Genomic DNA, 125709 nt, shown 5'->3' with positions numbered 1-125709 from the left:
CAATTATCAAACTTATCGTGTCCTTTATGTTCCTCAACCGCAGATGATCCTGTGGGGGTTATAGCACCGGCAACAGCCAGGGAGATGTCCACAGAGGGAGTCCCTCAAACGATGATCCGTCTTCTGCCGGCAACGGGCGGTCTCCGGTTTTACCTGTTGAGCCCCTAGTCCATGAGTCTGTGCAGCCAAAGCAAAAAGGGCAGAAGCAATCCCGGGTTTAAGCGTGGGCTGAAGTGTAACAGATGGCAGAGAGGACCGCAAGGTACTGTCCTTTATTATTAATAATAATACATTTTATTTCTATAGCGCCGATATTTTCCGCAACACTTTACATTTCTTTACAGTCCTTTACCCAGCCCTCGCTTCTCCGCATGTACATGGTACTCACAGCCACTGGGCGCACGGCGCTCTTTACTCTCACTGTCCCGCTAGTGGTGCCCGGGAGCTGTCAACTGCAGTCCGTCGCAGCGCTGGCACTCGGGGTGCGGAGCGCGCTGCTCACCCTCCTGTACTCTGCCTGACATCGGGAAACTCTGCCTCACTTTGCGCGCTTTCCCCTTGTTTCCGCTTCACCCGGACCCCCTCCTTCCGGGTCATGGGACCTGTCCGGTCCCCTATTCCTTTCCACGGGCAACATGGAACGCAGCCTCGACAGTTCCGGACCCGGCCCAGTACAGGTACCAGCAGCCCGGTTTTCCTTCTTACACTTCTTCGACGCACTGTGCAACCTTTGAGAGTCAGATGCATGAAACTGGCCTTATTGCTTACTATGGCTCTCTTCACACCATGGATATGGTTTCCATTTTTACAGGATCTGTGATGGCCTGGATAGATCTTTTATGACCTGATGGGTATCAAATAATGAACATAACTCATCATAATTCTTTGCCTTCCCACCTCTGATTGCTGTCTCATCTGCTGCAATAGACTCTAATGGTAAAAATTCCCTCTGCTTGCTGTCTGCTGTGTCATCTGCTGCTTTACCATCTAGAAACATATTTTAATGTGTCTGCTAATTCTTTGTTATAAATCATTTGGTGCATTGTACTTAAAACTCACTGTTGCATTTCCATGACTGGGATCAGTGTAGATCTTAGCTGGTGGAGGTGTTAAAATAGATGTTGCCAGGCTGAATGTCTTTGATCATCCCCAAAAAAAACCCTGGTGTGCTGAGCCCAGCTGCCAAATTATCCTCAACCAGTTCCCACAATCCATCTCTTATGACCCAGCAGTCTGGACTATAAATTTAGAACCATTCTTAGGGGTGCACGCATCACAGAAGCAAAGCGTCACGAAGATAAGCGTCGGGATACAGCAGTTATTACATGGCAGTTAGTCAGGGCAGGAGTCAGGTAACCCACACTCTGCTGTCCCTTTTATCCATGTGCTTTATTCCTATCCTCCTATGTTCTCTTGCAATCCACTTTCACCGACCAATCCCCCCTCCATCACGACTCGTATACATCGGCTCCTCTCTCTTTCCTTCTCCTATGTCCAGCTCCCATGCACTTCTCACCTTCTTAAAAAGCCTCAGCCCATCTTGCCCAAACACACTGCACAAAAAATCTTCATACAATTCCAAAAACTACTTGCTCTTTATCTTCCTGCTCCTACTGATTTCAGGGGACATCTCCCCCAACCCCGGTCCACCATCCCCCAACCTCAACCCCTACCCTACCTCACATCGAAACCTTAATAATCTTACTAATATTATTTGCACTCCTTCATCTCCTTCTTTCAATTGTGCCCTTTGGAATCCACGGTCTGTATGCAACAAGCTTCCTTTCCTACACAATTACTTTCTGAAAAACTCTCTGAATCTGTTGGCCCTCACAGAAACCTGGATTCAGGATTCTGACACTGTCTCTCCTGCTGCCATTTCCCATGGTGGCTTACAATTCTCCCATTCCCCGAGACCGACAAACAGACCTGGTGGTGGAGTCGGCATACTCCTGTCCCCACAATGCACTTTCCAGGTCATCCCCTCAGTTCCATCACTCTCATTCCCTTCTTTTGAAGTCCACACCATCAGGCTCTTTCGTCCCCTCTCCCTCAGAGTAGCGGTCATATACCGGCCCCCAGGCTCACCCACCCAATTCCTGGACCATTTCTCTGCCTGGCTGCCGCACTTCATGTCCTCAGAACTACCAACCCTTATCCTGGGAGACTTCAACATCCCCATTAACAGCCCCACTTCCACATCTGCATCCCAGCTTCTATCACTAACCACTTCTCTAGGCCTCTCTCAGCTCTCAACCTCTGAAACACACAAAGACGGTAACACCCTGGACCTGGTTTTCGCCCGGCTCTGCTCAATCTCCTACCTAGATAACTCACCTCTTCCCCTCTCTGACCACCACATTCTCTCCTTTACACTCACAAATCCTCGCTCACTCCAGCACCCTCCTACCTACCATTCAGTCAGAAATCTACAAGCCATTAACCCTCATACACTTTCAGACTCCCTACACTCATCATTGTCCCCAATCTCTTCTTTGTCCTGTCCTGATCTGGCTGTACATCACTTCAATGACACTCTTAGAAGCACCCTTGACCAAGTAGCTCCCCTCACCCTCAGAACCTCCAAACACAGAGTGAAACAGCCCTGGCTCACATCGCAAACCCGATTTCTCCAGCGATGCTCTAGGTGTGCTGAACGCTTATGGAGGAAAACACGCACACCAGAAGACTTCATACACTTCAAATTTATGTTAAGGACATATAACTCTGCCCTTCACCTCGCCAAACAAACCTACTTCACCACCCTGATCTCCTCACTATCCAACAACCCCAAGAAACTTTTTGACACCTTTCACTCCCTCCTCAGGCCAAAAGCACAAGCCCCTATCACAGACATTTGCGCTGATGACCTGGCCTCCCACTTTATAGAGAAAATAGACAATATCCGTCAGGAAATCCGCTCCCAATCACCAAGTTCAGTGACTCCCATCCCTCCCTGCATTTCCCCTGGCTCACTCTCCACATTTGCTCCCATCACAGAAGAAGAAGTCTCCAGGCTCCTCTCCTCTTCTCGTCCGACTACATGCACAACCGACCCCATTCCCTCACATCTCCTCCAGTCTCTCTCCCCAGTCGTCACAACTCACCTAACTACAATCTTTAATCTCTCCCTCTCCTCTGGCATTTTCCCCTCCTCCTTCAAACACTCTATCGTTACTCCATTACTAAAGAAACCCACCCTCGACCCATCCTGCACAAACAACTACAGACCAGTCTCCAATCTCCCCTTCATCTCTAAACTCTTGGAGCGCCTGATATACTCACGCCTTACCCATTACCTCTCCACTCACTCCCTCCTAGACCCTTCACAGTCCGGTTTCCGCCCCCTACATTCGACAGAAACTGCACTCATCAAAGTGACCAATGACCTTCTGACAGCAAAACGTAATGGTGACCATTCTCTGCTCATTCTTCTCGACCTTTCTGCAGCTTTCGACACTGTTGACCATCCTCTCCTACTCTCTAGGCTCCAGTCACTAGGCATTAAGGACACTGCTCTTTCCTGGTTCTCCTCCTATCTTTCCGACCGCTCCTTCAGTGTTCTGTTTTCTGGCTCCACTTCATCTCCTCTTCCTCTCGCTGTTGGGGTACCTCAGGGCTCAGTCCTTGGCCCCCTTCTCTTCTCTCTCTATACGGCCCCAATTGGACAGACCATCAGCAGATTTGGCTTTCAGTACCATCTTTATGCTGATGACACACAACTGTACACATCATCCCCTGACCTTACCTCCGCTGTACTACAGAACGCCACTGACTGTCTGTCTGCAGTCTCCAACATCATGTCTGCTCTCTATCTGAAACTCAACCTCTCCAAAACTGAACTTCTTCTGCTCCCACCATCTACTAACCTCCCTAAATCTGACATTTCCCTCTCTGTGGGTGGCACCATAATAACACCCCGACAGCAGGCGCGCTGTCTGGGTGTTATGTTCGACTCCGATCTCTCCTTCACCTCCCATATACAATCTCTTGCCTGCTCATGCCGCTTACACCTAAAGAACATCTCTAGAATCCGCCCTTTTCTCACCATGGAAACAACAAAAACTCTCACTGTCACCCTGATCCACTCCCGCCTGGACTACTGTAATGCTCTATTAATTGGCCTCCCTCTCACTCGACTCTCCCCTCTCCAGTCTATCCTTAATGCAGCAGCTAGGGTTGTCCATCTGGCTAATCGTTACTCAGACGCGTCCGCTCTTCGCCAGTCGTTACACTGGCTGCCAATTCATTACAGGGTACAATTCAAAGTACTTGTTCTCACCCACAAAGCTCTCCACAGTGCGGCACCCCCTTACATCTCCTCCCTCATTTCTGTCTATCGGCCTAACTGACCGCTGCGCTCTGCAAATGACTTTCGACTAACCTCTGCCCTAATCCGTACCTCCCACTCCCGACTCCAAGACTTCTCCCGTGCTGCGCCAATCCTCTGGAATGCTCTACCCCAAGATATTAGGACCATCCACAATTTGCATAGTTTTAGGCGCTCGCTCAAAACACATTTGTTCAGAGCGGCCTATCACATTCAGTAATCAAAGTCATGTTATGTTTGTGTGTGTGTAGCCCATTCACTATCTCCATCTAACCCCCACCCCCTGAAGATGGCTGGACCATCATTGTAAATACATCATTGTAAATACAAACCTGTGCTTTGTATCTCCCCCACCTCATTGTAGATTGTAAGCTCCACGAGCAGGGTCGTCTTATTTCGCTTTAATTATTGTATTGTTAACGTTGTTACTTATGACTGTTGTGTTTGAAACTGTTCAACTGTAAAGCGCTGCGGAATATGTTGGCGCTATATAAATAAAGATTATTATTATTCTAAGATTATTATTATTTGCCTTAAAAAATGTATACAGTTTTTTTTATATTTGCATAAAAGCGATAATATTGTAGGTAGCCTGTAGATGGCGCTGCTGTTTTTGTCTTTATTATTATTATTTATTATTATTATTATTATTATTAGTATTTTTTTTAGAGGATTTGAAAATATAGAGTTAAAAAGCCTGTAATATTCTCTGAAGATGGAGAGGCTCGTAATGGCTGTAGAGATAGATCACTACTAAGCGTAACCAGGATTTATTTTATGACCAAAGCTACAATATTGTTACCTCAACATGGTAGTTTAATATTTATTGCGCTATTTTGGTTTGGGCATTACGGTATTACCATAAAGATAGAACGACTGAAGGTTTACTGTACTCCCGAAATGTCAATGCGCCACTCAGAAAAGGGATCTCTCAGAACAGTTGGTAAATCTGCTGGACCGTGCTGAATCCTCTGAAAGTAGGTTTCTTCAGTGGAGTGGTGTGATTTAAGTAAAAACACGAACGCCAGATGTAGTGTTATATATAATATATATAATTATATATACTGTATATAGACAATAATAAAATATTATAGTAATAATTATATAAACTACCACCAGTGTTCAGTGAAAGTAGTGATTTAATCACTGATTTAAAGAATCATTCCTTCATCCTGATGAAGGAAGTGTTCCGAAACGCGCGTCGGGGTGCGCGTTAAAAGGAACGTGGTGACCCTTAAAGGTATATGATTTATTTTATTGTTTTCCTCCATTATAGCACCGCACTTTATACAAAAGTCACTGTGACTCTTTTTGTATGGAATGATAATATAACAGCACATGGTTGTCTTTTTGCACATGCACACTGCACTTTATATGGCAGTAATTGGTTGTCTTATCATTGGTATATAATTTTTATCTTATTTTATTTGAAATATTATCTTATTTTTGCACATGCACTTCTTGTTCAGAATATACTGTGATCTTTTACACAAAGTTTTTTTCACTATTTTTTAATATATGAGGAATACATATTTGAATACAGTATATATAATTGGGTCCAATTTTTATTGTCTTACATATTTTGTAAAGCTGTCCCCATATGTGCACATTGTTTTTAATTTGATTTTTATATAATACCACCCATATAATAAAGATTATTGATTAGTTACAGTCATGGCCAAAAGTATTGACACCCCTGCAATTCTGTCAGATAATATTCAGTTTCTTCCTGAAAATGATTGCAAATACAAATTCTTTGGTATTATTATCTTCATTTAATTTGTCTTAAATTAAAAAACACAAAAGAGAATGAAGCAAAAAGCAAAACATTGATCATTTCACACAAAACTCCAAAAATGGGCCGGAAAAAGTATTGGCACCCTCAGCCTAATACTTGGTTTCACAACCTTTAGCCAAAATAACTGCGACCAACTGCTTCCGGTAACCATCAATGAGTTTCTTACAATGCTCTGCTGGAATTTTAGACCATTCTTCTTTGGCAAACTACTCCAGGTCCCTGATACTTGAAGGGTGCCTTCTCCAAACTGCCATTTTTAGATCTCTCCACAGGTGTTCTATGGGATTCAGATCTGGACTCATTGCTGGCCACCTTAGAAGTCTCCAGTGCTTTCTCTCAAACCATTTTCTAGTGCTTTTTGAAGTGTGTTTTGGGTTATTGTCCTGCTGGAAGACCCATGACCTCTGACGGAGACCCAGCTTTCTCACACTGGGCCCTAAATTATGCTGCAAAATTTGTTGGTAGTCTTCTGACTTCATAATGCCATGCACACGGTCAAGCAGTCCAGTGCCAGAGGCAGCAAAGCAACCCCAAAACATCAGGGAACCTCCGCCATGTTTGACTGTAGGGACCGTGTACTTTTCTTTGAATGCCTCTTTTTTCTCCTGTAAACTCTATGTTGATGCTTTTGCCCTAAAAGCTCTACTTTTGTCTCATCTGACCAGAGAACATTCTTCCAAAATGTTTTAGGCTTTTTCAGGTAAGTTTTGGCAAACTCCAGCCTGGCTTTTTTATGTCTCGGGGTAAGAAGTGGAGTCTTCCTGGGTCTCCTACCATACGGTCCCTTTTCATTCAGATGCCGACGGATAGTACGGGTTGACACCGTTGTACCCTCGGACTGCAGGGCAGCTTGAACTTGTTTGGATGTTAGTGGAGGTTCTTTATCCAGCATCCGAACAATCTTGCATTGAAATCTCTTGTCAATTTTTCTTTTCCGTCCACATCTAGGGAGGTTAGCCACAGTGCCATGGGCTTTAAACTTCTTGATGACACTGCGCACGGTAGACACAGGAACATTCAGGTCTTTGGAGATGGCCTTGTAGCCTTGATATTGCTCATGCTTCCTCACAATTTGGTTTCTCAAGTCCTCAGACAGTTCTTTGGTCTTCTTTCTTTTCTCCATGCTCAATGTGGTACACACAAGGACACAGGACAGAGGTTGAGTCAACTTTAATCCATGTCAACTGGCTGCAAGTGTGATTTAGTTATTGCCAACACCTGTTAGGTGCCACAGGTAAGTTATAGGTGCTGTTAATTACACAAATTAGAGAAGCATCACATGATTTTTCGAACAGTGCCAATACTTTTGTCCACCCTCTTTGCTATGTTTGGTGTGGAATTATATCCAATTTGGCTTTAGGACAATTCTTCTTGTATTTTTTCATTTAAGACAAATTAAATGAAGATAATACCAAGGAATTTGTGTTTGCAATCATTTTCAGGAAGAAACTGAGTATTATCTGACAGAATTGCAGGGGTGTCAATACTTTTGGCCATGACTGTATATCCTGTTTGGTCTTTCCTGGTCAATTGGTCCTTTGGTTGGTGGGGTTTTGATTAGTGGAGTGGTGTGGAAGAAGCATGGAGGCGGTGGTCTGAAAAGGGACACAAGCTGTGCCGAAATGAAGAGTATTAATGAGCGAACATGCATCTCAGCATGCACGGGTGCTAACCCAGCGTCTTCGGCATGCTCGAATAATATGTTTGAGTTCCCTCGGCCTCATGTCTCGACAGCTACAACATATGCAGGGATTGTCTGTTTGTTAGACACGTGCTACGGCTGTTGAACAGCCACGAGACCTGCAGCCTGCTCCTACCCCCCCAGGGCCTGTAAGCATATTGAAGAAAGCAGGATTTAGTGCTCCAATGCAGAATAGTAAGGCCTTTTAGTATGATAATGAGATAAGGCCCAAAACAGAATTTCAAAGCTTAGGTAAGGAGCCACACCAGCATAGGGCAGGAAGATGCCTGAGGGCTTCAATTAGAAGGTACCTGCCAGCTAGACACAGAAATACACATCCATTGTCTCTCCCAGCCTCTCCGGCTCCATCCTAGGATCATGGATTATGAGCTCATCTTGCGAGTTATGGACTCATGAAAAATATCCGAGTGACCCTGAGTAAATCGCGCATCTGGCAGTGTGACTCCTGAGTCGGTGAGGGTTCTGGGACCTGAGATACATAGATTGGCAATCCACAGCGACCCAGTGGGGCCATGTTTGCTCTCCACATGACAGGCAAAACAAACCGCATTCACTGGTACCTCTCATGTCCTGATCCGATCATGCTGTTGAAAGTTACCCCCTTTCTTAGATATTGGGAATAAGTTCTGCAGAGAGCTAAAGGGTGGAGATTATTAGCCCACCCTCTGACACAGGGGGAGGAACCTAGCATGTTTAAGAACTAGCAGCCCATGGCAGAGACAGACACTCACACAGAAGAACCAGACGATGGTGATCTAAGAAGGAACTGGGGACAGACGTGCCAAGGGGAGCAGCGGCCCATGCTTTGGGGTTCTGTTCGGCAAGGGGAGCAGCGGCCCATGCTTTGGGGTTCTGTTCGGCAACTAAGATTCTTGTACCTGTGGACTGCAGAGCTCCCGGCACCCACATGCACCCTACAATCTGGTAAATTGACCTCCAGCTTAATATCTCTAAGTCTTGTACCCTTATTGTTATATTTTACTCTGACTGCAAATCCACTGTAATTCCATTGTATAGCTCTCTGTATATTTCTGTAATTATCTAGTGCGCCCTTAAGGCAATTAAACTATAAAATTAATCTTGGGCTGATGCTTTTACTCTGATCAGGAATCTTAGAATACCCAGCGGGTAACAGGACATCCTCCCCGGCGGCCATTTGCTCTAGGTGCAGTTCCCTTACTAACCTGAGAGACCAAGGGGGCGCCGGAGAGCTGTGCCTGTGTAGTTACGTCACATTGGTGACGTGGGAGGAACGGGTCCTGTGTTGTGTCCTCCACAGAGGCAGTGGTCTAAAAAGGGACACAAGCTGTGCCAAAATGAAGAGTATTAATGAGCGAACGTGCATCTCAGCATGCACGGGTGCAAACCCAGCGTCTTCGGCATGCTCGAATAATATGTTCGAGTTCCCTCGGCCTCATGTCTTGACAGCTACAACACATGCAGGGATTGTCTGTTTGTTAGGCACGTGCTACGGCTGTTGAACAGCCACGAGACCTGCAGCCACGGGGACTCGTACCTATTTTTCGAGCCCACCGAAGACACTGGGTTAGCATCCGAGCGTGCTGAAATAACACGTTATCAGAGCTCTATGATTGCTATTTTCTATAGACTGCTTATACAAAATGGCCATGAAGTTATTACAAGTTGTACTCATCAGGGACCTATGTGAATGAGTATAAAAGAAGGGGCCATAGTCTTGTGTTCGCTTCCACCTTTTTGGTATTGACTGCAGCATTGTTGATGTGATGTCAGTGCTGCAGATAATAACATACACCGGGAGTAGTGACAGAGACTCGGTGCTGGGCCTGGGGAGGGTGAGTAAAGCTCAGTTTGTTTGTTGGAAAAATGGAAACAAATGTGTCAAAACACACATGCAAAAATCTCTGCACTTAAAGCCTTGGCTGCTATCAATGAGGTTATTAAAGGGAATCTGTCACCTCATTTTCGTGATGTATGTAAATTAGTTGGGTTCGGTCTGATGAGCGGTGTTTTTGCTCCTTCCCTCCTCCCCTCCTTGGCCGCTGTACGCAATATTTCAGGTAATTTCCGTAGTGCTCGTCCATATTTCGCGCATGCGCATTACAATCTCCACTCGTGCTTGCACAGTATGCTTTGCCCAACTGCGGGTAAAGCCGAAAAGCATTAGTGCGCATGCGCCGGTGAACTATGTCCCGGAACACAGAAATGGCAGCAAAATACTTTCGGGACATAGTTCTTCCGGCACATGCAAACTACTTTTTTCTGGCTTTGCCCGCAATTGGGCAAAGCATACTGCGCACAAGCGAATGGAGATTGCAATGCACCAGTGTGAAATATGGACGAGCACTACAGAAATTACCTGAAATTTTGCATACAGCGGCCAAGGAGGGGTGGAGGGAAGGAGCAAAAACACCGCCCATCGGACCAGACCCAACACTTTTGCATACAGCGCAAAAATAAAGTGACAGATTCCCTTTAATGGTAATCTGAGGAACGTTCCGCCTCACTGAATTCACTTAGACAAATCATCAAGATCGGCTGCTGGCAGCGCCTGTGTAATTGCCGACCAATGATGTCTCAGATGTGCTCGATGGGAGACAAATCCGAAGATGCTGCAGGCCAAAGTAGCATGTTTGGGTCACACAGGCTGCTCACAGTAGTATGACTTTATTAATAATAAAAATATGATTACACACAACTATACCAAAAATGATATACACAAGAAAAATGTATGTTAAAATAATATTTTATGAAAAAATATAGAAAAACAAAATCTCATAAACATGTGATGTAAGGGGCATGGAACAGCAGACAAGTCAGCAAAGACTCAATTTCATATATATAAAAAATATCTGACATATAAAATAAATATCAAGAATGAATATTTACTAATGCACATAATAAATGGAAAATGAGCAGAGTGATCGAGTGAGAAGGGTCCAGAGAAGGTAATCCTTCGCAGCACGAACCTGAGTAGCTTACAGATCTTAGACTGGTTTCACATTAGCGTCTTTTCGTGCAGCGCATCGTGCGATATCGGTCGCATGCGTTATGCACCCCTATGTTTAACATGGTGGGTGCATTTTCACGCATTCGTCTGCGTTATCGTACGCATGCGCTTTTTCCAGGTGTGCACCTCAGCGCGCGCGACGCAACATGTTGCATTTTTTCTTTGGCCCAAAGGTGTAAAAAAACTGCATGCGTTCGCTGTGCGCACGGAATGCGCCAAAACAAAGCATTATAGTCCAAGTGAATGCATGGCGTGCGCATGTATGCTCACGCTTTTTAACGCATGCGTTCTTTTAATTAACTTGTCTAGACACTGCTTTAATCCACCCCCTAAACAAAGAAACATTGTTTGGGGGGTAGTGTAGATAAAAAAGGTGTTGTCACTGGCAGTCCACTGCTCTCCAGCCAGCCTGGAAGAGAGAAGCAGCCAAAATTTTTTGAAGAGAAGCCTTTTGGAGACTTGCAGCGAATTTAATAATGTGAGTATTAAACCTAATGTCTGCCTGTACTTTTTTCTCAATTTATTATGTACTGTCTCTTTTTTTTTTTTTTTTTTTTTTATTGCAGCATGTCTTCTGGAGAGGAATACAGACCGGCCCATGGTGAACTGGCCCAAGCAGAGCGTGAAGTGAGTACCTTCCTGCCCTACAGTTTGGGTAAGTATTTGCTGTTGCATTTACACATGTCCCAAATTAATTTGTTCTTTTTCAAACCTCATTGTCGACGGCAAGTGAGGAGGAACAGCAGGAGCAGCCAATCCAAGTGCCGGCGGGGAGACGGTCTGTAAGTATAGACTGACTGTGATTGTACTCTTTTTTTTTTTTTTCTGAATTTTTTCTGTCCTGTTTTTCTTCTTCAATCTTGCTTCTTTTCTGAATTTTTTTCTTTTTCAGTTCCAAATCTTTCCAAGATTAGTATATTTCTTTCTTTTCTAGGCTCCACAACGAGATGAAGAGCTCGCCCTGGACAATGATGCCCTCATCCAGTTGGTCCAGGAACGAGTCCCTTTGTGGGACAGCCGTGATCCACTGCACGCGGACAAGGTGGTGACCCGGCGGCTCTGGAATGAGGTGGCCACAGCGCTGATGGATGACTGGGACAACGCCTCTCCATGGGTCCGCAAGGATTTTCATAAGTAATTAAATGCTGTGTGATGCGGCAGTGACTTGATGATGATGATGATGTTGCTGTATACTGATGATGAGGCTGGATACTGATGATGATGGGGGCTGTATACTGATGATGAGGCTGTATATGGGTCGCCCTCACACCCAGGGCTGTGGGGTACTCGGTACCGGGCCGGTGTCAAGGGGAAAAGTATCACGGCAGCTGTGACCCGGTCCGTGGCCCCGGGCGCCCAATGTCAATGGTGGTGTGTAGTTAATGGAATTGAATAGTTCGTGACGCCACCTGTGGTCGGCAAGGGAGATGTTAAGCCGACGCTGCAGCCAGATCCTCTGGGACAGATGGTGGGATTCAGCAATGGTAGTATAGCCCTCCACAGGCAGGGCTGTTGTCCCAGGGCAGTGTAGATGTGGGGTCACCTTGATGGTGTAGTGTCCGGGGCAGGGAATGTAGCAGTGCTGGCGGACGCAAGAAGGAATGGAGGACACCAGGGCTTGCAATTTCAACGCTTTACTCACAGTTCTTGGTAACCACTGGTGTCCGCTTCCATGCCGTATCCTCCGGGGCAGAGACTCAATCAACCTCCCGGGCAAGTCAGGCTTCTCCTCTCCAACACTCCGCCAACATGTACCTGTCCTGAACGACTCCTCTATTGCGCCTTTAGTGTGAAGAGCTCCAGTACCGTGGATACTCTGAAGTTCCTCCTGTCAGATGTTCCTAACAACTCTACTTGTATGACAGACAGTTGTAGCCTGATCAGGGACCTCCTGGATCCCGGCTCTCTATCCGTGTTGCTGTTGTGTCCCAAGTCTTGGATGGGAGTAGTGCATTTACAGCCAACTATTCCACCAGTGTCTGCTGCAGAACCATAAGTGTCCATACAACCTCGGGGACCGGGCCCCGGCCTTGCGCTGAGAACCTATAGGCAGGGTTCCTCTTCCAACCCACAACTCCTCTCTGTTCTCCTACTCCTTCATTCCGCTCTGTTACTTCTCTCTCTTATGGAAGTTTAGGTTGCAGTTCTACGTCTCTTTCCTTCTGTTCCTTTCCTAGGGAGCTTGTTCCACTAAGACCAGTCCTCAGCTTCTCCTGACTGACTGCCTTCCTCCGCCGTGAGCTACCCTCAGGCTGACCTCTTGTCAGCCTGCTCTCTGACTCAGACTCGTCTGACTGACCTGTAATTCTAAACTTTCCCACTCTTTTATACCTAACTCCACCCACCTCCCAGCACATCTCGTGTTACGAAGCAAGGACCCACGAAAGGTGCTCTGCTACCCTCTGAGCGTGGAGCCACAATCTGGTCCGTTGCTGAACTATCCTGTGTGTGGGTGCAGGTGTTTAAGTGTGGAAAGGAGTTCCCAACTTACCTAGTTGGTGGGCCATTACACCTTAGGAGAAGGTGCAGTACCTCTGTGGCGACTGAGCCTCAGGGGCGCCACATATACTGATGATGATGTTGCTCTATACTGATGATGAAGGGGGCTGTATACTGATGATGAGGCTGTACAGTATACTGATGATGATGTTGCTATATACTAATGATGGAGCTGTATACTGGTGATGGGGCTGTATACTGATGGTGAGGCTGTATACTGATGATGATGTTACTGTATACTGATGATGATGTTGTATACTGATGATGATGTTGTATACTGATGATGATGAGGCTGTATACTGATGATGATGAAGGCTGTATACTGATGATGATGAAGGCTGTATACTGATGATGATGGAGGCTGTATACTGATGATGATGGAGGCTGTATACTGATGATGATGGAGGCTGTATACTGATGATGATGGAGGCTGCATACTGATGATGATGGAGGCTGTATACTGATGATGATGGGGCTGTATACTGATGATGAGGCTGTATACTGATGATGATGGGGCTATATACTGATGATGGGGCTGTATACTGATGATGTTGCTGTATAATGATGATGGGGCTGTATTAGGCATCACACACATTTGTGTTATCCCTGTCCACAGTGCATTGTCTAATTTTGTTTTTTGTTTTTTCCACAGTGAACAAAGTCAGAACCTATTGGCGCACGATGAAGGACCGCTTCAACAGGGATGTACGGCAGGAGAGCAGTGTTCCCAGTGGTGCTGCAGCAAGGACCTCCAGAAAATACAGATACCATCGGGCGTTGGCGGTCCTTGCCACGAGAACATAAGTAATTTGTAGTTCTATTGGATGGTGTTTTTCTCTGTGTTTTTATATTCCACAGGAGTTGGCGCTTTAACTATTGTAAATGCATGATACTAATGTTTTTCTTTTCTTTTCACAGCACCTGGCGCAGCACCCTGCAACCTGTTCCTGGAATGGTCCTTCATCGAACGACCTCGAACCCGTCCCAGCCATCCGACAGCCAAGAAGCAGCTTGTGGGTTGGCGCCACAGACAGCTGGAGACCAGGAAGCTGGTCAATCAGGTGTTCCCCTGTCCCAGATCTCTGTCACTGGTTTTGCAGGCACTTCCCACCAGCGGCAGAAGGCCTTGGACAGGAATGTCATGCCCGAGTTCCTTCACTTGAGCTCGGTCTTTCAGAATGGCCTCAAGGCTCTGTCAGACAGACTGGAGAGTGGTTTTGCCCTCATGGAAAACCGCTTCCAGGATGTCGACCATCGCCTTGACCATCTGGAAGCCGACCTCAACAGACCAGCGCACCATTTTTTCCACCAAATTGAATGGGGCATGGCGGAACACCTTAGTCCAGATCTCCAGCTGAATGTGATGCAGGCCTGAAACACTGCTTACATGCAGGCTATGCAGCAGAGTCAGTACGTGCAGCAGTCAGTGGTGGCATTTCCAACTGTGCCATCACTGACTCGCTTCACCTCACTACCGAATTCTGTTGCATACCACTGCACGGCCACCTGCATTCCAAGTCATGCCGGACACCAGTACACCACCACAAGGCTGAGTGCTGCTGGACACTCCCCCCGCCACCACCATGGCAAGCGCTGCTCCTGCCTGGACCACCACCGCCACCATTCCTCCTGCCTGGACCAGCACTGCCACCACTCCCCCTGCCTAGACCAGCACTGCCACCACTCCTCCTGACTGGACCAGCACTGCCACCACTCCTCCTGCCTGGAGCATCACTGCCACCGGTACTGCTTGGACCACCACTGTGCAGCACACGCAGCAGCATCTGGGGGACGCACATTCACTGTTTGCGCCAACGGACCCTGTCAGGACCTCCACCGCCTCTTCCAGCATGCCTCAGCAGCGGCAGCTACAGGACCCTGCCAGGAGGTCCCCCAGCTCTTTGCGGTCCCACAGCTCCAGGAGGTCCAGAAGCACCAGGCACTCCAGGCAGGACACACCCACGGGCCACAGGAAACACAAAACTGGACATACTGTAAAAAGAGGAAAACTCTTACCCTCCCTCATCACCTCACACTGTGTCTCACCCTGCCTCCAGTTCCATCCCTGAGCTCCCTTCACCCACCACTTTCGTCGTCCCTTCCCCTAGAACCCCTTCCTCGCCTTTAAGCCATTCCTCGTCCCTCCACACCCCCAAGTTGCCACCGTCTTCAACCAAACGTCGGTTCCAGTACTTGTAATTTTTTTTTTTTTTTAAATAAATGTACAATTTTGTTTTCCCCTAATACTGTTTGGTTACTTTGTCTTTCGCCGCCTACACACACTGCGCCATACACTTTGTGTTTTTGCCACCAAATAGCTCCAGTACTGACACATGTTTCTTGTGTCAGTCCTGGAGCTATGTGTTGTCAAAAACACAAATATTATGACATGTATTTTCATCACCAGTATCTTCAGTCTGCTAATATTGCACAGACTGAATAGAGGATGGTGGTGAGTGCAAGGCATATCTATTCTCACCTTGCCAGGTATCATAAAGAGTGAATTGATGATGGTGTGTTTTGACCATCATCATTTCACTCTTTGTGACACAAGGCCAGGGAATTCTAGATATACCTTGTAATTAACCACATCATCTATTCAGTCTGTGGCGAATAGACTGAAGAGATGGTGGAGAAAATACACGTCATATCTACAATACCCTGGCCTAGTATGATAATTATATAGCACACCTGGCCTGGTGAGTATAAGTATGAGTTGTGATCTACAGCGTCACTTCAGTGTGCATTATCTATTGCACGCAGACTGGAGAGATGCTGGAGGTTGACTCATATGTGTATTCACCTGCCCAGGTGTCAAAAAATTCTGGAGTCAGGATGTGTTTTTTTGGGCATCCTCACTTCAGCATGACACCATGCCAGGGGATTGTTGAAGTTGTATAAACTTTATCATCTCTCCAGTCTGCATGCATACTGAAGCCACATTGGAGATCCTACAACTAATATTTATACTCACATGGTCAGGTGTAATAAAGAGTGAAGGATGCTAGTGCATCCCAAAATCACTATTTGTAACATCAGGCCAGGTGATATAAATATTAGTTGTATTATCTCCACCGTTGCTGCAATCAATTGAACTGGGGTGGCTGTGATAGACCAGACCAGTACCTGTAACATATGTAAGTTCAGGAGATCATTATGCCCTTAGGTGACTAGCGTCTTATATGCAGCAAAATAAAGAGATTTAAGTGGCTAGCAGCTTTTCATGCAGCAAGTGGATGAACATTCCTAATGAAACTGAATCACTTTTTTTCCCTCAATTGTGACTTGGTAGGTGCACTGAATATTAAGGTTGAAGGAAGACTTTAAGTCCATCTAGTTCAACCCATATCCTATCCTAACTTGCCCTAACATGTTGATCCAGAGGAAGGCAAAAAAAAACCATGTGGCAAACAGTAAGCTTCACATTGGGGAAAAAAATTCCTTCCCGACTCCACATACGGCAATCAGACTAGCTCCCTGGATCAACGCAATGTAAAGGAAACTAGTGTATATACCCTGTAATATTATACTTTTCAAGAAAGGTATCCAGTCCCTTCTTAAAAGTTAGTAGTGAATCACTCATTACAACATCATATGGCAGAGCGTTCCATAGTCTCACTGCTCTTACAGTAAAGAATTCGCGTCTGTGAGTATGCTTAAACCTTCTTTCCTCCAGACGTAGAGGGTGCCCCCTTGTCCCTGTCACAGGTCTAAGAGTAAAAAGATCATTAGAAAGGTCTTTGTATTGTCCCCGCATATATTTATACATTGTAATAAGATCACCCCTAAGCCTTCTATTTTCCAAACTAAATAACCCCAAGTGTAATAACCTGTCTTGGTATTGCAGACCCCCTAGTTCCCTAATAGCCTTGGTCGCTCTTCTCTGCACCTGCTCCAGTTCAGCTATGTCTTTCTTATACACCGGAGACCAGGTAAAATTATGTTCTCCTCATGAGCATCTATGCCTCTTTTAATGCATCCCATTATTTTATTTGCCTTTGCAGCAGCTGCCTGACACTGGCCACTAAATGTGAGTTTGTCGTCCACCCATACACCCAGGTCTTTTTCAGTGACAGTTTTGCCCAGTGTTTTACAATTAAGCACATAATTAAACATCTTGTTCGTTCTACCCAAGTGCATGACCTTACATTTATCCCCATTAAAGCGCATTTGCCATTTATCAGCCCAAGCTTTAGTTTACATAAATCCTTCTGTAATATAAAATTGTCCTCCTCTGTATTGATTACCCTGCAGAGTTTAGTGTCATCTGCAAATATTGAAATTCTACTCTCTATGCCCCCTACAAGGTCATTAATAAATATGTTAAAAAGAAGCGGGCCCAAAACTGACCCCTGTGGTACCCCACTGCTAACCGTGACCCAGTCCAAGTGTGCTCCATTAATAACCACCCTTTATTTCCTATCCCTGAGCCAGCTCTTAACCCACCTACACATATTTTCCCCTATCCCCATTGTTCACATTTTATGTATCAACCTTTTGTGTGGCACCGTATCAAAAGCTTTTGAAAAGTCCATGTACACCATGTCCACTGCATTCCCTTGGTCCAGTCCAGAACTTACCTCTTCATAAAAGCTTATCAGATTAGTCTGACAGGAACGGTCCCTTGTAAACCCATGTTGATATTGGATCATGAGGTTATTCTTCTCCAGATACTCCAGTATAGTATCTCTTAGAAAACCCTCCAGGATTTTAACCACAGTTGAGGTTAAACTTACTGGCCTATAATTTCCAAGTTCAGTTTTTGTCCCCTTTTTGAATATTGGCACCACATTTGCTATACACCAGTCCTGTGGTACATACCCTGTTATTATGGAATCTTTAAAGATTAAAAATAATGGTCTATCTATGACTGTGCTTAATTCCTGCAGTACTCGGGGGGTGTATCCCATCCGGGCCCGGGGATTTGTCAATTTTAGTGATTTTTAGACACCGCCGTACTTCCTGCTGGGTTAAGCAGGTGACATTTAATGGAGAATTTTTAGCCCTGATCATCTTATCCGTCATGGGATTATCTTGTGTAAATACTGTTAAAAAAAAGTCATTTAGCATATTGGCTTTTTCCTCATCCTCATCCACTATTTCACCCAGACTATTTTTAAGGGGACCAACACTATCATTTTTTAGCTTCTTACTATTTATGTAGTTAAAGAATATTTTGGGATTATTTTTACTTTCTCTGGCAATGAGTCTCTCTGTCTCAATCTTTCTTATTTTGATTTGCTTTTTACAGAATTTATTTAATTTTCTGTATTTATTTAATGCCTCATCACTACCTACTTGCTTTAATTCTCTAAATGCTTTATTTTTATCTCTTATTGCGCCCCTTACAGCTCTATTTAGCCATAGTGGTTTCCTCCTATTTCTAGCATGTTTATTACCATACGGTATATATTGTGCACAGGTCCTATTCAGGATGCTAATAAACGTCTCCCATTTTCTTTGTGTATTTTTATGTCTCAGGATATCGTCCCAGTTAATTGCACCAAGATCATCTCTCCTCCGTTGGAAATTTGCTTTCCTGAAGTTTAGTGTCCTTGTAACCCCTCTACTACACATCTTATTAAAGGATACATGAAAACTTATTAATTTGTGATCACTATTACCCAAGTGACCCCCAACCCTTACATTTGATATGCGGTCTGGCCTGTTGGTTAATATTAGGTCTAGCAGTGCCCCCGCTCTTGTTGGGTCCTGAACCAGTTGTGAAAGGTAATTGTCTCTCATAGTTGTCAGAAACCCATTACCTTTGCTGAACTGCAGGTTTCGGTTCCCCAATGTATTTCAGGGTAGTTGAAGTCCCCCATAATAATGACTTCTCCTTGAGTCGCAGCTTCATCTACTGTATTTGCTTTATGAGGATATTCTCTGTTGCTTCCATTATTTTTGGAGACTTATAACAAACCCCTATCAGTAATTTATTATTTTTCCCCGTTCCCCTTATCTCTACCCACAGGGACTCTACATTTTCCTTAGATTCATATATATTATCACGAAGGATGGATTTTAAGGATGATTTTACATATAAACACACGCCTCCCCCTCGCTTATTTGTTCGGTCATTTCTGAACAGACTTTAGCCCTGTAAATTAACCGCCCAGTCATGGCTCTCGTCCAGCCATGTCTCTCGTCTAGCCATGTCTCAGATATCCCCACCATGTCATAATTATGTTCCAACAACATTAACTCCAATTCCTCCATTTTGTTGGCGAGGCTCCTAGCATTAGTATACATGCACTTTATGTATCTCTCTGTACCTCTATTCTTTCTTAACTTATTAACTGTTCTAACCCCACCCCCCATGACACCCCCACCCCCAATTTCATTATTTGTGCCCAGGTCTCTATCTGCACTGTCCTATAAAAGGAATACCCTCCCCCCTGTCCCTAGTTTAAACACTCCTCCAATCTTCTAGCCATTTTCTCCCCCAGCACAGCTGCACCCTCCCCATTGAGGTGCAGCCCGTCCCTAGTGTAGAACCTGTAGCCAACTGAGAAGTCGGCCCAGTTCTGCAGAAACCCAAACCCCTCCTTCCTACACCAATTCCTGAGCCACTTATTAACCTCCCTAATCTCCCGTTGCCTCTCTGGCATGGCACGTGGTACAGGAAGTATTTCTGAAAATACCACCTTGGAGGTCCTTGCTTTAAGCTTACAGCCTAATTCCCTGAAATCATCTTTAAGGACCTTCCACCTACCTCTAACTTTGTCATTTGTGCCAATGTGCACCATGACCGCTGGATCCTCACCAGCCTCTCCCAGTAATCTGTCAACCTGATCAGCGATGTGTCAGACTCGAGCGCCAGGTAGGCAACACACCGTTCGACGATACCTGTCTTTGTGACAGATTGCCATATCTGTTCCCCTAATACTTGAGTATCCCACTACCAGAACCTGTCTGGCCTGCCCTGCTCTCCTATTTCCCCCCTTACTGGAGCAGACACTCCTCCGGCTTAGCAAACTTATGGGGGTGTGCCAGATCAGGACTAGCCTCCCTGGCGCTCTTCTCTCTACCCCGTCTTCTAACTGTCACCCAGCTGGCTACTTCACTGTCCTGAGGCTCCAACCTAGCATCCCCCCCCTCATCTATCCCATTGAGCGTCTGCTCAGTGAGCAGAAGACTCCTTTCCATATTGTCTATGGATCTCAGTGTTGCCAGCTGCACATTTAGATCCAGTATCTGGACTTCCAAATGCACAACGTGCTCACATCTCGCACAGCAGTATGCACCCTCGACCGGCTGTTCAAGGACTGCATACATGCGGCAAGACGTGCACTGGATGGCATTGGCAATAGTGGAGCACATCCTAATGGGGATTGCACCAGACAATAAGATAAGCAAAAATAAATAAAAAGAATTAATAGGACTGTGCTTTTTCAATACGGTGGCTAGCATTTATTTGCAGCAGGCAACTATTGGCTCCTTTTTTATGCACTTTTCCTGCATATTTTGCACACAAAATCAATTTTATTGCATTAAGCACTTTATTTTTCTGAGGTATAGGTGACTGGAATTTATATGAAATAAGTAAATGCTCATTCTGAGTGGCACTATACACCATTTTCTCAACAGTGGATTTTTGTGCATTTAACAAAAGGCTGTTCTTTTTTCAATAGGGTGGCTAGCATTTTATATGCAGCAGACAATTATTGGCACCTCCTTGCATGTAGCACTTTTTTCATTGTGAATTTTACATATAATCTGTCTATTACATCAAGCATTTTATTATAATTTTTGCTATCTATCAAACTATAGGTTTTTGATTACATGAGTTTTATGGTGTTTTCCTGTCATATTTTCTGATATGGTTTCTGGGCTGTGTATTATCGTGGCATTTTGTGCATATTCCCTTGTTTGTTTTATGTATTGAGTAAATAATAAATTTTGAAGAAATTTTATTATCATGCTTTTTGCCTCTTTTTCTGCCGTTTACTAATGGTAGTTATGGTTTATGAATAATTTTTGAGGTGGTATTTATACATATTGGACATTTTTGATATGTTGAGAACTTTTCTATGTAGAATCACCTGGTCAGGACTCCTAGAAAAGTCATGATGCGCAAAACACAGCATCCTGAATTCACTGGGACACCTGGGCAGGTGATTATTTTATTGTAGTATATAAAGATAGAGTGCACTCGGTGCAGGTATCAAAACAGGTTTTTTATTTACATAAACACAAGAAACCAATTTTACACCATTTGATCTTGCCATGCCACACGTCCTACATCAGATATAAAGTAGGCCGCAAATTGGTCCCTCATTTGGCCAACTTCAACTGATGACCTGAGAGGGTGCTGAGTGAAATCAGGCAATGGGTTGGCAGCTGGTTCATTTAGTTCAATGTTAGGGCGCTCTTTATCCATAACAAAATTGTGAAGAACCACACACGCCTTCTCCACCTCATCCACTGTTTCCAGTTTAAGATTAATGGCTGTGCCGAGAATGCGCCATCTGGAGACAAGAATCCCAAAGGCACACTCTACAGTTCTTCGTACCCTGGTCAGTCTGTAATTAAATATTTTTTTCGTGTGGTCCAAGTCACGGCTGGAGTAGGGTTTCAGCAGGTTTTGGCACATGTTGTGAGTTCATTTTCCCCTTCACCTTGAGGTCTGATGAACTCCCTCTTCTGGTGAAGGAAGGTAGTGAGGCTGATTACAAAGCACCTGAGCAGAATGATGATGACTGGGTGACTGGGATTGCTGACTGGATATAAGGCAGCCGACGCCCTTCTGCCTTGCGGGTGATTACTCTGAGGGATTCTTGGAGACCAGTCTGATTCCTGCTCCTCAAAAGCTAAGTTTTCTGCTCTACTTTTTGCATTTGTGTTTTGTTTTTGTTTTGCCTTGTTTTTCTGGATTTCTGCCTTTCCCTGCTGGGTGAGCTGAATTCCTTTTTGCTCTGTCTTCAGATAATACCTGAGTACTGATATAGTCTTTTTGAAGCCTAGCATCTTCAGGGCTTTTTTCCCTATCAGTCTGTTGGCTCTTGTTTTTGAGAGGGTTTTGGCGGATTGCAGACAGCAGCTTTTCTATTCTGTCCTATTTAGTTAGCTTGGGCCCCATCATTTGCTCAGCCTATCTTTCTATCTGTTAGTGTTTTTTCATCTTACTTCACCGTCATTATATGTTGGGGGCTGCCTATTGCTTTGGGGTCTGCTCTGGGGCAGTTTAGATTTCCCTTTCTGTCTTTAGGCTATGTAGTTCTCCGGCTGTGATCGAGGGGTCTAGGGCACCGTAGGAACCCCCCACGGCTACTGCTTGTCAGAGACACCGCACTGCACTTGCTCATAGAGCCAGTGCGCGTGTCCTGAGAACAGAAGCAGTGCTAAAAGATACCTGTAGAGACGGGCAGCAGAGGTGACCATGCGGGCTTCAGGCTAATAGTGTTAGGGTCCAGTCAGCGCTGGAAGGTAAAGAGGCATAGGACCTGCGGACACTGAAACTGAATAATCTGCATGGGACCTATGGTCATGTGACTGCAAGGGGGCGGGGCTTAGCATCCTGTATTCAGATAGGACAGGACACCATACAACAACTCAGAGTCAGGCAAAACAGAGATCACAGCAGTACGGGCAAACGAGGTACAGGAGGGACAAACAGACGGGTAGTCAGACAGAGCCAAAGGTCATACACAAGAGGACGACGTGGTACCAAGGGGACAAGCAGAGAGAAGTCGGGTCACAAGCAGAGAGTCATACACGAGAGGTAGCGCAGTACAAGAGGGTCAGGCAGAACTCGTAACAGGGACAGAACCAGATCACAACCGAACAAGCAAGCAAGATATCAGGCACAAGACACACGTATACAAGAGGTCACTTAACTCAGCCGAGGGCAGGAGTATAACTGACACCGGACCCAGGTCCAGTGAGCACTAAATAGCCTCCTGCTGCCAGAGAGAGGCAGCACAATTAACCCATAGTCTAACCAGGACGGGTCAAAGCGAAATCCCGTCCTGGATCATGACAGTACCCTCCTCTCAATGGGGGGCCACCAGACCCCCAGGTCTCTCAGGGTACTTGGCGTGAAAGGCTCGGATCAACCGATCTGCATGAACTGATCGAGCAGGAACCCACGAGCGTTCCTCAGGACCGTAGCCCTTCCAATGTATCAGATACTGAAGGGAGCGACGGACCAACCTGGAGTCAACAATTCGTTCCACCTCGTACTCAGCCTGCCCATCTACCAGAATCGGTGTCGGGGAAGATGATGATCCCTCCCCACTGGACCTCACAGGTTTCAAAAGGGCCTTATGGAAAACATTAGGGATCCTTAGAGATGGCGGAAGACTCAACCAAAAAGCCACCGGGTTAACTGCTTCGGTAATTACATAGGGACCTATAAACTTGGGTCCAAGCTTCGCAGAGGGGACCTTGAGCCTTATATTTTTGGTGGATAACCATACCTTATCTCCGACCTGAAACACTGGACCCATGGATCGTTTTTTGTCGGCAAAAAATTTAAATTTGTCCTGGGCCTTCGTAATGTTATTCTGGACCTCCCGCCATACCTCCCCCAACCGCTGGATCGTCTCGTCCGCCCCAGGACACCCAGAATTGAAGCGGGAAAATTCTCCAAAATGAGGATGAAACCCATAATTGCAAAAAAAAGGAGATGTACCCGTAGACTGGTTAGTGCGGTTGTTAAATGCAAACTCAGCCAATGGTAACACAGAACACCAATCATCCTGTCGGGCTGAGGTCAAACAACGCAGAATTTGCTCCAGAGACTGATTGGTCCGCTCAGTCTGCCCATTAGTCTCTGGATGGTAGGCGGATGAAAAGGACAGACCAATACCCAACCTCCTACAAAAAGCTCTCCAAAATCTGGACACAAATTGCACTCCCCTATCAGACACCACATTCAGGGGTACCCCATGCAACCGCACCACATGCTCCACAAACAATCTGGACAATGTTTCCGCATTAGGTAGAGCTGCCAAAGGTACAAAATGTGCCTGCTTACTAAACCTGTCCACTCGACCCAGACCACGGTATTACCCTTGGAAGGGGGAAGGTTGGTGATGAAATCCATGGACAGATGAGTCCATGGTCTCTCAGGAATTGGCAGTGGTACCAATTCCCCGGCCGGCCGGTTATGGGGAGTTTTCGCACGGGCACAAACCTCACACGCAGACACATACTCCCCAACATCAGAGGCTAAAGAAGACCACCAGAATATTCTAGCAATGGCCTTCCGGGTCGCTGAGATCCCTGGATGTCCACCCAGAACTGAGTCATGGAACTCCTGGAGGACCTTGAGACGAAACTGAGCTGGCACAAAAAGTTTATCCACCGGCTTAGCTGGAGGTGCAAGAGCCTGGGCTTCTCGAATCTCCCGTTCCAACACATTAGAAACCTCTGCCACCACCACCCCAGGCTGAAGAATGGAGGATGGAGGTTCCGGGGGGGACACCGGATCAAGACTGCGTGACAACGCATCCGCTCTGATATTCTTGGATCCTGGTCGAAAAGTGATCGAGAAGTTGAATCGGGAAAAAAAAAGTGACCATCTAGCCTGTCTGGGAGTCAACCTTTTAGCTGACTCAATGTAAGCTAGATTTTTGTGGTCCGTGATTACCGTTATAGGATGAACAGCCCCCTCCAAAAAATGCCTCCATTCTGCAAAAGCCAATTTTACGGCCAGAAGTTCCCGATTCCCCACATCATAGTTTCTCTCCGCAGGGGAGAACTTCTTTGAGAAAAAGGCGCAAGGTCTTAAATTGGTCAAAGTGGCGGGTCCCTGGGACAATACCGCCCCCAACCCCACCTCTGAGGCGTCTACCTCAACAATAAATGGTTCAGAGGGGTCCGGTTGGATAAGAACCGGGGCCGACATGAAACATTTTTTCAAAAACTGAAATGCCGCTACCGCTGCGGTTGACCAATTCTTGATATCGTTTAGCAAACACAGTTCTCCCTGAGCCTTTGGAGAACTGCCCAAACATGACCAATGTGAGTCTGTTTATCAGGCGAGTAGATTAAAATGTCATCCAAATACACCACCATAAAACGTCCAATCAAATCGGAGAACACATGATTTATGAAATTTTGAAAGACCGCTGGAGCGTTGGTCAGGCCGAAGGGCATGACCAAATTTTCAAACAACCCTTCAGTAGTGAGAAAAGCGGTCTTCCATTCATCTCCGTCCCGGACTCGGATAAGGTTATACGCTCCCCGTAGATCTAATTTCGAAAACCACTTAGCTCCGGACAACTGATTGTATAAATCAGGAATAAGTGGAAGGGGATAAGTATTCCTCACAGTTATTTTATTTAACTCACGAAAATCGAGGCATGGGCGCAAACCACCGTCTTTTTTTTTTTACAAAAAAGAACCCTGCCGCCACAGGGGAAACAGAAGGACGAATATGTCCCTTACGGAGGCTCTCGGAAATATATTCCTCCATCGCAGCCCGTTCTGGACCTGAGAGGTTATACAGGCGGGCTTTGGGCAATTTAGCACCTGGAACCAGGTCAATGGCACAATCAAATGGGCGGTGTGGTGGTAAAACCTCAGCCTCTTTTTTGGAGAAAACGTCAGTATAATCTATCAGGCACTCCGGAATGCCTTCTAGACCCACGGACGACACAGACACAGAAACAAGACATTTCTCAGAGCAATAGGGACCCCATTTAACAATATCCCGAGATTCCCAATTAATCACAGGATTATGCAGCTGTAACCAGGGGAACCCCAACACCAGTCCCGCAGGCAGGTTGTTCATTACAAAACATGAAATACGTTCCTGGTGTAAGGAACTCACTTTAAGGAGAAACTCTTCAGTACAAAACACAATGTAATTCTTAACCAGTGGTGTTTTGTCAATAGCAACAATGTGAATCGGAGTTTCCAACCTAACTGTCCCTAACTTACACCTGGCCACCAAGTCAGAGTCAATAAAGTTCAATGATGAACCGCAATCCACGAAGGCAGAAGTGGATGTGGAGACACTCCCACAACAAAGTTCCACTTGAAATGACATTTTAGAAAATGCAGAAAAGGGTACCTGAGAGCCTGGGTGACCTCCACGATAATCACCCGGGCTCAGTCGCTTGTTGGTTAGTGGCCGGGAGGGGCAATCCTTTTTCCAATGTCCAGACTCGCCACTGTGAACACAGCATTTTCTCACGTGCCATTGTCTTTCTTCCTCCTTAAGGTTGATGGTTCCCATCTCTGTGATTTTCAATGAAGAACTGGCTCCCCTTCCTTGAGAGAATAATGATGTCTCGGTTTGTATCACTCCCCTTGCCCGTAACCTGCGATCCATTCGGACGGCCTGTGTCATAGCTTCCTCCAGGGCATCAGGTGGGGGGTGGAGAGCCAAGGCGTCTTTCAGATGCTCAGACAGGCCTCTACGGAACAACCCCCGGAGAGCGGCATCGTTCCAGCAGACCTCAGCAGCCCAGCGTCTGAACTCTGAGCAAAACCACTCGGCTGAGTGTTTCCCCTGGCAAACATTCATCAGCCTGTCTTCAGCCATACGCACCCGATCAGGCTCATCATAAATATGCCCCAGGGCCTCAAAAAATGCATTCATAGTCATACGCTCAGGGGCCGTGGTAGGAAGGGAGAAAGCCCAAGCTTGGGGGGCTCCCCTTAACAGAGACATAATGACCCCCACTCTCTGCCTTTCATCCCCAGAAGAGTGTGGTCTTAAGGAATAAAAAAAGCTTACAGCCTTCCTTGAAAACTCTGAAGTCATTTTTATCTCCAGAAAAGGTATCTGGTAACTTCACTGGAGACTCAGGGGAAATTAATGTAACATCCCGAGCCCCCAAAGAAAGAACCCCCTGCACAGTGTCAGCGATCAGCTGCTGAGACTGAGCCTAGACTCTTTGTTCTCCAAAGAGTTTCTGAGACATCTGCGTCAGATGCTTAACCTGCTCAGAAAGAGTGTGCACAGGATCCATCACACACACAGGTGAATGGGAGCAGAGAAAAAAAAATGGTATGGGTCAGTTAAAATGTCAGAGACACCGCACTGCACTTGCTCATAGAGCCAGTGCGCGTGTCCTGAGAACAGAAGCAGTGCTAAAAGATACCTGTAGAGACGGGCAGCAGAGGTGACCATGCGTGCTTCAGGCTAATAGTGTCAGGGTCCAGTCAGCGCTGGAAGGTAAAGAGGCATAGGAACTGCGGACACTGAAACTAAATAATCTGCACGGGACCTATGGTCATGTGACTGCAAGGGGCGGGGCTTAGCGTCCTGTATTCAGATAGGACAGGACACCATACAACAACTCAGAGTCAGGCAAAACAGAGGTCACAGCAGTATGGGCAAATGAGGTACAGGAGGGACAAACAGACGGGTAGTCAGACAGAGCCAAAGGTCATACACAAGAGGACGACGTGGTACCAAGGGGACAAGCAGAGAGAAGTCGGGTCACAAGCAGAGAGTCATACACGAGAGGTAGCACAGTACAAGAGGGTCAGGCAGAACTCGTAACAGGGACAGAACCAGATCACAACCGAACAAGCAAGCAAGATATCAGGCACAAGACACACGTATACAAGAGGTCACTTAACTGACACCGGACCCAGGTCCAGTGAGCACTAAATAGCCTCCTGCTGCCAGAGAGAGGCAGCACAATTAACCCATAGTCTAACCAGGACGGGTCAAAGCGAAATCCCGTCCTGGATCATGACACTGCTAGTTGTTGTTGTTAGGTTCAGGGGTCTGCAATCCGATAGCTGCCAACTTCTCTGGTTTTCTGGACTTAGCTAGTATTTCTGTTTTTGCCTCCTATGGTGACTCATTCATAACAGAATCACCCGCCATACCGCAGATCCTAGGGTACTCAATAGCAGGAAAGAATTGTAAAAAAAAAAAAAAAAAAGTGTGTATATTTTTTCCTCTATATCTGTGAGGCCGTAGGGGGAATTTTTTTTTTCTCTCAATGGAGATAAATCAGTTGTCTGATCGTGTGGAGCAGCTCGCTGCAGAAGTACGGGGAATATCCGCCTACCTTGCTCATTCACATGCTGCTGATCCAAAGATCCCTACTCCTGATGTGTTTTTTGGGGATCGGTCTAAATTTTTGAATTTCAAAAATAATTGTAAATTATTTTTTGCCTTGAAGCCTAACTCGTCAGGGAGCTCCACGCAGCAGGTTAAAATTGTCATCTCTTTGCTGCGTGGCGATCCCCAGGATTGGGCGTTTTCTTTGAAACCTGATGATCCTATTCTGACTAATGTGAACGCATTTTTTCAAGCCTTGGGGTTGTTGTATGACGAACCTAATGCTATTGATCAGGCTGAAAAGACCCTGTTGGCATTGAGCCAGGGTCGAGATTCTGCAGAATTGTACTGTCAAAAATTCCGAAAGTGGGCGGTCCTTACTACCTGGAATGATAATGCCTTGGCAGCTCTCTTTCGGAAGGGTTTGTCAGAAGCCGTAAAAAATACTATGGTGGGATTTCCTGTTCCCTCTGGTCTTGACGATTCTGTGTCATTAGCCATTCAGGTTGATCGGCGTTTATGTGAACGCAGGACTGCACGAGAGGTGTTGCCACCTGTTGAACAAGTCATAGAATCATAGAATCATAGAATCGTAGAGTTGGAAGGGACCTCCTGGGCCATCTGGTCCAACCCCCTGCTCAAAGCAGGATTCGCTAAATCATCCCAGTCAGATGTCTGTCCAGCCTCTGTTTGAAGACTTCCATTGAAGGAGAACTCACCACTTCTCGTGGCAGCCTGTTCCACTCATTGATCACTCTAACTGTCAAAAAGTTTTTTCTAATATCTAATCTGTGTCTCCTCCCATTCAGTTTCATCCCATTGCTTCTAGTCTTTCCTTGTGCAAATGAGAATAAAGTTGATCCTTCTACAATGTGACAGCCCTTTAGATATTTGTAGACAGCAATTAAGTCTCCTCTCAGTCTTCTCTTTTGCAAACTAAACATTCCCAAATCCTGCAACCTTTCCTCATAAGACAGGGTTTGCAGACCGGTCACCATTCTGGTCGCTCTTTTCTGAACTTGCTCCAGTTTGTTGATGTCTTTTTTAAAATGTGGTGCCCAAAACTGGACACAATATTCCAGATGAGGTCTGACCAAAGAGGAGTAGAGGGAAATAATGACTTCACGTGATCTAGACTGTATGCTTCTGTTAATACATCCTAGAACTGCATTTGCCTTTTTTGCTGCTGCATCACACTGTTGACTCATATTCAGTCTGTGATCTATTAGTATACCCAAGTCTTTTTCACATGTGCTGTCACTTAGCCCTATTCCTCCCATTCTATATATGCTTTTTTCATTTTTATTGCCCAGATGTAGTACTTTGCATTTCTCCCTGTTAAAAACCATCCTGTTAGTTACTGCCCACTTCTCCAGTTTATTTAAATCTTTTTGAATCCTCTCTCTCTCTTCTCTAGTATTAGCTATCCCTCCTAGCTTTGTGTCATCAGCAAATTTAATCAGTTTACCCTCAATTCCTTCATCTAAATCGTTGATAAAGATGTTGAACAATACAGGGCCCAGGACAGAGCCCTGTGGTACCCCACTTGAGACATTCTTCCAACTGGATGTGCAGCCATTTACGACCACTCTTTGGGTCCGATCACTAAGCCAGCTATGAATCCACCTAACAGTTGCCTTGTCCATTCCATACTTAGTCATTTTTTCAATAAGGATTGTATGAGAGACTTTGTCAAATGCTTTGCTGAAGTCAAGATATACTATATCTACAGCATTTCCTTGATCCACCCAATCAGTGATACCGTCATAGAAGGAAATTAAGTTAGTCTGACATGACTTATTAGTTACAAACCCATGCTGACTCTGTTTGATCACTTCATTCTTATCCAGGTATTGACTTAAATGTTGTTTAATAATTTGTTCAAAGATCTTTCCTGGTATAGAAGTCAGACTCACCGGCCTATAGTTGCCTGGGTCCACCTTCTTCCCCTTTTTGAAGATAGGAACAACATTTGCTCTTCTCCAGTCTTCTGTGTCTGAACCTATGCAATGTGATAGAGTTTTGTCCAGGGAGCAACGTCAGGAGTTCAGAAGGCGTAATAAGCTGTGTTTTTTTGTGGAGATGCCTCGCATATTATTTCTGTCTGTCCTAAACGAGAGAAACGTTTTGCACACACGTTTTCTGTGGGTGGTGTTCAACCTAAGTTTCTTCTGGCAATTACTCTGATCTGCTCCCTGTCCACATTTTCCGCCAAGGCTTTTGTGGATTCGGGAGCAGCGCTAAACCTAATGGACTTGGATTTTGCTAAATGTTGTGGATTTCCTATGACACCTCTGCAGACGCCTATCCCTTTAAGGGGGATTGATGCTACTCCTTTGGCGAAAAATAAACCTCAGTTTTGGACCCAGGTGGTCATGCGGGTCGCCCCAGACCATCAAGAAAATTGCAGATTTTTGGTGTTACATGGTCTGCATGACGCCGTTGTTCTGGGGTTTCCCTGGTTGCAAATTCATAATCCAGTCTTGGATTGGAAATCTGTGTCTGTGGTGAGTTGGGGTTGTAGGTGTGCCTGTAGTGAGGCTCCAGTTTTTTCCACCTCTCCTTAGTCGCATGATGTTCCTGACTATTTGGCGGACTTTTATGATGTATTTAGTGAGAATGAGTCTGCGTCTTTGCCTCCTCATAGGAGTTATGACTGTGCAATTGAACTGAGCCCGGGGTGTAAATTTCCCAAGGGTCGGCTCTTCAATTTATCTGTACCCGAGCACGAGGCTATGCGATCCTATATTAAGGAGGCGTTGGAGAAGGGTCATATTAGACCATCCTCTTCACCCTTAGGTGCCGTTTTTTTTTTCGTGGCCAAAAAGGATGGTTCTTTAAGGCCTTGTATTGATTATCGTGCCCTCAACAAAATTACTATTAAATATCAGTATCCGTTACCCCTGATTTCGGATCTATTCTCCTGAGTTAAATGTGCTTGCTGGTTTACCAAGCTTGACCTCAGGGGGGCGTATAATCTTATCCGCATTAAGCATGGGGATGAATGGAAGACGGCGTTTAATACTCCAGAGGGACATTTTGAGTACCTGGTGATGCCTTTTGGGCTCACTAATGCCCCTTCTGTGTTCCAGGGCTTCATGAACGACATTTTCCGAGACTTTGTGGATAAATTTTTGATTATCTATCTGGATGATATTTTGATCTTCTCCAAGGATTAGGATTCTCATGTGGAACATGTTCGGACTGTGTTCCGGATCTTGAGGGAGAATTCTCTGTATGTCAAAGGATCGAAATGCCTTTTTGGGGTACAGAGGATTTCATTTTTGGGATTTATTTTGTCTCCGTCAACTATTGAAATGGACCCTGCCAAGGTACAGGCCATTTATGATTGGGTTCAGCCCACTTCTTTGAAGGCCCTCCAGAAGTTTTTGGGTTTTGCTAATTTTTATCGGAAATTTATAGCAAAATTTTCTAGTATTGCCAAGCCATTGACTGATCTGACTAAAAAGGGTGCTGATGTGTTGAATTGGTCTCCGGAGGCTGTTTCTTCCTTTCAGGAGCTGAAGCAAAGATTCACTTCTGCCCCGGTTTTGCGGCAACCTGATGTCTCACTCCCGTTCCAGGTAGAGGTGGACGCTTCTGAGATTGGTGCAGGAGCTGTTTTGTCCCAAAAGGATCCTGTAACATCTAAAATGAATCCCTGTGCTTTCTTTTCCCGAAAGTTCTCTCCATCTGAACGTAACTATGATGTGGGGAATCGGGAACTGTTAGCCATGAAATGGGCATTTGAGGAGTGGAGACATTGGTTGGAGGGAGCTAAACACCAAGTCGTGGTCCTCACTGACCACAAGAATTTGATTTACCTGGAGTCGGCCAAACGCTTGAACCCTAGACAGGCTAGGTGGGCCTTGTTTTTTACACGTTTTGATTTTGTGGTCTCTTTTCTTCCTGGCACTAAGAATATCAAGGCAGACGCCCTCTCTAGGAGCTTCTTTGCTGATTCTCCTGTGGTGACCAAGCCTGCTACCATCTTAGGCGAAGGGGTAGTTCTTTCTGCCATCTCGCCCGATTTGAGACGTGCTCTGGAAGAGTTCCAGGAGGACAAACCTGAGCGTTGTCCCAGTGGAAAGTTGTATGTTCCTGACCAGTGGAAGAAGAGAGTGATGTCTGAAGTTCATTGTTCTGCATTGGCTGGTCATCCAGGTATTTTTGGTACTAGAGATCTGGTGAGTCGGTCTTTTTGGTGGCCCGCCTTGTCTCGTGATGTCAGGAATTTTGTGCAGTCCTGTGGGACTTGCTCCCGGTCTAAACCTTGTTCTCGCTCTAGTGGGTTGTTGATGCCTTTACCGGTCCCCGGACTTTGGACTTTCTGTTCCAAGCTGGGAATTCAGTTGTCCTTCTCCTCTGCTTTTCACCCTCAGACCAATGGGCAGACGGAGAGAACAAACCAGACCTTGGAGTCGTATTTGAGATGTTTTATTTCCGCTGATCAGGATGATTGGGTTTCATTTTTGCCCTTGGCCGAATTTGCTTTAAATAATAGAGCTAGTTCTGCCACTTTGATGTCACCTTTTTTTTGTAACTTTGGGTTTCATCCTCGATTTTCTTCAGGGCAGGTGGAGCCTTCTGCCTGCCCAGGTGTTGACACTGTGGTGGAGAGAATGCTCCAGATCTGGGACCAAGTGGTGGATAAGTTATCTCTCTCCCAGGAAAAGGCCCAGCGGTTTTCCAACCGACATAGGACCATTGGTCCCCAGTTTAAGGTTGGTGATATGGTTTGGTTATCATCAAAAAATATCGCTATGAAGGTGGCTTCTCCTAAGTTTAAGCCTAGATTTATTGGACCTTACAAGATTTTGGAGATTATTAATCTGGTCTCTTTTTGTTTGGCTCTTCCTGTCACATTTAAAATTCATAATGTGTTTCATAAGTCCTTGTTAAAGAGGTTTGTTGAACCAGTTGTTTCTGGGCTGGCACCTCCGGACCCTGTATTAGTTGAAGGTAACATGGAATATGAGGTAGAGAAGATACTGTATTCCCGTCTGGCTAGACGGAGACTCCAGTATTTGGTTAAGTGGAAGGGTTATGGTCAGGAGGATAATTCCTTGGTCTCTGCCTCTAATATTCATGCCAAAAGATTGGTGCGTGCCTTTCATCGGGCTCACCCTGATCGCCCTGGTGGCGTGGATGAGGGTTCGGTGACCCCTCCTCAAGGGGGAGGTACTGTTGTGAGTTCATTTTCCCCTTCACCATTGAGGTCTGATGAACTCCCTCTTCTGGTGAAGGAAGGTAGTGAGGCTGATTACAAAGCACCTGAGCAGAATGATGATGACTCGGTGACTGGGATTGCTGACTGGATATAAGGCAGCCGACGCCCTCCTGCCTTGCGGGTGATTACTCTGAGGGATTCTTGGAGACCAGTCTGATTCCTGCTCCTCAAAAGCTAAGTTTTCTACTCTACTTTTTGCATTTGTGTTTTGTTTTTGTTTTGCCTTGTTTTTCTGGATTTCTGCCTTTCCCTGCTGGGTGAGCTGAATTCCTTTTTGCTCTGTCTTCAGATAATACCTGAGTACTGATATAGTCTTTTTGAAGCCTAGCATCTTCAGGGCTTTTTTCCCTATCAGTCTGTTGGCTCTTGTTTTTGAGAGGGTTTTGGCGGATTGCAGACAGCAGCTTTTCTATTCTGTCCTATTTAGTTAGCTTGGGCCCCATCATTTGCTCAGCCTATCTTTCTATCTGTGTGAGTGTTTTTTCATCTTGCTTCACCTTCATCATATGTTGGGGGCTGCCTATTGCTTTGGGGTCTGCTCTGGGGCAGTTTAGATTTCCCTTTCTGTCTTTAGGCTATGTAGTTCTCTGGCTGTGATCGAGGGGTCTAGGGCACCGTAGGAACCCCCCACGGCTACTGCTAGTTGTTGTTGTTAGGTTCAGGGGTCTGCAATCCGATAGCTGCCAACTTCTCTTTGTTTCTAGACTTAGCTAGTATTTCTGTTTTTGCCTCAGGGGAAGAGTCTTGAGGAGATCATTTGCATATTCCCAGTGCCTTCTGGGATAAGTGAAGAGTCTCCGCGAGCTCAACGATCACTGGGTTTTGGCCGTTGCAGCTGAAAAGAGGAAATCGGAGAAACCAGGGGAAGAGTCTTGAGGAGATCATTTGCATATTTTGGCTCATCTTTCATCTTTTTAAGAAATCTCAAGATGGAAGAGGCCAGGAGCCATTTGGTGAGCTGCATTTCTTGCTACATGTTCACAGATTTACCAGTGGAAAAGCCAAACTTCACATGCCACAAATGCAAGCTTGTGACCCTGTTGGAGGAAAAGTTGCAAAATCTCGAAGAGAGGTTAGCTACGTTGAAGATCATTAAGGAAGGTGAAGAGTTCTTGGACAGAGCAGAATTATCTCTTCATGTTACAGAAAGAGAAGAAATTCGAAGTGCACCTGAAGAAACAGAGGAATGGAGACATGTGACCCAGAGAAGCAGGAGGATCAGGAGGCAGTCAGCACCCATACTGCTCAGAAACCAGTACCAGGCTCTCACGCAGGAAAACGATGAAGAAATACATCAGGATAAGACTTTGCCAACAAACAGCAACCTTGTACGCCTTCAGAGTCCTCCTGGATGGAGAAAGAAAAATGTTGTGAAGAAGAAACGGAGAGTGGTGGTCATGGGGGATTCCCTGTTGAGAGGAACAGAGGCCGCTATCTGCAGACCGGATATAACTTCAAGAGAAATGTGCTGTCTTCCAGGTGCAAAAATTAAAGATGTGTCTGACAGGATATCAGGACTCTTCAGACCTACAGATGACTACCCATTCCTGCTACTACATGTGGGGACAAATGACACCGCAAGAAACGACCTGGAAACCATCTGCAGAGACTTTGAAGACTTAGGCAAGAAAGTGAAAGAACTGGGAGCGCAGGTGGTCTTCTCTTCCATCCTCCCAGTGGATGGCCATGGAACAAGGAGGTGGAATAAGATTCTGCAGGTGAACAACTGGCTACGTCGATGGTGCCGTCAGCAACGATTTGGATTTCTGGATCACGGAGTGAACTACTTATACGATGGACTACTTGCTAGAGATGGGGTGCACCTTACGAAGACTGGAAAGCAGGTATTTGGAAGTCGCCTTGCTACACTTGTAAGGAGAGCTTTAAACTAGAACAACATGGGAAGGGAAGCAAAAGACCAGAAAAAGCCATACACCTGACAAATGCTACTGAGAACTCTGCTATTAGAAGTGGAAAGGAAGAACAAAGACGAAAGAATCTAATTAAAAAAAATATTGGAGAAAGAGAAACCAATCACAAACTAAAATGTTTCTATACTAATGCACAAAGCATGGGCAACAAACAAGGAGAATTGGAACTACTAACACAGGAAAAGAAATATGATGTCATTGGAATCACTGAAACTTGGTGGGACAATACACATGATTGGAATACAAGACTAGAAGGATACAACTTATTTGCAAGAAACAGACTTGATAAACGAGGAGGGGGTGTCGCATTGTATGTTAGAAATGCGTATATCTGCACAGAGATTGAAGCTTCAGAGACTGGGAGTTCTGTGGAAACTGTTTGGGTAAGAATACAAGGACAGAACAATGGAAAGGACACCATTGTAGGCATTTACTACAGGCCGCCTGTGCAAGCTGAAGATATGGATGAACTCTTTATGCATCAAATGGCCAAGTTCTCCAAAAAATTTGACATAGTTGTCATGGGAGATTTCAACTATCCAGACATTTGTTGGGAATCTCTCTCAGGCAAAACTAACAGGTCAAGGAAATTCTTATCCTCTCTTGCTGACAACTTTATCTTCCAAAAGGTAAAGGAGAAAACAAGGGGAACTGCTACCTTGGATCTAATCCTTATAAACAGGGAGGAAATGGTTGAGGAGGTAAAAGTGGCTGGGACCCTAGGAGGTAGCGACCATGCTATTTTAGAATTTTGGATAACTAGAGGCGGAAGACCTGTGAAGACTCAGACGTCAAGGTTAGATTTCAGAAAGGCAGATTTTAAGGGATTCAGAAAGAGAATTGGAGGGATCCAATGGCTGGATATCCTTAAAGACAAAAATGTCCAGGAAGGATGGGAAATCTTGAAAAATGAAATTCTTAAAGCACAGTTGTTAACAATTCCGAAAAGAGGGAAGAATAGGAAGCATTTAAGGAAACCAGGATGGATGAACACAGAACTTAAGCACATGCTAAAAAGGAAGCAAAAAATGTTTATAAAATGGAAAGAAGCAGGCATATCTAAAGAAGAATATAATGCTGTCTGCAGAACCTGCAAGGCACAAATCAGATTATCTAAAGCTGAAAATGAATTGAGGCTTGCAAGAGATGTCAAAAGCAATAATAAAGGATTTTGGGGATATGTCAAAAGTAAAAGAAAAGTCAAAGATGCTATAGGATTTTTACAGGATGAAAATGATGAAATGGTAAGACAGGATGTTGAGAAGGCTGAACTTTTAAATTCCTATTTTGCATCTGTTTTCTCTCAGAAAGGAAATGTAACATCAACTGTTATTCACTGTCCTATTAAGGGAATAGAAGAATCCAGGATATCTATAAACAGAAAGATAGTGAGGAAACACTTAGCTAACCTAAATGTATTCAAGTCTCCAGGTCCAGATGAATTACACCCCAGAGTACTGAAGGAGATAGCAGAAGAAATTTTTGAACCCCTCTCCATAATCTTTGAAAATTCTTGGAGAACAGGAGAAGTGCCAGAAGACTGGAGAAGAGCAAATGTTGTTCCTATCTTCAAAAAGGGGAAGAAGGTGGACCCAGGCAACTATAGGCCGGTGAGTCTGACTTCTATACCAGGAAAGATCTTTGAACAAATTATTAAACAACATGTATGTCAATACCTGGATAAGAATGAAGTGATTAAACAGAGTCAGCATGGGTTTGTAACTAATAAGTCATGTCAGACTAATTTAATTTCCTTCTATGATGGTATTACTGATTGGGTGGATCAAGGAAATGCTGTAGATATAGTATATCTTGACTTCAGCAAAGCATTTGACAAAGTCTCTCATACAATCCTTATTGAAAAAATGACTAAGTATGGAATGGACAAGGCAACTGTTAGGTGGATTCATAACTGGCTTAGTGATCGGACCCAAAGAGTGGTCGTAAATGGCTGCACATCCAGTTGGAAGAATGTCTCAAGTGGGGTACCACAGGGCTCTGTCCTGGGCCCTGTATTGTTCAACATCTTTATCAACGATTTAGATGAAGGAATTGAGGGTAAACTGATTAAATTTGCTGATGACACAAAGCTAGGAGGGATAGCTAATACTAGAGAAGAGAGAGAGAGGATTCAAAAAGATTTAAATAAACTGGAGAAGTGGGCAGCAACTAACAGAATGGTTTTTAACAGGGAGAAATGCAAAGTACTACATCTGGGCAATAAAAATGAAAAAAGCATATATAGAATGGGAGGAATAGGGCTAAGTGACAGCACATGTGAAAAAGACTTGGGTATACTAATAGATCACAGACTGAATATGAGTCAACAGTGTGATGCAGCAGCAAAAAAGGCAAATGCAATTCTAGGATGTATTAACAGAAGCATACAGTCTAGATCACGTGAAGTAATTATTTCCCTCTACTCCTCTTTGGTCAGACCTCATCTGGAATATTGTGTCCAATTTTGGGCACCACATTTTAAAAAAGACATCAACAAACTGGAGCAAGTTCAGAAAAGAGCGACCAGAATGGTGACCGGTCTGCAAACCCTGTCTTATGAGGAAAGGTTGCAGGATTTGGGAATGTTTAGTTTGCAAAAGAGAAGACTGAGAGGAGACTTAATAGCTGTCTACAAATATCTAAAGGGCTGTCACATTGTAGAAGGATCAACTTTATTCTCATTTGCACAAGGAAAGACTAGAAGCAATGGGATGAAGCTGAATGGGAGGAGACACAGATTAGATATTAGAAAAAACTTTTTGACAGTTAGAGTGATCAATGAGTGGAACAGGCTGCCACGAGAAGTGGTGAGTTCTCCTTCAATGGAAGTCTTCAAACAGAGGCTGGACAGACATCTGACTGGGATGATTTAGCGAATCCTGCTTTGAGCAGGGGGTTGGACCAGATGGCCCAGGAGGTCCCTTCCAACTCTACGATTCTATTATTCTATTATTCTATTATTCTATTATTCCTACGGTGACTCATTCATAACAGGCACATTTGAAAGGCCTCATCCCCAACCATTACAAATGGCAGTGGCGGACCTTCGGTGTGGGGAAGATGCCGTGGCAGGGGGAAATTAAAATGGTTGCCATACAATCTACGGCCCATGTCCGAGTTCTTAAAAGCCTGCGAGTCATTCCCCCGGCCAAATGCCCCAATGTCCACCGCTACAAACAGTGTGCATCCCCAATGGCCATGAGTACTGCAGAAAAGTACTTTTTATAGTTATAGTACTCTGATACACTTCTTGCGGGTTGGTTATCCAGATATGTTTCCCATCAACTGCTTCCAAACAGTTGGGGAAATTGCAGACTGTTCAGAATTTTTCAGCAATTTCCATCCACTTTTCCGCGATGGGCAGGGGCATAAATTCTGGACAGAGAATGTCCCACAAAGCCCGACAAGGTGGAGATTCCAAGCCAATACTGGAGGTGGAGTGAAGATAGGGTCTCTCCAGTAGCCAGGAATCTGCCAAACAGAGAAAGAAAAAAATTGATATTTATGTCTAGGGTTTTTCAAAACACGGAAATGAAAAAATATTAGTACATGGCCTAACAATAATTCTGCAGGCTTCTGTTTACTATATGGCAGAACAATAATTCTGCAGGCTTTGGATTAGTGCTTGGCAGAACAAAAACAATTATGCAGGCATTGGTTTTTAAATACTATGTACCGTAATGTGACCAGGAGCCGTTCCTCAGGAGGAATCACACGAAGGAGCTGTGTGTCTTGTCTCCAGATGGCTCCTTGAACACAAGCAAGCAAATCCATGAAGCTTTCTTGGGACAATCGGGTATAGTCACTAAATTTCACCGGGTTTCCCTGGAGCTCTCTGTAGAGGGTGTGGTACGCTCTACGGCTCTCCAGGACTTCAATAATCGAATGTATCAACCAGTGGCGGATCTTAATAGGGGCGGATGGGGCGGTCGCCCCGGGCCCAAGGTTTTTTGGGGGCCCAGGGCAGGGGCCAATCCGGTCGGCATCTGTGTGAGCCGGTGCCGCCCAGTGGCGTAGGAAGGGGCTTGCGGGGGGGGCGGGCCGCCCCAGGCGGCACGTGTGTGGGGGCGGCACAGCACGGCAGGAGCAGAAATTCCTCCTCTCTGTGCTGTGGGACTCGGGAGAGAAGCGTGGAGGCAGCCGGCCGAGGCACAGTGAGGAGAGAAGAGGACTGAGTATTAGCAGGAGATTTTGGCAGCGGCTAGCGCAGGTGGGTCACAGGTCACTCACCATTTGGGAGGAGGATCCTCTGCCTCTCCCCAGCCTCCCTCCATGCTCAGCCAGCTGCTGAGCTCTCCCTGCGGGCGGCTTCCTTCCTCAGTGTCACACAGAGTCACTCACACTCATACACACAGCAGCCAGGCAGTCGCAGGCAGCCTGTGTAAGGCTGTGTCGCCTGTGTGCACACACTGCGGATTTTGCTGCGGTTCCGCAGCGGTTTTTGACATGTCAATTCTTTCTGCGGATTCTCCTGCGGTTTGCCATCTCCTCTATTGAGGAGATGAAAAACCGCAGGGCAAAACCGCAGAGCAATCCGCAGGTAAAACCGCAGGTATTTTGACCTGCGGTTTCACCTGTGGATTTTACAAAATCCGCGCGGATGAATCCGCACCTAATCCGTAGCGTGTGCACACAGCCTAAGTGTAACTTATATGTTAACACAAAAAAATGGAGTGAAAGTCCAAAATATTTTAGAAACGTAAGAAATTTATTTGAGGAACAACCCCGTTATCCCGTGCTAAAGTGCTTACCCATCATGTGCTCCAGGACAAGTGCAGCGCCGCCACCTGCACAAGTGCAGCGTGGCGGCGCTGCACTTGTCCTGGAGGCTGGAGCACATGATGGGTAAGCACTTTAGCATGGGATAACGGGGTTGTTCCTCAGGGTGCGCACCTGGGTTCTTCCCTACACTTTGTGTCCCGGTTTTATGGCCCATCATTACAAGAAGCACTTGGCTCCTTTTCACTTAATATTATATGGACAGGACAATTAGCAGCTGATATTACCCGATTCCTTCATTGTAGATGTTGTTTATAATTGTCAGTACGATTTTTATGTATAATAAATTTCTTACGTTTCTAAAATATTTTGGACTTTCACTCCATTTTTTTGTGTTAACATGTTATGTGGGAGTGTCCATTATCGATCCCCTTTGAGTCATAATTTTACAAATGGTGACTCGCCTGGGGTACATTGCGAATTGTTCCATTTGGTATTGTTATATATATATAAGTGTAACTTATACCTTGGCCAGGGGCAGAGGAGGCGGAGCTGAGCCTGCACATTACTGTCTGTGCTGCCTGGGAGCACTGTCGCAGGCAGTGTGTCAGAAATGAATGTCTGTGACTGTGTGATTAATCATTAACATCCCTAACCAGTAGCCGGCCAGGCCGGTACCCCTCCCAAGCGCGGCCATTTTATTCCTTTCCAGACCCCGCATCCGAGCAGGCCATTCACCGCCCGGGGGGGCGCCAAATTCGGGAACAGCCGATTTAATATTATTTATATTGTTTGACCATACAATACAATTTCTTGTGAGAAAAAAGTAATTTTTCTTTGTTTTTATGGTCTAATAAATGTTACAATTTGTATACCTAAAAATCAGCATATGCAGTGTTTTTGTGAGAAGAGCTACAACATTTTGACAGAAAATGTTTTCCTGGGAAGTGGGGTACAGGGGCCCAGGTTTTATGAACAGCCCCGGGCCCATAGTCCACTTAATCCGCCACTGGTATCAACAAACACCGCTGCTGCCGTCTTCGCTGTCTCTCTCTCTCCCTTTGTTGCTGGCAAGCAAATGCAAAAGCCTGAGACAGCGCAATGTCCAGATCCAAGTTGAAGCGAAAACTCTTCCACCGCAGATCCATGTTGACAAAGGAAAAAGCAACAAAATCTGAAGAATTCAGCTGTACAGAGTCTATATAAAGAATTCCCATGACACATGCCCACTGGTGTCCCAATGGTGGAGTATATGTTTGAAGGATTTTCCTCCTGTGAAATGTGACTCCTAGAGAACGCATGCGCATAAAAAACGCAAACGCATGCAACAATGCATGCAAGCGCTGTGTTTTTGTCGTCATGGGCACGCTGATGCACCTAAAAATCGCTGCATTTACATGTGTTTGCATGCGTTATTTGCATGCATTTCAATTGCGCACGAAGCGCTGCGCGAAAAGGCGCTAATGTAAAACTAGCCTTAAAGGTAACGGGCCAGGACAGAATAGAACATGAGACGAAATGAGTGTCCTGGGCGGGAGTTCCCTAATCGTCAGAGAGCTTGAAGCTGAATCCTTCCATATTGGAAAACCCTCTCCTCTATAAGGAGAATCAGACACGGAACCATGGGAAGAGGAAATTACTTTCATGCACTGAACTGTGTTGTTAATCTTGGTGGTGGTGAAAGAAATGAGACCAGTGGAGGCAAGAATTTGTGAAACTGTGTATTGAGATGCTCTGTATGAATGAAGAAACATGCGAAAAGTTGTGTATCCACTATCCTGTGTACATAGTTGCCACACAATGGCTGTTTAGTAAATTTTTGTTTGTTAAGAACTGGTGGTCTCCTTTCATAATCAAATTAACATCTGGTCCTGGCAAACCAGCGTCATCGGTAACATGTGGCCTGCACGGGCGTAGCGCCCTCACAGCACAAGTTCACTCACCCAGCCAGGACCTAAACTTTCATGTAATGTGCCAGGGGCAAGAGATAAGTACCTTGCCCACGGTTAATGCCCCACACCATGTTACACTTGGCCTAGTCGGCATAATCGAGTCTTGCAGCTAGAAGAGCAGAATGATGCAGGGAAGAGTTGAGTTACATTGAGGATTGTGATAGTTACGTGGTCTGAGATAGCGCCGAGTATGAACTTTAAAAAAGCGTTTGGTGATGAAGAACGACAAGAAGGTCCCACCCATCGTGGGCATGTAAGGAACAAAGGCGCAAAGTGTTGTCCAGCCCTTCAGAGGTTACGCCTAGAGAAGGGAGTGTCAGGATAGGGAGTGCCAGCCTACAGCGGGGAGTGGCCGTTGCTGTAAAGGAAAGTGGAAGGAAAAGACCCACCCAGTAAGTTGCGACACCAGAAAACATGTGAAAAGATAGAGAAACAGGATGGTAAGTCATAGGGAACCCCACACAGTGAAAGGTGGAGCCGTGGCCGGCCTCAAGTGACAAGATAGATGGCGCCATTGTTGGGTTGTGAGTCGGGGAGAAAGCATTGTGAGATGATGGCAGAATGGGAGATACTGCTGCTGCACATGAGAACAAGATTGGTTGAGGGTGGTTAAGGCAGTTGATGGCGGAAGTGATGGAGGAAGTAATTGGGTCCCCTGAAGGAGAGCTAGAGGTCAGACATGAGCTGAAGGTTGAGCCCCGAGCCCCTTACCATGGCCTGGTTTATGGCCCAAAGAAGGGTCAAGCGGCTGGGAGCCTTATGGGCCTAGTTGCTGGTAGGTTCCCCAACAACTCTGAGAGCAGTCCCTACCTCCAAGGGGGAGACTCAGGGCTACCATCAGGGCATTACTGCCCTTACTGACATATGGAGACTGGTGAGCAGAAGGGGCCCCAGACCGGGTCACCCCTCTTTTGCTCACCGGTCCCCAGGGGCAGTATTCTGCCGGTTCTGTTACTGAACGTGCATCTGATGATGTACATTCAGTTAATAATAATAATATTAATAATAATAATTTTATTTCTATAGCGCAAACATATTCCGCAGCACTTTACATAATAGACGGAACTTGTAGAGAAAATAGACATTACAGTTGAAATCTATTGCCTTGCAGGAAGCCACCGGCAATAGTTAACAGCCACCTGCCAACCACAGGCCAGCAGCTGACGTCGACGTTCACGTCGCTGACGTATGACGTCACTGCCATGTATCGGACAGTAAGGATAAACTTTTATTTTTTTTTTAACTTATTTTGTAAAGGTGTACTATTGGGGCAGTATGGAGTTACATGGGGTCAAAATTGAAATATATTTTATTTTTGAGGATACTGTTTTCAGTTGGGGGGATCCTGTTACTGTGCAGGGCGACACTGTCACTTTTTTCTTCATATGACGTAGTTATGAAGTTGGGGAAAAATTGGGGAATGTGCTCTTAAAACCTGTGTTTTTTTCTGCAGAGACGAGTCCTGGCTGGAAAAAATGATGGCAGTCTGTGCTGGATAAAGAAGAAAAGCGAAGATAAATTACTTCAACTGCAGACGTCACCAGTGAGTCAGTGTGTTACCTGTACACTTACACTATGTACTATATACAGAGCTCCTGTGTATAATGTCACTGGTGATCCCTGTACGCTGACACCATATACAGACCTCCTGTATAATGTCACTGGTGTTCACTGTATTACCTGTACACTGACACTATATACAGAGCTCCTGTGTATAATGTCACTGATGATCACTGCATTACCTGTGCACTGACACTATATACAGATCTCCTGTGTATAGTGTCACCAGTGATCCCTGTACTACCTGTACACTTACACTATACACTGTATACTAAGTACAGGTCTCCTGTTGTGAATTCTCTTCTGAGTCGGGGCTCCCTCTGGTGGTTACTGTGGGTAGTGGAGCTGGCCGGATTGACAGAGGTCTGCCACCTGACGATGATGATTGGAAATCTGGGGTTACTGATTGGGAGTATTTAAGTGAGCAGGCTTCCCTCAATTGTTTCTGGTGATTAGTTCTTCCTGTGCAACTTGAGATCTTCTGTCTCCTGCCTGATCCTGCATTTTTCAGCTAAGTTGTTCATTTGCTAATCCTTTGCTTCTGATCTGGTTTTGCCTCTTTCTGCTTTGCTGTGCGGGTTCACCGTGCTTCCTGCTGGGGCTGTGCTGGACCCCGCTCCATATGTTACAGCTTGGGTCAGTTTGTTCAGTCCCCTGTTATATTAGTATCTTTTGCTTTGCTGCCAGTTTACACCAGAATGCTGATATAGTGGGGGAGAGGTCGTGAGACCTCAGTGTTTTTTGTACATCAGACTTGTTGGATTTTTTAGGTTTTTTGCGTGATTGCAGACAGTGTCTTTCCTTTCCTATCCTATCTAGACAGTTTGGGCCCCATCATGTGCTCAGTCTATTTTCTGCCTGTGTTTGTCCCTCATCTGGTCTCATCGACAATATGTGTTTGGGGGCTATCTGTTTCTTTGGGGTTCTACTCTGGGGCAGTTTAGATTCCACCTTTCTTACTTTAGGCCTAGTTAGTTCTCCGGCTGTGTCGAGGCATCAAGGGCAGAGTTCCCCAACTCCAGTCCTCAAGGCCCACCAACAGATCATGTTTTCAGGATTTTCTTTGTATTGCACAGGTGAAGCAATTATCACCTGAGCAATACTAAGGAAATCCTAAAAACATGATCTGTTGGTGGGCCTTGAGGACTGGAGTTGGGGAACCCTGGTCTAGGGCATCGTAGGTACACTCTACGGCTACTGTTAGTTGTGTTGTTAGGATTAGGGGTCTGCAATTCGCTAAGTGACCAACCTTTCTGGTTTCCTGGTGGCCTAGCCTATTCCTGCCATCCTCCTCGGTGACCTGTTCATAACAGTCTCCTGTGTATAATGTCACCGTTGATCCCTGTATTACCTGTACATTTACACTATACACTGTATACTATGTACAGAGCTCCTGTGTATAATGGCACTTATATATTGCTGATATTAGTATTATATTTTTGTTATTAATGATCAGAATTGTAGTATTCGGTCACTATGTGGTAGTAATATGTGATCTGGTCATGATTTGATGGTATTTCTCCCTTGAACACGTAGTATTCAGTCACTATGTGGTGGTAATATGTGGTCCGGTCATGGTGTCACAGTATTTGTCCCTTGTTCGTGGTATCATTGTTCATTTAAAAAAATGTATGTGGCTCATTCCCTTAATGAAAAAATATATACCTGTGGGGAGGTTGAGCTGGGTACGGTTCTGTCTGTAGTGGGAGACAGAGAGATTAGCATAAGGTGTCATGTGGCAGTCTTCCCATTAGAGGTCACTGGAGAGCACCAACGGCAGTGGTTATGTAACTGTCATATGAGGGTTACATAACTGCCAGAGGTCAAGGTGACTCTGATTGGGCGAAGGTGACTGTCAGGTGACAGTGGGCGGGGCTACCTGGCCTGACTGGATAAATACTGAGGTGAGCTTCTAGAAGCTTCAGTCAGCCAGGGGAGCCCACAAGGAAGGAGGGTCTGTTACACAGAGGAGACCCCTCAGAGACTTTTGACAGTAGAAACGGTCACGGGAGGTGACCCTAAAGGACATTGGTCACAGGCAGAGACGGCCTGTGAGGACCTGGCATTTGGTGGACTTTGTAAGGTGAAACACCGTGGTGCATTGGCCTAGGGCAGCCACGGTGGAAGAGCCATGAAGTACACTCCGACGGTGAGAGTCTACAAGCAAAGGTACTCGGGTCTGTCTGCAAGAGAAAACAGTGTAAAATACCTGTCATGCATTGTGCTGGTCGTCGTAAGGGCGGCCAATAAAAGCAGAACCTGTTGAATACATCTCCTGTCTCTGTCTCGTGCCTGTCGACGTCAAGAAGCGGGTCACCCCCCAGTCCTTTGAGCACAGCACACCTCCACCGCCTATCTGCACTAACATCAGCAGCACCACCAAATCCTCAGCTCAGCTCAGCCCGGCCCTCCTCGACCCTACATACCTAAAAAGAGTATTGGAGTACTTATACTAGGGTACTTCTGGTACTTTTATATACACTCTCGGACTGAGCACTCCACCCATCAGCCTGTGGCGGTTTCAATTACAGCAGGATATAATTACAGCCAGGCATATTTTACTAAGAAATGTTGTCGTGTTTAAAAAAAAAAAAAAATTCATTTGTAAATTGGATTTAATGAGTTTTTGTTCAATGAAACTTGGATAGGATAGGTGGTCAATTGCGGAATAATGGAGATCTGATCTGACTGCTGAAACCCCCTCTGATCCTGAGAAGAAGGGCTCAGATATGCCTTGTTGGAATGGCGCAATGGCTGTGCATGCACTTCTTTGCCCCTTTCATCCTCAAATGGACTGCCAGTAAAATCCAAGTGCTGGGATATCTCTGTCAATCCCATAGAGCAGGGGTGGGGAACCTTTTTCCACCCGGGGGCCATTTGGAAATTTCTACCATCATTCGAGGGCAACACAAAAATGATCACCTTGAAATTTACCCCAGTATATTTAGTCAAAAAATTAATTACGGTAACTCACCCTTAATGTGACGGCTGGAGCTGCTTCTCCATCACTGGGGACTATATATATCACAGGTGGTAGGATATACAGTACTCGGGGGGATAGGACCGGCAGCTGACAGGATACAGCTGCTGCCCGAGCATTGGGGACTCCAGGAACCTGCCCGCGGGCGGCCGGAGGTTCCCCACCCCTGCCATAGAGAATAAATGGTGCAGTGGTGCAAATGCACATCCAGTTCTGATGGGGCATCTCTGAGGCCCATTCTAAAAATCACAGGGGTCCCAGTAGTTCACACCTAATTGTTAATGATGGAGAAAACCCTTGGTTTTTCTAATGAGTGGTGGGCTTGTAATACATTAGGACAAAATAACTTGCAGTCATAAAAGCCATATAATAGAAAAATCTCATCTTTATTTGGAAACACACAGCAAGAAAATAATTTCCACAGAGCACAAAGAGAAACAGTTTCCAACTTGATGCACTGAACATTTGCTGGGGGTAGGTAAGGCAAGATGGCTTCTTTTACTGTGCACATATAATCTCATACATTCACGTCTCTTCGATATCCCCATCCGTTTAATACATTGTGAGCTCTTGCAGGTTTTTCCATCAGACGGCTGTCACTTTTTATTAAACAATAAGCTGACAGCTGGATGTCCTGCTGCCAAGACCCTTAGTGATTATGTGCAATCTTGAGGGAGAGCTGGCAGCAAGTGTTTAATCCCTAGCGGCGCCACGACAGGGGAAATTAAAAAAGTTGTCCACTACTTGGACAACTCCTTGTTATACCCCACGCTTAGCATTGATTAAACAAAAAAGCTTATACTCATCTCCCGCTCCGGCGCCGTTCCCGTGGTGTGGCACATGAGCCCGGCACCCAATCAGCGCTGGCATCACTGTCCCCGCCTTCTGTCGAATTGAACATGAAGAGGAAGTCAGAGATCTTCTGCAGCCCGGACTTGCTCTTCATGGTCGATTTGGCTGAAGGCAGGGACAGTGACGGCAGCACTCATTGGGCATCGGGCTCACGGGTCATAACAACCACACGAGAGCCCCAGAACCGTGAGTTCCGACACCGGTGCCGACATAGTAGGTGAGTATAAGCTTTTTTATTTTATCGAGGCCAAACATTTAGATCCACAAGTGGTTATCCTAGTAGTGGACAACCTCTTTAAGCATTACATGGTTCTCATTAACATTGATCAGCACAGTCGTGCTCCGGGGAGAGATGCTTTTAGTAGCTTCATTGTGCTTTTGGCTTATTGGAGGAGATTCCCAATAAGTGCCCCCTTTATTAAAATAGGTTGCCTTAAAGGGGTATTCTGGTTGGAAGAAGTTATCACCTATCCTGTGGATAGCTTTTAGCTCTGTGGCGGTCTGTCCCCTTGGACTCCCATCAATCACCTTAACAGGGTTCTTTTATGCCGGTTATAATGACGCAAAGTGTGTACAGTCCATTTTATTTGGGATTGTTGGGATTACTATATTCAGCTTTCTATGGGGAATGAATGGAGTGTAAGTCAAGCATGCGCACAGTCGCTCCATTCCAAGGGACAATAGTGCCCCATTCTAGTGATCGTGGGCAGTCAAATGGGCCAAATCGTCACCGATCTAGAAGTTATCACGTATCTATTGGAGCACCCTTTCAAAGAGATTTTTCCATGAAAGATATTTTATCTCCTATGCATAGAATAACTGATAATTATGTCATCGCTGGGGGCCCCACCAATCACTGGAACGGAGGTCCCATTACGTCCTTTCTTCCTTACGGTGGTGGAGGTTTGATTGGAGTGGCATGGTCGTTCATGACTGTCGCTGCTCCATCGAGTGTCTATGGTACTGGTAAAGGTAATCGAGTCCAGTCTCTGTCAGTCCCATAGACATGAATGGAATTTCAACAGTCAAAATGACCATGCTGCTCAATCCTGTGAAGAAAAGGGGAACCAGAGGATTATGACCCAAGTTCTCATGCTTGGTGGAGGTCTTAGTAGTAGGGCTCCCCGCGATCATACATTTATCACCTATCCTGTGTGCAAATAATATGTTTTACAATACTTATGGCTATGTGTTACTAACACAGGACTGTGGCATATAGGAAGCTTTAGGTTTAGAGCAAAGTTAGATGTCAATCACTCATTATGACCACCCATATTGAGGTATGGAACAGAGAAAACAATGGGTGCAACAGAGCAGAGGTCGATGCACGATACTCACACTTCTTTTTTACTTCTTATAGTAAAACACAACACAGTATTTTAATATGTTGAATTTTTCAGACATACCGGAGAACCACTTTATCCCCTGAAAATATATTTGAAAGAACCCCACAAAGGTTCACATTACTGCAGAGGTCGCTCATTACTGCAGATGTATAAGCATCATACACATTGACCACTTTTTAGCAAGGAGCTCCGTTTTCCTGTAAGCTAATGATGTGGCTGTCCTTTCGGCACTGAGCACAGTACAGAACATCATTAGAGATCCATCAACCGGTAAATAACAAAATGACAGATCTCATAGGGTTTTATAGAAGGAATGTAAAATATACATGCAGTAAAGCTCTGTTCACACTAGCACCCTTTAAAGGCTGTGTTCATATATATGTTTAGAGCCTGCATCACAAATTCTAACTAGCAAAGCATGCTGCTCCATTTTGGCCTGTAAAATGTCTGACACCATTATGGAAACCAGATGGATCCCGTTATAGTCAATGGTGTGCATATGGCGCCACTAGTGTCTCCTATGTAAGGAGTCCAGTACGGCGCCAACAACAAAAACCATGAAGCCAGTGTGAGCAGAGCTTCCAATTTTAAACACTTGGCACCAGATTCTATTGAACAGGATACTAATAAAACAAGACTTTTCGGGTTGGATTATGGACCTCCACACAATACTGGATTAAAGTTGACACTGGGAAGACAGATCTCTTCTATTATTACAAAGCATTATTATGACCTTTTGGCTTTAATACAAAAATGACATGACTTCTCTTTTGAGAATCACATATTACATGACACCAGTTATTTGCTTATGGCCCACTGTACAGAATATACTCTTGCCTATGCTTGATGTGGCAGCATATGGCCACGGAGCTCTCGCCCTTCAGTCTTTTTGCAAACCGTTCCAATTTAGAAAAATAATGCCTGCCACTATTGATATGACCATCATTAGACATGTAGACCCCGATTCATTAAGATGTGACAAATTTATTAAGAGACGCTATGCAAAAGTTTAGCAAGGTTTGAAAGGGGTTGTCCAGTCTTGGGGTTCAAATCTGGAGTCACTATATGTAACTGAAGACTTGTGAATCCTCACCGTATGCAGTGTGCACGCTGTTAGGATTCTCCGATGCCGGGAGCATGACTGCAATTATTTGATTTGTCACCTGCTGACTAGACATGCGCGAGCTCACTCAATACAAGTGAATTGAGCATGGCTGGACACGTCTAGTCGGGATGTGACCGTAAGAATGCAAATCGCTTACTTGCAGTCACGCAACAGTGTGCTCCCGGCACTGGAGAATCCTGACAGCGTGCATTGTGAGGATTCACAAGTCTGCAATCACATAAAATGACTGCAGACTTGAACCCCAAGCCCGAACAACCCCTTTAGGCAATTTCAAGACAGAGTTCTGGCCGAAAACTGCTTGACAATGGGGGCCTTAATATACTGCATGATATGTTAGGACACAGCACCAGTGTGTTTGGCCCGTATAAATATCTAATTCATATTTTACTCTTTTATTTATCAGTGATTTTAGACTTCTGCTTAATTGCTTAGGAAAATAAAAACTAGAAGTAAAAAAAGACACAAATCTCCAAAACAATAAATTGAAAAGATCATTCATCATATCACCTTAAAAGTTTGTTTTTTTTTTGCTGCTCTGCATATGGCTTCTTAAATGAAACTCAATGGGTAACTAAAGTTTTAACATTTTGTGATATTTTATGATATGTTAATATATGTTATGACCCCACATTTGTAGTGTTGACCTGTGGGAATCCAGGTCCTGAAACCCTGCCATTTTCTCAAGACAAGGGGCAAAGCCTTTAGCCTATCCTTGAGCGTGAGCACAGAGCGGAGTACAGACCATATATTTCCTATTTAGTGTCTATGCCAATCCGCTTGCTCTTGAGATTAAGTTCTGCGCTTGTTTCATCGATTAGTGGGGTCTTCGGACCCTGATCCCTACTGTTCAATGTTACTAAACAGGGGCTATAACATAGAGGAAAAAAAAGTTTAAAAGTTTGGACATCCAAAGAGTATTGATTTTTTTCATTGTGTTCATATGTATGTGTTATCTGCAGGTGGTAACGGTTTGTACCCAGTGTATTTGCTATTATAGTATGGTTTCTATGCTGTATTTGAATTGTTCATGACATTAATTAATGCTATTCATCTGAAGATAAAGGGTTAATTTGCAGGTTAATAGCGTTAGACAGCTTTCATAACGGAAGCGCGGCTCCGGAAAAAAAATTAGCATTTTTTTTTTTTTTTTTTACCCCAGAGCCGCCGGCTATCAGTCATAGAGGAGTGTCAGCACGGGTTCAGTCACTGCTCAGTGCATAGTGACTGGTGGCTGTAAACACGCCCCTTCACTGACTGACAGCCAGTAGTGCAATACATCCGTGCAAAGCTGGCTGTCAAAGTCACTGAAAGCCGGCTGCTCCCAGAAGGATTACAGTTCATTTTCTCCCTGTAGCTACGCTTTTATTACTCTATTAACCTACAGGTTAATGCCATATCTGCTGGTTAATAGCGTTATTTCCTTTAAAGGTAGAAAATTTGGGAAAAATTGCTGCTGTAAATGACACATTATGGGCAAAAAGGTAGCTTGCATATGGGCTACATCATTATCAGTTTTGATAACATAAGAAAACAAAATGGCTGCAAAGATGACAGTACATATCCATTAGGATGGGCCTCATTGCTGCCTGCTATCCTGGAGCTTTTGAGCTCTGTACTGTAAAATGGAAACGTAGGTAGAAAATAATTATCATTGGGATTATTTTAATCTTGTTCATCAGGGGACCATGAGAAACAGTGAGTTCTGTCTAAATGATGAGGCACAGAAGGGTAATGAACCATGTCAGATTTCATCTGCATATATAGTTTTGGGAAAATGGCCAGGGAGCTTTAAAGGGATTGTCTGACGACAGATATTTATAGCATGTCTCGAGTATATGCCCAAAGATCTAATGGCTGGGATACCAGCACCAGGACCTCGCCCGTGTTTATAGAGAACTACCTGAAGAGCCCGGCGCTGCCTGGGCATAGTAACTAACTACGGTTAGTTATAAAAAATTATAATGATTATATCTATATATACAAAGCTGAGTGTAGAGCCCCGCCCACTCCGCATAGCCACATTCATTATAATATCCCACATCATCCCGTCAGCCAGAGCTACCGGACTACTACCCCTAATATCCCACATCATCCCGCCAGCCAGAGCCACCGGACTACTACCCCTAATATCCCACATCATCCTGTCAGCCAGAGCTACCGGACTACTACCCCTAATATCCAACATCATCCCGCCAGCCAGAGCCACCGGACTACTACCCATAATATCCCACATCATCCAATCAGCCAGAGCCACCGGACTACTAATATCCCACATCATCCCGTCAAAGTCACCGGACTACTACCCCTATTATCCCACATCATTCCATCAGCCAGAGCCTCCGGACTACTACCCCTAATATCTCACATCATCCCGTCAAAGCCAACGGACTACTACCCCTAATATCCAACATCATCCTGTCAGCCAGAACCCTTTAAGAGGGGCCTGGGGTCAGTACCAAAGTGTAGAGTGGATTTGCCTTCACTTCCATACCGGGGAACCCTTTAAGAGGGGCCTGGGGTCAGAATGATCCCTTTAATAGAAGCCTGGGTTGAGAATCAGAGCGCTGAGTGGATTTGCCCAAACTTCCATACCGGAGATCCCTTTAAGAGAGCCTGGGATCAGAACCAGAGGGCTGAGTGGATTTGCCCTGACTTGCATACCAGTGATCCCTTTAATAGAACCCTGGGGTCAGAGTCAGAGCGCTGAGGGATTTGCCCTGACTTCCATAAAGGAGATCCCTTTAAGAGAGCCTGGGGTCAGTACCAGAGCATTTGAAGCCAATTGTCCTGACTTCCATACTGGGGATCCCTTTAAGAGAGGCCTGGGGTCAAAACCAAAGCGCTGGATGAATTTGCCCTGACTTCCATACCGGGGGATCCCTTTAAGAGAGGCCTGGCATTAATCCAAAGCGCAGGGTGGATTTGCCCTATCTTCCATATCAATGATTCCTTTAAGAGGGAAGATGTGCCTATGGGATGGAGGATGTGTGATGGGTATATGGGCACGGGGGGGGGGGGTGATTCATTTCTGTCATGTGCTCTCTGCTCCTTTCTGGGGGGCAGACAATGGATGGAGCTTATGTTCCCGGGGATGCTAGATTTCTCCCACCATGTCAGTGTCTGCTGATGTGTCAAGTGGGAAAACTTGCTCATAGCAACCAATCACAGCTCAGCTTCTTTTAATCAGCTCTGGTGAAATGAGAGATGCTTAGTGTTTGGTTGCAAGGAAAACTTTTGCCTATAGCAACCAATCACAGCTCAGCTTCTTTGGAACAGCTCTGGTGAAATGAAAGATGCTTTGTGATTGGTTGGTGACACACACACACATACATTCAGTTTTATATATAGAGATATGGATTCTGTATCCTCCATAGTGTTATAAAAGGGATTGTCCACATAAAACAAGTTACCACCTATCCATAGGATCAGCAACTTGTCACGTATCCTTTAGATAGGTGATAACCTGTTTACACTGCTCAGCCTCTTTATGACTAATCGAACCGAACTGCAAAAGGGGGAAAGTAGCCAGAAACCCGTAATCTCCTTTATATGTCAAGTGACAAAAACACGAGGGTTTTTTTTTTACGGACATGACACAAATGTCTGTCATCCATGTACCCTTTTAGGCCAAAAGTGGTGATAATGCATGTTGCTTCTGCAATGGGCTACAGTATTTCCTGCAGTTGGTCTTATTCGTCATAGAAGAGAATGGGCACTAATCTCCAGATTAGACACTGAAAAGTCTAAATTTTGGAACCTTTAGGCCTTGTTCACATTGTGCAGATCTGATTCATTTTATATTTAGAAAAACCATGATCCCGTGCACTCCGTAACCACTTGTAAGAACGCTCGTTTCCGATCATTGGCCATTATAAATGTGGAGATGAGCTCCCAGTGAACAAGAAAAACACTTGTTCAATGACTAATCATAGTTTATACATGCCTAAAAAACATTATTGTCAGCTGCACATCTCCTCCCATATAAACAGAGGACATGCTGCCAACAATATGCCTGCCCTACCGGAACCGAAAATTTCATTCATTCATCCCCATACAGTTTTCATCAGCCCATGTGAAAGGGCCTTAAAGAGAATTTATCATCAGAAAATGTTTCTATAGAGGTTTTATGTTAAATATGTTTTTTTTTTTGTTTTCATTTTTCTTATAAAAATCTGTATTTTGGTTTTTTTTTTAAAGAGATCTTGCAATTTTCACACTGGTCGGTGGGGCTATTCTAGATTTGCCTCTTGTGATTGGTGAATCCTGTGTTATAGAGGTGTTATCTGTTAATTGTCATACTGTCTCTGATGATAATGAGACTTCTGAAAAGTCTTCTTTAAAGGGAAGGAAGTATGAGTCTAAAATAGCCTTAAGGACCGAAAATTTTAAAAAAATGTGATTTATTTTGCAATAAAATAAAAAAAAACCAAACAAAAGTTTAGAATCATCGTAATTTTACTGACCTGGAGAATCATGATGCCAGGTCATTTTTACCACACAATGAAATCAAATCCAACATACAATGATAGAAATACATTTTTCTTTTTGCAATTTCACAGAACTTGGATTTTTTTTTCCAGTACATTGTACGGTAAACATTCAAAACTACAACTCATCCCTAAAAAAAAAAACAAAAAACGATACCTCCATATTGCTATATTATTAAAAAATAGTAATGGCTCCTGGGAGAAGGGGAGGAAAAAATGAGAAGACAAAAATGAAAATGTGTAATTTTCTGATGATACATTCCTTTTAAACAAGCAACAATAAATTTTTTATGTCATAGTAATCCTACCCATGTAATTCTATGGGGCTGTGCAAACATCCAAAGTTTTCCTTGGACAAGTGGTCCGAGGAAATATATATTGCAGCAAGCCTCAATGAATCGGATGGCACTTGCTCATTCATGTCTATGGGTGTGTGGGAAAAAAAAATCAGACTGCACTTGGATGATGTCAGAGTGCAGTCCGATTGTCACAGACTAATATAATGGAAAAGGTAGAGAAACCTTTTTTCTTATTTCGACTCTGAGAAAATCGAATCCCATTCTGATCCAAGTGTGATTAGCATAATCGGACCGTTTTTGGTTTTTTTTTGGACAGGGAGAAATCAGTCAACTGTTCCTGCCCTTAAAGACAGAAATCGTCTGTGATTAGCCCTTTTCACTTTTCCTGTTTTACTACTCGTTTTAGCTGTCAAAATAAATCAAAACTCATGTGAACAAAGCCTTAGTGCAAATATATTCCCTGTCCGTCCTGTCTCTTCCGAACAAGATAGTCTTCTTTAAGCTAAGCCTAAAGTTATGTTTAACGATTGTGCCGTCATAGATCTCTGTACTTAAAATATACCACAACTATAACACCTCAGGTACCATATAGAAAAATAGTGGACGGGCTCCAGTTGTAGAGCCCCTGTATCGAATTCACTGTGTTAAAGATCTGATGCTTGGCCATTAAACTGCGACTTCCAGCATGTTATGATAGCTGTAGGTTCTCAGAGATGCTGGGTGTTGTAGTTTGACCAACAGATGGAAAGTCACAAGATGGACATCACTGCACTAAACCTGATGTATAGCAACCAGGAAGATGCGTACTTGGACATTTGGGTGGCACAGCTAGAGGTTCCATCATCACCCCAAGAATTACAGCAGATATTACAAGATGCTGCTTTCGTCCCGTATTCCCAGACTGATCCTGGTGTTCTCAGTGATAGAACATGGGGGGGTCTCCAGGTGAATAGTCCTCCTCCGGTGCTGAGGAGCACAATATCCATCTATGGGAGGGCTGTTGATGGCTGAGCTTGGACCATTATTCGGTAAGGTTGCAATCGGCCAAAATCCAGCCCAATGGCGGAAAAGGAATCGGCAGCATCTGCAAATAGAAAGGAGGCAATTAATGTGACGGCGTATATCAGCCAAATGGACACTGTTCTCAGAAAAGTTTGGCTAATAAAGCACACTGACTTTCCAGTTCTGAAAATCAGTTCTCTACCAGAGGGAAGGAAGACAATCCATTTAAGTATGAAGGTGCCACCTATACTAGAACTCAACATGCATCTATTGGAACCTGACTAAGGAAATTTGCCAAACCAAAGTCTCCACCTATAACGGTGTGTGCACACGCTGCGGATTCTGCTGCGGATTCTGCAGCGGATTTGGCCCTGCGGATCCGCAGCAGTTTTTGCTGCGGTGTACTGTACCATTATAACCTATGGAAATGAAAAACCGCAGTGCAGACGGTGCGGATTTGCTGCGGTTTCTAAACCGCAGAAAGAATTGACATGTCAATTCTTTCTGCGGATTCTGCAGCGGTTTACCATCTCCTCCATTGTAAAGATGATAAACCGCAGGGCAAAACCACAGGCTAATCCGCAGATAAACCGTAGGTCTTTTGATCTGCGGATTTACCTCCGGATTTTGCAAAATCCGCGCGGATCAATCCGCAGCAGAATCCGCAGCGTGTGCACGTACCCTAAAAGTCTCCACCCTGTCTGATATGCCAGAACCTTGGCAAAGCTCTCTGCAGTTTCATGTCTTTCTATTTCACTATTTTCTTTTAATAAAAATGTTGGAACATAATAAACCATCTCTAACAGCACCGATCAGATCTGGATTTGAGCACTGCTATTTAATCAGTTACAGAAGATGCTGCTGTCAATAGCCGACATCGGCATTTAAGGGGAATGTGTCATAAAACAGTGACCTATTGCGTTAATCAAGTTTTTTTGCGTTAATCAACTCTCCTAAGTCTAATATGGGCATGTAGCTCATGGGAAGCTGAGTAAAATAATACTTTGATATCTGCAATCCTATGTCTGAATTCCGGCAAATCCAGGTTTTTTTTTACTATGTAAATGCATAAAGAACACCAAATGAAAGCTTTACAAGAAGGCCAAAATGTAAATAATTTAAACATGTAAAGTTTATTCAAATATATTAAAAGACAACATATAAAACAGTAATCAAAAAGAGAAGGCACCACAGGTATACAAGGAGAACAAGTGGGTCTACCCCGGTAACGTATACAAAGTACTCAAGCAAAACCTAATAAAAAGATTGTCATATTTGTGTAAATCCCCCCACACATATAAATATCAAGATAATGATTACACATGATAAAAACCATATAATACAAACTGTGTGCAATAGTATATAAGTACAGTATATAATCACTGAACTGGCAGCTATGCATCAGTATTATGGTATAATAATAGAAAGCAAAATTGCCATATAAAATGTTCTAGATAGATGCAAGGTTGCCAGTGGTATGCAAAAACGCCAAAATACAAAGGGGGTACAAATAGTATTCACATAATGAGAGCATACATAATGAAAGGTACAATACCTTATATCATAGCAGCTGGGGACCCAGGACACCCGACACGCGTTTCGCAATGAAATTTATTAACCCCTCAAGTGCTTCACAGGAATTAAAGCAATATGAAAGGAAAAAATTAACAATTTACTTTTTTCACAAAAATGTTACATTAGCCCCATATTTTTTACTTTCACAAGGGTAACAGGAGAAAATGGACCCCAAAATTTGTTTTGAAATTTCTCCTGAGTACACTGATACCCCAAATATGAGGGAAAACTACTGTTTTGGTGCACGGCAGAGCTTGCAAGACAAGGAGCACAATTTTTCTTTTTGAAAGCAAAATTGGATAATCGAGAGCGGATGCCATGTCGCATTTGGAGAGTCTCTGGTGTACTTAAACAGTGGAACCCCCCACAAGTGACCCATTTTGGAAACTAGACCCCTCAATGAAATTATCTAGATATGTGGTGAGCACCTTGAACCCCGAGGTGCTTCACAGACGTTTTTTGATGTTGAGCCATGAAAATAAAAAATCTAATTTTTCCCACAAAAATGTTTTAGCCTCAATTTTTTATTTTCAGAAAGGTAACAAGAGAAAATAGACCACAAAATTTGATGTACAATTTCTCCGAAGTATGCTGATACCCCATACGTGGGGGGAAACTACTGTTCTGATGCACAGCAGGGCTCGGAAAGGAAGGAGTGACTTTTGGAACGCACACTTTAATGAATATATGGACTTGAACTGATTAAGGAAAGGGCCTAGAACTGTGAGGGAGTTGTTTAGGCCCCTTAAGGGTTAAATAAAAGTGCAGATATATTTGAGGCTGCACCATGGAGTTTGGGGGTGTTGTGTGGAAAAAAATATATATAAGAGGGGAAAAAGATGAAAACGGTCATTTAGGCAGTGTCTTACTGGAGATGTTCAGCTTGGAGGATCAGCTAAAGGTAAAAGATCACCCAAGAAGGAGTTGGCTGGCTGCATGCTTGCCTATCACCACCACCTTCCCAGGAGTCCGCTGGAGAAGTGTAGGAGAGCACATTCCCCCGTGTACATCCGAGACGGCGCTCAAGGCCTTCATCAAGCCTGAGCCACAGGCCGGGGACTGGAAGACATTGAACGCTCCTTGATGACGCTATTGGATGACGTGTGGCTCAGTGTACGGGCCACACATCAAACACGGAAATGCAAGGGGCTGCAGCGGTGGTGAATCGCAAGTGTCAGGGGCAGAATGCCGAACTACATTAGCACATGGCGCAGCAGAATGCTGGAGGTATGGAGGTATATGACAGTGGTCAGATAGATGAGGAAAGTGGAGGCTCACACAGTCAGGAGACATGTAGAAGTGATGTGCCAGCAAGGAACTCCCATTTAACCCTTTCTGGAGGATTGCAGAGTGGGACTGAGCTGCAAATGGACATAGAAAGGATGGTTGGAAGTGCTCAGTGGGGAGAAGTTGCTTATCTGCAAGTCGGGACAGTGTGAGCCATAGTCATAGCAGGGAATATGGCTTACAGAATGCAGCGATTAGAGCTCGGTTTACATATACAGTTGTGCTCAAAAATTTACATACCCCGGCAGAATTTTTGCTGTCTTGACTTTTTTTCAGAGAATATGAATGATTTCACCAAAATGTTTTCTCCACTCATGGTTAGTGGTTGGGTGAAGCCATTTATTGTCAAACTACTGTGATTTCTTTTTTTAAATCATAATGACAACCCAAAACATCCAAATGACCCTGTTCAAAAGTTCACATACCCTGGTGATTTTGGCCTGATAACATGTACAGAAGTTGACACAAATGTGTTTGAATGGCTACTAAAGGTGACATCCTCACCTGTGACCTGTTTGCTTGTAATCAGCGTCTGCATAAAAGCTGAGTGAGTTTCTGATATCCAGACAGACTCTTGTATCTTTCATCCAGCCACTGACATTTCTGGATTGTGAGTCATGGGGAAGGCAAAAGAATTGTCAATGGATCTATGGGAAAAGGTAGTTGAACCGGATAGAACAGTAAAGGTATACATAAACATATCAAAGCAACTGATAATGCCAGTCAGCAGCTTTCAAACTGTGATTAACAAATGGAAAATCAGGGGCTCTGTAAAAACAAAACCATGGTCAGGTAGACCAACAAAAATGTCGTCCACAACTGCCAGGAAAATTGTTCAGGATGCAAAGGAAAACCCACAAATAACATCAGCTAAAATATAGGACTCTCTGAAAACTAGCGGCGTGGCTGTTTCAAGATGTACAATAAGGAGGCACTTGAAGAAAAATGGGCTGCATGGTCGAGTCGCCAGCAGAAAGCCATTACTGCGAAAAGGCCATAAAGTATCTTGCCTACAATACGCAAAACAGCACAGAGACAAGCTTCAAAACTTTTTTAACAAGGTAATTTTTTTTAACAAGGTAATTTGGAGTGATGAGACCAAAATTGAATTGAATTGAACTTTTTGGCCTCAACCATAAACGTTACATTTGGAGAGAGGTCAACAAGGCCTATGATTAAAGGAACACCATTCCTACTGTAAAGCACGGAGGTGGATCGCTGATGTTTTGGGTATGTGTGCGCTACAAAGGCACAGGAAACTTGGTCAAAGTTGAAGGAAACATGATTGCAGCACGTTATCAGCAAATACTGGAGGCAAATTTGCACTCAAACGTGGAGAAAAAGGGAAAGGTGCTGAGGAGGAAAACTCAGATTTGCAGCAGGAAAACAACTGGGGCTTACTGGATAAGTTAAACCCCTAGCTGAGGAGCTGAAAGTGCAGCTAACAAATGAGGTAAATGAAAGGTGAACATGTAATGTCCATCCAAAAATTTGATAGGACAGAGCCAAAAGGGAAAATGGAAACTACCTGGAGAGAAGCCAACCAAGAAAGGAAAACCAAGACAAAAGAAACCATCATCATTTGCACAAAGATGAAAAGGACTTTAGCCCAGCAGAGAGGGAAACCAACCACATAGGAAAAGGTCACTGAATCAAATCCTAAAACCAAGCCCTGACATTACCCCTAGGGATGGGCAAATCCTAAATTACTCGGAATCGCTAGACTCTAACGAGTCCGAGTGCAGGACTCGCTACTCGTTGCGAGTCTAGCGAGTCCAATGTTAATTAATGGGGAAGCGAGTTTGCAGCGATTCCTCTGCTGCTGGACCCGGATTGACTGTCAAAAATGATCCTACAGTGATAGCGAGTTAGCAAAACTCTGAATGCTCTCGGATTTAAACTCTGAAAGCAAAACTCGGATTTAAACTCTGAAAGCAAAACTCGGATTTAAACTCTGAAAGCAGAAAGCATTGATCTGAGAATCTGAGTAGAATACAAAACGGACCAAAACTAGGATTGCCATTGATTTACTTTGGACTCGTTACTGTGCGAGTAATCGCTTGGAAACTCGCAGAGTACCGAGTCCTGCGAGTCCCCTACTACTCGCAGAGTAACGAGTCCTAACGAGTAGATTCGCCCATCCCTAATTACCCCCTTCTATGAGGGGCCACCGGACCCTCAGAAGCCCCTGACGTGGTTGATGGAACTTTCTCACATGGCGATCTGCATTCACATCCTCCAAATTAACCCAGGAGTTATCTTCTGGACCATAGCCTTTCCACTTAACAAGATACTGCAGACAGCGCCTGACCCGCCTAGAACCAAGAACACGCTCTACCTCATACTCCCGATCCTCTTCAAAATACACCTCAATTATGTCTTCAGGACCAGGTGTCCCTTCAAATCTTTTTGAAAGGGAATAATGAAAAGGGTAATTGATCCTCCAAGCCACAGGGAATTTCTATTTAACCGTTACATGATTCAAAACTTTAATAATTTTATAAGGACCAACAAATTTAGGAGCAAACTTTCTAGATGCAACCTTTATAGATAGATTTTTGAGGACAACCACACAAATTCCCCCACCATAAAGAATGGAGCCTCCCTATGTCTACGGTTGGCACCTCTTTTGGTCCAGTCGCCTTTTACCAAAAGAACACTTTCGACCTCCCTTCAGACTTCAATTATTGGCTGATTGTAACCCTGAAAAGCTTCCAAGTAATCCCTGCAACAAAAAAAGTGCGAGGTCCTGGTAGCCGTAGACATTCATTTAGCAAGGGGCAGGAATTGCACCCAATCTGCCTGATTAGACAAAACAAAACACCTTAAATAATGCTCTACCTCTTGGTTCGTCCCTTCTGTTTGCCCATTAGTCTCAGAATGATAATGAAAAAGACAGCTTACTATCCAATCTTCAGCAAAAACTACCCCAAAAGCTGGCTAGAAATTGAAACTCTCTATCGTAAATAATGTTTTTGGGAACACAATGCAATTTGACAATATGAAAAATGAACAAGATAGCTAAACTCTTAGCAGTTGGCAACTTCTGTACTGGGACCAAATAAACCATTTTGCTGAAACGGTCCACAACCCACCCACCATCCAGAGTTAGACAACTCGCTCACAGAGTCCATGGAAAAGGAAGTCCAAGGCTGTGACGGCACCTCGATAGGCAAGAGATAACCCGCTGGAGCCTGACAAGAGGCTTTAGCTGTGGAACAAACTCTGCATTTGCAGACATGCTTCCTGTCAACTTCCTTACAAGCATTCTGTCACCAAAAGGACCTAGAAAGAGATCTCCAAGTAGCAGAAGAATGTGGATGTCCAGCCAAAACATAATCATGCACTTCATTAAAGATGTTGTCCACTACTTTGACAACCCTTCTCACACCCCACGCTTGGCCTAGATATAATACAAAGATATTCTTGTGGGGTCGTCACTCGCTCTCACCGAGGCTCCCGTGCAGTTGTTGTGACACGTGACCCCAGCGCACAATCAGCGCTGATTTCATTGTTCCCGCCTTCGGACAAATTGTACATGGAGAGTAAATACGGACTGCAGCTGATCTCTGACTTCCTCCTCTTCATGTTCAATTTGTTTCAAGGCAGGGAAAATGATGCCAGCGATGATTGGCGCCAGATGCACGTATCATGCAACCACATGAAAGTCCCACGACCGCGAGTGCCAACACTGCAGGAACAGCGCCAGCACAGGAGGTGAGTATAAGCTTGGGGCATGAGGACGGGTTGTACTAGTAGATACATAGAGTTTGTACCTGAATGTGCTGCCTGACATATATCCCCAAGGCACCCACCACCACCCTTTCACTAAGTATCTTGACTGGATTTTCGTCCCTCAACTATGGGACAAAGCTACAAGACAAAGTTTCAGCCTTGATATTCTTATACTAGCTATGAACCCGTTCTATGCCCGGGTGGCGAGCATTTTTATTGGTATATGGTCTCCCATCCTGGTATGTGCTGCCCCCCTCCTATCCTGGTGTGCATGGCACCCCTCATCCCTATCCTGGTATGCATGGTACCCTCACCCCCCAATCCTTGTATGTATGGTACCCCCTCATCCCTATCCTGGTATGCATGGTCCTCTCACCCCCATATCCTGGTATGCATGGTACCCCCCCAATCCTGGTAAGCATGGCACCCTATTCCTCATCCTGGTATGCATATACCCCCCCAATCCTGGTAAGCATGGCACCCTATTCCTCATCCTGGTATGCATGGTCCCCTCACCCCCCTGTCCTGGTATGCATGGTACCACTTATACCTATTCTGGTACGTATGGTCCCCTCACCCCCCAATCCTGGTATGCATGGTCCTCTCACCCCCCAATCCTGGTATGCATGGTCCCCTCACCCACCTATCCTGGTATGCATGGTCCTCTCACCCCCCTATCCTGGTATGCATGGTCCCCTCACCCCCCAATCCTGGTATACATGGTCCCCTCACCCCCCTTTTCATGGTATGCATGGTCCCCTCACCCCCCCTTTTGTGGTATGCATGGTCACCTCACCCCCCCTTTCGTGGTATGCACGGTCCCCTCACTCCCCTTTCGTGGTATGCATGGTCCCCTCACCCCCCTTTCCTGGTATGCATGGTCCCCTCATCCCCCTTTCGTGGTATACATGGTCCCCTCACTCCCCTTTCGTGGTATGCATGGGCCCCTCACTCCCCTTGCATAGTATTCATGGGCCCCTCACTCTCCTTTCGTGGTATGCATGGGGCCCTCACTCCCCTTTCGTGGTATGCATGGGCCCCTCACCCTCCTTTTGAGGTATGCATGGTCCCCTCACTCCCCTTTCGTGGTATGCATGGGCCCCTCACTCCCCTTGCATAGTATTCATGGGCCCCTCACTCTCCTTTCGTAGTATTCATGGGCCCCTCACTCTCCTTTCGTGGTATGCATGGGCCCCTCACTCCCCTTTCGTGGTATGCATGGGCCCCTCACCCTCCTTTCGAGGTATGCATGGTCCCCTGACCCTCCTTTCGTGGTATGCATGGTCCCCTGACCCTCCTTTCGTGGTATGCATGGTCCCCTCACCCTCCTTTCATGGTATGTATGGTCCCCTCACCCTCCTTTCGTGGTATGCATGGTCCCCTCACCCTCCTTTCGTGGTATGCATGGTCCTCTCACCCTCCTTTCGTGGTATGCATGGTCCCCTCACTCCTCTTTCATGGTATGCATGGTCACCTCACACCCCCTTTCGTGGTATGCATGGTCTCCTCACCCCCCTTTTGTGGTATGCATGGTCCCCTCACCCCCTTTCATGATATGCATGCTACCCCTCACCCCCCCTTTCGTAGTATGCATGGTCCCCTCACCCCCCTTTCGTGGTATGCATGGTTCCTTCACCCCCCCTTTCGTGGTATGCATGGTCCCCTCACCCCCTTTCGTGGTATGCATGGTCCCCTCACCCCCTGTCCTGGTATGCATGATCCCCCTCACCCCCCTTTTGTGGTATGCATGGTCCTCTCACCCCCTATCCTGGTATGCATGCTACCCCTCAACAACCAATACTGGTATGCGTGGTCCCCTCACCCCCCAATACTGGTATGCGCGGTCCCCTCACCCCCTATCCTGGTATGCATGGTCCCCCTCACCCCTATTAAACTGCACACATACAAGAAAAAAAAAATTATACTCACCCTTCTTTCCTGTGCTCCAGCGTTGTCACGTTTTGCTGGAGGCCGGGGGAGGAGTCTAGTGCCAGAGTACGCGCATGCCCATAGCACTGTCCGGCGCCATATTGCTGAAGACCCACTGCAAATGTGTCTTCAGTAAAATGGCGCCGGATCGCGCTATGTGCATGCGCGATTCCGGCCGCACTCCTGTCCCGGTCTCCAGCCGGAGAAGCGCCGCGGCAACGCTCCTCCCAGTCAGGTAAGTATGTATGTATGGCGCCCGAGATCGCAGTATGTAAGCATACCGCCATCTCCGGGCGCCATACACACTTCTCACCACTGACTGCCTCATTCTGTCTGGAGCCAGACTGTGCAGGCGCGCCGCGCTTGAGCAGTATATAAAGGCTTCGGACAGAGTGACGCTTAGCCTGTTATATTATAGATTGGGAAAGATAAGTTACAGTAAAATCAAACTGAGTAAAAAAGGGCCCTTAGCAGAAAAAGATTCTTATGATTGATAAAGACCGGTACCTTATATTTTGCCCCCTTCAAAAAACGTCTATTCCTCAAAAGCTCTTTGAAACACCAGAAGTTATCGGTCACTTATATTATAATTAGACTCTGCTTGAGAGAACTTCTGGAGGTGAAAAGCACAAGGATGCAGGTACCCATTCTTTTTTTGCGAAAGAATGGCCCCAATCCCAACAGCGACAGCAACTGCCTTGACAAAGAATGACAGCTCAACCTTGGGTTGACCTTAAAGAAGGCTGTCTTGAGAGCAGAAAATGTATTTGCTGCCTTGGCTGGCCATGAAGAAAAGTCTTTTCCCTTCTTTGTCATGTGAGTTAAGGGCTTGGCTATGATCGAAAAGTTCTTAATGAACTTCCGATAAAGATTTGCAAAGTCCAGAAATCTCTGCAATGCTTTTAGGTAACACTGTTGAGCCCAATCAAGGACAGCCTGCACTTTAACGGGGTCCATCCAAAACCCCGATGCAGAAATTAAATGTGCTAAAAATTGGACCTGCTGTACTTCAAATTGATATTTCTCCAGTTTAGCAAATAAATAGTTGTACCATATAATCTGGAGAACCTGTGTGACATGCTCATGGTGCTTCTCCTGATTATGTGTGTAAATAAATACCATATATACTCGAGGATAAGCCGACCCGAGTATAAGCCGAGGCACCTAAATTTGCCACAAAAAACTGGGGAAACGTACTGACTCGAGTATAAGCCGGGTATGCATTGTCCCCTCATCTCCATCCTGGTATGCATGGCTCCCCATCCCTGCCTTGTATGCATGGCCCTTTATCCCCATCCTTGCATGCATGGCTTCCCATCCCTGTCCTTGTATGCATGGCCCCTTATCCCCATCCTTGCATGCATGGCTTCCCATCTCTGTCCTTGTATGCATGGCCCCTTATCCCCATCCTTGTAGGCATGGCTCCTTATCCCCTATGTTTGTATGCATGGCTCCCCGTTCCTGTATGCCATTTATGAAATTTTGAAGGCCGCCAGAACATTGTTTAACCGAAACAGCATAACCTAATTTTCAAAATGACCTTCCGGTATATTGAAAGCACTTTTTTTGTGCTGAAAACGCCCCCCTTGGCTTATACTCAAGTCAGTTGTCCCAGAGGGCTGGCGAGGGGGGGGAGCAGCGGGTCACAGGAGGCAGGAGCCAATGGCTGTGGCTATCACTGTGCCCTCTGCTAAAGAGAAATGAATATTCATTTCTCTTATAGTGCGCACAGTGACACCCGCAGCCACCAGCTTCCAGAAGACATCCTACTCACCCTCTTGCGTGCCCTTGTGGAGTCCCTGCATCTCGTTGGTTCCGGCGCCAGCAGCATTTACTGCCGAGCGATCACGTGTCCCCACTAGTGTTGAGCATTCCGATACCGCAAGTATCGGGTATCGGCCGATATTAGCGGTATCGGAATTCCGATACGGACTTCCGATACTTTTGTCATATCGGATTCCGGAATCGGAATCGGAAGTTCCCATCATGCTATGAGCCTGCTTGCTTTGATTAAGCCAATGGGAATCCTCCGAAGTGTGGGCACATCCTGTTAGGCATGTAGGCATGTTAACTATTGGCATGGCTGTGATTGGCTGCCGAAATGATGTCATGATGCACTATAAAAGCCACCGCAGCCGCCATTTCTGGTCACTCTGCTGTGAATTCAGTTAGGGACAGGCTGCTGTAGAAGACTGTGAGGGACAGTTAGAAATAGCGATTCCACCAAACATCTAGTGCTTTACCCAGGCTACATAAACCACCACTGTAGCCTTCTTTGCCCTAACAGCAGTGTTCACAGCTGTCTGCAAGGGCTGTGTGAGTGCAGCTCACGCTGTGGAGTGGGTCCGGCAGCCACGTCAGGCTGTAGGCCACCCAGTGTGATCACTGCTGCCTCATACATCTTTTATTTTTTGAGCTGCATTTTTTACATAATTTCAATCTAGTGTGCTTCCATCCGTATCCATATACGTTGGTTGCAAACACTAGTAGTAGACAGCGGAGCCTTTCTGCAGCCTTTCAGTGCTAGTGTCCACTTTGCTGCACTGTTCACGGCTGTCTGAGAGGTCTCTGACTGTGTGTGAGTGCAGCTCACGCTGAGTAGTGTGTCCTGCAGCTACGTCTGGCTGTAGGACGCTCAGCGTGCGTCAGTGCCTCACACATATTTTTATTTGAGTGCAGCTCATTTTTTCTTCTATTAGTGTGCATCCATCCATCTCCATCTACGGTGGTTGCAAACACTATATAGGAGTACACAGCGGAGCCTTTCTGCAGCCTGTCAGTGCCAGTGCCCACTTAGCTGCACTGTTGACGGCTGTCTGAGAGGTCTCTGACTGTGTGTGAGTGCAGCTCACGCTGAGTAGAGTGTCCTGCAGCTACGTCTGGTTGTAGGACGCTCAACGTGCGTCAGTGCCTCACACATATTTGTCTTTGAGTGCAGCTCATTTTTTCTTCTCCTATTAGTGTGCATCCATCCGTATCCATCAACATTGGTTGGTTGCAAACACTATATAGGAGTAGATAGAGGAGCCTTTTTTTCTGGCTTGTGCCCTGCCGGCGCAGCCAGATTAGTATTACCCAATTTTTTTGGAGCCTCATCTTTTGCATTGTAGGTTACCTGCCTGCATTGTAATAGCTCCAAAAAGTTGGTGATACTATCAGTTTCAATTCTTTGTTCACATACTTTGAGTTTGTTTCCAACAAAGAAACCACAAAAAAAGTTCACCAAACACTACATTTGGAACTTGTGTAGGCCACATCAGCTCCTATTAAAGTGTAGTCCACACACACACACTTCATAAAATTAGTGTTTCTTGTACCTGTAACCAGCTGTTCAGGAATAAGCACACTAAGGCCCCCCTTTGTACTTTTCTGCCTATCTTAAGCAGTCTTGCAAGATGAAGAAGGCAGGGAGTAAGGCGCGTGGGCGTGGGCGTGGAGTTTCAGCAGGGAGAGGACGTGGGGATTCTGCAGGGAGAGGACGTGGGGATTCTACAGGTAGAGGACGTGGGGATTCTGGGCCTGCTGCGGGCACCAGTGGATCAGCATCCCCCAGTTTTAGCAGGCAACAGTCCTTTATGCGCAGCTTTGTAGGACCTCAACGTACCCCACTGCTGCGGGAGGAACAAATTGAAGCCGTTGTCGGATGGATGGCAGCTAATGCATCGACTTCAATTACTTCCGCATCCTCTCAGGGTCAGAGCACCGAAGAGCAACCATCTGTCTCTTCACCACCTGCCAAAGTGCCCAGGCAGTCAGAGAGACATGGACAGGAGCCATCACAGTCTCTACTTCTGTTCTCGGAATCTGTTGGCTTGGAAAGAGGGGGCCAGCCAAGCAGCATTCCTGAATGTGAAGAAGAGGGAGTATGCAGTGATGCGCAACTTCTTTGTCCCTCTGAATCTGAAGAGGCGAGTGGGCCAGTGCCTATGGTCAGCACACCTCAGTACGCATCAGATGATGACGAGACTCAGTTGCCACTTTCTGGTGCGTACGGTGCTGGCGAGACAACCCCGGAGAAGCAGCTGTTTGAAGAGGGGAGGGAAGATGATGAGGTCCTTGACCCATCATGGCGTGAGGAACAGGAAGGTGGTGGGAGCAGCTCGGAGGAAGAGATTCCCCTACCGGCCAAAACAGGAGGCAGAGGGAGGGGGAAGACTTGGTTGCCTGTACCCTCCACTTCGGCACCCGTTAGGAGCATTCCTCATTCCAAAGGCAAACCGGGCGCTCCCAAGAGTTGCAGTGCGTGGTCCTTTTTTGACACAGTTGCAGATGACATTTGCTTTGTCAAATGCAAGCTGTGTCATCAGAGAGTCAAAAGAGGGAGAAATGTCAGCAACCTCAATACCACAAATATGTGGAAACATGTGCGCACCAAGCACGAGTTGGAGTTGCAGAGACACCCTGAAGACGTAGGCCAACGTACAGCACCACCTACCACCTCTTCAGTTCGTGTTGGGGCCTCTTCCTCCAGCTCACACACTGCTGGTTCGGCTTCCTCACAGGATCGCCAAGGAAGAACCTCTGCCACTGTTGTCCGGAGACCCTGTCAGATTACACCCATAGCAGCACGTTCCCATCCATCACAGCCATCGGTAGCACAGGCATGGGATAAAAGGCGCCCTTACTCGGCAAACCATCCCCGAGCACAGTCTCTGAATGCTGGCATTGCCAAACTTCTGGCAGTTGAAATGCTGTCATTCAGGCTGGTGGACACTGACACCTTCCGGGACTTAATGGCATTGGCAGTCCCCCAATACAACGTGCCCAGCCGCTTTTATTTCAGCAGGCGAGCCGTCCCTGCCCTGCAGAAACATGTTGAGGGCAAAATAAAACATGCGCTACTAAACGCCGTTAGTAGCAAGGTCCACCTGACCACCGATGCGTGGACCAGTAACCATGGACAGGGACGATACCTTTCCCTCACTGCCCACTGGGTCAATGTTGTGGAGCCGGGTACGGATCTGGAGAGTGGCGCTGTACGTGTTCTTCCACCGCCACGGATTGCAGGACTCCAGTCTGTACACATAGACTCCTCCTCCTACTCAAGTTCCTCAGAAACAGCAGAGCAGGAGCCTGTTACGACCGATATGAGCACAGCCGTGGCCAAACGTCAACAGGCTGTACTCAAATTAATTTCTTTGGGGAATCGAAGCCACACAGCGCAGGAGCTCTGGAATGCTATCAAGCTGGAGAGCGATGTGTGGTTTGGGCCAGCGAATCTCCAGCCGGGCTTGGTAGTGTGTGACAATGGCCGAAATCTGGTGGCAGCTCTTGGCCTAGGCAACCTCACACACATCCCATGTCTGGCACATGTTCTTAACTTGGTCGTGCAGAGCTTTCTGAGGGACTATCCGGATCTTGATGCACTGTTGCACAAGGTCCGCATAGAGTGCGCTCACTTGCGACGTTCCAGCACGGCAAGATCGCGCCTCGCTGCTCTGCAGCGACGATTTGGCCTTCCGGAACATTGCATCATATTTGACCTACCCACCCGGTGGAATTCAACGTTACATATGTTGGAGCGGTTGTGTGAGCAGCAGGCAGCAGTCATGGAGTACCAGCTGCATCAGGCGCAAACAAGTCGCACTGTGCGCCGTTCACACTTCAGCACCATTGAGTGGGCCTCTGTGAAGGACATCTGCCTCGTTTTGCGTGCCTTCGATGAATCCACGCGGATGGCGAGTGCAGATGATGCACTAGTCAGCATGACTGTCCCCCTTATCTGCCTGCTTCAACAAACACTGCAAGCACTAAGGGATGAGGTTTCGGAAGAGGTGGAGGATGAGGAGTCCCAAATGCCATCTGCTTCTGGACAGTCTGCGCTACGTGTTTCCTCACAAAGGCCTAGGCAGGGGACACTTTGTGAGGAGGATGAGGAGGAGTCAATGGAGGAGGAAGACATCTCTCCAGAGGAGGGAGGTACACAAACCTCTACTCAGTATGTACAGCGAGGGTGGGGTGATGCAGAGCAGGCCGAGGTCACGCCTCAAACAGGGGACAGCGGTTCTTTGGCAGTTGGGAGTCTGCAGCACATGGTTGATTTCATGCTGCAGTGCCTGAGAAACGACCGCCGCATCGCCCACATTCTCGTCTCGTCTCGTTATCTTCCAAAAGGTAGAGGAGAAAACAAGGGGAACTGCTACCTTGGATCTAACGACCGCCGCATCGCCCACATTCTCGTCTCGTCTCGTCTCGTTATCTTCCAAAAGGTAGAGGAGAAAACAAGGGGAACTGCTACCTTGGATCTAATCCTTATAAACAGGGAGGAAATGGTTGAGGAGGTAAAAGTGGCTGGGACCCTAGGAGGTAGCGACCATGCTATTTTAGAATTTTGGATAACTAGAGGCGGAAGACCTGTGAAGACTCAGACGTCAAGGTTAGATTTCAGAAAGGCAGATTTTAAGGGATTCAGAAAGAGAATTGGAGGGATCCAATGGCTGGATATCCTTAAAGACAAAAATGTCCAGGAAGGATGGGAAATCTTGAAAAATGAAATTCTCAAAGCACAGTTGTTAACAATTCCGAAAAGAGGGAAGAATAGGAAGCAGTTAATGAAACCAGGATGGATGAACACAGAACTTAAGCACATGCTAAAAAGGAAGAAAAAAATGTTTATAAAATGGAAAGAGGGAGGCATATCTAAAGAAGAATATAATGCTGTCTGCAGAACCTGCAGGGCACAAATCAGATTATCTAAAGCTGAAAATGAATTGAGGCTTGCAAGAGATGTCAAAAGCAATAATAAAGGATTTTGGGGATATGTCAAAAGTAAAAGAAAAGTCAAAGATGCTATAGGATTTTTACAGGATGAAAATGATGAAATGGTAAGACAGGATGTTGAGAAGGCTGAACTTTTAAATTCCTATTTTGCATCTGTTTTCTCTCAGAAAGGAAATGTAACATCAACTGTTATTCACTGTCCTATTAAGGGAATAGAAGAATCCAGGATATCTATAAACAGAAAGATAGTGAGGAAACACTTAGCTAGCCTAAATGAATTCAAGTCTCCAGGTCCAGATGAATTACACCCCAGAGTACTGAAGGAGATAGCAGAAGAAATTTTTGAACCCCTCTCTCTAATCTTTGAAAATTCTTGGAGAACAGGAGAAGTGCCAGAAGACTGGAGAAGAGCAAATGTTGTTCCTATCTTCAAAAAGGGGAAGAAGGTGGACCCAGGTAACTATAGGCCGGTGAGTCTGACTTCTATACCAGGAAAGATCTTTGAACAAATTATTAAACAACATGTATGTCAATACCTGGATAAGAATGAAGTGATTAAACAGAGTCAGCATGGGTTTGTAACTAATAAGTCATGTCAGACTAACTTAATTTCCTTCTATGACGGTATCACTGATTGGGTGGATCAAGGAAATGCTGTAGATATAGTATATCTTGACTTCAGCAAAGCATTTGACAAAGTCTCTCATACAATCCTTATTGAAAAAATGATTAAGTATGGAATGGACAAGGCAACTGTTAGGTGGATTCATAACTGGCTTAGTGATCGGACCCAAAGAGTGGTCGTAAATGGCTGCACATCCAGTTGGAAGAATGTCTCAAGTGGGGTACCACAGGGCTCTGTCCTGGGCCCTGTATTGTTCAACATCTTTATCAACGATTTAGATGAAGGAATTGAGGGTAAACTGATTAAATTTGCTGATGACACAAAGCTAGGAGGGATAGCTAATACTAGAGAAGAGAGAGAGAGGATTCAAAAAGATTTAAATAAACTGGAGAAGTGGGCAGCAACTAACAGAATGGTTTTTAACAGGGAGAAATGCAAAGTACTACATCTGGGCAATAAAAATGGAAAAAGCATATATAGAATGGGAGGAATAGGGCTAAGTGACAGCACATGTGAAAAAGACTTGGGTATACTAATAGATCACAGACTGAATATGAGTCAACAGTGTGATGCAGCAGCAAAAAAGGCAAATGCAATTCTAGGATGTATTAACAGAAGCATACAGTCTAGATCACGTGAAGTCATTATTTCCCTCTACTCCTCTTTGGTCAGACCTCATCTGGAATATTGTGTCCAGTTTTGGGCACCACATTTTAAAAAAGACATCAACAAACTGGAGCAAGTTCAGAAAAGAGCGACCAGAATGGTGACCGGTCTGCAAACCCTGTCTTATGAGGAAAGGTTGCAGGATTTGGGAATGTTTAGTTTGCAAAAGAGAAGACTGAGAGGAGACTTAATAGCTGTCTACAAATATCTAAAGGGCTGTCACATTGTAGAAGGATCAACTTTATTCTCATTTGCACAAGGAAAGACTAGAAGCAATGGGATGAAACTGAATGGGAGGAGACACAGATTAGATATTAGAAAAAACTTTTTGACAGTTAGAGTGATCAATGAGTGGAACAGGCTGCCACGAGAAGTGGTGAGTTCTCCTTCAATGGAAGTATTCAAACAGAGGATGGACAGACATCTGACTGGGATGATTTAGCGAATCCTGCTTTGAGCAGGGGGTTGGACCAGATGGCCCAGGAGGTCCCTTCCAACTCTACGATTCTATGATTCTATGATTCTATGATTCTATGATTATTGGGTGTACACCCTCCTAGATCCTCGCTACCGGGACAGCGTACAAAGGCTCATACCAACGTTGAACCGGGAGCGTAAAATGCGGGAGTACGAAGAGTCACTGGTGCAGTCCATAATGTTTTCCATTCCACCCGACAGCATTGTTGCTAGTGCTTTAAAAAGCAGCTCTGTGCGTCGAGGCAGTGGAGGAAACTCTGCACAAAGAGGGAGCAGAGGCAGCGCCGCAGCACAAGGCAAGACCACTATGGCCCAAATGTGGCAAAGTTTTGTGTGTCCACCACAATTGTCTACACCATCAGCGACGCCTCGAGTCAGCAGGAGGCAACGCTTCCGTCAGATGGTGTCAGACTACATGTCTTGCCCTGTCGCTGTACTCCCAGATGGCTCTTCCCCCTTCAAGTTTTGGGTCTCTAAGCTGGATACATGGCCAGAGCTTAGCCAGTATGCATTGGAGGTGCTGGCTTGCCCTGCTGCCAGTGTATTATCGGAACGTGTCTTTAGTGCCGCAGGTGGTGTACTAACAGACCGTCGCACGCGACTATCTTCCGACAATGTTGACCGGCTGACTTTTCTGAAAATGAACAAGGCCTGGATCTCCAAAGACTTTGCCATTCCTCTTACAGACTAAATTAGTGGTTGGCAACTGTATCCAGGTCTGCTGGTGTGTTCATTTTTCTACCACCTGAACTATAATCCCTGTGCTTCAACACAGCCAGTTGTCGCTCAGATGTGTCGTCTGCACAGAGAAACACACTAGCTCCTGTGTTAGTGGGGTTCAGTAATGCCAGCTGATCCCCTGCTGTGTGGACGGCAAAGTCACCAGCTCCATCAACATTCAAACCACTACTGATTTTTAACCGTGCCCAACTTAGGTCTCTGGCTCCACTGTCTCTACTATTTCCCCTGACCTCCAACCCCGCCATCTACATCTCTGAAGTGGCGTCAGCACAATCTACACTTGTTCCTGTGTTCCTGTGGCTCAGTCCCATCAGTTTATCCCCTGATGTGTGTCCGGCAAGGTCTCCTGCTCTGTCCACATTCCCATAACCAGTAGTGGGAATGAGGACAGAGCTGGCGAACTTGCCGGACAAACATCAGGGGATCAACTGACGGGACTGAGCACCAGTAACACAGGAACAATTGTAGATTATGCTGACGCCACTTCAGAGATGTAGCTGGCGGGGTTGGAGGCCAGGGTAAATAGTAGAGACAGTGGAGCCAGAGGCCTAAGTGGAGCATGGTTAGAATCAGTAGTAGTCCACAACCTCCATAAAAACCGCTGCCCATTGGCCTCTGCATGCGGCATGCGTAATCCTGGGCTCCAACAGTGTCAGTTGGTGTTCAGAAGTGTCGTCTCCACAGAGCCAAACACATTCGTTCGAGTGTTAGTGGGTTTCAGCACTGCCAGCTGTTCCCCTGCTGTGGAGATGGCAAGTCTCCTGCTGCCTTCACCTGCCAAAAACAACAGGCCCCAGCCTGCTCCTCGCCTAATCCTGGGCTCCAACAGTGTCAGTTGGTGTTTAGAAGTGTCGTCTCCACAGAGCCAAACACATTCGTTCAAGTGTTAGTGGGGTTCAGCACTGCCAGCTGTTCCCCTGCTGTGGAGATGGCAAGTCTCCTGCTGCCTTCACCTGCCAAAATCCAGTAGGCCCCAGCCTGCTCCACGCCTAATCCTGGGCTCCAACAGCGTCAGTTGGTGTTCAGAAGTGTCGTCTCCACAGAGCCAAACACATTCGTTCGAGTGTTAGTGGGTTTCAGCACTGCCAGCTGTTCCCCTGCTGTGGAGATGGCAAGTCTCCTGCTGCCTTCACCTGCCAAAAACAACAGGCCCCAGCCTGCTCCTCGCCTAATCCTGGGCTCCAACAGCGTCAGTTGGTGTTCAGAAGTGTCGTCTCCACAGAGCCAAACACATTCGTTCAAGTGTTAGTGGGGTTCAGCACTGCCAGCTGTTCCCCTGCTGTGGAGATGGCAAGTCTCCTGCTGCCTTCACCTGCCAAAATCCAGTAGGCCCCAGCCTGCTCCTCGCCTAATCCTGGGCTCCAACAGCGTCAGTTGGTGTTCAGAAGTGTCGTCTCCACAGAGCCAAACACATTCGTTCAAGTGTTAGTGGGGTTCAGCAATGCCAGCTGTTCCCCTGCTGTGGAGATGGCAAGTCTCCTGCTGCCTTCACCTGCCAAAAACAACAGGCCCCAGCCTGCTCCTCGCCTAATCCTGGGCTCCAACAGCGTCAGTTGGTGTTCAGAAGTGTCGTCTCCACAGAGCCAAACACATTCGTTCAAGTGTTAGTGGGGTTCAGCACTGCCAGCTGTTCCCCTGCTGTGGAGATGGCAAGTCTCCTGCTGCCTTCACCTGCCAAAATCCAGTAGGCCCCAGCCTGCTCCACGCCTAATCCTGGGCTCCAACAGCGTCAGTTGGTGTTCAGAAGTGTCGTCTCCACAGAGCCAAACACATTCGTTCGAGTGTTAGTGGGTTTCAGCACTGCCAGCTGTTCCCCTGCTGTGGAGATGGCAAGTCTCCTGCTGCCTTCACCTGCCAAAAACAACAGGCCCCAGCCTGCTCCTCGCCTAATCCTGGGCTCCAACAGCGTCAGTTGGTGTTCAGAAGTGTCGTCTCCACAGAGCCAAACACATTCGTTCGAGTGTTAGTGGGTTTCAGCACTGCCAGCTGTTCCCCTGCTGTGGAGATGGCAAGTCTCCTGCTGCCTTCACCTGCCAAAAACAACAGGCCCCAGCCTGCTCCTCGCCTAATCCTGGGCTCCAACAGCGTCAGTTGGTGTTCAGAAGTGTCGTCTCCACAGAGCCAAACACATTCGTTCAAGTGTTAGTGGGGTTCAGCACTGCCAGCTGTTCCCCTGCTGTGGAGATGGCAAGTCTCCTGCTGCCTTCACCTGCCAAAATCCAGTAGGCCCCAGCCTGCTCCTCGCCTAATCCTGGGCTCCAACAGCGTCAGTTGGTGTTCAGAAGTGTCGTCTCCACAGAGCCAAACACATTCGTTCAAGTGTTAGTGGGGTTCAGCAATGCCAGCTGTTCCCCTGCTGTGGAGATGGCAAGTCTCCTGCTGCCTTCACCTGCCAAAAACAACAGGCCCCAGCCTGCTCCTCGCCTAATCCTGGGCTCCAACAGCGTCAGTTGGTGTTCAGAAGTGTCGTCTCCACAGAGCCAAACACATTCGTTCAAGTGTTAGTGGGGTTCAGCACTGCCAGCTGTTCCCCTGCTGTGGAGATGGCAAGTCTCCTGCTGCCTTCACCTGCCAAAATCCAGTAGGCCCCAGCCTGCTCCACGCCTAATCCTGGGCTCCAACAGCGTCAGTTGGTGTTCAGAAGTGTCGTCTCCACAGAGCCAAACACATTCGTTCGAGTGTTAGTGGGTTTCAGCACTGCCAGCTGTTCCCCTGCTGTGGAGATGGCAAGTCTCCTGCTGCCTTCACCTGCCAAAGACAACAGGCCCCAGCCTGCTCCTCGCCTAATCCTGGGCTCCAACAGCGTCAGTTGGTGTTCAGAAGTGTCGTCTCCACAGAGCCAAACACATTCGTTCAAGTGTTAGTGGGGTTCAGCACTGCCAGCTGTTCCCCTGCTGTGGAGATGGCAAGTCTCCTGCTGCCTTCACCTGCCAAAATCCAGTAGGCCCCAGCCTGCTCCTCGCCTAATCCTGGGCTCCAACAGCGTCAGTTGGTGTTCAGAAGTGTCGTCTCCACAGAGCCAAACACATTCGTTCAAGTGTTAGTGGGGTTCAGCAATGCAGCTGTTCCCCTGCTGTGGAGATGGCAAGTCTCCTGCTGCCTTCACCTGCCAAAAACAACAGGCCCCAGCCTGCTCCTCACCTAATCCTGGGCTCCAACAGCGTCAGTTGGTGTTCAGAAGTGTCGGCTCCACAGAGCCAAACACATTCGTTCAAGTGTTAGTGGGGTTCAGCACTGCCAGCTGTTCCCCTGCTGTGGAGATGGCAAGTCTCCTGCTGCCTTCACCTGCCAAAATCCAGTAGGCCCCAGCCTGCTCCTCGCCTAATCCTGGGCTCCAACAGCGTCAGTTGGTGTTCAGAAGTGTCGTCTCCACAGAGCCAAACACATTCGTTCAAGTGTTAGTGGGTTTCAGCACTGCCAGCTGTTCCCCTGCTGTGGAGATGGCAAGTCTCCTGCTGCCTTCACCTGCCAAAATCCAGTAGGCCCCAGCCTGCTCCACGCCTAATCCTGGACTCCAACAGCGTCAGTTGGTGTTCAGAAGTGTCGTCTCCACAGAGTCAAACACATTCGTTCGAGTGTTAGTGGGTTTCAGCACTGCCAGCTGTTCCCCTGCTGTGGAGATGGCAAGTCTCCTGCTGCCTTCACCTGCCAAAAACAACAGGCCCCAGCCTGCTCCTCGCCTAATCCTGGGCTCCAACAGCGTCAGTTGGTGTTCAGAAGTGTCGTCTCCACAGAGCCAAACACATTCGTTCAAGTGTTAGTGGGGTTCAGCAATGCCAGCTGTTCCCCTGCTGTGGAGATGGCAGTCTCTCCTGCTGTCTCCGCATTCCAAAGACAGTAGGCCTCTGCCTACACCCTCCTATTTCCTGGGCTTCAACTCAGCCAGTTGTAGCTCGGAAGTGCCGTCCACATGGAAAGAGATACTTGCTCCCGTGTCTCAGTGGGGTTCAGTAACGTCAGCTGATCCCCTGCTGTGTGGATGGCAGTCTCTCCTGCTGTCACCTCATTCAAAATACAGTAGGCCTCTGCCTACACCCTCCAATTTCCTGGGCTTCAACACAGCCAGTTGTAGTTCGGAAGTGCCGTCCACACGGAAAGAGATACTTGCTCCCGTGTCTCAGTGGGGTTCAGTAACGTCAGCTGATCCCCTGCTGTGTGGATGGCAGTCTCTCCTGCTGTCACCTCATTCAAAATACAGTAGGCCTCTGCCTGCACCCTCCAATTTCCTGGGCTTCAACACAGCCAGTTGTAGTTCGGAAGTGCCGTCCACACGGAAAGAGATACTTGCTCCCGTGTCTCAGTGGGGTTCAGTAACGTCAGCTGATCCCCTGCTGTGTGGATGGCAGTCTCTCCTGCTGTCACCTCATTCAAAATACAGTAGGCCTCTGCCTACACCCTCCAATTTCCTGGGCTTCAACACAGCCAGTTGTAGTTCGGAAGTGCCGTCCACACGGAAAGAGATACTTGCTCCCGTGTCTCAGTGGGGTTCAGTAACGTCAGCTGATCCCCTGCTGTGTGGATGGCAGTCTCTTCTGCTGTCACCTCATTCAAAATACAGTAGGCCTCTGCCTACACCCTCCAATTTCCTGGGCTTCAACACAGCCAGTTGTAGTTCGGAAGTGCCGTCCACACGGAAAGAGATACTTGCTCCCGTGTCTCAGTGGGGTTCAGTAACGTCAGCTGATCCCCTGCTGTGTGGATGGCAGTCTCTCCTGCTGTCACCTCATTCAAAATACAGTAGGCCTCTGCCTACACCCTCCTATTTCCTGGGCTTCAACACAGCCAGTTGTAGTTCGGAAGTGCCGTCCACACGGAAAGAGATACTTGCTCCCGTGTCTCAGTGGGGTTCAGTAACGTCAGCTGATCCCCTGCTGTGTGGATGGCAGTCTCTCCTGCTGTCACCTCATTCAAAATACAGTAGGCCTCTGCCTACACCCTCCTATTTCCTGGGCTTCAACACAGCCAGTTGTAGTTCGGAAGTGCCGTCCACACGGAAAGAGATACTTGCTCCCGTGTCTCAGTGGGGTTCAGTAACGTCAGCTGATCCCCTGCTGTGTGGATGGCAGTCTCTCCTGCTGTCACCTCATTCAAAATACAGTAGGCCTCTGCCTACACCCTCCTATTTCCTGGGCTTCAACACAGCCAGTTGTAGTTCGGAAGTGCCGTCCACACGGAAAGAGATACTTGCTCCCGTGTCTCAGTGGGGTTCAGTAACGTCAGCTGATCCCCTGCTGTGTGGATGGCAGTCTCTCCTGCTGTCACCTCATTCAAAACACAGTAGGCCTCTGCCTACACCCTCCAATTTCCTGGGCTTCAACACAGCCAATTGTAGTTCGGAAGTGCCGTCCACACGGAAAGAGATACTTGCTCCCGTGTCTCAGTGGGGTTCAGTAACGTCAGCTGATCCCCTGCTGTGTGGATGGCAGTCTCTCCTGCTGTCACCTCATTCAAAATACAGTAGGCCTCTGCCTACACCCTCCAATTTCCTGGGCTTCAACACAGCCAGTTGTAGTTCGGAAGTGCCGTCCACACGGAAAGAGACACTTGCTCCCGTGTCTCAGTGGGGTTCAGTAACGTCAGCTGATCCCCTGCTGTGTAGATGGCAAAGTCTCCTGCTGCCTACACAGTCGTACCACTACTGATTTTTAACCGTGCTCCAATTAGGCCTGTGGCTCCACTGTCTCTCGTATTTCCCCTGTCCTCCAACCCTGCCAGTTACAGCTCCGAAGTGGCGTCTGCACAATCCACACTTGTTCCTGTGTTACAGGTGTTCAGTCCGGTCAGTTAATCCCCTGATGTGTGTCCGGCAATGTCGCCTGCTCTGTCCACATTCCCATTATGGGAATGTGGACAGAGCAGGCGACATTGCCGGACACACATCAGGGGATTAACTGACCGGACTGAACACCTGTAACACAGGAACAAGTGTGGATTGTGCAGACGCCACTTCGGAGCTGTAACTGGCGGGGTTGGAGGACAGGGGAAATACGAAAATCAGTGAAGCCACAGGCCTAAGTGGAGCTTGGTTAAAATTAGTAGTCTACAACCGATCTTAAAATTTCTTCAATGCAGCCTCAGCCTGCTCCGTGCTTGTCCCTGGGCTTCAACACAGCCAGTTGTTGCTCGGAAGTGCCGTCTTCACAGAGTAAAACACTAGCTCCTGTGTTTGTGGGGTTCAGTAACGTCAGCTGTTCCCCTGCTGTTTTGATGGCAATCTGTCCTGCTGCCTCCCAATTGACAGCACATCAGGCCTCAGCCTGCTAAGTGCTTGTCCTGGGCTCCAACATCGCCAGTTGCTGCTCATAACTGACTTTGGCACGGGTACTCCCTCCTGCCCAGCTTGGTTCCAGCCCTGCCTGCTGTTTCCGGGAAGTGTCAATGTCAGTTTGCCACCCCAAGTTGCCATGTCGTGTTGCGGTTGGGTTAGCCGAGGCTAGGGTGCCAGCAGTTTAGGTGCTTCCTATGTGGACTGTGGGTTCTGGTAAGAAAGGCTTGTTCCATAGTGCCAGTAGGACAAGCACCCCCTGTAGGACTGTGTGATTCGGTAAATGCGGCCAGCTTGCGGCATGCCAACTTTGCTTTTCAGGGGTAACTTCTGATACCCCTCCGGGTTCCAGCACCGTCAGCTGGTTCTCGTCAGAGCCTTTGGCCTAGGTGCCTCCATCTCGGTATCCGAGTTCCGGCAACGTCTGCTGGTCCTTGGTAGTGCTTTGTAGCACAGGTACCTCCTGCTTAGTAACCGGGTTCCAGCACCGTCAGCTGGTCCTCGGTTGTGCCATTGGCTCTTATTCCTTCTGCTGCCCCTCCGGGTGCCAGCACTGTCAGCTGGTCCTCGCTATTTCCATTTGCTCTTGCAGCTTATGCTACCCCTCCGGGTTCCAGCACCGTCAGCTGGTTCTCGTCAGAGCCTTTGGCCTAGGTGCCTCCATCTCGGTATCCGAGTTCCGGCAACGTCTGCTGGTCCTTGGTAGTGCTTTGTAGCACAGGTACCTCCTGCTTAGTAACCGGGTTCCAGCACCGTCAGCTGGTCCTCGGTTGTGCCATTGGCTCTTATTCCTTCTGCTGCCCCTCCGGGTGCCAGCACTGTCAGCTGGTCCTCGCTATTTCCATTTGCTCTTGCAGCTTATGCTACCCCTCCGGGTTCCAGCACCGTCAGCTGGTTCTCGTCAGAGCCTTTGGCCTAGGTGCCTCCATCTCGGTATCCGAGTTCCGGCAACGTCTGCTGGTCCTTGGTAGTGCTTTGTAGCACAGGTACCTCCTGCTTAGTAACCGGGTTCCAGCACCGTCAGCTGGTCCTCGGTAGTGCCATTGGCTCTTGTTCCTTCTGCTGCCCCTCCGGGTGCCAGTACCGTCAGCTGGTTCAAGAGGACAAAGAACAGGAAGACAACCACCAAGATGCAGAACAACAAGAGAGAGAAGACAAAGAAGCATAAAAAAAACAAAGCAGAAGAACATTAAGCATAAGACTAATACTCTGAGCAAATGATATTATCTTATTTATAAGCAGAAGAAGACTAAGCAGTGTATGGGGGTGAGTCCGTTCCTCCTCGTGGTGCCCCTGGAAAAGGCCTGCTGCTGCAGGCCAAACTGAACGCGGACAAATCCTGTTGTAAATCTTTTGTGACAGGCAGAACGGAAGGTGTAAACTTCTAACTTTTCTAGATAACAACTACAGGAATGCCTGACACAAACAAGAATATGATGAAGAAGAATAGGAAGAAGATGAAGAAGTTGAATATGTAGAATAATAATTGTTGAATAAGAAGAATATGAAGAATGTAAGAAAAGGAAGAAGAAGAAGAAGAATGTAAAAAAAGGAAGTAGAAGAATTTAAAAAAGGAAGAAGAAGAAGAATGTAAAAAAAGGAATAAGAAGAAGAATGTAAAAAAAGGAAGAAGAAGAAGAATGTAAAAAAAGGAAGTAGAAGAATGTAAAAAAGGAAGAAGAAGAATGTAAAAAAAGGAATAAGAAGAAGAAGAAGAAGGTAAAAAAGGGAAGAAGAATAAGAAAGAAGAAGAAAGAAGAAGAAGACATACATGTCTGGCAAAATATAAATGAGGCTAACATAGTCAATATCTTTGTAACTCCTAACGTCTTTAAAAAAAAAGTTTAATTCCTGCTATTCCTTTTGATTGGGCTAAAACTCTATGGCTTTAATGTCTCCTCCACCTCCCACAATACATTCTACATTATTCTTAGTTGTTTTTCTTCATGTAGAATTAACCTACAAGGAAAGAAAGGGTTTTTTTTAATTCCGATATTTTGGCCCCATTGACTTGCATTGGTTCCCGGTATCGGAATCGGCGATACCGATATTTTTTTTTAAGATCGGCCGATCCATTCCGATCCGATATTTTCAAGTATCGGCTGGTATCGCTCAACTCTAGTCCCCACCCATTAAGGTAATGAATATGCATGCCTCTCCACTCCCATAGGCGTGGAGTGCATATTCATTACCTTAATGAGCAGGGCCACATGATCGCTCGGCAGGAAGATCTGCTGGCGCCAGAACAAGATGAATCCAGGACGCGCAGGCAGGTGAGTAGGATGTTTTTTTTTTAATATGAAACATGCATACAACTACAGGGATCGGGGAGCCATGCATGCAACGACAGGGACCGGGGAGCCATGCATGCAACGTCAGGGACCGGAGAGCCATGCATACCAGGACAGCGATAGGGGACAATGCATACCTGGCTTATACTCGAGTGAATAAGCTTACCCAGTTTTTCGTGGCAAAATTAGGTGTCTCGGCTTATACTCGGGTCGGCTTATACTCGAGTATATACAGTAATCTCTCTAAAATCCAAACACGGACACAACCCTCCATCTTTTTTTTTTACAAAAAGAAAAACCCACAGCAACTGGAGAGGTAGATTTCCTTAGCCAGACTCTTTTGAATATATTCTTTCAAGGTCTCCCTCTCTGGAAGAGAAAGGTTACATTAAAGAGATTTAGGCATTTTAGCTCCTGGTACGAAGTCAATAGCACAATCATATGACCTACACGAAAGTAGAGCATCACACTGAAGCTCAGAATAAACATCATTGAAGTCCTAAAAGTATTGGAAGGTGAGACCTGACAGAAGCCAAGGATCTCGACAGATATCCAGAAAAACAAGAGATACCCCAATACCTAACCTCTTGAGTCTCCCATTTGATAACAGGATTGTGCTTACTTAACCATGCCCAATACTAACTTTGCAGGTAAAGAAGGAAAAACCATGAATGAAATCAACTCAGTGTGTAACACTCCTACCTCCTTGCATACATTCTCGTCCTTCAAAGTAATGTTTTTTTGTTAAAAAGGAGAATTTTCAATAGTGGAAACTTGTACGTGAAGGGCGAGAGTGGAGATATCATAACCACAGCTTACAGTGAAATCATGATCAATAAAATTCAAGGCAGTACCTGAATCCACAAATGCAAGTGTAAAAATACAACCAGACTTATTTTCCAGGGATACCTGATAGAAAAAAACGAACGCCCGTACAAGAGACAATCTCAAACTCTGGGATTCTGCATCTTTACACTTTAGAGTCCACTCCTGTTTTTTCTTTATAAATTTATTATTATAGATGAAACACTACCTTAACGACCACAATATAAACCAAAACGGGCTGATGCTCCGAGTTCTGTACCCCCACTGAGATTTCTGCAAGCACCAATTTGCATAGGTTCACCAGTTTCAACTAGCGGGAAAGATGCCACTGAAATACCTTTAAATGTGTCTCTATCTCTCAGTCGTCTGTCTCTAAACGAACAGCGAGAGTCATAGCTTCCTCCATTGACTGTGGACTAGAACTGTAAGTCATTATGTCTTTAATCCGTTCTGAAAGTCCCTGGCAGAACTGACTCCGAAGAGCGGGGTCGTTCCAGGAGGTCTCTACTGCCAGCGGTTAAACGGTTAAACTTAAAGCAGTAGTCCTCTGCTCTTCGAACTCCCTGCACCAATAGATGGATCATGGTTTCAGCCACAGTGACTTTGCCAGGGTCGTCATAAATGAGGCCAAGAGCAGAGAAAAATGCCTCAGAGAACAATGGTGGGAAATCCTCAGGCAAAGAAAATGCACAAGCCTGTGGATTTCCACGATGTAAAGACAAAACAATGCCTACTTGCTGACTCACGGACCCAGAGCGTACTAGACAGAGTCAAAATCTAACAGGAGGCAGAAAAGATAGAAAACATACTTCTCTCCTCGTCTAAGCAATCCGTCAATTTTACCTTGGGCTCCTCTGTGATGCTCTGATGACCTGAGTCATTTGTAGTGGCAGAACATGCGTGCTGCTGTTGATAGTTGATATCTGCAACATGCACGGGCAAGGCACTGACTCCATGTGGACACCCCAGCACACACTAAACAGGCTGGCTATAATGTTATGATTGTGCTAATACACTCACACAGGTCACAGAAGAGGGAAAGAACTATCAAATGAAGAAGATACACCTGTGCCCAACTGGTCCCTGTACAGACTAGAAAAGGCCCTAGCCGCACAACTAAATACATGTCCTCGAACCTGGTTCCCTAAAAGGCCATTGAGGGGTTTCTCATACCTCCTGAGGAACCAGAAGGGAGGCCACACATTCTCCAAACATGGAGAAGAAGGGAAAAGTCCTGGGAGGAAAACTCAGATTCACAGCTGGAAAAACAAGTGGGAATATTGAACATGGTAAACCTCTAGCTGAGGATCTGTAACTCCAAACACCAATCTACATGGAAGAATAGCCAACAAGTTAGGTAAGTGAAAGGTAGACCTATAAAGCCCATCTAAAATGTGATAGGATAGAGCCAAAAGGGAAAATGGAAAACACCTGGACAGAAGCCAACCAGTAAAGGCAAACCAAGACAGAAACCATCAGCATTTGGACAGAGATGAAAAGGACTGTAGCCCAGCAGAGGTAAACCAACCATGCAGCAAATGGTTACTAGATCGAATCCCGAAACAGAGCCATAACAGTGTAGTTTCTAAAATGGGGTAATTTGTGAGGGTTTCTGCTTTCTTGGCATGTCAATGGCTCTTCAAATGTGACCTGGTATCTACAATCTATGTTAGCCAAAATTGTGCTCCTGAATTCAACTAGCGCTCATTTTCCTTCAAGCCCTGTCGTGTGCCCAAGTAGTAGTTTTCCACCATATATGGGACATCGACATACTCAGGAGAAATCGCACAACAGAAGTTGGGGTCCATTTTCTCCAGTTTCCCTAGTGAAAAAGAAACATTTGGGATTAAGGCAACATTTTTGTGGGGAAAATGTATTTTTTTCAACAACATTATAAAATCTGTGAAGCCTCTGTGGTTTCAAGTCGCTCACCATACCTCTAGGTAAGCTCCTTGAGGGGTGTTTTTTCTAAAATGGGATCACTTGTGGGGCGTTCCACTGTTTAGGCACATCAGGGGCTCTCCAAATGCAGCATTACATCCACTATCTATTCCAGCCATTTTTTTCGCTCCAAAAGTTGAATGATGCTCCTTCCCTTCCAAGCCCTGTGCCCAAACAGTAGTTTTTCACCACATATGGGGTATCGGTGTACTCAGGAGAAACTGCACAACAAATTATATGGTCCATTTTCTCCTGTTACCCTTTTCAAGATGCAAAATATGGGGCTAAAGCAATATTTTTGTGGGAAAAGGTAAAATGTTTTTTTTTCCTTCCATGTTTCTTTAACTCCCCTTAAGGGTTAATAAAGTTCTTGAATGTGGTCGTGATCACTTTGAGAGGTGCATTTTTTAAATGGTGTCACCTTTAGGTATTTTACTGCACATAGGCCCCTCAAAGTCACTTCAAGTGGGATGTGGTCCCTAAAAAAATTAGTTTTGTAAATTTTGTTGGAAAAAGGAGAAATTGCTGGTCAACTTTTAACCCTTCTAACTTTCTAACAAAAAAATTTCAAAAATGATTCTGATGTGATGTAGACAAATGGCAAATGTTATTTTTTAACCATTTTGTGTGGTATAACTGCCCCCCTGAAGAAGCACAATTGTGAAACGCGCGTTGGGGTCTTCCCTCTCCACATACCATTTAAGGTTGGTCTCCTATGATTATACATGTTTCACAGGTCACTTGGCCTGTATATTTATTTAGGACTCTGATACAATCCTTGGTTGATACTGAGTTTAACATGCATTAATTTGATTATTCCAAACCCTCTACCATTCTTAGAAAGAAGTATTTTGAGTAGGTCTGTTATGGCCACTTTATTGCAGTTGCACTTTATAAATTGAAAATCACTTTGAATAACGAAGAATTTGGTAATTTTACTAAGTAATATCATGTTTTAATATTCTGGACACACTGTTTTCTGCCCCACTTCCAATTTTTTTTTCACCTCCAAGTAGTTATTATTATTTGAGTCCATTTTTTTACATATTCATGATTCTATATACCAGCTTTTCTGGACATGGTATCTAGGTGTCGCTAATTCCTTTTTAGCTTTATTGATGTATCAAAACTTTTTTATTATGTATGTGTCTTTATGTAACAATAAAATTTGAATACATTTATTATTTTTCCTGTTATTTGCTCTTTGTCCATTTCTTGTTTGGGGTATATATCTGGTTTAAGGGCATAAATATTCAAAATTTGAAAATTGCACAATTTTGACATTTGTTGTTAAATTTTCGATACTTTCCTAAATAAACGCAAATCATATTGACCAAAATTTACCACTAACATGAAGTACAACATGTCATGAGAAAACAATCAGAGAGATACATTGAAGCATTCCAGGGTTATTGTCATGATCCAGTGTTGGATCTGGCGGTATTAAAATCACTGGGTGAACTTTTTTTACTTTGGAAAGTTCCAAGGTGTCTTGACTGTCCCCAGTGGTGGTTTTGATATTGCACTTTAGGTTTTTGTGCACTTAATCATGTATCTGGTGTGACACCCTATAAAGGTGTGCTAGGGGGGTGCAATCACTGTTGGTGATAGTTGTTCATTTGCAACCAACCTTGGTGGTGGAAGGAGCTGGAGAGATTGCTCAGCTCAGTCTGAGTCCTGGTGTGGAAGGAGTCACAGAAGGGAGTTCTTTGCAGCGCTGACTGAACTTGGTGGCAGCTATTCAGGAGGAAGGCTGCAGTCGGTTGCTGGACTCTGTGCTGGAGCATTTGCACAGAGATAGCTAAGTTTTCTATTTCCCCTGTTTGTGACTTTCCTTATGTGTGATCTAGTGCAGTGGTGGGATTAGTTTCCGCACCGGCCAATGCCCTAGCAAGGGACTAGGTTCAGGTCGAGTCAGGGCATAAGGTTCGCGTGCGGCGACAGGTGAGGAGCCTGAATAGGGAACGTAAGGAGGGTAGGGACGCTGCCTCAGGGGAGCTCAGGAGGTCTCCACGTCCCTATTTCCTATTACAGGGCCCACCACTGTAATTGTTCCTGTGTTTCCCCTTATTATTTAAATTCGCCAGCTGGAGGCGGGGTATCCAGTTTTACGTGTACTTTTTAAATTCGCCAGCTGGAGGCGGTGTGTCCGGCTGCACGTCCCGGTATTATTTAAATTCACCCCGCTGGAGGCGCGGTATCCAGGGTCACGTGTGTCATAAATTCGCCCTGCTGGAGGCGCTGTGTCCAGTCACACATTGACCATTACATTATCACCAACCCATAAAGTTTTTTTTTTTTTTTTTTTTTCTTCTGCTGAGCCATGAACCTAATGCAAACCTTTACCCAGGTACTGCAGACCTTTACTGAAGAGATTAGGGGGCTGCGTGGTGAGATGGTGCAGCAACTGCAGCTGTTGGTGGGTTTTGGAGGTTTGATTCAGGCACAGGCTCAGCCAGAACCCAAGATATCTCTCCCAGACCGGTTTTCTGGAGGGAGAGATCAATTCTTGGTATTTCAGCAAGCCTGTAAATTATATTTCAGGCTGCGCCCTCGTTCTTCAGGGAGCGAAGAGCAACGGGTGGGAATCATTATGTCCCTTTTGAAGGGGGATCCCCAATCCTGGGCCTTCTCCCTGCCGGACGATTCACTATCTTTAGAGTCCGTGGACGAGTTTTTTGCGGCTTTGGCGCTTGTGTATGGGGATCCTGATGGCGTCTCTCTGGCGGAATCCCGACTCCGTAGGTGTAAACAGGGAGCCCGGGTTGCTGAGGAGTACTGCTCTGAGTTTAGGAGATGGGCCACTAACACTCAGTGGAATGACCCTGCACTTAGGAGTCAATTTGTGCAGGGTCTGTCTCCAAAGTTGCAGGACACTCTGGTGCAGTACGCCGCCCCCAGGTCGCTGGAGGCCGCCATGTCCCTCGCCATCCGGGTGGATAGACGCCTTAGGGAAAGACATACACAAAATGTGCCCCCTGTAGTCCCCTCCGGGGGGGAGGACCCCCCGGTACGGTTGGTGGAACCCAGGCAGCCCAGGGTTGTTGGTACAAATAGGGGGTTGCCTGGGGTTCGCCGTGGTGGGGGGGTATGCTTTTCCTGTGGGAAGCCGGGCCATTTCATGGGAGCCTGCCCAGGGCGTGCCAAGTCTCCGGACGAACCTATGCAAGTAGGAGGTGTTGGGTTGTGTTCAGGCCTGCCTACGGTTCAGGGAGTGGGGTTGGCATGTTTTTCCTGTGGGCAGATTGGTCATTTCCTTAAGGCGTGCCCATTACGTGCCAAAATATCTGTGTCATCTCAGAAGCCGCAGACCCCTGGTCCTTTGGAGGAAGACAACCAGGGAATGTACATTTCCTCCATTTTGCCCTCCCAAGGTATTATGTCAGCGGAAGTGTTGGCTGGCGGGGTACCGGAGGTAGTACCGGTGCTTGTGGACAGCGGAGCAGGAGTCAGTCTGGTGGATGCTCGTTTTGTCCAGACTCATGGCCTGAAGTGTAGGACGCTGGCCCAACCTATAAGCGTCCAGGCCATTAACTCTGTTCCACTGAGCCAGGGGAGCCTTACCCAAGTCGTAGAAAACATCCATCTGCGTATAGGACGTCATGAGGAGTCCTTGTCATGCTACGTCTTGGAGGGAATGCCAGTACCTATCATTTTAGGCTTCCCATGACTAAAAAAACACAACCTGGGGATAGATTGGCGAGCAAGGGAAGTAGTTAGCTGGGGGCAGTCGTGTGAGGGCTGCTGCCTTGGGACTACTGTCTCTGCCGTCTCTCTTCAGGGGACCCCTTCCTCTCCTGTGAGAGCAGCGATTGTGCGGCGGAAGAGTAGGGGCAAGTTTCAGCCCTCGCCGCTACCAAACCCTGTGAGAGGCAGACCTCGTGGTGGAAAGGGTTGGAGGGTGGTGTACCCTATGGTGTAGTGCGGGGGTGTGAGTGTGCTGACACAGGGGGACGCCTCTGTTATCAGGTCCAGAAATAGTTCACCTATTTTATGACAAACGAATGTGTTCAATAAACGTTCAGGTCCGGACCTGTGTGTGAACGAGCGTGTATGTGTGCCACCAAAAAACATCTTGTGGAAGTGTGTTGTGGAGCCTGATCAGCTCATAACAAACAAACATACACATACATAAACTCGTTCCCCAGGTCGGCGCTGTGGAGATGAGTGGTGCCTCCAAAATGAACTTTATTGCCAATACCAGCGGTGCGTTTGTCATAAACCTGAAGTGTCAGGTAGTGGTGGGGTGAACTCAGGGTCTGGGCGTCCCCGCTGTAGGTGTTTCCCTAATGAGGGTTGGTCTTGAGGGTCCAGAGGCCCCTCATTAAGGAGGGGGTACTGTCATGATCCAGTGTTGGATCTGGCGGTATTAAAATCACTGGGGGAACTTTTTTTACTTTGGAAAGTTCCAAGGTGTCTTGACTGTCCCCGGTGGTGGTTTTGATATTGCACTTTAGGTTTTTGTGCACTTACTCATGTATCTGGTGTGACACCCTATAAAGGTGTGCTAGGGGGGTGCAATCACTGTTGGTGATAGTTGTTCATTTGCAACCAACCTTGGTGGTGGAAGGAGCTGGAGAGATTGCTCAGCTCAGTCTGAGTCCTGGTGTGGAAGGAGTCACAGAAGGGAGTTCTTTGCAGCGCTGACTGAACTTGGTGGCAGCTATTCAGGAGGAAGGCTGCAGTCGGTTGCTGGACTCTGTGCTGGAGCATTTGCACAGAGAGAGCTAAGTTTTCTATTTCCCCTGTTTGTGACTTTCCTTATGTGTGATCTAGTGCAGTGGTGGGATTAGTTTCCGCACCGGCCAATGCCCTAGCGAGGGACTAGGTTCAGGTCGAGTCAGGGCATAAGGTTCGCGTGCGGCGACAGGTGAGGAGCCTGTATAGGGAACGTAAGGAGTGTAGGGACGCTGCCTCAGGGGAGCTCAGGAGGTCTCCACGTCCCTATTTCCTATTACAGGGCCCACCACTGTAATTGTTCCTGTGTTTCCCCTTATTATTTAAATTCGCCAGCTGGAGGCGGGGTATCCAGTTTTACGTGTACTTTTTAAATTCGCCAGCTGGAGGCGGTGTGTCCGGCTGCACGTCCCGGTATTATTTAAATTCGCCTCGCTGGAGGCGCTGTATCCAGGGTCATGTGTGTCATAAATTCGCCCTGCTGGAGGCGCTGTGTCCAGTCACACGTTGACCATTACAGTTATTTCCTCATAAAGTGACACTGGTCAGAATTGAAAAATTTGGCGTGGTCAGGAAGGTAAAAACGTGCTGGGGGGTGAAGGGGTTAACACAGCAATATGTAATGGGGACCAAAATACATCAATATCATATATATTTACCTAACTTCCACTGTACATAAGGTAGTATGTATATATCCCTGTAATTGGTGAATTTAAAGGGTATTCCAGCCTCCATATATTACCACCTATCCAATGGATAGGTAATAATTATTGGATTGGTGTGGGTCCCACCTCTGTAATTCCCGTTCTCTCCTGGCCACAAGACTTAGCAGCCTGGTTATGCCAATTGTCCAGACCGAGCGCTCTCCCATGCTGCAAGCAGAATTGCCTCTTCAGCATGGGGGAAGCTCAGGGGGACTGAAGTTGGTCAGATCCAGCAATGTGGGCCCAGCTTCAGAGCGGCGCTCCAGACTAAAGACATAGTGCCTGCAAGCCATGCACTTTCCTTGCCTAGGTAAATGCTACTCTGAGACTGCAGGGTGGCCGGTAACTAGACAATGAGCTGTACACTATACAATAGAAACTCCCTCCGTTTTTGAGAACTTTTTTAGTAAGAGGTAGATTGCAAAGTTGCTTGTTTTTACAAGCGCTTTGCAATTTTACCCATTACTGAAAATGAGACAACCTTTTGAACCCCTTTCCAATGTTGGGCATAATAGTACGCCCAGGTCGGACGCCCTCCCTTTGATGTGTGCTCCAGCAGTGATCCCACATCTTTCCTGGCACATGTCAGCTGTTTTGAACTGCTGACATGTGCCTGGAATAAACGCGGGTGGAATCGTGATCCACCCATGGCTACTAACCCGATAAAATGAGGCTATCAAATGCTGACAGCAGCATTTAACATGCATTTCCAGCAATCGTGCCGGAAATCTGCCCATCGGTGACCCGATGGGGTGGCATGTCAACCAGAGGTCTCCTGGAGACCTCTATGATTGTCACTGCCGGATTGCTATGAGTGCCGCCTGGTTGTCGATGCTCATAGCAAGTGAGATATTCTGTTACATACAGGTGATCTGATTATTGCCTGTGTGTGGCAGAGCCGTTTGGGCTATGGCAGCTTCTAGTCTCCCGTGGAGACTATTGAAGGATGCCAAAAGTAAAAAAAAAAATGTTTTTAAAAATTTTTTAAAAGATAAATAAATAAGTAAAATCACTCCCCTTTCGCCCCATTCAAAATAAAACAATAAAAAAAATCAAACATACACATATTTGGTATTGCCGCATTCAGAATCGCCTGATCTATCAATAAAAAAAAGGATTAACCTGATCGTTAAGCGGCGTAGTGAGAAAAAAGTAGAAACGAAAGAATTATGTTTTTTTTGGTAACCGCGACATTGCATTAAAATGCAATAACTGGCGATCTAACGATCGTATCTGCACCGAAATGGTATCATTAAAAAAAGTCAACTCAGCCCTCAAAAAATAGGCCCTCACCCGACCAGAGATCATGAAAAATGGAGACGCTACGGGTATTGGAATATGGCGCAATATATATATTTATTTTTTTTTTACCAAAGTTTGGAATTTTTTTTCACCACTTAGATAAAAAAGAACCTAGACATGTTTGGTGTCTAAGAACTTGCAATGACCTGGAGAATCATAATGGCAGGTCAGTTTTAGCATTTAGTGAACCTAGTAAAAAAAGCAAAACAAAAAAAATGTGGGATTGCACTTTTTTTTTGCAATTTCACCGTTTTCCAGGACCCGATATGGTAAAACCAATGGTGTCGTTCAAAAGTACAACTCATTCCGCAAAAAACAAGCCATTGCATGGCCATATTGATGGAAAATTGAAGACGTTATGGCTCCGGAAAGATGGGGAGCGAAAAACGAAAACGCAAAACCAAACATACCCCCGGTCATGAAGGGGTTAATAAGACATATAAAAACCCCCACAGAGCTTGATGTCTATAAGCAGAGCTGCTGCATATGCATATTGCTGCCATCACATTATAAGGCCTCATGCACAGATATCTGTACAGATGCAAATGTAACTCCGCGTAGTTTTGTACCACTCTCCGTCAGGGGCCTTATGTATATTGAGAGAAACAATGCTTCTAGTGAAGAATAGATTCATACATGTGGCATTCAGTAGAAAAATGGCTCTGTATGAAATCGAAGGCATACCGATGCAGTAGTAAATATCTGCATCCGCACAGATGAGTACATACCAGTGTCCTAAGGTTCCTTCAGACGTTAGAGGGTTTTTTTCATGTACGAGAAAAAAGGACCCAGTTTCATCAGTGATTTTCATCCGAGTATCATCCAATTTTCATCAGGGTGTCAACAGAGTTTAATCTGAGTTCCATCAGTTTTTTTCAATGATGAGATAAAAAAAAAGTTTCTTCTTCTCCAGTCTGTGGCCACATTCACACGTTCAGTATTTGGTCAGTATTTTACATCAGTATTTTTAAGCCAAAACCAGGAGTGGGTGATAAATCCAGAAGTGGTGACGGGTTTCTATTCTACTTTTCCTCTGGTTGTTCCACTTCAGATTTTGACTTACAAATACTTATGTAAAATATTAACCAAAATACTACTATTGTGTTAACGAATAGCACCCAAGTGATATCCGATTTTTTTACACTGACCCAAAGATTTTCATTCCTGAGTTTGATCCGATACTCGGATCAATATCAGACATGTTTCCTCGATTTTGCACAGACCACTCGGTTTGCTAAAAATCACGGATAAGTGAAGTACCCCATAGCACTCATTTATGAAAAAGTGACTTGTGAATTAGCACTAACTAACTAGAGGCACATCCGAACACATCCTTTTTATTCTTATATCTTTATGTGAATTATATGATTTCTTATTCCCTTTCATTTAAAGAGGACCAGTTGCCACTCCTGACATGTCTGATTATTGGATTTTCCATATTATAAGAATTTAGGAGCATCATATCTTAGATCTCTGCATTGTGCTATTCCTCTGTTATTCAAATTGGATTTTTATGATTAAAATCTTTAAGAGACCAACTAATTATAGATTTTAAACCCCAAAAACAGACTGTATGTAGAAGAGTTTATGGCTTGGCATTTATTCCTGGTCAAGTTGCAGGTTCAGTAGAGTCATAGACAATGACTTAAAGGATGGCCAATAGAAATGATCTAATCTTTTGAATTCAAATTTGCTAAGTTACACAAATTTTTCCAGAAACTTGATTTGCAGAAAATCGCAATACTGTGAAGTCTCCAAGTGCCCTGAAAAGACAAGTTACCATAGTCACTTTTTCTACATTTTGTACAACACTATACCTTTTGCAAATCTTTTCAACCCCAATTATTCAACCTTTGCCAAAAGAATGTAAGAAGAACTGATAGGTAGGGAGGTACAGTGGGTACGGAAAGTATTCAGACCCCTTTAAATTTTTCACTGTTTCATTGCAGCCATATGGTAAATTCAAAAAGTTCATTTTTTTTTCTCATCAATATACACTCTGCACCCCATCTTGACTGAAAAAAAAAACAAATGTAGAAATTTTTGAAAATTTATTAAAAAAGAAAAACTAAATTATCACTTGGTCACAAGTATTCAGACCTTTTGCTCAGTATTGAGTAGAAGCACCCTTTTGATCTAGTACAGCCATGAGTCTTCTTGGGAATGATGCAACAAGTTTTTCACACCTGGATTTGGGGATCCTCCTCCATTCTTCCTTGCAGATCCTATCCAGTTCCATCAGGTTGGATGGTGAAAGTTAGTGGACATCCATTTTTAGGTCTCTCCAGAGATGCTCAATTGGGTTTAGGTCAGGGCTCTGGCTGGGCCAGGCAAGAATGGTCACAAAGCCACTCCTGTTGTGAGTTCATTTTCCCCTTCACCGTCGATGTCTGATGAACTCCCTCTTCTGGTGAAGGAAGGTAGTGAGGCTGATTTCCAAACACCTGATCTGGCAGATGATGACTGGGTAGCAGGAAATTCTGACTGGATATAAGGCAGCCGACGCCCTTCTGAGTCGCTGGTGATTCTCTGCTGGATTCTTGGAGACCAGTCTGATTCCTGCTTCCCAAAGATAAGTTTTTGCTCTGCTATTGAACTTATTAGTTTTGTTTTGTTTACCTTGTTTTTTGGAGTTCAGCCATCCCCGGTCGGGGGTGTGCTGAGTTCCATTTTTGTCTCTGTTCAGTTTGTCTTTGCTCTGTCTTCAGAATTTACCTGAGTGCTGATATAGTCTTTTTGAAGTCCTAGCGACTTCAGGGCCTGTTTTTCCTATCAGACGGTTGGGACACTTTTTGGTAGGGTTTTTTACGGATTGCAGACAGCAGCTTTTCTATCCTGTCCTTTATAGTTCGCTTGGGCCCCATCGTTTGCTCAACCTATCTTTCTATCTGTGTTAGTGTTTTCATCTTGCTTCACCGTCATTATATGTTGGGGGCTGCCGATTGCTGTGGGGTCTGCTCTGGGGCAGTTTAGATTTCCCCTTTCTTTCTTTAGGCCTATTTAGTTCTCCGGCTGTGATCGAGGGGTCTAAGGCATCGTAGGAACCCCCCCATGGCTACTGTTAGTTGTTGTGGATGTTGTGGATAGGATCAGGGGTCTGCAATCCGATAGCTACCAACCTCTCCGGTTTTCTGGACTTAGCTTGTATTTTTGTTTTTTCCTCCTTCGGTGACTCATTCATAACACACTCCTTTGTTATTTTAGCTGTGTGCTTAGAGTCATTGTCTTGTTGGAAGGTGAACCTTTGGCCAAGTCTTTAGTCCAGAGCACTCTGGAAGAGGTTTTCATCCAGGATATCTCTGTACTTGGCCGCATTCATGTTTCCTTCAATTGCAACTAGTCATCCTGTCCCTGCAGCTGAAAAACACCCCCATAGCATGATGCTGCCACCACCATGTTTCACTGTTGGGATTGTATTGGGCAAGTGATGAGCAGTGCCTGGTTTTCTACACACATACTGCTTAGAATTATCACCAAAAAGTTCTATCTTCGTCTTATCAGACCAGAGATTCTTATTTCTCATAGTCTGGGAGTCCTTCATGTGTTTTTTAGCAAACTCTATGCCGGCTTTTATATGTCTTGCACTGAGAGGCTTCCGTTGGGCCACTCTGCTGTAGGGAAGGTGACCTGATGGACGGACTTGTCAGAAAAGAGAAAGGAAGGTTTGCACAGTTTAGACAGGTGTCAGTTATTACAGTGGAGAAACAGCTAGGAAAGTGTAGTGGACGTGCAGTACCTTGGGTTGACCATTAGAGGGCAGGGAGGAGTGTGAGCATAGGACTTGACAACAGCTTAGGGCTTAAGAAACCGTTGGTCATGGGGGGCGGAGTTAGAGGGAACAGGGAAAGATATAAATTTGACAGGAGGGTTCCAGAAAGTTCCAGTCCCCAGGGGGAGCTCAAGTGACGAGGACACTGTGACAGTTGTGGCACTGTGAGGAAAAATCCAACCAGGGGGACTGAGGAGAAAGGAAGTCAGGGGGTGGTCCTGACAGGAAGAACCGCAGTATAGACGAGGCTCCGGGTGTGGGACACCGTATTGGACCGACGCTTGACCAGTAGCACTACTGTTGGTGTATAGGCCTAAGGCAGCCACAGTGACGGAGCTGTCAGAGTGTCACTGAGTGAAAAAGGGGACGGTACGTAAATATACGTCCCTGGAGAAAGTGTGTCACCCTGTGTTTCTGTAACCGGAGAATTGTGAAGGAAAGTGCGGTGTGCTGTGAGGCCGTCTGGAGGACGGTGAAGGAAAGAATAAACTTGGACCTGTTGCACCCGAAACTTGCCTCCATCTTGTGTCTGTACGTCTCTGCGCGGTATCCAGAGGGACCACCCCCCCCCCAGTCCGGCCCACCAACCCTACACTGCCATAAAGACCCAACTGGTGGAGGGCTGCAGTGATAGTTGACTTTGTGGAACTGTCTCCCATCTCCGAACTGCATCAGCCACAGTGATCTTGGGGTTCTTCTTTACCTCTCTCACCAAGGCTCTTCTCCCATGGATGCTCAGTTCGACTGGACGGCCAGGTCTAGGAAGACTTTTGGTGGTCCCAAACTTCTTCCATTTAAGGATTATGGAGACCACTGTGCTCTTACGAACTTTGAGTACTGCAGAAATTCTTTTGTAACTTTGGCCAGATGTGTGCCTTGCCATAATTCTGTCTCTGAGCTGCTTGGCCAGTTCCTTTGACCTCTTTATTCTCATTTGCTCTAACATGCACTGTGAGCTGTGAGGTCTTATATAGACAGGTGTGCGCCTTTACAAATCAAGTCCTATCAGTTTAATTTAACACAACTGGACTCCAATGAAGGAGTAGAACCATCCCAGGGCGGATCACAAGGAAATGGACAGCATGTGACTTAAATAGGAGTGTCTGAGCAAAGAGTCTGAATACTTATCACCATGTGATATTTCAGTTTTTCTTTTTTAATAAATTTGCAAAAATTTCTACAGTTCTGTTTTTTCAGTCATGATGGGGTGATTTACCAAATGGCTGCAATGAAACAAAGAGTGAAAAATTTAAAGGGGGTCTGAATACTTTCCCTACCCACTGTATTTGTAATGTGAGGCAGTGACCACTGTTACAGGTAGGGGGCACTGTATGTTCTCCCCAGGATATGCACGGAGGTGTATGAAGGCCATAGGTGTGCATGGCAGTGACGGGCATAGCTGTGACTGCAATGCAGACTGATAATAAAAGTGTTAGTCTTGAACATGTTAATGTTAGTGAGGCTGGAAGCTAAGTTTGGATTAACCCCATGCTGTTTCTATAATTTTTTTTTTTTGGCAATAGGTATTATCCACTGCCTTCTATGGGAACTAATATGGATATAATTCTGATGTTCCTTTATTGAACCACGCTATTTTTTACCTCTTGTCTGTGCTTGTCTGATTTTACTGCAGAGAGGTTTTTTTTGGCTTTATTTGATAATGCATATGGAATCTATGTTTTCTGTTGTCTATTAATACCCAAAAAGACAAGACTGCCACTATCTACTGGTAGCTTATGGAATCTATATTTTCTGTGGTCTATTAATACCCAAAAAGACAAGACTTGCTACAATCTATTGGTTATACAAGAGGTTTCTCTATGTTTACATGTAATAGCCTGTCTTTTATATATTGTACATTAATTGCCTGTGTATTATATTAAGCACTATCTTTCATCTCTTTTATTTGCTCATTGTTTTCCCACCTGTAGTTTATAAGGGTCATTTAGGGTGAGTCTGGGACAGCCGCCGCGGAGTGGGGGCGCAAAATTGTATCTTTTAAGGTGCCAACCTCCACTGTCAGGAAGGGATAGCAGGCTAGTGTAGGACTATCGTAGGTTATTATTGTATAGAGTTTGTTAATTGTGTTATTGCACTGGGGGGGTGTTTTTTACCTCAATTTATTAAAGTTTCATATTTTTAAAGGGATTATATGATTGCACTTTTGATATTTCTTCCCTGGTCCTTTGGACATTTTTATGTTAGTGTCCAAGGCAGAGATAGGGAAAACCTGCTCTGGATGTTGTGTATGAAACAGATTGCAGTATGATAGTATTGCAGTCTGTTCCATTCCAGACCCAGGCTGAAAGCCACAGGTTTCTGTGATAAAAGCCCTGCAGGAAAGGGATAGTAAGATCTGAGCAGGTCTGAGGGAGTCTGATGAGTCTCAGGTGTGTCAGGGCCAAAGTGAGGTGGTGCTTGTTGCTGTGCAGAGCAGTTGGTGTGCAGAGCACAGGACAGAGCGGGGCCAATACGCCTGGCACCCACAGCGTGTTTAACGGCTGCAACCAGGTGGATATGGTGCCCGGCTGCGACCCGGAGGATATCGAGGACTGTGTACGTCTGTGAGTAGAGACTGTGATAGACAGGACACCGACGGGAACTAGTCAGTGGAGGACTAACATGTGTAGTGACTGCAATCTAAAGGATGTCGGGTACTATATAGTGCTATGAACTGGTGTGAAGTGAACACTGATAATATGCACTGAACTTATATGCACTGAAGTTATATGCATTTGTGTGAAGATAACACATTAAAGAAACTTTTATACTTGAACTTTATGGGTCAATGCCTAATCACTGTGTACTATGCTACCACTGCTTTACACTAAGGAAAGCAAAATGTACCTAGCATGCCACAGCCTAGGTATGGCATGTACAGTTGTCAAATTGGACTAGTTACACAGGTTTTCAAAAACAGACGTGCAGTTAAATGTCTATATTGTTAAAACATTTTTTCTTCTATTTAACCAGCTTCAACCCACTTCTTTAAAAAAAATGATGTAGTAAGAAGTGATAGGTAGGTGCATGTCCAAAAAGTCAGAACCTGCAACAGAATGCTATATTGTGGCGTGTACCGATGTAAAACTTGACTGGTAAAACAAGAGTGCAAAAAAAATTGTTTGCACACTTTGTGAGGTAGATAGTCGCAGTTAAATGTCTGGAATTTGTGGAATTCTCTATTTTTAAAAACAATTATTCTCCTTCACAAAAAGGATTGCGTTAGAAATGCAAAAGCTTAGTACAGTTGCTTGTGACAAGTTAGCACACCATCTATGACTGATACTGATGTTTAGGTTTTGTTTTGTGTTTTCGTTAAAAATATTGTGCTGTCTTACTGCTGCTTTCTAGTGCATTAAGAATAAAGAAAGAAAAAAGTTGTAATTCGAATGCCAGTTGCACCATATCACTGAACATTTACAATGAGTCTGGCACTTCTGCTGCTGGCACCTATCCTGTCTCTCTCCCCTTTATCAATTGAATCACTTTATTATTAACAGAATAGTACTCTCTCTCTTTTTCACTGCTGCAGTTGTACAAAACATTAGTGTCTGTAGTATTGTCCAATGTATTAAGGCTTTATGTTCCAATCTCTACAGGCAAGTGCCATAAACTTTTATCCATAGGAAAATGACTAAAAGTGCTCACCGTGCATGCGGGAGACGTTCTCGGAAGCCCTCAGTGCAGCAGATAACCAGCAGAGGACTGACACAGCTATGAGCATAGCCCAGGCAAATAGCAGCTTGATTGAGGTAGAAAGTAGAGTTTGAGGGAGGTCCAGTGGAGAACAGATTGACAAGTTGCACTGCGTGGAAGGGAGCCCAGCAGAACAGAAAAGCAGCCACAATAGCCAGAGCCATACGTGTAACCCTCCGACTGCGCTGAGATGGTGCCCTTTGGACTCTTCTCATGACCCGAGAGAGGTGGTGAAGTGTGAGAGAGTACAATACTACTATGACTGACAAGGGCAGTAGAAATGTCAGGAGGCTATGCATCAGTGTGTACCAATACAGGGATGGCGGAGCACCAGGAAGATCCAATACACACAGGGCCACACCATCTCCCCATCTGACTCCAGAGTAGAGGAGAGCCGGAGTACTGAGGAGAAGGGAACACAGCCAAACACATCCGGTCACTATCCAGGTACAACGCACACTCCGTCTTTGGCCCATGGTAGAAGAGTGCACCACAGCTACATATCTGCAAACAAGGGAGAGAAAGATCGGTACGTCATTGATATGGATAGAAGTGCATATGAGAGGGTGGATCTGTTGAACAGCAGTGCCAGGATTTGCAGTATTATAAAAACATGGAAAGACTCAATTACATCCTCTTCACCCCAAAACATTTGAAAATAGGTCGAAAATTGTGAAAGCTATATGTCGCCACATACAAGTTTTTAAGCAACTAGACTGCGGCCCGCCAGAATTCTTATTTGGCCCAACAGTTTCTGAAGATGAAGATAAGTCACAAAGGATTCCATAACATTATATGTCTGCCCCAAGCCATACTTTAGCCATAGATGCCCAGTAAATTCCATACACACAAGTACTCCATGAATACTAACGCTCGTAGATTCCTGCAGGATACCCAATAAACACTCCTTCGCCTACACTTACCTTATGGCTCACATGATATCAGTAACAAACTGTAAATGGTCACTGATCTTTTACCAAACATCTTTACCAAACATCAGGTCTTGCATGAAACAGGACAGACTTGCAGCTCCTTGAATGATCAGATTACAGCTACCTATTGAATTGTATGTAGAGGGCCAGAGGGCGGAACAGAAGGAGAAAGAGGCGCAGTCATACCCAAACCATACTGCTGCTTTTGTGAAAGATAGGCTGATAATTGGGAATGAGCATTCCTAGGAACGCTCGTTTCCTGATTATCGGTGTGGCTAAACAGACTGGCAATCATCTCACAAATTAGCAAAATGCTTGTTTGTCAGATAAGAAGATTTTTAAGCAGGCAGCAGTTCATCCTCAACATGAGGTTCTGTGCACACAGAATTATTATATCAATGCTTATTATGTGCATATGGAAGTTTGCTAGGCTGGTCTAAACTAAGACTATTAAATGACATACATGTAGCCGATTAATGGCTGACATAATGCAGTGTAAACCCAGCCTAACTGTTTATCTCACCCTAGAGCTGGATTCACAGATACACTGCTAAGCATTGCTGTAAAATGTTCTCCATTCTGCTGCTGAACTTGTGACGTGCTATATAGAGATAGGAGAGGAGGAATCCCTGTCTGTGTGCAGAGTATTACAGCAGCTAGTCTCCAACTACTAGCTCAGAGACAACTGAAAATCGGAAATTGAGTCTGCCAAGAGCAAAACTGGTGAAAAATGCAGGGTAGTCATAAAAATGTCAGAGATAATGCTATTACAAATACACAGAGAACACGGATTAGTCTGAACAGTCACCTGAAATGATAATTATGATTTAATAATCCTCATCTCTTTCTTGTTTTACTCATAATACTTACTATGCATAATCCTAGCTCTTGTCTGTAGGCAGCCCAATCTTTATGAAATATTATTATATTATTAAAGGGGTTCTCCAGGCCAATTATATGTTAGGTCATCAATGTCAGATAGGTGAGGATTGCTAGCAGTTACAACGGATGGGGATGGATGTAAATGTTGAATGGATGTAGAATGTAGCAGTCGCTACACACCACTGCTGATCAGCTTCTATGCTGATCTGCAGCTCTTGGTCAGGGATTAAGTTGTGGAGAAGAGTAAAGTAGGGTTAGGTTATAAAAAATATATAGTGAAAAAAATATTCAGCTCACCTGTTGTGTGCAAGGTCAAAAAACTCAAAGCAGAAAAAAAAAGAGACCAGCACTCACTTCATCCATAAAAGAAAGGTGGCTTTATTTCAATCCTTAATTGAAAACTCAGACTAGGAACGCATAGGCCTGAAACGCGTTACCTGAAATATTTTTTTTGTTTTCTTCTATGCCTTGCTGAGTAATGCTGTATGAATTGTATTATGGATTGCAGCTCCTTTCTTTTATGGATGAAGTGAGTGCTATCCTCTTTATGGACTATTATAAAAAAAATAGCCTAAGCTCTGAATATCTCATGGAGCAATTTTCAGTCCATCATTCAAAAATGGAAGGAGTATGGCACAATTGCAAACCTACCGAGACATGAACTTCCACCTAAACTGACATCCCAAGCAAGGAGAACACTAACCGGAAAAGCAGCCAAGAAGCCTATGGTCACTCTAGAGGAGCTGCAGAAATCTACAGCTCAGATGGGAGAATCTGTCCACAAGACAACTATTAGTCGTATACTCTACAGATCTGGCCTTTATGGAAGGGTGGCAAGAAAATAGCAATTTTTGAAAGCAAGCCATAAAAAGTCGCATTTGCAGTTTGCAAAAAAACATATAGGAGACATAGCTAGCATATGGAAGAAGGTGCTCTGGTCAGATAAGACCAATATATAAATTTTTGACTAAATACAAAATGCTATGTGTCATAAAAAACTAACACTGTACATCACCTTGAAAACACCAGCCCCACCATCAGTCATGGTGGAGGCAGCATTATGTGGGGATGCTTTTCTTCAGCATGGAGAGCAAAGCTGGTCATAGTTGATGGGCAGATGAATGGAGCTAAATACAAGGAAATCCTGGAGGAAAACATTTTAGAGGCTGCAAAACACTTGAGACTGAAGCGTAAGTTGACTTTCCATCAGGAAAGTTAGTTTGCAAAGAAGAATAGGCAAAAATGGCAGGTTCTAAATGTGCAAAGCTGGTAGACATACACCAAAAGACTTTTAGCAGTAATTGCCGTGAAAGGTAGTGTTACAAAGTATTGACTCAAGGGGGCTGAATACAAATGCATGTCACAATTTTCTGACTTATATTTTTTAAATATTTAGAAAAACATGCACTTTACTTGCTACTTTTGGTTGGTATATCACATAAAAAACATATAAAATATATTTAAGTTTGTGAAATGTGAAAAAATGTGGAACAGGTCACAGGATATGAATACTTTTTCAAGGTAATATAAATTGCCTATTGAACTCCAATAATAAGCACCATATAGCACTATTTTGAAATATTTACTATTTAGAAATATATAATTAAAGGCAGGGCCACCGTCAACACACAGCACACCCAGGCAAGTGTCGGGGCCCGTGAGTCAGGGGAGCATGGACCAGCACCCATGAGTGGGCCCCCCCCGCTTGCTCAGGGCCCTGGCACTAGCAATACTTACCTCTCCTTTTTCCTACGCAGCTCCAGTGTCTTCCCCGTTTTCTGGGTCTGTGACATCTAAGGGCAGAGGGTGCGATGATGTCACTATTGTGTGCCCCCACTCTGAGCAGTCACAGTGTAGAGAGCAGGAAGACACCGACACTGAGGAGTCCAGGCCTGCGGCCAGCGAGGAGAGGTGAGTATTTGATTTTTTTTTATGCATGGAGCAATATATGGGGCACATACTGTATGGAGCATTATATGGGGCCCATTCGGTTTGGAGAATTATATGATGTCCATTATTTTGTATGGAGCATTATGTGGGGCCCATTCTGTATGGAGCAATATATGGGGCTCATGCTGTATGGAACATTATATGTGGGGATGCTTTTCTTCAGCATGGAGAGCAAAGCTGGTCATAGTTGATGGGCAGATGAATGGAGCTAAATACAAGGAAATCCTGGAGGAAAACATTTTAGAGGCTGCAAAACACTTGAGACTGAAGCGTAAGTTGACCTTCCATCAGGAAAGTTAGTTTGCAAAGAAGAATAGGCGAAAATGGCAGGTTCTAAATGTGCAAAGCTGGTAGACATACACCAAAAGACTTTTAGCAGTAATTGCCGTGAAAGGTAGTGTTACAAAGTATTGACTCAAGGGGGCTGAATACAAATGCATGTCACAATTTTCAGACTTATATTTTTTAAATATTTAGAAAAACATGCACTTTACTTGCTACTTTTGGTTGGTATATCACATAAAAAACATATAAAATATATTTAAGTTTGTGAAATGTGAAAAAATGTGGAACAGGTCACAGGATATGAATACTTTTTCAAGGTACTATAAATTGCCTATTGAACTCCAATAATAAGCACCATATAGCACTATTTTGAAATATTTACTATTTAGAAATATATAATTAAAGGCAGGGCCACCGTCAACACACGGCACACCCAGGCAAGTGTCGGGGCCCGTGAGTCAGGGGAGCATGGACCAGCACCCATGAGTGGGCCCCCCCCGCTTGCTCAGGGCCCTGGCACTAGCAATACTTACCTCTTCTTTTTCCTACGCAGCTCCAGTGTCTTCCCCGTTTTCTGGGTCTGTGACATCTAAGGGCAGAGGGCACGATGATGTCACTATTGTGTGCCCCCACTCTGAGCAGTCACAGTGTAGAGAGCAGGAAGACACCGACACTGAGGAGTCCGGGCCTGCGGCCAGCGAGGAGAGGTGAGTATTTGATTTTTTTTTTATGCATGGAGCAATATATGGGGCACATACTGTATGGAGCATTATATGGGGCCCATTCGGTATGGAGAATTATATGATGTCCATTATTTTGTATGGAGCATTATATGGGGCCCATTCTGTATGAAACATTGTATGGGGCACATTATATGAGGCATTGGGGCTCATTATACTGTATGGACCATTATATGGGGCCCATTATTCTGTTACGAGCATTATATAGGGCACATTAGTCTGTATGAAGCATTATATGGGGCTCATTATACTGTATGGAGCAATATATGGGGCCCATTATATGGTATGGAGCATTATATGGGGCTCATTATACTGTATGGAGCAATATATGGGTTCATTATACTGTGTGGAACATTATATGTTGCTCATTATACTGTATGGAGCAATACTGTATGTTACGCCCCCGGGCTTCACTTACCCGGCGACGTGCTCTTCCCTGCGTGCCCCTGCTCTCTGGCGCGTCCCTGCGCCCGGCCTCCGGCTCCCCCGGTGGCAGGAGTCTGCGCACTGCCTCCCTCCAGGCGCGCAGCCCCCTGGGTAACATGACGCGCTGGCCCCGCCTCCAACATGGCGGCGCCCAGCGCTACTTATGTCCGGCGTCTGGACAGGTAAGACGCCTGTTCTTCTAACACGGTTTCACTGTCTTTGCAGCACGCTCCTTGTCCCAGGCCCTATTATCCTGCCTCTGTTTGTGCTCTTGCTCCTTGCACCCTTACTCTTGCCTCTACCTTCTCTGCCTCCGTCAGTCCCTCCTCTGCTCCCCTGCTGTACTGTGTTCCTCAGTTGCTCCTACTCGGCCCTGCTCCTCACATCCTTCCGCTTTTTGTGTCTTCTTTTGCAGCTTCCAGCCTCCCGCACCCACTACGCTCTGGTCCTGCGCTCTGCCTGATCCCTACGCTCTCTGTGCTCTCCTGTGCTCTCTGTACGGATACGCCTGTGCCTCCACTCCTGCCTAGCCCTAGTCGCCCCTTTGGTTCTGGCTGTCGCGGTTCCATCCCCTGGGGGTCTGCCCCTAACACTCCCTGTATAGGGGGTGGTCCTCACCTGGGGGCTCTGGAGCCGTGACCCAGAGGGTCCACTTCCGGGTTGCATCTCCATACCTTCCCACTACAGCAACTGTAACACTGTATATGGGGTTCATATTGTATGGAGTAACATATGGGGCCCATTATACTGTATGGAAGACTATATAGGAATTTGATTTTTGTAAGGGGTACACTGTTGAGGACAGTTTCTACTGGTGGGGTACATTTATCAATATCTCATTTACCTCTAATACTACAAGTACTGAAACCCTGAAACCTCTGACCCTTCGATCACCTGAATCCCCTCTGCTGTATGGTATTGTAGAATTTACAATAGATATCACTCCTGTAATGTAAGAAGTACCGTAAGTGAAATCTTTGGCATTGTACTATACCTAGATTTCTCTGCCGTAACTGTGCATCATGAATCGTGGTATGTGTTACAGGGGCCCAATGAGACATTTTCTCCCGGGGCCTTGTAGCATAAGAGCTACATACTCTTTGGTAGATACAGAATGTTATATAACACATGTGACTTTGTAGATTGGGTCCTGTTTATTGTGGATGTGAGCTGAGTGACACATTTTCTTTGGTACACTTCACATACATCATTTTTATATTCAATCAAAATTTTCTCTGGATTTTTTTCTAAAATGTTGCTAAGTGTGCAGATATATTCTACATCTTCAAACTAAGGTCTGAAAAACATGATTGTAATGATTATGTAATGAAAATATGTAAACAGCAGATTCCTTAAAATGCCTTTCATTTATCATATTTATTTATGTTGGTTATATAGAGTCTATATAGATAACATGGCAATAAAGATATTTTCATGATCCTCATTGGTCCCTGACCTCAGTGTGACTAATTATAACATATATTGTAGATTTACATTTCTAGAGATAGGAATCTTTATATATTTTTGGGGGGAAAGGGGAAGCCAATTAAACTAGCAACATATTTTGGGGGGTAAATGTGGGAGAGAACCAGCCAGTCCAAGAGAAACTAATGCAACAAGGATGAAGGAAATTATACAGCAGTGTAGCTGTACATCCAGCTCTGCTGTGAGATATACACTTACTCAAAAGTAGCAGCATGGTTTGGGGTGCTTCTGTGCCTTTCTCTCCCACACTCCACTCCTCCCATCTGTTGCACAAAATTAAGAAAAGCACAGTGACCCAGTGGTTAGGGGTTTTAGCTTCCAATCTAACCAAGGATAACATCTGCATAGAGCTTGTATATTCTCCCCCAGAGCTGGATTCACAGTTACACTGCTGTATAATAGCCTTCATTCTGTTGCTCTGGGAGTATGTACCCAATTTACATCCAAGCAGCAATTTTGTGACTCTGGTATATTTAGTGCCATTTTTAACTACAAATTCCTTTAATCGCAAAAACGCTTTTGTTACATGTACCCCTGAATGTCATGCACACAACAGCTGTTATCTGCACAGCTGGATCTAGGACAAAGCCTCATGTTAAGTTTAATTTACTCTCCCTATAAAAAAAGGACCTGACTACTTATAGCTGTCACCATTAAAGTGTCATACAAAGTCTTTACTAGTAGATTGTTTTTCATGATTGTGTGATTTTTTTCATAGATTACCCCGTTATTAATGGCAAACCCTCCCACTTTCTTCCAGTTTCTAGGGCAACTCTGAGTATCACTGTCTTTTTCCTAATACCTTGTACAAAAGTAGGTTTATTGCCACTCTGCACTTAAAGGGCATTGCCTCCTCCTTCTTTTCCAAGTAAAATAAATGTACCCAACACATTCCAAATAATAATTATGCCGTGACTCAATAAGCAGCAAAGTCTTCGAATTGTCCTATGAGATCTATTTCTGGGGTCCATTCTTTGGAAGAAGAACAGAAAACAATCAACCAGCCTAAATGTCTTGGTGACTGCTATAATTTGCCCCGATTTTATGTATGTCGCCCAACGATGTCTGTTCCGTGCTACACAATCTTATCTAAAATGGCTTGAGTCGCTTCCGTGTCATCAGTCAAGACTTGATATTTCTCCAATATCGAAAAGATGACTGTTTTCAGCTTTTAGGATGTTGGACGAACATCACAAGAACAGCCAGATACAAAAGGACACAAAGCCTTAGCCGTAGCAGACTGTTTCTCGCTTCTGTCATAAGATATATATTGCCACAAAGCTCTCTTGAGCTGATTAAAATGTTGCCGAAAAGAGGATTTCATTATTAAGTGGCCATCTTCTATTAAGTTATTCGCAGTGATAGTCAGCCATGTCTAAGTACGCACACAAATGAGACCGATGTCAGTCAAACACGCGATTGGTAGACAGCGATCTCTCCTAAGAGTGCTTTCACATTGCATTCTGTGTCCCCTTTGGGGCATACGACCAAAATCCTCCTGCAAAACGGGGTCTGGGCGCCTTTCCTGACGAAGCCATATACTGTAATGGTTAAGGCAGAGCGAACGGGCATTCTGCCGCTCTTCATTTTCGAGAGTGTGCGTCTACAGGAGGCAGACACTTAGCCATAGTAGACTGCGTCTGAGTGTCCACCTCCTGTAGGCGTAGACTCCTGAAAAAAGTGCACAGCAGAGCTCACATTCGCTTTGCCGTCACCATTAGAGTCTATGGCCCCGTTTTGCTGGGGATTCCGGACATATGCTCTGACGGGGACACAGAACGCAATGTGAAATCACCCTAAGTCCACTATACATGTAGATGTTCAGCCTGTCCGAGCATTCATGTGTTTTCAATAGAGAGAAGGAAGGAAACCGCTGATGTCTGCTCATCTCCTTCCCCATAAGCAACTGCTGGTCAACAACTCTAGTTTTAGATCAGTATTTTTGATCAGTATTTCATCAGTATTTGTATGCCAAAACCAGGAGTGTCTCCAAAACACAGATCTTTTAATTCTAGGTTTTTCTATGTAAGCTCCACTTCTGGTTTTGGCCTACAAACACTGATGTAAAATACTGACCAAATAATGACGTGTGAATGAGACCTTTAGTAATATCTGCCCTTAGGTAAATTTGGATAACAACCAATGTGGCTACAATTGAAACCCTCATCGGGATGGTCACCCTGTTTTCCGGTGTTCCTAGGTGGCATATCCTCCTACAGTGTGGAACTGGCCTAAAATCTACCAAAACATGATATTAAGTGTCTGTGTGTTACCCACTGATTTTGATGCACAATTTTACAGCATATTTATCTTATTGCATTGGAATGAAGTATGTCTGTAGAGAAAATCAGCAGCATTTCTAGAACGTGTAGGGATTGCTGCAGTTATAAAATCAGCATGTCTACAATCCATGGAGACTTTTACAATGTGAGTGAAGGAGTCTCACCCACAATATCAGCCTCCGAGAGCAGCGGTGGAAACTTAGCACTAGACTTGGGGATAGTCTTTTTTTAATACAAACTGCAGAAGGCGTGAAGGGTTTTTCCAGAAACTGGAAAACCACTTTAAGGCCCCATCTAAATTAGATAAAGGTTGGCCAAACCCGGCAAACTTTGGCAAATTCAGCTGACCATGTAAAGAGCATGAGAGCCTTCCAACTGTACCCCAATAGGGTATATCAGGAGACATAAGTATTGATCAGTTAGGAGATAACCTTTTAGTTCAGAGAGGAGATAAGCTGTTGCCAAATGATTCTGGCGGCTGCTCTTTCATAAGGAACATAGAAGCTAAGTCTTCTTGTGTATCGTGGAGTCTGGAGAGATAGGTGTCAGTCAAACAGTCAAACAATCGTTCATTTGACAGCTAACTAATGCCTATGGCCAGCGTTACATTGCATTGTACTTTAATGCCAAGTTTTTGTCTAGATTTTGCAACCAAAATTTTGCAAAAAATTAATGCTGCATGATTCCACCCTCACATGCCCAAAAAACCATATCGTTGCAGATTTAACTTTCAGGATTCAGGTCACTATAGGCATTTTTAACCAATGTCCCAGAAACAGAAGAAGACGATAAGGCAAAGTCTTACAGGTGAAAATAAAGTAAAAGAAATACCCACAGCATCAAAGACTTATTACCTGTCAACGCAGAGGGCAGTAATAATGCCCACACCAGTGATTTGATTGTTTAAGTCCAAGGCGGTCACAGCACGACACAGGATATCTCCAAAGACCCAGCCTCTATCATGGAGCAGCTGATGGATAAGTAATGGCATGCCAAGTAAAGAGAGGAGGTCGGCCAACGCCAGGTTCACCACATACAGGTCAGATACCAAGGTGTGTCTACAACTGAGAAGTACGGCTAAGACCAGTCCATTGCACAAGACTCCACAACCACAGATCATCCCATAGACTACTCCCCACCCAGGACCACGTACGGACAACACACCAGAGGCAGGGGGCAGAGTTGTTGGCATGAGAGGCAAGGATGGTGTCATGCTGCTACAGTGGTGTGTCCAGGGGTCAAGACGAGGATGTTGGAGCTTGTCCTGATCCCTCTTAGATTGTCATTGTCCATCCCAAAGAGGAGATTTGAAGAGATGGGCCTTCGCTGTAATAATTCTTAATATCTTGTAGGTGAAGAGCCCAGTTTGGCCGAGAGGTTATAAGGATACATACATACAGAGCGAACCCCTCATTCTCACACATCCCACTATTTACTCTTCATACTCTAGGGGTGAACTCATTCACTTGTATCTGGCTCCTTTTCACCATTTCTCACTTTTCCTCCAGATCGAAAGCTGAAATAAAAAAAGGACAGAAGGGTAGTTAATCCCAACCCTCCCACGCGTGGATCAGTCACCTGTAGGAGTCTGGGCCAGCAGTGGCTACATACAATATATACCCCATATACATGCATTGCCACCCTATCTATACCCACTGCCAGCTCTGTAGCACCGCATACATCCTACAACTCCAGGCACTGCAGCTGCACTGCATTAGCAAATGCCATTCACTCTGCAGCACAGAAATATGCTGATATATATAGTATGCCTCTCGCAACCCATCCGTACAGAGCCTGGCACGATATGTATATGGCATCCATATATTTCATACCACTCCACGTTTTACAATGCCATAGACACATTATAAGCACAAATGTACTACCTCAATCATCCCATATAGAAATCCATAGGCGACATCTCCAAGCCAGCAGCTTACCTCCCCCAGCTGTGTCTGACAGCTGCTGTATGTCTGCGCCTGCATGCAAGTATGTGACACCCAGACTAGATCCCTGCTACCAGTACCTGGGACTTGTTGCTTGGAAGTGCATGAAAAATAGCAAGAAATGAGAAGGCTTGATAGGTAAGGACTGTACATACTAATCTACTTAAATCTGTCCCTGAGTGTTTTTTCCCTCCCTCTTCTAATAAACCCAGGTCTCTTTCCTGCCTTTTCTACAGCTGCTCTCTTGTATTCTGTTCATTGTGTTCTGTCTCTCCTCCCCCTGCTTTCTGGTGGTACTTGTCCATTTTCTGCTTCCGATCACTTCTTCTGCCCCCTCTGTATAGACCGGCTCACATTGCCTCTTTCATTCCCTCCCTTTATTTTTCCTTTTAGTCACCCTCATTCATTTCCCCCTTCATTCTCATATTCTGTCACCCCTCCTCTCTATCCATTAGTCTCTCATTATTGCACTCTCATCCTGCACTCTCATTGTGATAGTTCTCTGTATTCGAGCCCTCCGCTCTTTTTGAGTCTCTTATTCTTTTTCAATTTTCTGCCTTCATATTTTTATTATTCCACTTTTCCCATCTCCTTTCTATTAACCCTCTTCTACTCCTCGCCCACATCTCTTTTTTTTCCGGTTTATCTCTTCCTTTCTCTTTGTTGCTATCTATACTTTACATTTCATTTCCATGTTCTCTATTTTTACATCCCACCCATAACATATTTATCCTTTTCCATTCTTCTTTTTACTCTTCTCCCTCGCTCTTGTTCTTTTTTATTAACCCATATTTTGCGTTGCTTCTCATCTCACTCCAAATAGCTTAGGCCGGTTTCACATTTGCGTTAAAGGCTGCAGCTAAGCCCCGCCCCCTGCTGCGCCTCCGGGCGCATGACGCTGCATGCGTCATGCATCCCCTATCTTTATCACTGAGGACACAGGCCGTGCGCAGTATGCGTTTTGGCGGCGCCTGCGTCCTTTTGACAGTGCGCCGACCAGCGCCAAACGCAACCTGTTGCAATTTGGTTGCGCTCGGCGCACCGTCAAAAGGACGCAGGCGCCGCCAAACGCATACTGTCATTCAGACTGGGGTGACTAGGGCCCAGAGGTGGAATTTACTCCAGGGGTCCACCCTACTTCTTCTGTACATGTTCATATTTAAGCTCTGTGTACGTGAGAATTTTATCAGGCACTACAGTGTGCAAAACAGAACAGTTTTATCCATTGTACTACATCAAAGTGCATTTTCCTCTAAAGAGGTTGGGGATAAATTTGGAAATGATCCCTTATGTCCGGGACAGGAGATAACTCCCCAATCCCTGGAGGCATGATCCCTTGAGATGCGCATCTGCTCCATTCTGAGAGGCTCTTTAGAACCCTAATCATATGAAACGCAATCTAGAAGAGGAAATGAGGAGACCAGTGGGGCAAATGGGGTAAAGGCCCGCTGAACATCAGAAGTCCAGTATTTAAGTTCATGATTACTGTATTTTTTGGACTATAAGACGCACAGGACAATAAGACCAGGGCCGCCATCAGGGCATTACTGCCTTGACTGGCATATGGGGCCCAATCAGCAGAGGAGGCCCGCATCGGGCCCCGTCACCCATGGGCGTACCCAGGATCAAAACTAGGGGGGGACAAGCCATGGTCGGGCACACGGCCATTTCACAACTAGTCACACCCATATCCACGCCCCAACAGCACCCATTTTGCACTGCTGATCACACTGACTGGTACTGAGGGCACAGTGGCTGGCATTATGCGCACAGTGGCTGGTACTGAGGAAAAGAAAGAAAGAACATAGAGAAAGAAAGAACAGAGAGAAATAAAGAAAGGAGAGACAAAGAGATAGAAAGAACAGAGAGAGAGAAAGGAAGAACAGAGAGAGCGAAAGAAAGAAGGAACAGAGAGCGAAAGGAAGAACAGAGAGAGAAAGAAAGAAAGAGGGGAAGGAAAGAAAGAACAGAGAGAGAAAGAAAGAAAGAACAGGGAGAGAGAAAAAGAAAGAACAGAGAAAGAGAAATAACAGAGAGAAAGAAAGAACAGAGAAAGAGGGGAAAGAAAGGAAGAAAGAACAGAGAGACAAAGAAAACAGAGAGAGAAAGAAAGAACAGAGAGAAAGAAGAAAGAACAGAGAGAGAAAGAGGGGAAAGAAAGAAAGAAAGAACAGAGAGAGAAAGAAAGAACAGAGAGAGAAAGAAAGCACAAAGAGAAAGAAAGAACAGAGAGAGAAAGAAAGAGAGCAGAGAGCGAGAGAAAGAAAAAAGATTAGAGAGGGAAAGAAAGAACAGAGAGAAAGAAACAGAGAAAGAAAGATTCTAGAGAGAGAAAGAAGAAAAAACAGAGAGAGAAAGAAGAAAGAACAGAGAGAGTGAAAGAAAGAGGGGAAAGAATGAAAGAAAGAGGGGAAAGAAAGAACAGAGAGAGAAAAAAAGAACATAGAGAGAAAGAACGAACAAAGAGAAAGAAAAAACAGAGAGAGAACGAAAGACCAGAGAGAGAGAGAGAGAGAAAGAAAAAAGAAAGATTAGAGAGGGAAGAAAGAACAGAGAGAGAAAGAAACAGAAAGAAAGAAAGATTCTATAAAGATACTATAGCAGCCCGGCTCCCATTGTAGCGCCCACCTGAGCCTCCCGATGCAGGACATATCATGATCCGCTCACATGGCCGGCATCCCCGATTCCAAGGGGATCCTGCTGTCTGTGCGCTGTTGGAGGAGGATACGGTGATGGATCTTGTATTGTAAGGGTTCCAATGGATTGTGATGAATAAGAAAATGCTCACACAAGAATTGAATTTACTAAATTGATTTACTTAATAAATGATAAGATTAAATAATAAACAATATAAAACTATAAATACAAATGCATTAATCAGAAACAAGCATTATTCATACGTTACATTATTCAGATAGACGTTGACCAGTCATCCTCCATGAGCCAAGAGAGAGAGAACATGTGTCCTAGTTCTTTTAAAATGTCCAGCTAAAAGGTGTGTCCAGCCCCACCATATGGGGAATGATGTCACAAGTCTATTGTCCATTGGCTATAAACACATCCCCTCAATACCTGTTTTAACCAGTACATAATACAGGAAGCTGGAGGAAAGGGGCCTCATGTGTGCCACATGGCAGAAATATAGCAAGCTGGAGGAGGGGCTTCGGAGGAATGTTTACCCACCCAATCTAATTATGGCAATGAAGGTCCTTTGTTGGTAGATAAGTGTAAGCCAGTTATTTGCTCTGCTTGGACAATTTGACCATCTGGTTGAAACAAGTTTCAATGACCTTCTTGGAAGGTTCAAAGAGCTGATTGAAACTATATCAATAGTTGGTATTAATTAATTGGAGTGTTGAAACCATTAAAAATAACTCATAGTATACATTCCACCCCTTGGTTTCAATTACTTTAATTAATTAACCTGCCACTAAACTATACCATTTTTCATTATTTGCATTGCTCATTTATATATATATTTTATTTTTTTGCTACCAATAGAAAACCGCTTTGGTAAAAAATAACATCCTGGGCTTAAAACAGAAAAAAATCAAAACTAAAACAACATTGGACCAACAGGTAATGAAATATCAAATGTCTGTAGAAATCTTCTTTCTTCGGACCTTCTTTACCGCAATTTTTAAATGGGTCTCTGTTGCAGGGTAAGCACGGGGATTATTATGCCCTCATCACTTTTGGGTGACTTCACTACTTTCCCTGGTTAGCAAAAGAACAGACAATCTGTCCTTGCCCTTCATGACATTAACCCCTCGTTTCTCCAAAGCAATGGGTGAGGGAAGTGCAGGTGTCCATGGCTGAGCATAAGAGTACCTTTCATCTTCTATTGCTGCAGCTGTTCAGGGCCTCACTTTATATGCCATTTGCATCAGCTGGCAGTCATGAGGATTCACTGTTGTGAGTTCATTTTCCCCTTCACTACTGAGGCCCGAGGAACTCCCTCTTCTGGTGAAGAAAGGTAGTGAGCCTTATTGTCAAACACCTGGGGCTGATGATGATGACTGGCTGAGTGGAGTTAATGACTGGATATAAGGCTGCCGACGCCCTTCTGGCCTGCGGGTGATTTCTCTGTGGACTTCTAGGAAACCAGTCTGATTCCTGCTCATCTAAAGCTAAGATTTCTGCTTTGCCTTTTTGCATTAGTGTTTTGTTTTCCTTGCTTTTCTGGATTCTGCCATTCCCTGCTGGGGTGAGCTGAATCTCCTTTTGCCTGTTGCTCTGTCTTCAGAATATTCCTGAGTACTGACATAGCTTTTTTGAAGCCTAGCATCTTCAGGGCCTTTTTTACTGTCAGTTGTTGGCTCTTATTTTCATAGGGTTTTTCACGGATTGCAGACAGCAGCCTTCCTGTCCTTTCCTATCTAAGCTAGCTGGGGCCCCATCTTTGCTCAGTCTATCTTTCTGTCTGTGTTTTGTTCTTTCTTCTTGCTTCACCGTCATTATATGTTGGGGGCTGCCTTTTGCTTTGGGGTCTGCTCTGGGGCAGTTTAGATTTCCCTTTCTGTCTTTAGGCTATGTAGTCCTCTGGCTGTGATCGAGGGGCCTAGGGCATCATAGGAGCCCCCCACGGCTACTGCTAGTTGTGTTGATAGGTTCAGGGGTCTGCAATCCGATAGCTGCCAACTTCTCTGGTTTTCTGGACTTAGCTAGCATTTCTATTTTTGCCTCCTACGGTGACTCAATCATAACAATTCACCCTGGTTGACGGTTCAGCATCATCTGGGCTCAGTCTCAGTGCTCAATTGGACATCTTCAGTCTACACACAAGACACAGCCTGCACTGAGGGAAAGTGAAGTTCACAATCATACTTGAAAGTTCCAAAGTCTTGGCAGAGCTAACTCAGTCCAAAGCAACAGTCCAAAATAACTCAGTCCTGGTGGCTTGTTTTCCACCCCTTGATCAAATGAATCAAACAAAATTACCGTAGGTTTGTTGGTCCAAATTAATTGTGCCCAGAATGACCTTTGACATTTTCTACTGTAGCAAATATTTCTACTCTAGATAATAATACTACATAAAATATATATCATGTGTGTATGGACTTACACACTGATCAAACACATCAAATTCATGTCAATCACATTTTCATAAGAACGATGATCATAATTACCAGTACAATCATGTTCATGGAGATCACAAAATAATGTTACTACTAATCAGAATCAATACAATTACATGTTAAGGAAAACCGAACCCAAACCAATTTGCTATTAACCCAATTCTAGCAAATTATTATTTTTACATAATATACACATTACATCAACACACACACTCTGGCTTAACCTAATGCACTCATTCAGTAAACAGGAGAGATTCTCACTTACTTATAGACAAACACACACTTTGGGTACCCACACATATGCATTGCATGACTCAGGTGTAGGTGAACAAAGCTATATCAAGACATTAACAAACTTAGCATTCATTGAAATCATTTAACAAATATATATTCCTCAAAACCCAATTTGCACGGGAGCTCCCAAAAAAATAAAAAAATGTTAAAACTCAAAAAATAAGTCATAAAATATCATCTTATATTAGGTAGATGGACTCCTTTTTCACTACTGCAGGAATGAACAATTTACTGTGCACTGTATTTACATGTTAATTAAATGGCCAAGGTTTATTCTTTCACTCCTGCAAACAAAAGGTTAATTACACCCCCCACCCCCCAATCCAACATGTAATGGACTGAAAAAAAAGAGAAATAACAATTCCTTTAAAAACCAAGAATGCTAAACACAGTACACTTAAAATTCAGAAAATGAGCTCATAAAAAATATACCAAATAAAAAAGTAAAAATAAAAATACCACGTGGATTTTTTCTTTGGCTGTGAACCAATTTTAATCAAGGGATATCCATGACAAATACACAAAGCACATACAGTGAGAATACAACACTTAGTACAAATAAGTCATCTATTATCTTGTCAACCCCCCAGTATATTATCAGTCATCTAACTTTAGGTCAGTCTTACATTCATTGTCTGTACTGTCACACCCTTTTTTCCTTGTATGTTCCTCTCATGGCTCCCACATACAGAATCATCTTATATCTGCTGTGGTCTTTTGCCTTTTAAAACATCAAGGTCTATTACAAACCCTCAGGTGAGGAATGCACATTTATGCATCACCAAGACCAAACCCAATTCATATATATCAGCCAGCGCATACTTCATAGTATGCTCACAGGAATATTTCTCATCATATATCAGCCAGCGCATGCGTCATAGTATGCTCACAGGAGTATTTCTCTAAGAAACTCTAGAATGAAAACAAACATCATTAGACATCAAAAAATGGCAAAACTGTTCAAACAACAATTTTCAGGGATATTCAAGAACTTTTATAATTAGTCCATGAGGGAATCTTGGCAGGGGGTGTAGTATGCCATGGTATTGGAAGAGTGCAAGGGGCGGTTACAGTGGGGGCTTTGCATGCCTCCATCAGGTGTCCCACCTCTATCTTTCCAACCCCCTATCTCATTTATCGCCACCCTCTTGGGTCTGGCAAGTTGCAATTTACCTTTTCTCCTCATATCTTGCCATCTCCTCAACAGGTCACTTGTAGAGATCCCATCTATCTCCTGGAATGGAACTCCACTAGCTATCAGGTCACAAAACAACTCCTTCCTGATCTTTCTAATTTGAGTATCATCCTCTTTTCTACTTTCTTGATCTACTCTCTCTACTGTACTATTTTTTGATACTTTTGCTCTCTCTAGAGCAGATAGCTGGGAGATTAGATTGCATGCTGTGTAGACAGTAGTGGAATTTCCCATAAGTGCACTGAACATAGTGAATAATGGGGCTCTGTAAGCAGCTGGGGCACCTTCTATGAGCTTATTCTTCATCAATACTGTCAATACTGCAGCATCTGGTCCCTTCCAATCCTCAACAACAGCAAAGTGATCATTCAGATCTGGCAAAGGATTGCGAGTTATACCTCCTATGCATGCAATTTCTCTCAATCTCTGAACTCCATCTGCAAGAGTCTCCCATCGTGTCTGTGGTATTAATTCCATGGGAGAGTCATACACTTGTGCCACAGAATCCCTCACCAAATGCAACAAAGAGAAAGTCTCTGTAGTGTCCCTTGCACGCCTCATTTTTAGACGCACCATAGGATCAGTACAAATACTACAAAGTCCTACTGCCTCAAGACGGTTCAAGATTACAGTATCGGCTCCCTGATCCCATAATCTGAGAATCCATGCTAACAAAGGTTCTCCTGCTTGCTGCCTGTACCTGGTAGCTAATTCTGTTAATTCTCCAGCTGTATAATTCCTAGTTTCTTCGGTCATTGAAGCTTCTGCTCCTGTAGCTGTGTTTCCTGCATCCATCCTATCTCCACTACGTTGTGTGACTTCTCTCCTAGTTTTAGAAGTCACAATCGGTCTGGCTTGCTTTTCTTCCCCACTTGTCTCGCTGTCAGAGCCTTCCCATTCTAGCAAATCTGACCATTTCTCACGTGCAATCATGGTTCTAATCTGTGCAGTACAAATATCTGACACTGGCCGCTGTCTCCTCCTGCGCCTATTCTTATTCACATTTTTCATTACATAAGCTTCAAAATTCCTTTGCATATTGTCATGCTGCTTCATTTGGTCTCTCAAGGCTGATTGCAAGCTAATCCTTTGCTCTAAAACTGTATGCAGCTCTAAACGCAAATTGTCTATCTCCTCCTGTAATCTTTGGGACACTTGCACAAAAATCCATCCAACGGCTGCTGCAGCTTTCTGCTCTTTTGCATCATACCTTGAGAGATCAAATTTTGCAGCCACTTCCTGGGGATTCGATAACCGCTGTCCCTCCATATACTTGTTACATTCCTGTGCCATTTCAGTCCACTTTCCTGGTAACACCCATTCTGGCAAAGATCTGACACTACTCTCAACTGCTTTCCTACTCTTAACAAACTTATTCAATTTTGCAAACATTTTTATTCAAAACAATCCCACTTCTGACACCAATTTGTATTGTAAGGGTTCCAATGGATTGTGATGAATAAGAAAATGCTCACACAAGAATTGAATTTACTAAATTGATTTACTTAATAAATGATAAGATTAAATAATAAACAATATAAAACTATAAATACAAATGCATTAATCAGAAACAAGCATTATTCATACGTTACATTATTCAGATAGACGTCGACCAGTCATCCTCCATGAGCCAAGAGAGAGAGAACATGTGTCCTAGTTCTTTTAAAATGTCCAGCTAAAAGGTGTGTCCAGCCCCACCATATGGGGAATGATGTCACAAGTCTATTGTCCATTGGCTATAAACACATCCCCTCAATACCTGTTTTAACCAGTACATAATACAGGAAGCTGGAGGAAAGGGGCCTCATGTGTGCCACATGGCAGAAATATAGCAAGCTGGAGGAGGGGCTTCGGAGGAATGTTTACCCACCCAATCTAATTATGGCAATGAAGGTCCTTTGTTGGTAGATAAGTGTAAGCCAGTTATTTGCTCTGCTTGGACAATTTGACCATCTGGTTGAAACAAGTTTCAATGACCTTCTTGGAAGGTTCAAAGAGCTGATTGAAACTATATCAATAGTTGGTATTAATTAATTGGAGTGTTGAAACCATTAAAAATAACTCATAGTATACAGATCTGAAGCATTCCCTGAAATGCCTCCATGGTTCCGTCACAATCTCATCCCGAAATTACCTCATTCACCGGTCAACTTCCAACACATCACTTCCGGTGGAATGTCCCGTGCAATTTTTAAAGTGCTCCTCTGGGCTCCGCCGTGTACTCCTGTGTCTGCGGGAAAAGTAAGCTCCCGGCCGGGACAGACTCTGAAAATCGGAACTGTCCCCCACCATAAACCTTGTACATGCACATTTCTGCACACCTCATACACACATGGCTCCGCTCCATAAACCTCGTACAAATGCGGCTCTGCTCCATACACCTCGTTCACACGTGGCCACGCTCCGTACACCTCGTACACACTTGGCTTCACTCCGTAAACCTTGTACACTTGCGGCTCTGCTCCATACATCTCATTCACATGCTGCTCCGCTACGTACACCTTGTACACAAACATGGCTCCACTCCGTAAACCTTGTACACATGCGGCTCTGCTCAATACACCTCGTTCACACGTGGCTCCGCTCCGTATACCTTGTACTCATGCGGCTCCACTCCATACACCTTGTACACACACGGCTCCACTCCGTACACCTTGAACACACGAGGCTCCGCTCCATACACTTCGAACACAGGGCCCTTTTTTTCATACACCCTGTACACACACTGCTCCGCTCCGTACACACACGGCTCTGCTCTGTACACCTTGTACACACAGAGCTCCACTCCGTACACCTCGTACACATACGGCTCCGCTCCGTACACTTCGTACACACAGGGCTCTTTTTCACACACCCTGTACACCAGTGGCTCTGCTACATACACACACGGCTCCGCTGCATACACCTCGTACACACACGGCTCCGTACACCTTGTACACACATGGTTCCGTACACATTGTGCACACACAGCTCCGCTCTGTACACCTCGTACACACACATCTCTGCTCCGTACACCTTGTACACACTCTGCTCCCCTCTGTACACTTCGTACACACACGGCTCCGCTTCGTACACTTCGTACACACAGGGCTCTTTTTCGTACACCCTGTACACATGCGGCTCCGCTCCGTACACACACATGGCTCCGTACACCTTGTACACATACAGCTCCGCTCCATACACCTCGTACACACACGGCTCCGTACACCTTGTACACATATGGCTCCGCTCCATACACCTTGTACACACATGGCTCCTCTCCATACACCTCGTACACACACGGCTCCACTCCATACACCTCATACACACACGGCTCCGTACACCTTGTGCACACACAGCTCTGCTACATCCACCCTGTAAACCCCTCCTGACCCCACACATAAACTTCCCCTCATCCAGCACCATGACACCAGCACAGCAGAGTCCTGCATACACAAGGCTTCTGATCATGTGACCCCTGACTCCTCCCCTCCTGTGACCTCATCACAGGTCCTGTGCACACAAAGCAGGCACAGCCTAGCGAGGTCATTGCTGGCATTTATCTGTGTGGGGCTGCGGTTGATCTCTCTGGGAGGGCGAGGATGGGGTGCATGGGGGGCGTGGTGGCAGGAAAAGTAAACTCACTCTCCACTACCGCGGCCAGGAGGTGTTCCATCATTGTGCGCACCTGCTTCTAGGGGAGCAGCTGCCCCCCCCGCCCCATGGTGGGTACGCCCATGCCGTCACCTCTACCCATCAGGCCCCACTGCCCTGTCCCCAGCAGCAGGATTCTGCCGATCAAGTAACTGAACCTGCGTCCTGAATGCAGGTCCAGTTACTCTATTGCCGTGTGCGGGCCCTCACGGCAATAGTTAAAGCTGCCAGCCAATCGCAGGCTGGCAGCTGATGTCAGCACACACGTTGTCGGCGTCTGACATCATTGTCAGTCACCGGCAAGTGCACGCTTTCAGGTGGAGCTCGGCAAGGTAACAGGAAAGGTGTTTGTTTTTTTTAATTAGTATTGAAAGCGGCAAGCCGGGTCCGGCAGGATGAAGAGAGGCAGGATTGGGGGCAGGATTGGAGACACTGGGGGCATGATTGGAGACACAGGGGCAGGATTGGAGACACGGGGGCATGATTGGAGACGGGGGCTGTTATGAATGAGTCACCGTAGGAGGCAAAAACAGAAATGCTAGCTAAGTCCAGAAAACCAGAGAAGTTGGCAGCTATCGGATTGCAGACCCCTGAACCTATCAACACAACTAGCAGTAGCCGTGGGGGGTTCCTACGATGCCCTAGACCCCTCGATCACAGCCGGAGAATTAAATAGGCCTAAAGAAAGAAAGGGGAAATCTAAACTGCCCCAGAGCAGACCCCAAAGCAATAGGCAGCCCCCAACATATAATGACGGTGAAGCAAGATGAAAATACTAACACAGACAGAAAGATAGACTGAGCAAAGACGGGGCCCGAGCTAACTAGATAGAAAAGGACAGGAAGGCTGCTGTCTGCAATCCGTGAAAAACCCTATGAAAATAAGAGCCAACAGACTGACAGTGAAAAAGGCCCTGAAGACGCTAGGCTTCAAAAAGCTATGTCAGTACTCAGGAATATTCTGAAGACAGAGCTACAGGCAAAAGGAGATTCAGCTCACCCCAGAAGGGAATGGCAGAATACAGAAAAGCAAGGAGAACAAAAAACAAAACAAGAATGCTAACAGGCAAAACAGAAAACTTAGCTTTAGAGGAGCAGGAATCAGACTGGTGTCCTAGAAGTCCAAAGAGAAATCACCCGCAGGGCAGAAGGGCGTCGGCAGCCTTATATCCAGTCCGTGACTCCACTCAGCCAGTCATCATTAGACTCAGGTGCCTGATGCACTGGGGGCAGAATGGAGACACTAGGGGCAGAATGGAGACACTGGGGGCATGATTTAGTCTGAAAAATACAGTATTATTATCATTTCAGGCCATGGGCCTCTCTTTAACCCCTTAAGGATCAAGCCACTTTGTAGGTTAATGACCAAGCCTCATTTTTTTTTTAAATCTAAGCAGTCAGCTTTATGAGGTAATAACTCTGAAACACTTCAGCGGATCCCAGTGATTCTGAGATTGTTTATTTCGTGACAGATTGTACTTCATGGTAGTAGTAAAACTTGTTCGCTATAACTTGCGTTTATTTGTGAAAATATCGGAAATTTGGCAAAAATATTGAAAATGTCACAATTTTTAAACTTTTAATTCTTATGCATTTAAACCTGAGAGTTATGTCACACAAAAGAGTTAATACATAACATTTCCCTTATGTTTCCTTTCTTTTTTGTTAGGAAGTTAGAAGGGTCAAAATTTACAAAACCTTTTTTTTTAGGGACCACATCACATTTGAAGTGACTTTGAGGGGCCTGTATGGCAGAAAATACCCAAAAGTGACACCATTCTAAAAACTGCATCCCGCAAGGTGCACAAAATCACATTCAAGAAGTTTATTAACCCTTCAAGTTCTTCACAGAAATTAATGCAATGTGGAAGGTAAAAATTAACAATTTACTTTTTTTCACAAAAATGTTTTTTTTTAGCCAAATTTTTTTTGATTTTCACAACGGTAACAGGAGAAAATGGACCCCAAAATGTGTTGTGCAATTTCTCCTGTGTACGCCAATACCCCATATGTGGTAGAAAAATTACTGATTGTGTCCTTTTGCAGGGCTTGGAAGGCAACAAGCTCCTCTTGACTTTTTGAACTCAAAAATGGCTGGCATAATTTGCAGATGCCATGGCTCGTTTGGAGAGCCCCTAAACAGTGGAAACCCTCCACAAGTGAACTTATTTTGAAAACTTGACCTGTCAATGAATGAAACTAGATTTGGGTTGAGCACCTTGAACCCCCCAAGTGATTCACAGAAATTTATAACATACAGCTGTGAACATTAAAAAAAATCAAATTTTTCCCTGCAAAAATGTTGTGTTAGCCCCAAATTTTCTCCTGAGTGCGGCAATACCCCATTTGTGGTTGAAAACTGCTTTTGAAGCACAGTGCAAAGCTCAGCTGTAATGATTTGAGGGTGCCGTGTCACATTGGCAGAGCCCCTCAGGTAAGTAGGTAATCGACAAATACTTCTCAGGCACAGTGCAAAGCTCGGAAGGGAAGGAGCGCCATATTATATTCAGATTTTACTGTTATTGTTTGCAGGTGCCATGACTCACTGGGAGAGCCCCTGAGGTGCCAGAACAGCAGAACTCCCCATAAGTGACCCCATTTTACAAACTATACCTCTCAATTAATTCATCTAGGAACGCAGTGATCATATTGACACCACAGGGGTGTCACAGAATGTTAAACCATTGGGCAGTGAAGAAAAAATCATTACATTTTTACCACCAAAATTTTGTTTTAGCCCAAGATTTTACATTTTCACACGGGGAAATGGGTAAAAATGGCACCAAAATTTGTGGCAGTACAGTACTACTTAGTCACACAGGGAGACTCGGAAGGGACAGAGCATTATTTGCCTCCTGGAGCCCAGATTTTCCTAGAATAGCCTGCGGACTCCATATCCAGAGCCCCTAAGTGCTAAAGAACAGAATTTCCCTTCAAGTGTCGCCATTTTGGAAATTATACCCCTGCCAAACATGTGGATGCTAAATGTGATTTCGGCACACTGTTGGGCTCAGAAGGGAGAGCGGCATTTGGATTTGGGAGTGCAGAATTCGCTAAAAAAGTCTTCAATATGTTGTGACTGGACGGCCATGACAATGTACATTACAGTGAGGTCCTGATTCATTGCTGACTTTGCACCTTTTTACTATATCAAAAACAGTCTCCCGGTCCACAAAAGATCATAGATATGTGACTGGCCCCATAGACTATCACAGGTACGAATGCTATCCGTGAAAACCACGAATTGTGCTCATATGAGAATATCAGAATGAGCCCTAACACTGATTATGCCCCTAATTAGTTAATAAGGACCCGTTGGCTCCTAATATGTTTGTTTTAGCAAATCCATCTGTTCTTAGAACTTTGTGTGCCATTCTGCTGTTCCTTCTAGAAATGTGTGAATACATTGACAGCCGGGTGTTACTAGTCGTGTGCTATATAGACTGACACAGTCCAATCAGGACTGACCGGGCCACATTGTATAGAGATATTCCAGATATCCAGTTATGTATACATTTCCAGGAGGAATAACAGAGGAACTGCACAACACAGAGTTCTAAGGAAAGATGCTCCAGCATTGTTATTTAATGGGAAATACAAGTTTTTTTTTTCTAAAATAGACCTGTCAGGAGAGGTGACATCTCTTTAATATTAGTTATGTATCAATCACTTACACTAGATGTGAGAATATATAAATACATTACTGGTCCGCGCCTGACGATTGTCATATATGTAAATCTACATTACAGGAGATCACTGCAGATTTACTAAGGGGTTTGGTGCAGTCATCTCACCATTGTGGTACATGCACATCCCTGTTGGTATATCCTTATGTTACTTTAAAGAGGTTGTCCCGTAAATTACATATACACTGCTCAAAAAAATAAAGGGAACACTTAAACCACAGAATATGACTCCAAGTAAATCAAACTTCTGTGAAATCAAACTGTCCACTTAGGAAGCAACACTGATTGACAATCAATTTCTCATACTGTTGTGCAAATGGAATAGACAACAGATGGAAATTATTGGCAATTATCAAGACACCCTCAATAAAGGAGTGGTTCTGCAGGTGGGGACCACAGACCACATCTCAGTACCAGTGCCTTCTGGCTGATGTTTTGGTCACTTTTGATTGTTGGTTGTGCTTTTACACTGGTGGTAGCATGAGACGGACTCTACAACCCACACAAGTGGCTCAGGTAGTGCAGCTCATCCACGATGGCACATCAATGTGAACTGTGGCAAGAAGGTTTGCTGTGTCTGTCAGCGTAGTGTCCTGAGGCTGGAGGCGCTTCCAGGAGATAGGCCAGTACACCAGGAGATGTGGGGGGGGCGTAGGAGGGCAACAACCCAGCATCAGGACCACTACCTCAGCCTTTGTGCAAGGAGGAACAGGAGGAGCACTGCCAGAGCCCTGCAAAATGACCTCCAGCGTGCTACAAATGTGCATGTGTCTGCACAAACGGTTAGAAACAGACTCCATGAGGATGGTCTGTGTGCCCTATGTCCACAGATGGGGGTTATGCTCACAGCCCAACACCGTGCGGCCCTCCAAAGAAATGCCACCCCACACCATTACTGACCCACTGCCAAACCGGGCAGTCATACTGAAGGATGTTGCAGGCAGCAGATTGCTCTCGACGGCGACTCCAGACTCTCTCACGTCTGTCATATGTGCTCAGTGTGAACCTGCTTTCATCTGTGAAGAGCACAGGGCGCCAGTGGCGAATTTGCCAATCCTGGTGTTCTGTGGCAATTGCCAAGCGACATGGTGCTCAGTTTCTACTGGATGACAGACTGCATGGTCGCATCATGCAACCATGCAGCCTGCCATTTAGATGTAGCAGAGTTGGATCCGTCATGGGACAAATGGATTAAAAGCATCTCTGCGGAAAGGTGAGTAATTTTGTTGTTTGCTTTTTTTGTCTCTTTTGCAGATGATGAGGGCATAGGGGGAATGGGCGAGGTTGTAAGTATAGTTTAATTATGAATATTACAGGAATGTGTGTCTTTTTTACAATTAAAGGACTTTTTTCTGGGTGTCTGTGTTTTCTTACAATTTCACTATGAGGCTTCTTGAAGCCTCTCCATTACTAAGCTCGGGGCTTGATGTTACCTGACAAAAGTGACATCAACCCCCCCAACTATCACCCCACTTGCCACCGCTACAGGGCAAGTGGGAAGATCGAGGCTACGTGCCAGAACTGGCGCATCTTAGAGATGTGCCTTTTCTGCGGCGGCTGAGAGCTGGTGTTTTTTAGCCTGGGTGGGGGCAGTATCCATGGCCCATTCCTAGGCTATTACTATCAGCCCGCAGCTGTCTGCCTAGCCTTTGCTGGTTATTAATTATAGGGGGTCCCCACATCATTTTTTGGGGGGGTCCCCATTTTAATAGGGAGTAATTATACAGCTGTGAGCTGATAGTAATAGCCTGGGAAGCTCCATGGGGATTACCCTCTTCCCAGGCTATAAACATCTACCCCCAGCCTTCAGCTTTCCCTCTGCTGTTTACAAAAATTGCGCTGGAGCCCACGCTATTTTTTCCAAATAATCTTTTATTAATTAAATACATGTACAG

The 125709-nt window shown here is 45.2% G+C and overlaps 1 protein-coding gene across 1 annotated transcript; it reads right to left on the bottom strand.

Moving 5' to 3' along the window:
* Window positions 1-54678: 54678 nt before the first annotated feature.
* On the bottom strand, window positions 54679-110034 carry LOC141100450 (melanin-concentrating hormone receptor 1-like). Its single transcript, XM_073588957.1, has 4 exons — window positions 109924-110034; window positions 108841-109502; window positions 98957-99508; window positions 54679-55861 (listed from the first exon to the last, which is right to left on the bottom strand). The coding sequence occupies exons 2-4, from the start codon at window positions 109197-109199 to the stop codon at window positions 55645-55647; spliced, it is 1128 nt and encodes a 375-aa protein (XP_073445058.1). The 5' UTR covers window positions 109200-109502; window positions 109924-110034; the 3' UTR covers window positions 54679-55644.
* Between the last annotated feature and the right edge of the window lie 15675 nt (window positions 110035-125709).

Source organism: Dendrobates tinctorius, unplaced genomic scaffold (genome assembly GCF_039654945.1).
Source record: "Dendrobates tinctorius isolate UK_male_01 unplaced genomic scaffold, ASM3965494v1 ptg000104l, whole genome shotgun sequence".
Lineage (NCBI taxonomy): Eukaryota > Metazoa > Chordata > Amphibia > Anura > Dendrobatidae > Dendrobates > Dendrobates tinctorius.
This window is presented reverse-complemented; position numbering and strand designations above follow the sequence as displayed.

Bases quoted from the DNA above. Each gene is read 5' to 3' on its own strand.
- LOC141100450 (XM_073588957.1), bottom strand. From the start codon at position 109,199: ATGACACCATCCTTGCCTCTCATGCCAACAACTCTGCCCCCTGCCTCT. The intron at 99,509-108,840 runs GTAATAAGTCTT...CCTTGTTTGCAG, and splicing joins ACTGCCCTCTGCGTTGACAG to ATATGTAGCTGTGGTGCACT. The intron at 55,862-98,956 runs GTGAGCACTTTT...TTCTATTTGCAG, and splicing joins GAACGTCTCCCGCATGCACG to ATGCTGCCGATTCCTTTTCC.